Source organism: Osmia lignaria, unplaced genomic scaffold (assembly GCF_051020975.1).
Source record: "Osmia lignaria lignaria isolate PbOS001 unplaced genomic scaffold, iyOsmLign1 scaffold0011, whole genome shotgun sequence".
Lineage (NCBI taxonomy): Eukaryota > Metazoa > Arthropoda > Insecta > Hymenoptera > Megachilidae > Osmia > Osmia lignaria.
Window position 1 is genome coordinate 6,154,509 of NW_027478165.1, and position 144,179 is coordinate 6,298,687.

Genomic DNA, 144,179 nt, shown 5'->3' on the forward strand with positions numbered 1-144,179 from the left:
CTGCACTATTGCGAGCTGCAAATGCCACTTCCAGCTTAGCTGTGCAGAGGAAGAACAACAAGAAGAAGAAATATCTCGAAATATGTCCGTCAGGCCAGTTCCTTTGAGCTGAATCTGCAAATATCTCGGAAACGAAGCGAGCTATGGCAAAATGTTAAGAGACGTTTTTTGTAGAGAATTATGTTTCCTACAATTTATGTTCTATGATATTTTTTGATCAGATGCGTAGTTCTCGAGATATATCAAGATATTTAAAAGTTCCGAAGCCGCACCAACATAATAGAGATACAGAAACACCGTGGCCCCTTTCTTTGATATAACTCTGCACTATTGCGAGCTGTAAATGCTACTTCCAGCTTAGCTGTGCAGAAGAAGAACAACAAGAAGAAGAAATATCTCGAAATATGTCCGTCAGGCCCCTTCCCTTGAGATATATCTGCAAATATCTCGGAAACGAAGTGACCTATGGCAAAATGTTAAGAGACCTTTTTTGTAGAGAATTATGTTTCCTACTTTTTACCTTCTATGATATTTTTTGATCAGATGCGTAGTTCTCGAGATATATCGAGATATTTAAAAGTTCCGAAGCCGCACCAACATAATAGAGATACAGAAACACCGTGGCCCCTCTCTTTGAGATAACTCTGCACTATTGCGAGCTGTAAATGCTACTTCCAGCTTAGCTGTGCAGAAGAAGAACAACAAGAAGAAGAAATATCTCGAAATATGTCCGTCAGGCCCCTTCCCTTGAGATATATCTGCAAATATCTCGGAAACGAAGTGAGCTATGGCAAAATGTTGAGAGACCTTTTTTGTAGAGAATTATGTTTCCTACAATTTATGTTCTATGATATTTTTTGATCAGAAGCGTAGTTTTCGAGATATATCGAGATATTTAAAAGTTCCGAAGCCGCACCAACATAATAGAGATACAGAAACACCGTGGCCCCTTTCTTTGAGATAACTCTGCACTAGTGCGAGCCGCAAATGCCACTTCCAGCTTAGCTGTGCAGAAGAAGAACAACAAGAAGAAGAAATATCTCGAAATATGTCCGTCAGGCCCCTTCCCTTGAGATAAATCTGCAAATATCTCGGAAACGAAGCGAGCTATGGCAAAATGTTAAGAGACCTTTTTTGTAGAGAATTATGTTTCCTACAATTTATGTTGTATGATATTTTTTGATCAGAAGCGTAGTTTTCGAGATATATCAAGATATTTAAAAGTTCCGAAGCCGCACCAACATAATAGAGATACAGAAACACCGTGGCCCCTTTCTTTGAGATAACTCTACACTATTGCGAGCTGCAAATGCCACTTCCAGCTTAGCTGTGCAGAAGAAGAACAACAAGAAGAAGAAATATCTCGAAATATGTCCGTTAGGCCCCTTCCCTTGAGATAAATGTGCAAATATCTCGGAAACGAAGCGAGCTATGGCAAAATGTTAAGAGACCTTTTTTGTAGAGAATTAAGTTTCCTACTTTTTATGTTCTATGATATTTTTTGATCAGATGCGTAGTTCTCGAGATATATCAAGATATTTAAAAGTTCCGAAGCCGCACCAACACAATAGAGATACAGAAACACCGTGGCCCCTTTCTTTGATATAACTCTGCACTATTGCGAGCTGTAAATGCCACTTCCAGCTTAGCTGTGCAGAAGAAGAACAACAAGAAGAAGAAATATCTCGAAATATGTCCGTCAGGCCACTTCCCTTGAGATATATCTGCAAATATCTCGGAAACGAAGTGACCTATGGCAAAATGTTAAGAGACCTTTTTTGTAGAGAATTATGTTTCCTACAATTTATGTTGTATGATATTTTTTGATCAGATGCGTAGTTCTCGAGATATATCAAGATATTTAAAAGTTCCGAAGCCGCACCAACATAATAGAGATACAGAAACACCGTGGCCCCTTTCTTTGAGATAACTCTGCACTATTGCGAGCTGCAAATGCCACTTCCAGCTTAGCTGTGCAGAAGAAGAACAACAAGAAGAAGAAATATCTCGGAATATGTCCGTCAGGCCCCTTCCCTTGAGACAAATCTGCAAATATCTCGGAAACGAAGCGAGCTATGGCAAAATGTTAAGAGACCTTTTTTGTAGAGAATTAAGTTTCCTACTTTTTATCTTCTATGATATTTTTTGATCAGATGCGCAGTTCTCGAGATATATCAAGATATTTAAAAGTTCCGAAGCCGCACCAAAATAATAGAGATACAGAAACACCGTGGCCCCTCTCTTTGAGATAACTCTGCACTATTGCGAGCTGGAAATGCCACTTCCAGCTTAGCTGTGCAGAAGAAGAACAACAAGAAGAAGAAATATCTCGAAATATGTCCGTCAGGCCCCTTCCCTTGAGATATATCTGCAAATATCTCGGAAACGAAGTGAGCTATGGCAAAATGTTAAGAGACCTTTTTTGTAGAGAATTATGTTTCCTACAATTTATGTTCTATGATATTTTTTGATCAGAAGCGCAGTTTTCGAGATATATCGAGATATTTAAAAGTTCCGAAGCCGCACCAACATAATAGAGATACAGAAACACCGTGGCCCCTTTCTTTGAGATAACTCTGCACTAGTGCGAGCCGCAAATGCCACTTCCAGCTTAGCTGTGCAGAAGAAGAACAACAAGAAGAAGAAATATCTCGAAATATGTCCGTCAGGCCCCTTCCCTTGAGATAAATCTGCAAATATCTCGGAAACGAAGCGAGCTATGGCAAAATGTTAAGAGACCTTTTTTGTAGAGAATTAAGTTTCCTACTTTTTATGTTCTATGATATTTTTTGATCAGATGCGCAGTTCTCGAGATATATCAAGATATTTAAAAGTTCCGAAGCCGCACCAACATAATAGAGATACAGAAACACCGTGGCCCCTTTCTTTGAGATAACTCTACACTATTGCGAGCTGCAAATGCCACTTCCAGCTTAGCTGTGCAGAAGAAGAACAACAAGAAGAAGAAATATCTCGAAATATGTCCGTCAGGCCCCTTCCCTTGAGATATATCTGCAAATATCTCGGAAACGAAGTGACCTATGGCAAAATGTTTAGAGACCTTTTTTGTAGAGAATTATGTTTCCTACAATTTATGTTCTATGATATTTTTTGATCAGAAGCGTAGTTTTCGAGATATATCGAGATATTTAAAAGTTCCGAAGCCGCACCAACATAATAGAGATACAGAAACACCGTGGCCCCTTTCTTTGAGATAACTCTGCACTAGTGCGAGCCGCAAATGCCACTTCCAGCTTAGCTGTGCAGAAGAAGAACAACAAGAAGAAGAAATATCTCGAAATATGTCCGTCAGGCCACTTCCCTTGAGACAAATCTGCAAATATCTCGGAAACGAACTGAGCTATGGCAAAATGTTAAGAGACCTTTTTTGTAGAGAATTATGTTTCCTACAATTTATGTTCTATGATATTTTTTGATCAGATGCGTAGTTCTCGAGATATATCGAGATATTTAAAAGTTCCGAAGCCGCACCATCATAATAGAGATACAGAAACACCGTGGCCCCTTTCTTTGAGATAACTCTGCACTATTGCGAGCTGCAAATGCCACTTCCAGCTTAGCTGTGCAGAGGAAGAACAACAAGAAGAAGAAATATCTCGAAATATGTCCGTCAGGCCAGTTCCTTTGAGCTGAATCTGCAAATATCTCGGAAACGAAGCGAGCTATGGCAAAATGTTAAGAGACGTTTTTTGTAGAGAATTATGTTTCCTACAATTTATGTTCTATGATATTTTTTGATCAGATGCGTAGTTCTCGAGATATATCAAGATATTTAAAAGTTCCGAAGCCGCACCAACATAATAGAGATACAGAAACACCGTGGCCCCTTTCTTTGAGATAACTCTACACTATTGCGAGCTGCAAATGCCACTTCCAGCTTAGCTGTGCAGAAGAAGAACAACAAGAAGAAGAAATATCTCGAAATATGTCCGTTAGGCCCCTTCCCTTGAGATAAATGTGCAAATATCTCGGAAACGAAGCGAGCTATGGCAAAATGTTAAGAGACCTTTTTTGTAGAGAATTAAGTTTCCTACTTTTTATGTTCTATGATATTTTTTGATCAGATGCGTAGTTCTCGAGATATATCAAGATATTTAAAAGTTCCGAAGCCGCACCAACACAATAGAGATACAGAAACACCGTGGCCCCTTTCTTTGATATAACTCTGCACTATTGCGAGCTGTAAATGCCACTTCCAGCTTAGCTGTGCAGAAGAAGAACAACAAGAAGAAGAAATATCTCGAAATATGTCCGTCAGGCCACTTCCCTTGAGATATATCTGCAAATATCTCGGAAACGAAGCGAGCTATGGCAAAATGTTAAGAGACCTTTTTTGTAGAGAATTAAGTTTCCTACTTTTTATGTTCTATGATATTTTTTGATCAGATGCGTAGTTCTCGAGATATATCAAGATATTTAAAAGTTCCGAAGCCGCACCAACATAATAGAGATACAGAAACACCGCGGCCCCTTTCTTTGAGATAACTCTGCACTATTGCGAGCTGCAAATGCCACTTCCAGCTTAGCTGTGCAGAAGAAGAACAACAAGAAGAAGAAATATCTCGAAATATGTCCGTCAGGCCCCTTCCCTTGAGATAAATCTGCAAATATCTCGGAAACGAAGAGAGCTATGGCAAAATGTTAAGAGACCTTTTTTGTAGAGAATTAAGTTTCCTACTTTTCATGTTCTATGATATTCTTTGATCAGATGCGTAGTTCTCGAGATATATCCAGATATTTAAAAGTTCCGAAGCCGCACCAACATAATAGAGATACAGAAACACCGTGGCCCCTTTCTTTGAGATAACTCTGCACTATTGCGAGCTGTAAATGCCACTTCCAGCTTAGCTGTGCAGAAGAAGAACAACAAGAAGAAGAAATATCTCGAAATATGTCCGTCAGGCCCCTTCCCTTGAGATGTATCTGCAAATATCTCGGAAACGAAGTGAGCTATGGCAAAATGTTAAGAGACCTTTTTTGTAGAGAATTATGTTTCCTACAATTTATGTTCTATGATATTTTTTGATCAGAAGCGTAGTTTTCGAGATATATCGAGATATTTAAAAGTTCCGAAGCCGCACCAACATAATAGAGATACAGAAACACCGTGACCCCTTTCTTTGAGATAACTCTGCACTAGTGCGAGCCGCAAATGCCACTTCCAGCTTAGCTGTGCAGAAGAAGAACAACAAGAAGAAGAAATATCTCGAAATATGTCCGTCAGGCCCCTTCCCTTGAGATAAATCTGCAAATATCTCGGAAACGAAGCGAGCTATGGCAAAATGTTAAGAGACCTTTTTTGTAGAGAATTAAGTTTCCTACTTTTTACCTTCTATGATATTTTTTGATCAGATGCGTAGTTCTCGAGATATATCAAGATATTTAAAAGTTCCGAAGCCGCACCAACATAATAGAGATACAGAAACACCGTGGCCCCTCTCTTTGAGATAACTCTGCACTATTGCGAGCTGGAAATGCCACTTCCAGCTTAGCTGTGCAGAAGAAGAACAACAAGAAGAAGAAATATCTCGAAATATGTCCGTCAGGCCCCTTCCCTTGAGATATATCTGCAAATATCTCGGAAACGAAGTGAGCTATGGCAAAATGTTGAGAGACCTTTTTTGTAGAGAATTATGTTTCCTACAATTTATGTTCTATGATATTTTTTGATCAGAAGCGTAGTTTTCGAGATATATCGAGATATTTAAAAGTTCCGAAGCCGCACCAACATAATAGAGATACAGAAACACCGTGGCCCCTTTCTTTGAGATAACTCTGCACTAGTGCGAGCCGCAAATGCCACTTCCAGCTTAGCTGTGCAGAAGAAGAACAACAAGAAGAAGAAATATCTCGAAATATGTCCGTCAGGCCCCTTCCCTTGAGATAAATCTGCAAATATCTCGGAAACAAAGCGAGCTATGGCAAAATGTTAAGAGACCTTTTTTGTAGAGAATTAAGTTTCCTACTTTTTATGTTCTATGATATTTTTTGATCAGATGCGCAGTTCTCGAGATATATCAAGATATTTAAAAGTTCCGAAGCCGCACCAACATAATAGAGATACAGAAACACCGTGGCCCCTTTCTTTGAGATAACTCTACACTATTGCGAGCTGCAAATGCCACTTCCAGCTTAGCTGTGCAGAAGAAGAACAACAAGAAGAAGAAATATCTCGAAATATGTCCGTTAGGCCCCTTCCCTTGAGATAAATCTGCAAATATCTCGGAAACGAAGCGAGCTATGGCAAAATGTTAAGAGACCTTTTTTGTAGAGAATTAAGTATCCTACTTTTGATGTTCTATGATATTTTTTGATCAGATGCGTAGTTCTCGAGATATATCAAGATATTTAAAAGTTCAGAAGCCGCACCAACATAATAGAGATACAGAAACACCGTGGCCCCTTTCTTTGATATAACTCTGCACTATTGCGAGCTGTAAATGCCACTTCCAGCTTAGCTGTGCAGAAGAAGAACAACAAGAAGAAGAAATATCTCGAAATATGTCCGTCAGGCCCCTTCCCTTGAGATATATCTGCAAATATCTCGGAAACGAAGTGACCTAATGCAAAATGTTAAGAGACCTTTTTTGTAGAGAATTAAGTTTCCTACTTTTTATGTTCTATGATATTTTTTGATCAGATGCGTAGTTCTCGAGATATATCAAGATATTTAAAAGTTCCGAAGCCGCACCAACATAATAGAGATACAGAAACACCGCGGCCCCTTTCTTTGAGATAACTCTGCACTATTGCGAGCTGCAAATGCCACTTCCAGCTTAGCTGTGCAGAAGAAGAACAACAAGAAGAAGAAATATCTCGAAATATGTCCGTCAGGCCCCTTCCCTTGAGATGTATCTGCAAATATCTCGGAAACGAAGTGAGCTATGGCAAAATGTTAAGAGACCTTTTTTGTAGAGAATTATGTTTCCTACAATTTATGTTCTATGATATTTTTTGATCAGAAGCGTAGTTTTCGAGATATATCGACATATTTAAAAGTTCCGAAGCCGCACCAACATAATGGAGATACAGAAACACCGTGGCCCCTTTCTTTGAGATAACTCTGCACTAGTGCGAGCCGCAAATGCCACTTCCAGCTTAGCTGTGCAGAAGAAGAACAACAAGAAGAAGAAATATCTCGAAATATGTCCGTCAGGCCACTTCCCTTGAGACAAATCTGCAAATATCTCGGAAACGAAGCGAGCTATAGCAAAATGTTAAGAGACGTTTTTTGTAGAGAATTATGTTTCCTACAATTTATGTTCTATGATATTTTTTGATCAGAAGCGTAGTTTTCGAGATATATCGAGATATTTAAAAGTTCCGAAGCCGCACCAACATAATGGAGATACAGAAACACCGTGGCCCCTTTCTTTGAGATAACTCTGCACTAGTGCGAGCCGCAAATGCCACTTCCAGCTTAGCTGTGCAGAAGAAGAACAACAAGAAGAAGAAATATCTCGAAATATGTCCGTCAGGCCCCTTCCCTTGAGATAAATCTGCAAATATCTCGGAAACGAAGCGAGCTATGGCAAAGTGTTAAGAGACCTTTTTTGTAGAGAATTAAGTTTCCTACTTTTTATCTTCTATGATATTTTTTGATCAGATGCGTAGTTCTCGAGATATATCAAGATATTTAAAAGTTCCGAAGCCGCACCAACATAATAGAGATACAGAAACACCGCGGCCCCTTTCTTTGAGATAACTCTGCACTATTGCGAGCTGCAAATGCCACTTCCAGCTTAGCTGTGCAGAAGAAGAACAACAAGAAGAAGAAATATCTCGAAATATGTCCGTCAGGCCCCTTCCCTTGAGATGTATCTGCAAATATCTCGGAAACGAAGTGAGCTATGGCAAAATGTTAAGAGACCTTTTTTGTAGAGAATTATGTTTCCTACAATTTATGTTCTATGATATTTTTTGATCAGAAGCGTAGTTTTCGAGATATATCGAGATATTTAAAAGTTCCGAAGCCGCACCAACATAATAGAGATACAGAAACACCGTGGCCCCTTTCTTTGAGATAACTCTGCACTAGTGCGAGCCGCAAATGCCACTTCCAGCTTAGCTGTGCAGAAGAAGAACAACAAGAAGAAGAAATATCTCGAAATATGTCCGTCAGGCCCCTTCCCTTGAGATAAATCTGCAAATATCTCGGAAACGAAGCGAGCTATGGCAAAATGTTAAGAGACCTTTTTTGTAGAGAATTAAGTTTCCTACTTTTTATCTTGTATGATATTTTTTGATCAGATGCGTAGTTCTCGAGATATATCAAGATATTTAAAAGTTCCGAAGCCGCACCAACATAATAGAGATACAGAAACACCGTGGCCCCTTTCTTTGAGATAACTCTGCACTATTGCGAGCTGCAAATGCCACTTCCAGCTTAGCTGTGCAGAAGAAGAACAACAAGAAGAAGAAATATCTCGAAATATGTCCGTCAGGCCCCTTCCCTTGAGATAAATCTGGAAATATCTCGGAAACGAAGAGAGCTATGACAAAATGTTGAGAGACCTTTTTTGTAGAGAATTAAGTTTCCTACTTTTTATGTTCTATGATATTTTTTGATCAGATGCGTAGTTCTCGAGATATATCAAGATATTTAAAAGTTCCGAAGCCGCACCAACATAATAGAGATACAGAAACACCGTGGCCCCTTTCTTTGAGATAACTCTGCACTATTGCGAGCTGTAAATGCCACTTCCAGCTTAGCTGTGCAGAAGAAGAACAACAAGAAGAAGAAATATCTCGAAATATGTCCGTCAGGCCCCTTCCCTTGAGATATATCTGCAAATATCTCGGAAACGAAGCGAACTATGGCAAAATGTTAAGAGACCTTTTTTGTAGAGAATTATGTTTCCTACAATTTATGTTGTATGATATTTTTTGATCAGAAGCGTAGTTTTCGAGATATATCGAGATATTTAAAAGTTCCGATGCCGCACCAACATAATAGAGATACAGAAACACCGTGGCCCCTTTCTTTGAGATAACTCTGCACTAGTGCGAGCCGCAAATGCCACTTCCAGCTTAGCTGTGCAGAAGAAGAACAACAAGAAGAAGAAATATCTCGAAATATGTCCGTCAGGCCCCTTCCCTTGAGATAAATCTGCAAATATCTCGGAAACGAAGCGAGCTATGGCAAAATGTTAAGAGACCTTTTTTGTAGAGAATTAAGTTTCCTACTTTTTACCTTCTATGATATTTTTTGATCAGATGCGTAGTTCTCGAGATATATCAAGATATTTAAAAGTTCCGAAGCCGCACCAACATAATAGAGATACAGAAACACCGTGGCCCCTCTCTTTGAGATAACTCTGCACTATTGCGAGCTGGAAATGCCACTTCCAGCTTAGCTGTGCAGAAGAAGAACAACAAGAAGAAGAAATATCTCGAAATATGTCCGTCAGGCCCCTTCCCTTGAGATAAATCTGCAAATATCTCGGAAACGAAGCGAGCTATGGCAAAATGTTAAGAGACCTTTTTTGTAGAGAATTAAGTTTCCTACTTTTTACCTTCTATGATATTTTTTGATCAGATGCGTAGTTCTCGAGATATATCAAGATATTTAAAAGTTCCGAAGCCGCACCAACATAATAGAGATACAGAAACACCGTGGCCCCTCTCTTTGAGATAACTCTGCACTATTGCGAGCTGGAAATGCCACTTCCAGCTTAGCTGTGCAGAAGAAGAACAACAAGAAGAAGAAATATCTCGAAATATGTCCGTCAGGCCCCTTCCCTTGAGATATATCTGCAAATATCTCGGAAACGAAGTGAGCTATGGCAAAATGTTGAGAGACCTTTTTTGTAGAGAATTATGTTTCCTACAATTTATGTTCTATGATATTTTTTGATCAGAAGCGTAGTTTTCGAGATATATCGAGATATTTAAAAGTTCCGAAGCCGCACCAACATAATAGAGATACAGAAACACCGTGGCCCCTTTCTTTGAGATAACTCTGCACTAGTGCGAGCCGCAAATGCCACTTCCAGCTTAGCTGTGCAGAAGAAGAACAACAAGAAGAAGAAATATCTCGAAATATGTCCGTCAGGCCCCTTCCCTTGAGATAAATCTGCAAATATCTCGGAAACGAAGCGAGCTATGGCAAAATGTTAAGAGACCTTTTTTGTAGAGAATTAAGTTTCCTACTTTTTATGTTCTATGATATTTTTTGATCAGATGCGCAGTTCTCGAGATATATCAAGATATTTAAAAGTTCCGAAGCCGCACCAACATAATAGAGATACAGAAACACCGTGGCCCCTTTCTTTGAGATAACTCTACACTATTGCGAGCTGCAAATGCCACTTCCAGCTTAGCTGTGCAGAAGAAGAACAACAAGAAGAAGAAATATCTCGAAATATGTCCGTCAGGCCCCTTCCCTTGAGATAAATCTGCAAATATCTCGGAAACGAAGAGAGCTATGGCAAAATGTTAAGAGACCTTTTTTGTAGAGAATTAAGTTTCCTACTTTTCATGTTCTATGATATTTTTTGATCAGATGCGTAGTTCTCGAGATATATCCAGATATTTAAAAGTTCCGAAGCCGCACCAACATAATAGAGATACAGAAACACCGTGGCCCCTTTCTTTGAGATAACTCTGCACTATTGCGAGCTGTAAATGCCACTTCCAGCTTAGCTGTGCAGAAGAAGAACAACAAGAAGAAGAAATATCTCGAAATATGTCCGTCAGGCCCCTTCCCTTGAGATGTATCTGCAAATATCTCGGAAACGAAGTGAGCTATGGCAAAATGTTAAGAGACCTTTTTTGTAGAGAATTATGTTTCCTACAATTTATGTTCTATGATATTTTTTGATCAGAAGCGTAGTTTTCGAGATATATCGAGATATTTAAAAGTTCCGAAGCCGCACCAACATAATAGAGATACAGAAACACCGTGGCCCCTTTCTTTGAGATAACTCTGCACTAGTGCGAGCCGCAAATGCCACTTCCAGCTTAGCTGTGCAGAAGAAGAACAACAAGAAGAAGAAATATCTCGAAATATGTCCGTCAGGCCCCTTCCCTTGAGATAAATCTGGAAATATCTCGGAAACGAAGAGAGCTATGACAAAATGTTGAGAGACCTTTTTTGTAGAGAATTAAGTTTCCTACTTTTTATGTTCTATGATATTTTTTGATCAGATGCGTAGTTCTCGAGATATATCAAGATATTTAAAAGTTCCGAAGCCGCACCAACATAATAGAGATACAGAAACACCGTGGCCCCTTTCTTTGAGATAACTCTGCACTATTGCGAGCTGTAAATGCCACTTCCAGCTTAGCTGTGCAGAAGAAGAACAACAAGAAGAAGAAATATCTCGAAATATGTCCGTCAGGCCCCTTCCCTTGAGATATATCTGCAAATATCTCGGAAACGAAGCGAGCTATGGCAAAATGTTAAGAGACCTTTTTTGTAGAGAATTATGTTTCCTACAATTTATGTTCTATGATATTTTTTGATCAGAAGCGTAGTTTTCGAGATATATCGAGATATTTAAAAGTTCCGATGCCGCACCAACATAATAGAGATACAGAAACACCGTGGCCCCTTTCTTTGAGATAACTCTGCACTAGTGCGAGCCGCAAATGCCACTTCCAGCTTAGCTGTGCAGAAGAAGAACAACAAGAAGAAGAAATATCTCGAAATATGTCCGTCAGGCCCCTTCCCTTGAGATAAATCTGCAAATATCTCGGAAACGAAGCGAGCTATGGCAAAATGTTAAGAGACCTTTTTTGTAGAGAATTAAGTATCCTACTTTTGATGTTCTATGATATTTTTTGATCAGATGCGTAGTTCTCGAGATATATCAAGATATTTAAAAGTTCAGAAGCCGCACCAACATAATAGAGATACAGAAACACCGTGGCCCCTTTCTTTGATATAACTCTGCACTATTGCGAGCTGTAAATGCCACTTCCAGCTTAGCTGTGCAGAAGAAGAACAACAAGAAGAAGAAATATCTCGAAATATGTCCGTCAGGCCCCTTCCCTTGAGATATATCTGCAAATATCTCGGAAACGAAGTGACCTATGGCAAAATGTTAAGAGACCTTTTTTGTAGAGAATTATGTTTCCTACAATTTATGTTCTATGATATTTTTTGATCAGAAGCGTAGTTTTCGAGATATATCGAGATATTTAAAAGTTCCGAAGCCGCACCAACATAATAGAGATACAGAAACACCGTGGCCCCTTTCTTTGAGATAACTCTGCACTAGTGCGAGCCGCAAATGCCACTTCCAGCTTAGCTGTGCAGAAGAAGAACAACAAGAAGAAGAAATATCTCGAAATATGTCCGTCAGGCCACTTCCCTTGAGACAAATCTGCAAATATCTCGGAAACGAAGCGAGCTATGGCAAAATGTTAAGAGACCTTTTTTGTAGAGAATTAAGTTTCCTACTTTTTATGCTGTATGATATTTTTTGATCAGATGCGTAGTTCTCGAGATATATCAAGATATTTAAAAGTTCCGAAGCCGCACCAACACAATAGAGATACAGAAACACCGTGGCCCCTTTCTTTGATATAACTCTGCACTATTGCGAGCTGTAAATGCCACTTCCAGCTTAGCTGTGCAGAAGAAGAACAACAAGAAGAAGAAATATCTCGAAATATGTCCGTCAGGCCCCTTCCCTTGAGATATATCTGCAAATATCTCGGAAACGAAGTGACCTATGGCAAAATGTTAAGAGACCTTTTTTGTAGAGAATTATGTTTCCTACAATTTATGTTGTATGATATTTTTTGATCAGAAGCGTAGTTTTCGAGATATATCGAGATATTTAAAAGTTCCGAAGCCGCACCAACATAATAGAGATACAGAAACACCGTGGCCCCTTTCTTTGAGATAACTCTGCACTAGTGGGAGCCGCAAATGCCACTTCCAGCTTAGCTGGGCAGAAGAAGAACAACAAGAAGAAGAAATATCTCGAAATATGTCCGTCAGGCCCCTTCCCTTGAGATAAATCTGCAAATATCTCGGAAACGAAGCGAGCTATGGCAAAATGTTAAGAGACCTTTTTTGTAGAGAATTAAGTTTCCTACTTTTTATCTTCTATGATATTTTTTGATCAGATGCGTAGTTCTCGAAATATATCAAGATATTTAAAAGTTCCGAAGCCGCACCAACATAATAGAGATACAGAAACACCGTGGCCCCTTTCTTTGAGATAACTCTGCACTATTGCGAGCTGCAAGTGCCACTTCCAGCTTAGCTGTGCAGAAGAAGAACAACAAGAAGAAGAAATATCGCGAAATATGTCCGTCAGGCCCCTTCCCTTGAGATAAATCTGCAAATATCTCGGAAACAAAGCGAGCTATGGCAAAATGTTAAGAGACCTTTTTTGTAGAGAATTAAGTTTCCTACTTTTTATCTTCTATGATATTTTTTGATCAGATGCGTAGTTCTCGAGATATATCAAGATATTTAAAAGTTCCGAAGCCGCACCAACATAATAGAGATACAGAAACACCGTGGCCCCTCTCTGAGATAACTCTGCACTATTGCGAGCTGAAATGCCACTTCCAGTTTAGCTGTGCAGAAGAAGAACAACAAGAAGAAGAAATATCTCGAAATATGTCCGTTAGGCCCCTTCCCTTGAGATAAATCTGCAAATATCTCGGAAACGAAGCGAGCAATGGCAAAATGTTGAGAGACCTTTTTGGTAGAGAATTAAGTTTCCTACTTTTTATGTTCTATGATATTTTTTGATCAGATGCGTAGTTCTCGAGATATATCAAGATATTTAAAAGTTCCGAAGCCGCACCAACATAATAGAGATACAGAAACACCGTGGCCCCTTTCTTTGAGATAACTCTGCACTATTGCGAGCTGCAAATGCCACTTCCAGCTTAGCTGTGCAGAAGAAGAACAACAAGAAGAAGAAATATCTCGAAATATGTCCGTCAGGCCCCTTCCCTTGAGATAAATCAGCAAATATCTCGGAAACGAAGAGAGCTATGGCAAAATGTTAAGAGACCTTTTTTGTAGAGAATTAAGTTTCCTACTTTTCATGTTCTATGATATTTTTTGATCAGATGCGTAGTTCTCGAGATATATCAAGATATTTAAAAGTTCCGAAGCCGCACCAACATAATAGAGATACAGAAACACCGTGGCCCCTTTCTTTGAGATAACTCTACACTATTGCGAGCTGCAAATGCCACTTCCAGCTTAGCTGTGCAGAAGAAGAACAACAAGAAGAAGAAATATCTCGAAATATGTCCGTTAGGCCCCTTCCCTTGAGATAAATGTGCAAATATCTCGGAAACGAAGCGAGCTATGGCAAAATGTTAAGAGACCTTTTTTGTAGAGAATTAAGTTTCCTACTTTTTATGTTCTATGATATTTTTTGATCAGATGCGTAGTTCTCGAGATATATCAAGATATTTAAAAGTTCCGAAGCCGCACCAACATAATAGAGATACAGAAACACCGTGGCCCCTTTCTTTGAGATAACTCTGCACTATTGCGAGCTGCAAATGCCACTTCCAGCTTAGCTGTGCAGAGCAAGAACAACAAGAAGAAGAAATATCTCGAAATATGTCCGTCAGGCCAGTTCCTTAGAGCTGAATCTGCAAATATCTCGGAAACGAAGCGAGCTATAGCAAAATGTTAAGAGACGTTTTTTGTAGAGAATTATGTTTCCTACAATTTATGTTCTATGATATTTTTTGATCAGAAGCGTAGTTTTCGAGATATATCGAGATATTTAAAAGTTCCGAAGCCGCACCAACATAATGGAGATACAGAAACACCGTGGCCCCTTTCTTTGAGATAACTCTGCACTAGTGCGAGCCGCAAATGCCACTTCCAGCTTAGCTGTGCAGAAGAAGAACAACAAGAAGAAGAAATATCTCGAAATATGTCCGTCAGGCCCCTTCCCTTGAGATAAATCTGCAAATATCTCGGAAACGAAGCGAGCTATGGCAAAGTGTTAAGAGACCTTTTTTGTAGAGAATTAAGTTTCCTACTTTTTATCTTCTATGATATTTTTTGATCAGATGCGTAGTTCTCGAGATATATCAAGATATTTAAAAGTTCCGAAGCCGCACCAACATAATAGAGATACAGAAACACCGTGGCCCCTCTCTTTGAGATAACTCTGCACTATTGCGAGCTGCAAATGCCACTTCCAGCTTAGCTGTGCAGAAGAAGAACAACAAGAAGAAGAAATATCTCGAAATATGTCCGTCAGGCCCCTTCCCTTGAGATAAATCTGCAAATATCTCGGAAACGAAGAGAGCTATGGCAAAATGTTAAGAGACCTTTTTTGTAGAGAATTAAGTTTCCTACTTTTCATGTTCTATGATATTTTTTGATCAGATGCGTAGTTCTCGAGATATATCCAGATATTTAAAAGTTCCGAAGCCGCACCAACATAATAGAGATACAGAAACACCGTGGCCCCTGTCTTTGAGATAACTCTGCACTATTGCGAGCTGTAAATGCCACTTCCAGCTTAGCTGTACAGAAGAAGAACAACAAGAAGAAGAAATATCTCGAAATATGTCCGTCAGGCCCCTTCCCTTGAGATGTATCTGCAAATATCTCGGAAACGAAGTGAGCTATGGCAAAATGTTAAGAGACCTTTTTTGTAGAGAATTATGTTTCCTACAATTTATGTTCTATGATATTTTTTGATCAGAAGCGTAGTTTTCGAGATATATCGAGATATTTAAAAGTTCCGAAGCCGCACCAACATAATAGAGATACAGAAACACCGTGGCCCCTTTCTTTGAGATAACTCTGCACTAGTGCGAGCCGCAAATGCCACTTCCAGCTTAGCTGTGCAGAAGAAGAACAACAAGAAGAAGAAATATCTCGAAATATGTCCGTCAGGCCCCTTCCCTTGAGATAAATCTGCAAATATCTCGGAAACGAAGCGAGCTATGGCAAAATGTTAAGAGACCTTTTTTGTAGAGAATTAAGTTTCCTACTTTTTATCTTCTATGATATTTTTTGATCAGATGCGTAGTTCTCGAGATATATCAAGATATTTAAAAGTTCCGAAGCCGCACCAACATAATAGAGATACAGAAACACCGTGGCCCCTTTCTTTGAGATAACTCTGCACTATTGCGAGCTGCAAATGCCACTTCCAGCTTAGCTGTGCAGAAGAAGAACAACAAGAAGAAGAAATATCTCGAAATATGTCCGTCAGGCCCCTTCCCTTGAGATAAATCTGGAAATATCTCGGAAACGAAGAGAGCTATGACAAAATGTTGAGAGACCTTTTTTGTAGAGAATTAAGTTTCCTACTTTTTATGTTCTATGATATTTTTTGATCAGATGCGTAGTTCTCGAGATATATCAAGATATTTAAAAGTTCCGAAGCCGCACCAACATAATAGAGATACAGAAACACCGTGGCCCCTTTCTTTGAGATAACTCTGCACTATTGCGAGCTGTAAATGCCACTTCCAGCTTAGCTGTGCAGAAGAAGAACAACAAGAAGAAGAAATATCTCGAAATATGTCCGTCAGGCCCCTTCCCTTGAGATGTATCTGCAAATATCTCGGAAACGAAGTGAGCGATGGCAAAATGTTAAGAGACCTTTTTTGTAGAGAATTATGTTTCCTACAATTTATGTTCTATGATATTTTTTGATCAGAAGCGTAGTTTTCGAGATATATCGAGATATTTAAAAGTTCCGAAGCCGCACCAACATAATAGAGATACAGAAACACCGTGGCCCCTTTCTTTGAGATAACTCTGCACTAGTGCGAGCCGCAAATGCCACTTCCAGCTTAGCTGTGCAGAAGAAGAACAACAAGAAGAAGAAATATCTCGAAATATGTCCGTCAGGCCCCTTCCCTTGAGATAAATCTGCAAATATCTCGGAAACGAAGCGAGCTATGGCAAAATGTTAAGAGACCTTTTTTGTAGAGAATTAAGTTTCCTACTTTTTATCTTCTATGATATTTTTTGATCAGATGCGTAGTTCTCGAGATATATCAAGATATTTAAAAGTTCCGAAGCCGCACCAACATAATAGAGATACAGAAACACCGTGGCCCCTTTCTTTGAGATAACTCTGCACTATTGCGAGCTGCAAGTGCCACTTCCAGCTTAGCTGTGCAGAAGAAGAACAACAAGAAGAAGAAATATCGCGAAATATGTCCGTCAGGCCCCTTCCCTTGAGATAAATCTGCAAATATCTCGGAAACAAAGCGAGCTATGGCAAAATGTTAAGAGACCTTTTTTGTAGAGAATTAAGTTTCCTACTTTTTATCTTCTATGATATTTTTTGATCAGATGCGTAGTTCTCGAGATATATCAAGATATTTAAAAGTTCCGAAGCCGCACCAACATAATAGAGATACAGAAACACCGTGGCCCCTCTCTGAGATAACTCTGCACTATTGCGAGCTGAAATGCCACTTCCAGTTTAGCTGTGCAGAAGAAGAACAACAAGAAGAAGAAATATCTCGAAATATGTCCGTTAGGCCCCTTCCCTTGAGATAAATCTGCAAATATCTCGGAAACGAAGCGAGCAATGGCAAAATGTTGAGAGACCTTTTTGGTAGAGAATTAAGTTTCCTACTTTTTATGTTCTATGATATTTTTTGATCAGATGCGTAGTTCTCGAGATATATCAAGATATTTAAAAGTTCCGAAGCCGCACCAACATAATAGAGATACAGAAACACCGTGGCCCCTTTCTTTGAGATAACTCTGCACTATTGCGAGCTGCAAATGCCACTTCCAGCTTAGCTGTGCAGAAGAAGAACAACAAGAAGAAGAAATATCTCGAAATATGTCCGTCAGGCCCCTTCCCTTGAGATAAATCAGCAAATATCTCGGAAACGAAGAGAGCTATGGCAAAATGTTAAGAGACCTTTTTTGTAGAGAATTAAGTTTCCTACTTTTCATGTTCTATGATATTTTTTGATCAGATGCGTAGTTCTCGAGATATATCAAGATATTTAAAAGTTCCGAAGCCGCACCAACATAATAGAGATACAGAAACACCGTGGCCCCTTTCTTTGAGATAACTCTACACTATTGCGAGCTGCAAATGCCACTTCCAGCTTAGCTGTGCAGAAGAAGAACAACAAGAAGAAGAAATATCTCGAAATATGTCCGTTAGGCCCCTTCCCTTGAGATAAATGTGCAAATATCTCGGAAACGAAGCGAGCTATGGCAAAATGTTAAGAGACCTTTTTTGTAGAGAATTAAGTTTCCTACTTTTTATGTTCTATGATATTTTTTGATCAGATGCGTAGTTCTCGAGATATATCAAGATATTTAAAAGTTCCGAAGCCGCACCAACATAATAGAGATACAGAAACACCGTGGCCCCTTTCTTTGAGATAACTCTGCACTATTGCGAGCTGCAAATGCCACTTCCAGCTTAGCTGTGCAGAGCAAGAACAACAAGAAGAAGAAATATCTCGAAATATGTCCGTCAGGCCAGTTCCTTAGAGCTGAATCTGCAAATATCTCGGAAACGAAGCGAGCTATAGCAAAATGTTAAGAGACGTTTTTTGTAGAGAATTATGTTTCCTACAATTTATGTTCTATGATATTTTTTGATCAGAAGCGTAGTTTTCGAGATATATCGAGATATTTAAAAGTTCCGAAGCCGCACCAACATAATGGAGATACAGAAACACCGTGGCCCCTTTCTTTGAGATAACTCTGCACTAGTGCGAGCCGCAAATGCCACTTCCAGCTTAGCTGTGCAGAAGAAGAACAACAAGAAGAAGAAATATCTCGAAATATGTCCGTCAGGCCCCTTCCCTTGAGATAAATCTGCAAATATCTCGGAAACGAAGCGAGCTATGGCAAAGTGTTAAGAGACCTTTTTTGTAGAGAATTAAGTTTCCTACTTTTTATCTTCTATGATATTTTTTGATCAGATGCGTAGTTCTCGAGATATATCAAGATATTTAAAAGTTCCGAAGCCGCACCAACATAATAGAGATACAGAAACACCGTGGCCCCTCTCTTTGAGATAACTCTGCACTATTGCGAGCTGGAAATGCCACTTCCAGTTTAGCTGTGCAGAAGAAGAACAACAAGAAGAAGAAATATCTCGAAATATGTCCGTTAGGCCCCTTCCCTTGAGATAAATGTGCAAATATCTCGGAAACGAAGCGAGCTATGGCAAAATGTTAAGAGACCTTTTTTGTAGAGAATTAAGTTTCCTACTTTTTATGTTCTATGATATTTTTTGATCAGATGCGTAGTTCTCGAGATATATCAAGATATTTAAAAGTTCCGAAGCCGCACCAACATAATAGAGATACAGAAACACCGCGGCCCCTTTCTTTGAGATAACTCTGCACTATTGCGAGCTGCAAATGCCACTTCCAGCTTAGCTGTGCAGAAGAAGAACAACAAGAAGAAGAAATATCTCGAAATATGTCCGTCAGGCCCCTTCCCTTGAGATAAATCTGCAAATATCTCGGAAACGAAGAGAGCTATGGCAAAATGTTAAGAGACCTTTTTTGTAGAGAATTAAGTTTCCTACTTTTCATGTTCTATGATATTTTTTGATCAGATGCGTAGTTCTCGAGATATATCCAGATATTTAAAAGTTCCGAAGCCGCACCAACATAATAGAGATACAGAAACACCGTGGCCCCTGTCTTTGAGATAACTCTGCACTATTGCGAGCTGTAAATGCCACTTCCAGCTTAGCTGTACAGAAGAAGAACAACAAGAAGAAGAAATATCTCGAAATATGTCCGTCAGGCCCCTTCCCTTGAGATGTATCTGCAAATATCTCGGAAACGAAGTGAGCTATGGCAAAATGTGAAGAGACCTTTTTTGTAGAGAATTATGTTTCCTACAATTTATGTTCTATGATATTTTTTGATCAGAAGCGTAGTTTTCGAGATATATCGAGATATTTAAAAGTTCCGAAGCCGCACCAACATAATAGAGATACAGAAACACCGTGGCCCCTTTCTTTGAGATAACTCTGCACTAGTGCGAGCCGCAAATGCCACTTCCAGCTTAGCTGTGCAGAAGAAGAACAACAAGAAGAAGAAATATCTCGAAATATGTCCGTCAGGCCCCTTCCCTTGAGATAAATCTGCAAATATCTCGGAAACGAAGCGAGCTATGGCAAAATGTTAAGAGACCTTTTTTGTAGAGAATTAAGTTTCCTACTTTTTATCTTCTATGATATTTTTTGATCAGATGCGTAGTTCTCGAGATATATCAAGATATTTAAAAGTTCCGAAGCCGCACCAACATAATAGAGATACAGAAACACCGTGGCCCCTTTCTTTGAGATAACTCTGCACTATTGCGAGCTGCAAATGCCACTTCCAGCTTAGCTGTGCAGAAGAAGAACAACAAGAAGAAGAAATATCTCGAAATATGTCCGTCAGGCCCCTTCCCTTGAGATAAATCTGGAAATATCTCGGAAACGAAGAGAGCTATGACAAAATGTTGAGAGACCTTTTTTGTAGAGAATTAAGTTTCCTACTTTTTATGTTCTATGATATTTTTTGATCAGATGCGTAGTTCTCGAGATATATCAAGATATTTAAAAGTTCCGAAGCCGCACCAACATAATAGAGATACAGAAACACCGTGGCCCCTTTCTTTGAGATAACTCTGCACTATTGCGAGCTGTAAATGCCACTTCCAGCTTAGCTGTGCAGAAGAAGAACAACAAGAAGAAGAAATATCTCGAAATATGTCCGTCAGGCCCCTTCCCTTGAGATGTATCTGCAAATATCTCGGAAACGACGTGAGCGATGGCAAAATGTTAAGAGACCTTTTTTGTAGAGAATTATGTTTCCTACAATTTATGTTCTATGATATTTTTTGATCAGAAGCGTAGTTTTCGAGATATATCGAGATATTTAAAAGTTCCGAAGCCGCACCAACATAATAGAGATACAGAAACACCGTGGCCCCTTTCTTTGAGATAACTCTGCACTAGTGCGAGCCGCAAATGCCACTTCCAGCTTAGCTGTGCAGAAGAAGAACAACAAGAAGAAGAAATATCTCGAAATATGTCCGTCAGGCCCCTTCCCTTGAGATAAATCTGCAAATATCTCGGAAACGAAGCGAGCTATGGCAAAATGTTAAGAGACCTTTTTTGTAGAGAATTAAGTTTCCTACTTTTTATCTTCTATGATATTTTTTGATCAGATGCGTAGTTCTCGAGATATATCAAGATATTTAAAAGTTCCGAAGCCGCACCAACATAATAGAGATACAGAAACACTGTGGCCCCTTTCTTTGAGATAACTCTGCACTATTGCGAGCTGCAAATGCCACTTCCAGCTTAGCTGTGCAGAAGAAGAACAACAAGAAGAAGAAATATCTCGAAATATGTCCGTCAGGCCCCTTCCCTTGAGATAAATCTGGAAATATCTCGGAAACGAAGAGAGCTATGACAAAATGTTGAGAGACCTTTTTTGTAGAGAATTAAGTTTCCTACTTTTTATGTTCTATGATATTTTTTGATCAGATGCGCAGTTCTCGAGATATATCAAGATATTTAAAAGTTCCGAAGCCGCACCAACATAATAGAGATACAGAAACACCGTGGCCCCTTTCTTTGAGATAACTCTGCACTATTGCGAGCTGTAAATGCCACTTCCAGCTTAGCTGTGCAGAAGAAGAACAACAAGAAGAAGAAATATCTCGAAATATGTCCGTCAGGCCCCTTCCCTTGAGATGTATCTGCAAATATCTCGGAAACGAAGTGAGCGATGGCAAAATGTTAAGAGACCTTTTTTGTAGAGAATTATGTTTCCTACAATTTATGTTCTATGATATTTTTTGATCAGAAGCGTAGTTTTCGAGATATATCGAGATATTTAAAAGTTCCGAAGCCGCACCAACATAATAGAGATACAGAAACACCGTGGCCCCTTTCTTTGAGATAACTCTGCACTAGTGCGAGCCGCAAATGCCACTTCCAGCTTAGCTGTGCAGAAGAAGAACAACAAGAAGAAGAAATATCTCGAAATATGTCCGTCAGGCCCCTTCCCTTGAGATAAATCTGCAAATATCTCGGAAACGAAGCGAGCTATGGCAAAATGTTAAGAGACCTTTTTTGTAGAGAATTAAGTTTCCTACTTTTTATCTTCTATGATATTTTTTGATCAGATGCGTAGTTCTCGAGATATATCAAGATATTTAAAAGTTCCGAAGCCGCACCAACATAATAGAGATACAGAAACACTGTGGCCCCTTTCTTTGAGATAACTCTGCACTATTGCGAGCTGCAAATGCCACTTCCAGCTTAGCTGTGCAGAAGAAGAACAACAAGAAGAAGAAATATCTCGAAATATGTCCGTCAGGCCCCTTCCCTTGAGATAAATCTGGAAATATCTCGGAAACGAAGAGAGCTATGACAAAATGTTGAGAGACCTTTTTTGTAGAGAATTAAGTTTCCTACTTTTTATGTTCTATGATATTTTTTGATCAGATGCGCAGTTCTCGAGATATATCAAGATATTTAAAAGTTCCGAAGCCGCACCAACATAATAGAGATACAGAAACACCGTGGCCCCTTTCTTTGAGATAACTCTGCACTATTGCGAGCTGTAAATGCCACTTCCAGCTTAGCTGTGCAGAAGAAGAACAACAAGAAGAAGAAATATCTCGAAATATGTCCGTCAGGCCCCTTCCCTTGAGATGTATCTGCAAATATCTCGGAAACGAAGTGAGCGATGGCAAAATGTTAAGAGACCTTTTTTGTAGAGAATTATGTTTCCTACAATTTATGTTCTATGATATTTTTTGATCAGAAGCGTAGTTTTCGAGATATATCGAGATATTTAAAAGTTCCGAAGCCGCACCAACATAATAGAGATACAGAAACACCGTGGCCCCTTTCTTTGAGATAACTCTGCACTAGTGCGAGCCGCAAATGCCACTTCCAGCTTAGCTGTGCAGAAGAAGAACAACAAGAAGAAGAAATATCTCGAAATATGTCCGTCAGGCCCCTTCCCTTGAGATAAATCTGCAAATATCTCGGAAACGAAGCGAGCTATGGCAAAATGTTAAGAGACCTTTTTTGTAGAGAATTAAGTTTCCTACTTTTTATCTTCTATGATATTTTTTGATCAGATGCGTAGTTCTCGAGATATATCAAGATATTTAAAAGTTCCGAAGCCGCACCAACATAATAGAGATACAGAAACACCGTGGCCCCTTTCTTTGAGATAACTCTGCACTATTGCGAGCTGCAAATGCCACTTCCAGCTTAGCTGTGCAGAAGAAGAACAACAAGAAGAAGAAATATCTCGAAATATGTCCGTCAGGCCCCTTCCCTTGAGATAAATCTGGAAATATCTCGGAAACGAAGAGAGCTATGACAAAATGTTGAGAGACCTTTTTTGTAGAGAATTAAGTTTCCTACTTTTTATGTTCTATGATATTTTTTGATCAGATGCGCAGTTCTCGAGATATATCAAGATATTTAAAAGTTCCGAAGCCGCACCAACATAATAGAGATACAGAAACACCGTGGCCCCTTTCTTTGAGATAACTCTGCACTATTGCGAGCTGTAAATGCCACTTCCAGCTTAGCTGTGCAGAAGAAGAACAACAAGAAGAAGAAATATCTCGAAATATGTCCGTCAGGCCCCTTCCCTTGAGATATATCTGCAAATATCTCGGAAACGAAGCGAGCTATGGCAAAATGTTAAGAGACCTTTTTTGTAGAGAATTATGTTTCCTACAATTTATGTTCTATGATATTTTTTGATCAGAAGCGTAGTTTTCGAGATATATCGAGATATTTAAAAGTTCCGAAGCCGCACCATCATAATAGAGATACAGAAACACCGTGGCCCCTTTCTTTGAGATAACTCTGCACTATTGCGAGCTGCAAATGCCACTTCCAGCTTAGCTGTGCAGAGGAAGAACAACAAGAAGAAGAAATATCTCGAAATATGTCCGTCAGGCCAGTTCCTTTGAGCTGAATCTGCAAATATCTCGGAAACGAAGCGAGCTATGGCAAAATGTTAAGAGACGTTTTTTGTAGAGAATTATGTTTCCTACAATTTATGTTCTATGATATTTTTTGATCAGAAGCGTAGTTTTCGAGATATATCGAGATATTTAAAAGTTCCGATGCCGCACCAACATAATAGAGATACAGAAACACCGTGGCCCCTTTCTTTGAGATAACTCTGCACTAGTGCGAGCCGCAAATGCCACTTCCAGCTTAGCTGTGCAGAAGAAGAACAACAAGAAGAAGAAATATCTCGAAATATGTCCGTCAGGCCCCTTCCCTTGAGATAAATCTGCAAATATCTCGGAAACGAAGCGAGCTATGGCAAAATGTTAAGAGACCTTTTTTGTAGAGAATTAAGTTTCCTACTTTTTATGTTCTATGATATTTTTTGATCAGATGCGCAGTTCTCGAGATATATCAAGATATTTAAAAGTTCCGAAGCCGCACCAACATAATAGAGATACAGAAACACCGTGGCCCCTTTCTTTGAGATAACTCTACACTATTGCGAGCTGTAAATGCCACTTCCAGCTTAGCTGTGCAGAAGAAGAACAACAAGAAGAAGAAATATCTCGAAATATGTCCGTCAGGCCCCTTCCCTTGAGATATATCTGCAAATATCTCGGAAACGAAGTGACCTATGGCAAAATGTTAAGAGACCTTTTTTGTAGAGAATTATGTTTCCTACAATTTATGTTCTATGATATTTTTTGATCAGAAGCGTAGTTTTCGAGATATATCGAGATATTTAAAAGTTCCGAAGCCGCACCAACATAATAGAGATACAGAAACACCGTGGCCCCTTTCTTTGAGATAACTCTGCACTAGTGGGAGCCGCAAATGCCACTTCCAGCTTAGCTGGGCAGAAGAAGAACAACAAGAAGAAGAAATATCTCGAAATATGTCCGTCAGGCCCCTTCCCTTGAGATAAATCTGCAAATATCTCGGAAACGAAGCGAGCTATGGCAAAATGTTAAGAGACCTTTTTTGTAGAGAATTAAGTTTCCTACTTTTTATCTTCTATGATATTTTTTGATCAGATGCGTAGTTCTCGAGATATATCAAGATATTTAAAAGTTCCGAAGCCGCACCAACATAATAGAGATACAGAAACACCGTGGCCCCTCTCTTTGAGATAACTCTGCACTATTGCGAGCTGCAAATGCCACTTCCAGCTTAGCTGTGCAGAAGAAGAACAACAAGAAGAAGAAATATCGCGAAATATGTCCGTCAGGCCCCTTCCCTTGAGATAAATCTGCAAATATCTCGGAAACAAAGCGAGCAATGGCAAAATGTTGAGAGACCTTTTTTGTAGAGAATTAAGTTTCCTACTTTTTATGTTCTATGATATTTTTTGATCAGATGCGTAGGTCTCGAGATATATCGAGATATTTAAAAGTTCCGAAGCCGCACCAACATAATAGAGATACAGAAACACCGTGGCCCCTTTCTTTGAGATAACTTTGCACTATTGCGAGCTGTAAATGCCACTTGCAGCTTAGCTGTGCAGAAGAAGAACAACAAGAAGAAGAAATATCTCGAAATATGTCCGTCAGGCCCCTTCCCTTGAGATAAATCAGCAAATATCTCGGAAACGAAGAGAGCTATGGCAAAATGTTAAGAGACCTTTTTTGTAGAGAATTAAGTTTCCTACTTTTCATGTTCTATGATATTTTTTGATCAGATGCGTAGTTCTCGAGATATATCAAGATATTTAAAAGTTCCGAAGCCGCACCAACATAATAGAGATACAGAAACACCGTGGCCCCTCTCTTTGAGATAACTCTGCACTATTGCGAGCTGGAAATGCCACTTCCAGTTTAGCTGTGCAGAAGAAGAACAACAAGAAGAAGAAATATCTCGAAATATGTCCGTTAGGCCCCTTCCCTTGAGATAAATCTGCAAATATCTCGGAAACGAAGCGAGCTATGGCAAAAAGTTCAGAGACCTTTTTTGTAGAGAGTTAAGTTTCCTACTTTTTATGTTCTATGATATTTTTTGATCAGATGCGTAGTTCTCGAGATATATCAAGATATATAAAAGTTCCGAAGCCGCACCAACATAATAGAGATACAGAAACACCGTGGCCCCTTTCTTTGAGATAACTCTGCACGATTGCGAGCTGGAAATGCCACTTCCAGTTTAGCTGTGCAGAAGAAGAACAACAAGAAGAAGAAATATCTCGAAATATGTCCATCAGGACCCTTCCCTTGAGATAAATCTGCAAATATCTCGGAAACGAAGCGAGCTATGGCAAAATGTTAAGAGACCTTTTTTGTAGAGAATAATGTTTCCTACAATTTACGTTCTATGATATTTTTTGATCAGAAGCGTAGTTTTCGAGATATATCGAGATATTTAAAAGTTCCGAAGGCGCACCAACATAATAGAGATACAGAAACACCGTGGCCCCTTTCTTTGAGATAACTCTGCACTATTGCGAGCTGCAAATGCCACTTCCAGGTTAGCTGTGCAGAAGAAGAACAACAAGAAGAAGAAATATCTCGAAATATGTCCGTCAGGCCCCTTCCCTTGAGATATATCTGCAAATATCTCGGAAACGAAGCGAGCTATGGCAAAATGTTAAGAGAACTTTTTTGTAGAGAATTATGTTTCCTACAATTTATGTTCTATGATATTTTTTGATCAGAAGCGTAGTTTTCGAGATATATCGAGATATTTAAAAGTTCCGAAGCCGCACCAACATAATAGAGATACAGAAACACCGTGGCCCCTTTCTTTGAGATAACTCTGCACTAGTGCGAGCCGCAAATGCCACTTCCAGCTTAGCTGTGCAGAAGAAGGACAACAAGAAGAAGAAATATCTCGAAATATGTCCGTTAGGCCCCTTCCCTTGAGATATACCTGCAAATATCTCGGAAACAAAGCGAGCTATGGCAAAATGTTAAGAGACCTTTTTTGTAGAGAATTAAGTTTCCTACTTTTTATGTTCTATGATATTTTTTGATCAGATGCGTAGTTCTCGAGATATATCAAGATATTTAAAAGCTCCGAAGCCGCACCAACATAATAGAGATACAGAAACACCGTGGCCTCTTTCTTTGAGATAACTCTGCACTATTGCGAGCTGCAAATGCCACTTCCAGCTTAGCTGTGCAGAAGAAGAACAACAAGAAGAAGAAATATCTCGAAATATGTCCGGCAGGCCCCTTCCCTTGAGATAAATATGCAAATATCTCGGAAACGAAGAGAGCTATGGCAAAATCTTAAGAGACCTTTTTTGTAGAGAATTATGTTTCCTACAATTTATGTTCTATGATATTTTTTGATCAGAAGCGTAGTTTTCGAGATATATCGAGATATTTAAAAGTTCCGAAGGCGCACCAACATAATAGAGATACAGAAACACCGTGGCCCCTTTCTTTGAGATAACTGTGCACTATTGCGAGCTGCAAATGCCACTTCCAGCTTAGCTGTGCAGAAGAAGAACAACAAGAATAAGAAATATCTCGAAATATGTCCGCCAGGCCCCTTCCCTTGGGATAAATCTGTAAATATCTCGGAAACGAAGAGAGCTATGGCAAAATGTTAAGAGACCTTTTCTGTAGAGAATTAAGTTTCCTACTTTTTATGTTCTATGATATTTTTTGATCAGATGCGTAGTTCTCGAGATATATCAAGATATTTAAAAGTTCCGAAGCCGCACCAACATAATAGAGATACAGAAACACCGTGGCCCCCTTCTTTGAGATAACTCTGCACTATTGCGAGCTGCAAATGCCACATCCAGCTTAGCTGTGCAGAAGAAGAACAACAAGAAGAAGAAATATCTCGAAATATGTCCGTCAGGCCCCTTCCCTTGAGATAAATCTGCAAATATCTCGGAAACGAAGAGAGCTATGGCAAAATGTTAAGAGACCTTTTCTGTAGAGAATTAAGTTTCCTACTTTTTATGTTCTATGATATTTTTTGATCAGATGCGTAGTTCTCGAGATATATCAAGATATTTAAAAGTTCCGAAGCCGCACCAACATAATAGAGATACAGAAACACCGTGGCCCCCTTCTTTGAGATAACTCTGCACTATTGCGAGCTGCAAATGCCACTTCCAGCTTAGCTGTGCAGAAGAAGAACAACAAGAAGAAGAAATATCTCGAAATATGTCCGTCAGGCCCCTTCCCTTGAGATAAATCTGCAAATATCTCGGAAACGAAGCGAGCTATGGCAAAATGTTAAGAGACCTTTTTTGTAGAGAATTAAGTTTCCTACTTTTCATGTTCTATGATATTTTTTGATCAGATGCGTAGTTCTCGAGATATATCAAGATATTTAAAAGTTCCGAAGCCGCACCAACATAATAGAGATACAGAAACACCGTGGCCCCTTTCTTTGAGATAACTCTGCACTATTGCGAGCTGCAAATGCCACTTCCAGGTTAGCTGTGCAGAAGAAGAACAACAAGAAGAAGAAATATCTCGAAATATGTCCGTCAGGCCCCTTCCCTTGAGATATATCTGCAAATATCTCGGAAACGAAGCGAGCTATGGCAAAATGTTAAGAGAACTTTTTTGTAGAGAATTATGTTTCCTACAATTTATGTTCTATGATATTTTTTGATCAGAAGCGTAGTTTTCGAGATATATCGAGATATTTAAAAGTTCCGAAGCCGCACCAACATAATAGAGATACAGAAACACCGTGGCCCCTTTCTTTGAGATAACTCTGCACTAGTGCGAGCCGCAAATGCCACTTCCAGCTTAGCTGTGCAGAGGAAGAACAACAAGAAGAAGAAATATCTCGAAATATGTCCGTTAGGCCCCTTCCCTTGAGATAAACCTGCAAATATCTCGGAAACGAAGCGAGCTATGGCAAAATGTTAAGAGACCTTTTTTGTAGAGAATTAAGTTTCCTACTTTTTATGTTCTATGATATTTTTTGATCAGATGCGTAGTTCTCGAGATATATCAAGATATTTAAAAGTTCCGAAGCCGCACCAACATAATAGAGATACAGAAACACCGTGGCCCCTTTCTTTGAGATAACTCTGCACTATTGCGAGCTGCAAATGCCACTTCCAGGTTAGCTGTGCGGAAGAAGAACAACAAGAAGAAGAAATATCTCGAAATATGTCCGTCAGGCCCCTTCCCTTGAGATAAATCTGCAAATATCTCGGAAACGAAGCGAGCTATGGCAAAATGTTGAGAGACCTTTTTTGTAGAGAATTAAGTTTCCTACTTTTTATGTTCTATGATATTTTTTGATCAGATGCGTAGTTCTCGAGATATATCAAGATATTTAAAAGTTCCGAAGCCGCACCAACATAATAGAGATACAGAAACACCGTGGCCCCTTTCTTTGAGATAACTCTGCACTATTGCGAGCTGCAAATGCCACTTCCAGCTTAGCTGTGCAGAAGAAGAACAACAAGAAGAAGAAATATCTCGAAATATGTCCGTCAGGCCCCTTCCCTTGAGATAAATCTGCAAATATCTCGGAAACGAAGCGAGCTATGGCAAAATGTTAAGAGACCGTTTTTGTAGAGAATTAAGTTTCCTACTTTTTATGTTCTATGATATTTTTTGATCAGATGCGTAGTTCTCGAGATATATCAAGATATTTAAAAGTTCCGAAGCCGCACCAACATAATAGAGATACAGAAACACCATGGCCCCTTTCTTTGAGATAACTCTGCACTATTGCGAGCTGCAAATGCCACTTCCAGCTTAGCTGTGCAGAAGAAGAACAACAAGAATAAGAAATATCTCGAAATATGTCCGTCAGGCCCCTTCCCTTGAGATAAATCTGCAAATATCTCGGAAACGAAGAGAGCTATGGCAAAATGTTAAGAGACCTTTTCTGTAGAGAATTAAGTTTCCTACTTTTTATGTTCTATGATATTTTTTGATCAGATGCGTAGTTCTCGAGATATATCAAGATATTTAAAAGTTCCGAAGCCGCACCAACATAATAGAGATACAGAAACACCGTGGCCCCCTTCTTTGAGATAACTCTGCACTATTGCGAGCTGCAAATGCCACTTCCAGCTTAGCTGTGCAGAAGAAGAACAACAAGAAGAAGAAATATCTCGAAATATGTCCGTCAGGCCCCTTCCCTTGAGATAAATCTGCAAATATCTCGGAAACGAAGCGAGCTATGGCAAAATGTTAAGACACCTTTTTTGTAGAGAATTAAGTTTCCTACTTTTTATGTTCTATGATATTTTTTGATCAGATGCGTAGTTCTCGAGATATATCAAGATATTTAAAAGTTCCGAAGCCGCACCAACATAATAGAGATACAGAAACACCGTGGCCCCTTTCTTTGAGATAACTCTGCACTATTGCGAGCTGCAAATGCCACTTCCAGGTTAGCTGTGCAGAAGAAGTACAACAAGAAGAAGAAATATCTCGAAATATGTCCGTCAGGCCCCTTCCCTTGAGATATATCTGCAAATATCTCGGAAACGAAGCGAGCTATGGCAAAATGTTAAGAGAACTTTTTTGTAGAGAATTATGTTTCCTACAATTTATGTTCTATGATATTTTTTGATCAGAAGCGTAGTTTTCGAGATATATCGAGATATTTAAAAGTTCCGAAGCCGCACCAACATAATAGAGATACAGAAACACCGTGGCCCCTTTCTTTGAGATAACTCTGCACTATTGCGAGCTGCAAATGCCACTTCCAGCTTAGCTGTGCAGAAGAAGAACAACAAGAAGAAGAAATATCTCGAAATATGTCCGTCAGGCCCCTTCCCTTGAGATAAATCTGCAAATATCTCGGAAACGAAGAGAGCTATGGCAAAATGTTAAGAGACCTTTTCTGTAGAGAATTAAGTTTCCTACTTTTTATGTTCTATGATATTTTTTGATCAGATGCGTAGTTCTCGAGATATATCAAGATATTTAAAAGTTCCGAAGCCGCACCAACATAATAGAGATACAGAAACACCGTGGCCCCCTTCTTTGAGATAACTCTGCACTATTGCGAGCTGCAAATGCCACTTCCAGCTTAGCTGTGCAGAAGAAGAACAACAAGAAGAAGAAATATCTCGAAATATGTCCGTCAGGCCCCTTCCCTTGAGATATATCTGCAAATATCTCGGAAACGAAGCGAGCTATGGCAAAATGTTAAGAGAACTTTTTTGTAGAGAATTATGTTTCCTACAATTTATGTTCTATGATATTTTTTGATCAGATGCGTAGTTCTCGAGATATATCAAGATATTTAAAAGTTCCGAAGCCGCACCAACATAATAGAGATACAGAAACACCGTGGCCCCTTTCTTTGAGATAACTCTGCACTATTGCGAGCTGCAAATGCCACTTCCAGCTTAGCTGTGCAGAAGAAGAACAACAAGAAGAAGAAATATCTCGAAATATGTCCGTCAGGCCCCTTCTCTTGAGATAAATCTGCAAATATCTCGGAAACGAAGAGAGCTATGGCAAAATGTTAAGAGACCTTTTCTGTAGAGAATTAAGTTTCCTACTTTTTATGTTCTATGATATTTTTTGATCAGATGCGTAGTTCTCGAGATATATCAAGATATTTAAAAGTTCCGAAGCCGCACCAACATAATAGAGATACAGAAACACCGTGGCCCCCTTCTTTGAGATAACTCTGCACTATTGCGAGCTGCAAATGCCACTTCCAGCTTAGCTGTGCAGAAGAAGAACAACAAGAATAAGAAATATCTCGAAATATGTCCGTCAGGCCCCTTCCCTTGAGATAAATCTGCAAATATCTCGGAAACGAAGAGAGCTATGGCAAAATGTTAAGAGACCTTTTCTGTAGAGAATTAAGTTTCCTACTTTTTATGTTCTATGATATTTTTTGATCAGATGCGTAGTTCTCGAGATATATCAAGATATTTAAAAGTTCCGAAGCCGCACCAACATAATAGAGATACAGAAACACCGTGGCCCCTTTCTTTGAGATAACTCTGCACTAGTGCGAGCCGCAAATGCCACTTCCAGCTTAGCTGTGCGGAGGAAGAACAACAAGAAGAAGAAATATCTCGAAATATGTCCGTTAGGCCCCTTCCCTTGAGATAAACCTGCAAATATCTCGGAAACGAAGCGAGCTATGGCAAAATGTTAAGAGAGCTTTTTTGTAGAGAATTAAGTTTCCTACTTTTTATGTTCTATGATATTTTTTGATCAGATGCGTAGTTCTCGAGATATATCAAGATATTTAAAAGTTCCGAAGCCGCACCAACATAATAGAGATACAGAAACACCGTGGCCCCTTTCTTTGAGATAACTCTGCACTATTGCGAGCTGCAAATGCCACTTCCAGGTTAGCTGTGCAGAAGAAGAACAACAAGAAGAAGAAATATCTCGAAATATGTCCGTCAGGCCCCTTCCCTTGAGATAAATCTGCAAATATCTCGGAAACGAAGCGAGCTATGGCAAAATGTTGAGAGACCTTTTTTGTAGAGAATTAAGTTTCCTACTTTTTATGTTCTATGATATTTTTTGATCAGATGCGTAGTTCTCGAGATATATCAAGATATTTAAAAGTTCCGAAGCCGCACCAACATAATAGAGATACAGAAACACCGTGGCCCCTTTCTTTGAGATAACTCTGCACTAGTGCGAGCCGCAAATGCCACTTCCAGCTTAGCTGTGCGGAGGAAGAACAACAAGAAGAAGAAATATCTCGAAATATGTCCGTTAGGCCCCTTCCCTTGAGATAAACCTGCAAATATCTCGGAAACGAAGCGAGCTATGGCAAAATGTTAAGAGAGCTTTTTTGTAGAGAATTAAGTTTCCTACTTTTTATGTTCTATGATATTTTTTGATCAGATGCGTAGTTCTCGAGATATATCAAGATATTTAAAAGTTCCGAAGCCGCACCAACATAATAGAGATACAGAAACACCGTGGCCCCTTTCTTTGAGATAACTCTGCACTATTGCGAGCTGCAAATGCCACTTCCAGGTTAGCTGTGCAGAAGAAGAACAACAAGAAGAAGAAATATCTCGAAATATGTCCGTCAGGCCCCTTCCCTTGAGATATATCTGCAAATATCTCGGAAACGAAGCGAGCTATGGCAAAATGTTAAGAGAACTTTTTTGTAGAGAATTATGTTTCCTACAATTTATGTTCTATGATATTTTTTGATCAGAAGCGTAGTTTTCGAGATATATCGAGATATTTAAAAGTTCCGAAGCCGCACCAACATAATAGAGATACAGAAACACCGTGGCCCCTTTCTTTGACATAACTCTGCACTAGTGCGAGCCGCAAATGCCACTTCCAGCTTAGCTGTGCAGAGGAAGAACAACAAGAAGAAGAAATATCTCGAAATATGTCCGTTAGGCCCCTTCCCTTGAGATAAACCTGCAAATATCTCGGAAACGAAGCGAGCTATGGCAAAATGTTAAGAGACCTTTTTTGTAGAGAATTAAGTTTCCTACTTTTTATGTTCTATGATATTTTTTGATCAGATGCGTAGTTCTCGAGATATATCAAGATATTTAAAAGTTCCGAAGCCGCACCAACATAATAGAGATACAGAAACACCGTGGCCTCTTTCTTTGAGATAACTCTGCACTATTGGGAGCTGCAAATGCCACTTCCAGCTTAGCTGTGCAGAAGAAGAACAACAAGAAGAAGAAATATCTCGAAATATGTCCGTCAGGCCCCTTCCCTTGAGATAAATCTGCAAATATCTCGGAAACGAAGAGAGCTATGGCAAAATGTTAAGACACCTTTTTTGTAGAGAATTAAGTTTCCTACAATTTATGTTCTATGATATTTTTTGATCAGAAGCGTAGTTTTCGAGATATATCGAGATATTTAAAAGTTCCGAAGCCGCACCAATATAATAGAGATACAGAAACACCGTGGCCCCTTTCTTTGAGATAACTTTGCACTATTGCGAGCTGTAAATGCCACTTTCCGCTTAGCTGTGCAGAAGAAGAACAACAAGAAGAAGAAATATCTCGAAATATGTCCGTCAGGCCCCTTCCCTTGAGATATATCTGCAAATATCTCGGAAACGAAGCGAGCTATGGCAAAATCTTAAGAGACCTTTTTTGTAGAGAATTATGTTTCCTACAATTTATGTTCTATGATATTTTTTGATCAGAAGCGTAGTTTTCGAGATATATCGAGATATTTAAAAGTTCCGAAGCCGCACCAACATAATAGAGATACAGAAACACCGTGGCCCCTTTCGTTGAGATAACTCTGCACTAGTGCGAGCCGCAAATGCCACTTCCAGCTTAGCTGTGCAGAAGAAGAACAACAAGAAGAAGAAATATCTCGAAATAAGTCCGTCATGCTCCTTCCCTTGAGATAAATCTGCAAATATCTCAGAAACGAAGCGAGCTATGGCAAAATGTTAAGAGACCTTTTTTGTAGAGAATCAAGTTTCCTACTTTTTATGTTCTATGATATTTTTTGATCAGATGCGTAGTTCTCGAGATATATCAAGATATTTAAAAGTTCCGAAGCCGCATCAACATAATACAGATACAGAAACACCGTGGCCCCTTTCTTTGAGATAACTCTGCACTATTGCGAGCTGCAAATGCCACTTCCAGCTTAGCTGTGCAGAAGAAGAACAACAAGAAGAAGAAATATCTCGAAATATGTCCGTCAGGCCCCTTCACTTGAGATAAATCTGCAAATATCTCGGAAACGAAGAGAGCTATGGCAAAATGTTAAGAGACCTTTTTTGTAGAGAATTATGTTTCCTACAATTTATGTTCTATGATATTTTTTGATCAGAAGCGTAGTTTTCGAGATATATCGAGATATTTAAAAGTTCCGAAGCCGCACCAACATAATAGAGATACAGAAACACCGTGGCCCCTTTCTTTGAGATAACTCTGCACTAGTGCGAGCCGCAAATGCCACTTCCAGCTTAGCTGTGCAGAAGAAGAACAACAAGAAGAAGAAATATCTCGAAATAAGTCCGTCATGCCCCTTCCCTTGAGATAAATCTGCAAATATCTCGGAAACGAAGCGAGCTATGGCAAAATGTTAAGAGACCTTTTTTGTAGAGAATTAAGTTTCCTACTTTTTATGTTCTATGATATTTTTTGATCAGATGCGTAGTTCTCGAGATATATCAAGATATTTAAAAGTTCCGAAGCCGCATCAACATAATACAGATACAGAAACACCGTGGCCCCTTTCTTTGAGATAACTCTGCACTATTGCGAGCTGCAAATGCCACTTCCAGGTTAGGTGTGCAGAAGAAGAACAACAAGAAGAAGAAATATCTCGAAATATGTCCGTCAGGCCCCTTCCCTTGAGATATATCTGCAAATATCTCGGAAACGAAGCGAGCTATGGCAAAATGTTAAGAGACCTTTTTTGTAGAGAATTATGTTTGCTACAATTTACGTTCTATGATATTTTTTGATCAGAAGCGTAGTTTTCGAGATATATCGAGATATTTAAAAGTTCCGAAGCCGCACCAACATAATAGAGATACAGAAACACCGTGGCCCCTTTCTTTGAGATAACTCTGCACTAGTGCGAGCCGCAAATGCCACTTCCAGCTTAGCTGTGCAGAAGAAGAACAACAAGAATAAGAAATATCTCGAAATATGTCCGTCAGGGCCCTTCCCTTGAGATAAATCTGCAAATATCTCGGAAACGAAGAGAGCTATGGCAAAATGTTAAGAGACCTTTTCTGTAGAGAATTATGTTTCCTATAATTTATGTTCTATGATATTTTTTGATCAGAAGCGTAGTTTTCGAGATATATCGAGATATTTAAAAGTTCCGAAGCCGCACCAACATAATAGAGATACAGAAACACCGTGGCCCCTTTCTTTGAGATAACTCTGCACTAGTGCGAGCCGCAGATGCCACTTCCAGCTTAGCTGTGCAGAAGAAGAACAACAAGAAGAAGAAATATCTCGAAATATGTCCGTCATGCCCCTTCCCTTGAGATAAATCTGCAAATATCTCGGAAACGAAGCGAGCTATGGCAAAATGTTAAGTGACCTTCTTTGTAGAGAATTAAGTTTCCTACTTTTTATGTTCTATGATATTTTTTGATCAGATGCGTAGTTCTCGAGATATATCAAGATATTTAAAAGTTCCGAAGCCGCACCAACATAATAGAGATACAGAAACACCGTGGCCCCTTTCTTTGAGATAACTGTGCACTAGTGCGAGCCGCAAATGCCACTTCCAGCTTAGCTGTGCAGAAGAAGAACAACAAGAAGAAGAAATATCTCGAAATATGTCCGTCATGCCCCTTCCCTTGAGATAAATCTGCAAATATCTCGGAAACGAAGAGAGCTATGGCAAAATGTTAAGAGACCTTTTTTGTAGAGAATTAAGTTTCCTACTTTTTATGTTCTATGATATTTTTTGATCAGATGCGTAGTTCTCGAGATATATCAAGATATTTAAAAGTTCCGAAGCCGCACCAACAGAATAGAGATACAGAAACACCGTGGCCCCTTTCTTTGAGATAACTCTGCACTATTGCGAGCTGCAAATGCCACTTCCAGGTTAGGTGTGCAGAAGAAGAACAACAAGAAGAAGAAATATCTCGAAATATGTCCGTCAGGCCCCTTCCCTTGAGATATATCTGCAAATATCTCGGAAACGAAGCGAGCTATGGCAAAATGTTAAGAGACCTTTTTTGTAGAGAATTATGTTTCCTATAATTTATGTTCTATGATATTTTTTGATCAGAAGCGTAGTTTTCGAGATATATCGAGATATTTAAAAGTTCCGAAGCCGCACCAACATAATAGAGATACAGAAACACCGTGGCCCCTTTCTTTGAGATAACTCTGCACTAGTGCGAGCCGCAGATGCCACTTCCAGCTTAGCTGTGCAGAAGAAGAACAACAAGAAGAAGAAATATCTCGAAATATGTCCGTCATGCCCCTTCCCTTGAGATAAATCTGCAAATATCTCGGAAACGAAGCGAGCTATGGCAAAATGTTAAGAGACCTTCTTTGTAGAGAATTAAGTTTCGTACTTTTTATGTTCTATGATATTTTTTGATCAGATGCGTAGTTCTCGAGATATATCAAGATATTTAAAAGTTCCGAAGCCGCACCAACATAATAGAGATACAGAAACACCGTGGCCCCTTTCTTTGAGATAACTGTGCACTAGTGCGAGCCGCAAATGCCACTTCCAGCTTAGCTGTGCAGAAGAAGAACAACAAGAAGAAGAAATATCTCGAAATATGTGCGTCAGGCCCCTTCCCTTGAGATAAATCTGCAAATATCTCGGAAACGAAGCGAGCTATGGCAAAATGTTAAGAGACCGTTTTTGTAGAGAATTAAGTTTCCTACTTTTTATGTTCTATGATATTTTTTGATCAGAAGCGTAGTTTTCGAGATATATCGAGATATTTAAAAGTTCCGAAGCCGCACCAACATAATAGAGATACAGAAACACCGTGGCCCCTTTCTTTGAGATAACTCTGCACTAGTGCGAGCCGCAAATGCCACTTCCAGCTTAGCTGTGCAGAAGAAGAACAACAAGAAGAAGAAATATCTCGAAATATGTCCGTCATGCCCCTTCCCTTGAGATAAATCTGCAAATATCTCGGAAACGAAGAGAGCTATGGCAAAATGTTAAGAGACCTTTTTTGTAGAGAATTAAGTTTCCTACTTTTTATGTTCTATGATATTTTTTGATCAGATGCGTAGTTCTCGAGATATATCAAGATATTTAAAAGTTCCGAAGCCGCACCAACAGAATAGAGATACAGAAACACCGTGGCCCCTTTCTTTGAGATAACTCTGCACTATTGCGAGCTGCAAATGCCACTTCCAGGTTAGGTGTGCAGAAGAAGAACAACAAGAAGAAGAAATATCTCGAAATATGTCCGTCAGGCCCCTTCCCTTGAGATATATCTGCAAATATCTCGGAAACGAAGCGAGCTATGGCAAAATGTTAAGAGACCTTTTTTGTAGAGAATTATGTTTCCTATAATTTATGTTCTATGATATTTTTTGATCAGAAGCGTAGTTTTCGAGATATATCGAGATATTTAAAAGTTCCGAAGCCGCACCAACATAATAGAGATACAGAAACACCGTGGCCCCTTTCTTTGAGATAACTCTGCACTAGTGCGAGCCGCAGATGCCACTTCCAGCTTAGCTGTGCAGAAGAAGAACAACAAGAAGAAGAAATATCTCGAAATATGTCCGTCATGCCCCTTCCCTTGAGATAAATCTGCAAATATCTCGGAAACGAAGCGAGCTATGGCAAAATGTTAAGTGACCTTCTTTGTAGAGAATTAAGTTGCCTACTTTTTATGTTCTATGATATTTTTTGATCAGATGCGTAGTTCTCGAGATATATCAAGATATTTAAAAGTTCCGAAGCCGCACCAACATAATAGAGATACAGAAACACCGTGGCCCCTTTCTTTGAGATAACTGTGCACTAGTGCGAGCCGCAAATGCCACTTCCAGCTTAGCTGTGCAGAAGAAGAACAACAAGAATAAGAAATATCTCGAAATATGTCCGTCAGGGCCCTTCCCTTGAGATAAATCTGCAAATATCTCGGAAACGAAGAGAGCTATGGCAAAATGTTAAGAGACCTTTTCTGTAGAGAATTATGTTTCCTACTTTTTATGTTCTATGATATTTTTTGATCAGATGCGTAGTTCTCGAGATATATCAAGATATTTAAAAGTTCCGAAGCCGCACCAACATAATAGAGATACAGAAACACCGTGGCCCCTTTCTTTGAGATAACTCTGCACTAGTGCGAGCCGCAAATGCCACTTCCAGCTTAGCTGTGCGGAGGAAGAACAACAAGAAGAAGAAATATCTCGAAATATGTCCGTTAGGCCCCTTCCCTTGAGATAAACCTGCAAATATCTCGGAAACGAAGCGAGCTATGGCAAAATGTTAAGAGAGCTTTTTTGTAGAGAATTAAGTTTCCTACTTTTTATGTTCTATGATATTTTTTGATCAGATGCGTAGTTCTCGAGATATATCAAGATATTTAAAAGTTCCGAAGCCGCACCAACATAATAGAGATACAGAAACACCGTGGCCCCTTTCTTTGAGATAACTCTGCACTATTGCGAGCTGCAAATGCCACTTCCAGGTTAGCTGTGCAGAAGAAGAACAACAAGAAGAAGAAATATCTCGAAATATGTCCGTCAGGCCCCTTCCCTTGAGATAAATCTGCAAATATCTCGGAAACGAAGCGAGCTATGGCAAAATGTTGAGAGACCTTTTTTGTAGAGAATTAAGTTTCCTACTTTTTATGTTCTATGATATTTTTTGATCAGATGCGTAGTTCTCGAGATATATCAAGATATTTAAAAGTTCCGAAGCCGCACCAACATAATAGAGATACAGAAACACCGTGGCCCCTTTCTTTGAGATAACTCTGCACTATTGCGAGCTGCAAATGCCACTTCCAGCTTAGCTGTGCAGAAGAAGAACAACAAGAAGAAGAAATATCTCGAAATATGTCCGTCAGGCCCCTTCCCTTGAGATAAATCTGCAAATATCTCGGAAACGAAGCGAGCTATGGCAAAATGTTAAGAGACCGTTTTTGTAGAGAATTAAGTTTCCTACTTTTTATGTTCTATGATATTTTTTGATCAGATGCGTAGTTCTCGAGATATATCAAGATATTTAAAAGTTCCGAAGCCGCACCAACATAATAGAGATACAGAAACACCGTGGCCCCCTTCTTTGAGATAACTCTGCACTATTGCGAGCTGCAAATGCCACTTCCAGCTTAGCTGTGCAGAAGAAGAACAACAAGAAGAAGAAATATCTCGAAATATGTCCGTCAGGCCCCTTCCCTTGAGATAAATCTGCAAATATCTCGGAAACGAAGCGAGCTATGGCAAAATGTTAAGACACCTTTTTTGTAGAGAATTAAGTTTCCTACTTTTTATGTTCTATGATATTTTTTGATCAGATGCGTAGTTCTCGAGATATATCAAGATATTTAAAAGTTCCGAAGCCGCACCAACATAATAGAGATACAGAAACACCGTGGCCCCTTTCTTTGAGATAACTCTGCACTATTGCGAGCTGCAAATGCCACTTCCAGGTTAGCTGTGCAGAAGAAGAACAACAAGAAGAAGAAATATCTCGAAATATGTCCGTCAGGCCCCTTCCCTTGAGATATATCTGCAAATATCTCGGAAACGAAGCGAGCTATGGCAAAATGTTAAGAGAACTTTTTTGTAGAGAATTATGTTTCCTACAATTTATGTTCTATGATATTTTTTGATCAGAAGCGTAGTTTTCGAGATATATCGAGATATTTAAAAGTTCCGAAGCCGCACCAACATAATAGAGATACAGAAACACCGTGGCCCCTTTCTTTGACATAACTCTGCACTAGTGCGAGCCGCAAATGCCACTTCCAGCTTAGCTGTGCAGAGGAAGAACAACAAGAAGAAGAAATATCTCGAAATATGTCCGTTAGGCCCCTTCCCTTGAGATAAACCTGCAAATATCTCGGAAACGAAGCGAGCTATGGCAAAATGTTAAGAGACCTTTTTTGTAGAGAATTAAGTTTCCTACTTTTTATGTTCTATGATATTTTTTGATCAGATGCGTAGTTCTCGAGATATATCAAGATATTTAAAAGTTCCGAAGCCGCACCAACATAATAGAGATACAGAAACACCGTGGCCTCTTTCTTTGAGATAACTCTGCACTATTGGGAGCTGCAAATGCCACTTCCAGCTTAGCTGTGCAGAAGAAGAACAACAAGAAGAAGAAATATCTCGAAATATGTCCGTCAGGCCCCTTCCCTTGAGATAAATCTGCAAATATCTCGGAAACGAAGAGAGCTATGGCAAAATGTTAAGACACCTTTTTTGTAGAGAATTAAGTTTCCTACAATTTATGTTCTATGATATTTTTTGATCAGAAGCGTAGTTTTCGAGATATATCGAGATATTTAAAAGTTCCGAAGCCGCACCAATATAATAGAGATACAGAAACACCGTGGCCCCTTTCTTTGAGATAACTTTGCACTATTGCGAGCTGTAAATGCCACTTTCCGCTTAGCTGTGCAGAAGAAGAACAACAAGAAGAAGAAATATCTCGAAATATGTCCGTCAGGCCCCTTCCCTTGAGATATATCTGCAAATATCTCGGAAACGAAGCGAGCTATGGCAAAATCTTAAGAGACCTTTTTTGTAGAGAATTATGTTTCCTACAATTTATGTTCTATGATATTTTTTGATCAGAAGCGTAGTTTTCGAGATATATCGAGATATTTAAAAGTTCCGAAGCCGCACCAACATAATAGAGATACAGAAACACCGTGGCCCCTTTCGTTGAGATAACTCTGCACTAGTGCGAGCCGCAAATGCCACTTCCAGCTTAGCTGTGCAGAAGAAGAACAACAAGAAGAAGAAATATCTCGAAATAAGTCCGTCATGCTCCTTCCCTTGAGATAAATCTGCAAATATCTCGGAAACGAAGCGAGCTATGGCAAAATGTTAAGAGACCTTTTTTGTAGAGAATCAAGTTTCCTACTTTTTATGTTCTATGATATTTTTTGATCAGATGCGTAGTTCTCGAGATATATCAAGATATTTAAAAGTTCCGAAGCCGCATCAACATAATACAGATACAGAAACACCGTGGCCCCTTTCTTTGAGATAACTCTGCACTATTGCGAGCTGCAAATGCCACTTCCAGCTTAGCTGTGCAGAAGAAGAACAACAAGAAGAAGAAATATCTCGAAATATGTCCGTCAGGCCCCTTCACTTGAGATAAATCTGCAAATATCTCGGAAACGAAGAGAGCTATGGCAAAATGTTAAGAGACCTTTTTTGTAGAGAATTATGTTTCCTACAATTTATGTTCTATGATATTTTTTGATCAGAAGCGTAGTTTTCGAGATATATCGAGATATTTAAAAGTTCCGAAGCCGCACCAACATAATAGAGATACAGAAACACCGTGGCCCCTTTCTTTGAGATAACTCTGCACTAGTGCGAGCCGCAAATGCCACTTCCAGCTTAGCTGTGCAGAAGAAGAACAACAAGAAGAAGAAATATCTCGAAATAAGTCCGTCATGCCCCTTCCCTTGAGATAAATCTGCAAATATCTCGGAAACGAAGCGAGCTATGGCAAAATGTTAAGAGACCTTTTTTGTAGAGAATTAAGTTTCCTACTTTTTATGTTCTATGATATTTTTTGATCAGATGCGTAGTTCTCGAGATATATCAAGATATTTAAAAGTTCCGAAGCCGCATCAACATAATACAGATACAGAAACACCGTGGCCCCTTTCTTTGAGATAACTCTGCACTATTGCGAGCTGCAAATGCCACTTCCAGGTTAGGTGTGCAGAAGAAGAACAACAAGAAGAAGAAATATCTCGAAATATGTCCGTCAGGCCCCTTCCCTTGAGATATATCTGCAAATATCTCGGAAACGAAGCGAGCTATGGCAAAATGTTAAGAGACCTTTTTTGTAGAGAATTATGTTTGCTACAATTTACGTTCTATGATATTTTTTGATCAGAAGCGTAGTTTTCGAGATATATCGAGATATTTAAAAGTTCCGAAGCCGCACCAACATAATAGAGATACAGAAACACCGTGGCCCCTTTCTTTGAGATAACTCTGCACTAGTGCGAGCCGCAAATGCCACTTCCAGCTTAGCTGTGCAGAAGAAGAACAACAAGAATAAGAAATATCTCGAAATATGTCCGTCAGGGCCCTTCCCTTGAGATAAATCTGCAAATATCTCGGAAACGAAGAGAGCTATGGCAAAATGTTAAGAGACCTTTTCTGTAGAGAATTATGTTTCCTATAATTTATGTTCTATGATATTTTTTGATCAGAAGCGTAGTTTTCGAGATATATCGAGATATTTAAAAGTTCCGAAGCCGCACCAACATAATAGAGATACAGAAACACCGTGGCCCCTTTCTTTGAGATAACTCTGCACTAGTGCGAGCCGCAGATGCCACTTCCAGCTTAGCTGTGCAGAAGAAGAACAACAAGAAGAAGAAATATCTCGAAATATGTCCGTCATGCCCCTTCCCTTGAGATAAATCTGCAAATATCTCGGAAACGAAGCGAGCTATGGCAAAATGTTAAGTGACCTTCTTTGTAGAGAATTAAGTTTCCTACTTTTTATGTTCTATGATATTTTTTGATCAGATGCGTAGTTCTCGAGATATATCAAGATATTTAAAAGTTCCGAAGCCGCACCAACATAATAGAGATACAGAAACACCGTGGCCCCTTTCTTTGAGATAACTGTGCACTAGTGCGAGCCGCAAATGCCACTTCCAGCTTAGCTGTGCAGAAGAAGAACAACAAGAAGAAGAAATATCTCGAAATATGTCCGTCATGCCCCTTCCCTTGAGATAAATCTGCAAATATCTCGGAAACGAAGAGAGCTATGGCAAAATGTTAAGAGACCTTTTTTGTAGAGAATTAAGTTTCCTACTTTTTATGTTCTATGATATTTTTTGATCAGATGCGTAGTTCTCGAGATATATCAAGATATTTAAAAGTTCCGAAGCCGCACCAACAGAATAGAGATACAGAAACACCGTGGCCCCTTTCTTTGAGATAACTCTGCACTATTGCGAGCTGCAAATGCCACTTCCAGGTTAGGTGTGCAGAAGAAGAACAACAAGAAGAAGAAATATCTCGAAATATGTCCGTCAGGCCCCTTCCCTTGAGATATATCTGCAAATATCTCGGAAACGAAGCGAGCTATGGCAAAATGTTAAGAGACCTTTTTTGTAGAGAATTATGTTTCCTATAATTTATGTTCTATGATATTTTTTGATCAGAAGCGTAGTTTTCGAGATATATCGAGATATTTAAAAGTTCCGAAGCCGCACCAACATAATAGAGATACAGAAACACCGTGGCCCCTTTCTTTGAGATAACTCTGCACTAGTGCGAGCCGCAGATGCCACTTCCAGCTTAGCTGTGCAGAAGAAGAACAACAAGAAGAAGAAATATCTCGAAATATGTCCGTCATGCCCCTTCCCTTGAGATAAATCTGCAAATATCTCGGAAACGAAGCGAGCTATGGCAAAATGTTAAGAGACCTTCTTTGTAGAGAATTAAGTTTCGTGCTTTTTATGTTCTATGATATTTTTTGATCAGATGCGTAGTTCTCGAGATATATCAAGATATTTAAAAGTTCCGAAGCCGCACCAACATAATAGAGATACAGAAACACCGTGGCCCCTTTCTTTGAGATAACTGTGCACTAGTGCGAGCCGCAAATGCCACTTCCAGCTTAGCTGTGCAGAAGAAGAACAACAAGAAGAAGAAATATCTCGAAATATGTGCGTCAGGCCCCTTCCCTTGAGATAAATCTGCAAATATCTCGGAAACGAAGCGAGCTATGGCAAAATGTTAAGACACCGTTTTTGTAGAGAATTAAGTTTCCTACTTTTTATGTTCTATGATATTTTTTGATCAGAAGCGTAGTTTTCGAGATATATCGAGATATTTAAAAGTTCCGAAGCCGCACCAACATAATAGAGATACAGAAACACCGTGGCCCCTTTCTTTGAGATAACTCTGCACTAGTGCGAGCCGCAAATGCCACTTCCAGCTTAGCTGTGCAGAAGAAGAACAACAAGAAGAAGAAATATCTCGAAATATGTCCGTCATGCCCCTTCCCTTGAGATAAATCTGCAAATATCTCGGAAACGAAGAGAGCTATGGCAAAATGTTAAGAGACCTTTTTTGTAGAGAATTAAGTTTCCTACTTTTTATGTTCTATGATATTTTTTGATCAGATGCGTAGTTCTCGAGATATATCAAGATATTTAAAAGTTCCGAAGCCGCACCAACAGAATAGAGATACAGAAACACCGTGGCCCCTTTCTTTGAGATAACTCTGCACTATTGCGAGCTGCAAATGCCACTTCCAGGTTAGGTGTGCAGAAGAAGAACAACAAGAAGAAGAAATATCTCGAAATATGTCCGTCAGGCCCCTTCCCTTGAGATATATCTGCAAATATCTCGGAAACGAAGCGAGCTATGGCAAAATGTTAAGAGACCTTTTTTGTAGAGAATTATGTTTCCTATAATTTATGTTCTATGATATTTTTTGATCAGAAGCGTAGTTTTCGAGATATATCGAGATATTTAAAAGTTCCGAAGCCGCACCAACATAATAGAGATACAGAAACACCGTGGCCCCTTTCTTTGAGATAACTCTGCACTAGTGCGAGCCGCAGATGCCACTTCCAGCTTAGCTGTGCAGAAGAAGAACAACAAGAAGAAGAAATATCTCGAAATATGTCCGTCATGCCCCTTCCCTTGAGATAAATCTGCAAATATCTCGGAAACGAAGCGAGATATGGCAAAATGTTAAGTGACCTTCTTTGTAGAGAATTAAGTTGCCTACTTTTTATGTTCTATGATATTTTTTGATCAGATGCGTAGTTCTCGAGATATATCAAGATATTTAAAAGTTCCGAAGCCGCACCAACATAATAGAGATACAGAAACACCGTGGCCCCTTTCTTTGAGATAACTGTGCACTAGTGCGAGCCGCAAATGCCACTTCCAGCTTAGCTGTGCAGAAGAAGAACAACAAGAATAAGAAATATCTCGAAATATGTCCGTCAGGGCCCTTCCCTTGAGATAAATCTGCAAATATCTCGGAAACGAAGAGAGCTATGGCAAAATGTTAAGAGACCTTTTCTGTAGAGAATTATGTTTCCTACTTTTTATGTTCTATGATATTTTTTGATCAGAAGCGTAGTTTTCGAGATATATCGAGAAATTTAAAAGTTCCGAAGCCGCACCAACATAATAGAGATACAGAAACACCGTGGCCCCTTTCTTTGAGATAACTCTGCACTAGTGCGAGCCGCAAATGCCACTTCCAGCTTAGCTGTGCAGAAGAAGAACAACAAGAAGAAGAAATATCTCGAAATATGTCCGTCATGCCCCTTCCCTTGAGATAAATCTGCAAATATCTCGGAAACGAAGAGAGCTATGGCAAAATGTTAAGAGACCTTTTTTGTAGAGAATTAAGTTTCCTACTTTTTATGTTCTATGATATTTTTTGATCAGATGCGTAGTTCTCGAGATATATCAAGATATTTAAAAGTTCCGAAGCCGCACCAACAGAATAGAGATACAGAAACACCGTGGCCCCTTTCTTTGAGATAACTCTGCACTATTGCGAGCTGCAAATGCCACTTCCAGGTTAGGTGTGCAGAAGAAGAACAACAAGAAGAAGAAATATCTCGAAATATGTCCGTCAGGCCCCTTCCCTTGAGATATATCTGCAAATATCTCGGAAACGAAGCGAGCTATGGCAAAATGTTAAGAGACCTTTTTTGTAGAGAATTATGTTTCCTATAATTTATGTTCTATGATATGTTTTGATCAGAAGCGTAGTTTTCGAGATATATCGAGATATTTAAAAGTTCCGAAGCCGCACCAACATAATAGAGATACAGAAACACCGTGGCCCCTTTCTTTGAGATAACTCTGCACTAGTGCGAGCCGCAGATGCCACTTCCAGCTTAGCTGTGCAGAAGAAGAACAACAAGAAGAAGAAATATCTCGAAATATGTCCGTCATGCCCCTTCCCTTGAGATATATCTGCAAATATCTCGGAAACGAAGCGAGCTATGGCAAAATGTTAAGAGACCTTTTTTGTAGAGAATTATGTTTCCTATAATCTATGTTCTATGATATTTTTTGATCAGAAGCGTAGTTTTCGAGATATATCGAGATATTTAAAAGTTCCGAAGCCGCACCAACATAATAGAGATACAGAAACACCGTGGCCCCTTTCTTTGAGATAACTCTGCACTAGTGCGAGCCGCAGATGCCACTTCCAGCTTAGCTGTGCAGAAGAAGAACAACAAGAAGAAGAAATATCTCGAAATATGTCCGTCATGCCCCTTCCCTTGAGATAAATCTGCAAATATCTCGGAAACGAAGCGAGCTATGGCAAAATGTTAAGAGACCTTCTTTGTAGAGAATTAAGTTTCCTACTTTTTATGTTCTATGATATTTTTTGATCAGATGCGTAGTTCTCGAGATATATCGAGATATTTAAAAGTTCCGAAGCCGCACCAACATAATAGAGATACAGAAACACCGTGGCCCCTTTCTTTGAGATAACTGTGCACTAGTGCGAGCCGCAAATGCCACTTCCAGCTTAGCTGTGCAGAAGAAGAACAACAAGAAGAAGAAATATCTCGAAATATGTGCGTCAGGCCCCTTCCCTTGAGATAAATCTGCAAATATCTCGGAAACGAAGCGAGCTATGGCAAAATGTTAAGAGACCGTTTTTGTAGAGAATTAAGTTTCCTACTTTTTATGTTCTATGATATTTTTTGATCAGATGCGTAGTTCTCGAGATATATCAAGATATTTAAAAGTTCCGAAGCCGCACCAACATAATAGAGATACAGAAACACCGTGGCCCCTTTCTTTGAGATAACTCTGCACTAGTGCGAGCCGCAAATGCCAGTTCCAGCTTAGCTGTGCAGAAGAAGAACAACAAGAAGAAGAAATATCTCGAAATATGTCCGTCATGCCCCTTCCCTTGAGATAAATCTGCAAATATCTCGGAAACGAAGAGAGCTATGGCAAAATGTTAAGAGACCTTTTTTGTAGAGAATTAAGTTTCCTACTTTTTATGTTCTATGATATTTTTTGATCAGATGCGTAGTTCTCGAGATATATCAAGATATTTAAAAGTTCCGAAGCCGCACCAACAGAATAGAGATACAGAAACACTGTGGCCCCTTTCTTTGAGATAACTCTGCACTATTGCGAGCTGCAAATGCCACTTCCAGGTTAGGTGTGCAGAAGAAGAACAACAAGAAGAAGAAATATCTCGAAATATGTCCGTCAGGCCCCTTCCCTTGAGATATATCTGCAAATATCTCGGAAACGAAGCGAGCTATGGCAAAATGTTAAGAGACCTTTTTTGTAGAGAATTATGTTTCCTACTTTTTATGTTCTATGATATTTTTTGATCAGAAGCGTAGTTTTCGAGATATATCGAGAAATTTAAAAGTTCCGAAGCCGCACCAACATAATAGAGATACAGAAACACCGTGGCCCCTTTCTTTGAGATAACTCTGCACTAGTGCGAGCCGCAAATGCCACTTCCAGCTTAGCTGTGCAGAAGAAGAACAACAAGAAGAAGAAATATCTCGAAATATGTCCGTCATGCCCCTTCCCTTGAGATAAATCTGCAAATATCTCGGAAACGAAGAGAGCTATGGCAAAATGTTAAGAGACCTTTTTTGTAGAGAATTAAGTTTCCTACTTTTTATGTTCTATGATATTTTTTGATCAGATGCGTAGTTCTCGAGATATATCAAGATATTTAAAAGTTCCGAAGCCGCACCAACAGAATAGAGATACAGAAACACCGTGGCCCCTTTCTTTGAGATAACTCTGCACTATTGCGAGCTGCAAATGCCACTTCCAGGTTAGGTGTGCAGAAGAAGAACAACAAGAAGAAGAAATATCTCGAAATATGTCCGTCAGGCCCCTTCCCTTGAGATATATCTGCAAATATCTCGGAAACGAAGCGAGCTATGGCAAAATGTTAAGAGACCTTTTTTGTAGAGAATTATGTTTCCTATAATTTATGTTCTATGATATTTTTTGATCAGAAGCGTAGTTTTCGAGATATATCGAGATATTTAAAAGTTCCGAAGCCGCACCAACATAATAGAGATACAGAAACACCGTGGCCCCTTTCTTTGAGATAACTCTGCACTAGTGCGAGCCGCAGATGCCACTTCCAGCTTAGCTGTGCAGAAGAAGAACAACAAGAAGAAGAAATATCTCGAAATATGTCCGTCATGCCCCTTCCCTTGAGATATATCTGCAAATATCTCGGAAACGAAGCGAGCTATGGCAAAATGTTAAGAGACCTTTTTTGTAGAGAATTATGTTTCCTATAATCTATGTTCTATGATATTTTTTGATCAGAAGCGTAGTTTTCGAGATATATCGAGATATTTAAAAGTTCCGAAGCCGCACCAACATAATAGAGATACAGAAACACCGTGGCCCCTTTCTTTGAGATAACTCTGCACTAGTGCGAGCCGCAGATGCCACTTCCAGCTTAGCTGTGCAGAAGAAGAACAACAAGAAGAAGAAATATCTCGAAATATGTCCGTCATGCCCCTTCCCTTGAGATAAATCTGCAAATATCTCGGAAACGAAGCGAGCTATGGCAAAATGTTAAGAGACCTTCTTTGTAGAGAATTAAGTTTCCTACTTTTTATGTTCTATGATATTTTTTGATCAGATGCGTAGTTCTCGAGATATATCAAGATATTTAAAAGTTCCGAAGCCGCACCAACATAATAGAGATACAGAAACACCGTGGTCCCTTTCTTTGAGATAACTGTGCACTAGTGCGAGCCGCAAATGCCACTTCCAGCTTAGCTGTGCAGAAGAAGAACAACAAGAAGAAGAAATATCTCGAAATATGTGCGTCAGGCCCCTTCCCTTGAGATAAATCTGCAAATATCTCGGAAACGAAGCGAGCTATGGCAAAATGTTAAGAGACCGTTTTTGTAGAGAATTAAGTTTCCTACTTTTTATGTTCTATGATATTTTTTGATCAGATGCGTAGTTCTCGAGATATATCAAGATATTTAAAAGTTCCGAAGCCGCACCAACATAATAGAGATACAGAAACACCGTGGCCCCTTTCTTTGAGATAACTCTGCACTAGTGCGAGCCGCAAATGCCACTTCCAGGTTAGGTGTGCAGAAGAAGAACAACAAGAAGAAGAAATATCTCGAAATATGTCCGTCAGGCCCCTTCCCTTGAGATATATCTGCAAATATCTCGGAAACGAAGCGAGCTATGGCAAAATGTTAAGAGACCTTTTTTGTAGAGAATTATGTTTCCTATAATTTAGGTTCTATGATATTTTTTGATCAGAAGCGTAGTTTTCGAGATATATCGAGATATTTAAAAGTTCCGAAGCCGCACCAACATAATAGAGATACAGAAACACCGTGGCCCCTTTCTTTGAGATAACTCTGCACTAGTGCGAGCCGCAGATGCCACTTCCAGCTTAGCTGTGCAGAAGAAGAACAACAAGAAGAAGAAATATCTCGAAATATGTCCGTCATGCCCCTTCCCTTGAGATATATCTGCAAATATCTCGGAAACGAAGCGAGCTATGGCAAAATGTTAAGAGACCTTTTTTGTAGAGAATTATGTTTCCTATAATTTATGTTCTATGATATTTTTTGATCAGAAGCGTAGTTTTCGAGATATATCGAGATATTTAAAAGTTCCGAAGCCGCACCAACATAATAGAGATACAGAAACACCGTGGCCCCTTTCTTTGAGATAACTCTGCACTAGTGCGAGCCGCAGATGCCACTTCCAGCTTAGCTGTGCAGAAGAAGAACAACAAGAAGAAGAAATATCTCGAAATATGTCCGTCATGCCCCTTCCCTTGAGATAAATCTGCAAATATCTCGGAAACGAAGCGAGCTATGGCAAAATGTTAAGAGACGTTCTTTGTAGAGAATTAAGTTTCCTACTTTTTATGTTCTATGATATTTTTTAATCAGATGCGTAGTTCTCGAGATATATCAAGATATTTAAAAGTTCCGAAGCCGCACCAACATAATAGAGATACAGAAACACCGTGGCCCCTTTCTTTGAGATAACTCTGCACTATTGCGAGCTGCAAATGCCACTTCCAGCTTAGCTGTGCAGAAGAAGAACAACAAGAATAAGAAATATCTCGAAATATGTCCGTCAGGACCCTTCCCTTGAGATAAATCTGCAAATATCTCGGAAACGAAGAGAGCTATGGCAAAATGTTAAGAGACCTTTTCTGTAGAGAATTAAGTTTCCTACTTTTTATGTTCTATGATATTTTTTGATCAGATGCGTAGTTCTCGAGATATATCAAGATATTTAAAAGTTCCGAAGCCGCACCAACACAATAGAGATACAGAAACACCGTGGCCCCTTTCTTTGATATAACTCTGCACTATTGCGAGCTGTAAATGCCACTTCCAGCTTAGCTGTGCAGAAGAAGAACAACAAGAAGAAGAAATATCTCGAAATATGTCCTTTAGGCCACTTCCCTTGAGATATATCTGCAAATATCTCGGAAACGAAGTGACCTATGGCAAAATGTTAAGAGACCTTTTTTGTAGAGAATTATGTTTCCTACAATTTATGTTCTATGATATTTTTTGATCAGAAGCGTAGTTTTCGAGATATATCGAGATATTTAAAAGTTCCGAAGCCGCACCAACATAATAGAGATACAGAAACACCGTGGCCCCTTTCTTTGAGATAACTCTGCACTAGTGCGAGCCGCAAATGCCACTTCCAGCTTAGCTGTGCAGAAGAAGAACAACAAGAAGAAGAAATATCTCGAAATATGTCCGTCAGGCCACTTCCCTTGAGACAAATCTGCAAATATCTCGGAAACGAAGCGAGCTATGGCAAAATGTTAAGAGACCTTTTTTGTAGAGAATTAAGTTTCCTACTTTTTATCTTCTATGATATTTTTTGATCAGATGCGTAGTTCTCGAGATATATCAAGATATTTAAAAGTTCCGAAGCCGCACCAACATAATAGAGATACAGAAACACCGTGGCCCCTCTCTTTGAGATAACTCTGCACTATTGCGAGCTGGAAATGCCACTTCCAGTTTAGCTGTGCAGAAGAAGAACAACAAGAAGCAGAAATATTTCGAAATATGTCCGTTAGGCCCCTTCCCTTGAGATAAATCTGCAAATATCTCGGAAACGAAGCGAGCTATGGCAAAATGTTAGGAAGACCTTTTTTGTAGAGAATTAAGTTTCCTACTTTTTATGTTCTATGATATTTTTTGGTCAGATGCGCAGTTCTCGAGATATATCAAGATATTTAAAAGTTCCGAAGCCGCACCAACATAATAGAGATACAGAAACACCGTGGCCCCTTTCTTTGAGATAACTCTGCACTATTGCGAGCTGCAAATGCTACTTCCAGCTTAGCTGTGCAGAAGAAGAACAACAAGAAGAAGAAATATCTCGAAATATGTCCGTTAGGCCCCTTCCCTTGAGATAAATGTGCAAATATCTCGGAAACGAAGCGAGCTATGGCAAAATGTTAAGAGACCTTTTTTGTAGAGAATTAAGTTTCCTACTTTTTATGTTCTATGATATTTTTTGATCAGATGCGTAGTTCTCGAGATATATCAAGATATTTAAAAGTTCCGAAGCCGCACCAACATAATAGAGATACAGAAACACCGCGGCCCCTTTCTTTGAGATAACTCTGCACTATTGCGAGCTGCAAATGCCACTTCCAGCTTAGCTGTGCAGAAGAAGAACAACAAGAAGAAGAAATATCTCGAAATATGTCCGTCAGACCCCTTCCCTTGAGATAAATCTGCAAATATCTCGGAAACGAAGAGAGCTATGGCAAAATGTTAAGAGACCTTTTTTGTAGAGAATTAAGTTTCCTACTTTTCATGTTCTATGATATTTTTTGATCAGATGCGTAGTTCTCGAGATATATCCAGATATTTAAAAGTTCCGAAGCCGCACCAACATAATAGAGATACAGAAACACCGTGGCCCCTTTCTTTGAGATAACTCTGCACTATTGCGAGCTGTAAATGCCACTTCCAGCTTAGCTGTGCAGAAGAAGAACAACAAGAAGAAGAAATATCTCGAAATATGTCCGTCAGGCCCCTTCCCTTGAGATGTATCTGCAAATATCTCGGAAACGAAGTGAGCTATGGCAAAATGTTAAGAGACCTTTTTTGTAGAGAATTATGTTTCCTACAATTTATGTTCTATGATATTTTTTGATCAGAAGCGTAGTTTTCGAGATATATCGAGATATTTAAAAGTTCCGAAGCCGCACCAACATAATAGAGATACAGAAACACCGTGGCCCCTTTCTTTGAGATAACTCTGCACTAGTGCGAGCCGCAAATGCCACTTCCAGCTTAGCTGTGCAGAAGAAGAACAACAAGAAGAAGAAATATCTCGAAATATGTCCGTCAGGCCCCTTCCCTTGAGATAAATCTGCAAATATCTCGGAAACGAAGCGAGCTATGGCAAAATGTTAAGAGACCTTTTTTGTAGAGAATTAAGTTTCCTACTTTTTATCTTCTATGATATTTTTTGATCAGATGCGTAGTTCTCGAGATATATCAAGATATTTAAAAGTTCCGAAGCCGCACCAACATAATAGAGATACAGAAACACCGTGGCCCCTTTCTTTGAGATAACTCTGCACTATTGCGAGCTGTAAATGCCACTTCCAGCTTAGCTGTGCAGAAGAAGAACAACAAGAAGAAGAAATATCTCGAAATATGTCCGTCAGGCCCCTTCCCTTGAGATATATCTGCAAATATCTCGGAAACGAAGCGAGCTATGGCAAAATGTTAAGAGACCTTTTTTGTAGAGAATTATGTTTCCTACAATTTATGTTCTATGATATTTTTTGATGAGACGCGCAGTTTTCGAGATATATCGAGATATTTAAAAGTTCCGAAGCCGCACCATCATAATAGAGATACAGAAACACCGTGGCCCCTTTCTTTGAGATAACTCTGCACTATTGCGAGCGGCAAATGCCACTTCCAGCTTAGCTGTGCAGAGGAAGGACAACAAGAAGAAGAAATATCTCGAAATATGTCCGTCAGGCCAGTTCCTTTGAGCTGAATCTGCAAATATCTCGGAAACGAAGCGAGCTATGGCAAAATGTTAAGAGACCTTTTTTGTAGAGAATTAAGTTTCCTACTTTTTACCTTCTATGATATTTTTTGATCAGATGCGTAGTTCTCGAGATATATCAAGATATTTAAAAGTTCCGAAGCCGCACCAACATAATAGAGATACAGAAACACCGTGGCCCCTCTCTTTGAGATAACTCTGCACTATTGCGAGCTGCAAATGCCACTTCCAGCTCAGCTGTGCAGAAGAAGAACAACACGAAGAAGAAATATCTCAAAATATGTCCGTTAGGCCCCTTCCCTTGAGATAAATCTGCAAATATCTCGGAAACGAAGCGAGCTATGGCAAAATGTTAAGAGACCTTTTTTGTAGAGAATTAAGTATCCTACTTTTGATGTTCTATGATATTTTTTGATCAGATGCGTAGTTCTCGAGATATATCAAGATATTTAAAAGTTCAGAAGCCGCACCAACATAATAGAGATACAGAAACACCGTGGCCCCTTTCTTTGATATAACTCTGCACTATTGCGAGCTGTAAATGCCACTTCCAGCTTAGCTGTGCAGAAGAAGAACAACAAGAAGAAGAAATATCTCGAAATATGTCCGTCAGGCCCCTTCCCTTGAGATAAATCTGCAAATATCTCGGAAACGAAGCGAGGTATGGCAAAGTGTTAAGAGACCTTTTTTGTAGAGAATTATGTTTCCTACAATTTATGTTCTATGATATTTTTTGATCAGAAGCGTAGTTTTCGAGATATATCGAGATATTTAAAAGTTCCGAAGCCGCACCAACATAATAGAGATACAGAAACACCGTGGCCCCTTTCTTTGAGATAACTCTGCACTAGTGCGAGCCGCAAATGCCACTTCCAGCTTAGCTGTGCAGAAGAAGAACAACAAGAAGAAGAAATATCTCGAAATATGTCCGTCAGGCCACTTCCCTTGAGACAAATCTGCAAATATCTCGGAAACGAACTGAGCTATGGCAAAATGTTAAGAGACCTTTTTTGTAGAGAATTAAGTTTCCTACTTTTTATCTTGTATGATATTTTTTGATCAGATGCGTAGTTCTCGAGATATATCAAGATATTTAAAAGTTCCGAAGCCGCACCAACATAATAAAGATACAGAAACACCGTGGCCCCTTTCTTTGAGATAACTCTACACTATTGCGAGCTGTAAATGCCACTTCCAGCTTAGCTGTGCAGAAGAAGAACAACAAGAAGAAGAAATATCTCGAAATATGTCCGTTAGGCCCCTTCCCTTGAGATAAATGTGCAAATATCTCGGAAACGAAGCGAGCTATGGCAAAATGTTAAGAGACCTTTTTTGTAGAGAATTAAGTTTCCTACTTTTTATGTTCTATGATATTTTTTGATCAGATGCGTAGTTCTCGAGATATATCAAGATATTTAAAAGTTCCGAAGCCGCACCAACACAATAGAGATACAGAAACACCGTGGCCCCTTTCTTTGATATAACTCTGCACTATTGCGAGCTGTAAATGCCACTTCCAGCTTAGCTGTGCAGAAGAAGAACAACAAGAAGAAGAAATATCTCGAAATATGTCCGTCAGGCCCCTTCCCTTGAGATATATCTGCAAATATCTCGGAAACGAAGTGACCTATGGCAAAATGTTAAGAGACCTTTTTTGTAGAGAATTAAGTTTCCTACTTTTTATCTTCTATGATATTTTTTGATCAGATGCGTAGTTCTCGAGATATATCAAGATATTTAAAAGTTCCGAAGCCGCACCAACATAATAGAGATACAGAAACACCGTGGCCCCTCTCTGAGATAACTCTGCACTATTGCGAGCTGAAATGCCACTTCCAGTTTAGCTGTGCAGAAGAAGAACAACAAGAAGAAGAAATATCTCGAAATATGTCCGTTAGGCCCCTTCCCTTGAGATAAATCTGCAAATATCTCGGAAACGAAGCGAGCAATGGCAAAATGTTGAGAGACCTTTTTGGTAGAGAATTAAGTTTCCTACTTTTTATGCTCTATGATATTTTTTGATCAGATGCGTAGTTCTCGAGATATATCAAGATATTTAAAAGTTCCGAAGCCGCACCAACATAATAGAGATACAGAAACACCGTGGCCCCTCTCTTTGAGATAACTCTGCACTATTGCGAGCTGGAAATGCCACTTCCAGTTTAGCTGTGCAGAAGAAGAACAACAGGAAGCAGAAATATTTCGAAATATGTCCGTTAGGCCCCTTCCCTTGAGATAAATCTGCAAATATCTCGGAAACGAAGCGAGCTATGGCAAAATGTTAGGAAGACCTTTTTTGTAGAGAATTAAGTTTCCTACTTTTTATGTTCTATGATATTTTTTGATCAGATGCGCAGTTCTCGAGATATATCAAGATATTTAAAAGTTCCGAAGCCGCACCAACATAATAGAGATACAGAAACACCGTGGCCCCTTTCTTTGAGATAACTCTGCACTATTGCGAGCTGCAAATGCTACTTCCAGCTTAGCTGTGCAGAAGAAGAACAACAAGAAGAAGAAATATCTCGAAATATGTCCGTTAGGCCCCTTCCCTTGAGATAAATCTGCAAATATCTCGGAAACGAAGCGAGCTATGGCAAAATGTTAAGAGACCTTTTTTCTAGAGAATTATGTTTCCTACAATTTATGTTCTATGATATTTTTTGATCAGAAGCGTAGATTTCGAGATATATCGAGATATTTAAAAGTTCCGAAGCCGCACCAACATAATAGAGATACAGAAACACCGTGGCCCCTTTCTTTGAGATAACTCTGCACTATTGCGAGCTGCAAATGCCACTTCCAGCTTAGCTGTGCAGAAGAAGAACAACAAGAAGAAGAAATATCTCGAAATATGTCCGTCAGGCCACTTCCCTTGAGACAAATCTGCAAATATCTCGGAAACGAAGCGAGCTATGGCAAAATGTTAAGAGACCTTTTTTGTAGAGAATTAAGTTTCCTACTTTTTATCTTCTATGATATTTTTTGATCAGATGCGTAGTTCTCGAGATATATCAAGATATTTAAAAGTTCCGAAGCCGCACCAACATAATAGAGATACAGAAACACCGTGGCCCCTTTCTTTGAGATAACTCTGCACTATTGCGAGCTGTAAATGCCACTTCCAGCTTAGCTGTGCAGAAGAAGAACAACAAGAAGAAGAAATATCTCGAAATATGTCCGTCAGGCCCCTTCCCTTGAAATATATCTGCAAATATCTCGGAAACGAAGCGAGCTATGGCAAAATGTTAAGAGACCTTTTTTGTAGAGAATTAAGTTTCCTACTTTTTATGTTCTATGATATTTTTTGATCAGATGCGCAGTTCTCGAGATATATCAAGATATTTAAAAGTTCCGAAGCCGCACCAACATAATAGAGATACAGAAACACCGTGGCCCCTTTCTTTGAGATAACTCTGCACTATTGCGAGCTGCAAATGCCACTTCCAGCTTAGCTGTGCAGAAGAAGAACAACAAGAAGAAGAAATATCGCGAAATATGTCCGTCAGGCCCCTTCCCTTGAGATAAATCTGCAAATATCTCGGAAACAAAGCGAGCTATGGCAAAATGTTAAGAGACCTTTTTTGTAGAGAATTAAGTTTCCTACTTTTTATCTTCTATGATATTTTTTGATCAGATGCGTAATTCTCGAGATATATCAAGATATTTAAAAGTTCCGAAGCAGCACCAACATAATAGAGATACAGAAACACCGTGGCCCCTTTCTTTGAGATAACTCTGCACTAGTGCGAGCCGCAAATGCCACTTCCAGCTTAGCTGTGCAGAAGAAGAACAACAAGAAGAAGAAATATCTCGAAATATGTCCGTCAGGCCCCTTCCCTTGAGATAAATCAGCAAATATCTCGGAAACGAAGAGAGCTATGGCAAAATGTTAAGAGACCTTTTTTGTAGAGAATTAAGTTTCCTACTTTTTATGTTGTATGATATTTTTTGATCAGATGCGCAGTTCTCGAGATATATCAAGATATTTAAAAGTTCCGAAGCCGCACCAACATAATAGAGATACAGAAACACCGTGGCCCCTTTCTTTGAGATAACTCTGCACTATTGCGAGCTGCAAATGCCACTTCCAGCTTAGCTGTGCAGATGAAGAACAACAAGAAGAAGAAATATCTCGAAATATGTCCGTCAGGCCAGTTCCTTTGAGCTGAATCTGCAAATATCTCGGAAACGAAGCGAGCTATGGCAAAATGTTAAGAGACCTTTTTTGTAGAGAATTAAGTTTCCTACTTTTTATCTTCTATGATATTTTTTGATCAGATGCGTAGTTCTCGAGATATATCAAGATATCTAAAAGTTCCGAAGCCGCACCAACATAATAGAGATACAGAAACACCGTGGCTCCTTTCTTTGAGATAACTCTGCACTATTGCGAGCTGGAAATGCCACTTCCAGTTTAGCTGTGCAGAAGAAGAACAACAAGAAGAAGAAATATCTCGAAATATGTCCGTTAGGCCCCTTCCCTTGAGATAAATCTGCAAATATCTCGGAAACGAAGCGAGCTATGGCAAAATGTTAAGAGACCATTTTTGTAGAGAATTAAGTTTCCTACTTTATATGTTCTATGATATTTTTTGATCAGATGCGTAGTTCTCGAGATATATCAAGATATTTAAAAGTTCCGAAGCCGCACCAACATAATAGAGATACAGAAACACCGTGGCCCCTTTCTTTGAGATAACTCTGCACTATTGGGAGCTGCAAATGCCACTTCCAGCTTAGCTGTGCAGAAGAAGAACAACAAGAAGAAGAAATATCTCGAAATATGTCCGTCAGGCCCCTTCCCTTGAGATAAATATGCAAATATCTCGGAAAAGAAGAGAGCTATGGCAAAATGTTAGAGACCTTTTTTGTAGAGAATTAAGTTTCCTACAATTTATCTTCTATGATATTTTTTGATCAGAAGCGTAGTTTTCGAGATATATCGAGATATTTAAAAGTTCCGAAGCCGCACCAACATAATAGAGATACAGAAACACCGTGGCCCCTTTCTTTGAGATAACTCTGCACTATTGCGAGCTGTAAATGCCACTTCCAGCTTAGCTGTGCAGAAGAAGAACAACAAGAAGAAGAAATATCTCGAAATATGTCCGTCAGGCCCCTTCCCTTGAAATATATCTGCAAATATCTCGGAAACGAAGCGAGCTATGGCAAAATGTTAAGAGACCTTTTTTGTAGAGAATTAAGTTTCCTACTTTTTATGTTCTATGATATTTTTTGATCAGATGCGCAGTTCTCGAGATATATCAAGATATTTAAAAGTTCCGAAGCCGCACCAACATAATAGAGATACAGAAACACCGTGGCCCCTTTCTTTGAGATAACTCTGCACTATTGCGAGCTGCAAATGCCACTTCCAGCTTAGCTGTGCAGAAGAAGAACAACAAGAAGAAGAAATATCGCGAAATATGTCCGTCAGGCCCCTTCCCTTGAGATAAATCTGCAAATATCTCGGAAACAAAGCGAGCTATGGCAAAATGTTAAGAGACCTTTTTTGTAGAGAATTAAGTTTCCTACTTTTTATCTTCTATGATATTTTTTGATCAGATGCGTAATTCTCGAGATATATCAAGATATTTAAAAGTTCCGAAGCCGCACCAACATAATAGAGATACAGAAACACCGTGGCCCCTTTCTTTGAGATAACTCTGCACTAGTGCGAGCCGCAAATGCCACTTCCAGCTTAGCTGTGCAGAAGAAGAACAACAAGAAGAAGAAATATCTCGAAATATGTCCGTCAGGCCCCTTCCCTTGAGATAAATCAGCAAATATCTCGGAAACGAAGAGAGCTATGGCAAAATGTTAAGAGACCTTTTTTGTAGAGAATTAAGTTTCCTACTTTTTATGTTGTATGATATTTTTTGATCAGATGCGCAGTTCTCGAGATATATCAAGATATTTAAAAGTTCCGAAGCCGCACCAACATAATAGAGATACAGAAACACCGTGGCCCCTTTCTTTGAGATAACTCTGCACTATTGCGAGCTGCAAATGCCACTTCCAGCTTAGCTGTGCAGATGAAGAACAACAAGAAGAAGAAATATCTCGAAATATGTCCGTCAGGCCAGTTCCTTTGAGCTGAATCTGCAAATATCTCGGAAACGAAGCGAGCTATGGCAAAATGTTAAGAGACCTTTTTTGTAGAGAATTAAGTTTCCTACTTTTTATCTTCTATGATATTTTTTGATCAGATGCGTAGTTCTCGAGATATATCAAGATATCTAAAAGTTCCGAAGCCGCACCAACATAATAGAGATACAGAAACACCGTGGCTCCTTTCTTTGAGATAACTCTGCACTATTGCGAGCTGGAAATGCCACTTCCAGTTTAGCTGTGCAGAAGAAGAACAACAAGAAGAAGAAATATCTCGAAATATGTCCGTTAGGCCCCTTCCCTTGAGATAAATCTGCAAATATCTCGGAAACGAAGCGAGCTATGGCAAAATGTTAAGAGACCATTTTTGTAGAGAATTAAGTTTCCTACTTTATATGTTCTATGATATTTTTTGATCAGATGCGTAGTTCTCGAGATATATCAAGATATTTAAAAGTTCCGAAGCCGCACCAACATAATAGAGATACAGAAACACCGTGGCCCCTTTCTTTGAGATAACTCTGCACTATTGGGAGCTGCAAATGCCACTTCCAGCTTAGCTGTGCAGAAGAAGAACAACAAGAAGAAGAAATATCTCGAAATATGTCCGTCAGGCCCCTTCCCTTGAGATAAATATGCAAATATCTCGGAAAAGAAGAGAGCTATGGCAAAATGTTAGAGACCTTTTTTGTAGAGAATTAAGTTTCCTACAATTTATCTTCTATGATATTTTTTGATCAGAAGCGTAGTTTTCGAGATATATCGAGATATTTAAAAGTTCCGAAGCCGCACCAACATAATAGAGATACAGAAACACCGTGGCCCCTTTCTTTGAGATAACTTTGCACTATTGCGAGCTGTAAATGCCACTTTCAGCTTAGCTGTGCAGAAGAAGAACAACAAGAAGAAGAAATATCTCGAAATATGTCCGTCAGGCCCCTTCCCTTGAGATATATCTGCAAATATCTCGGAAACGAAGCGAGCTATGGCAAAATGTTAAGAGACCTTTTTTGTAGAGAATTATGTTTCCTACAATTTATGTTCTATGATATTTTTTGATCAGAAGCGTAGTTTTCGAGATATATGGAGATATTTAAAAGTTCCGAAGGCGCACCAACATAATAGAGATACAGAAACACCGTGGCCCCTTTCTTTGAGATAACTGTGCACTATTGCGAGCTGCAAATGCCACTTCCAGCTTAGCTGTGCAGAAGAAGAACAACAAGAATAAGAAATATCTCGAAATATGTCCGCCAGGCCCCTTCCCTTGGGATAAATCTGTAAATATCTCGGAAACGAAGAGAGCTATGGCAAAATGTTAAGAGACCTTTTCTGTAGAGAATTAAGTTTCCTACTTTTTATGTTCTATGATATTTTTTGATCAGATGCGTAGTTCTCGAGATATATCAAGATATTTAAAAGTTCCGAAGCCGCACCAACATAATAGAGATACAGAAACACCGTGGCCCCCTTCTTTGAGATAACTCTGCACTATTGCGAGCTGCAAATGCCACTTTCAGCTTAGCTGTGCAGAAGAAGAACAACAAGAAGAAGAAATATCTCGAAATATGTCCGTCAGGCCCCTTCCCTTGAGATAAATCTGCAAATATCTCGGAAACGAAGCGAGCTATGGCAAAATGTTAAGAGACCTTTTTTGTAGAGAATTAAGTTTCCTACAATTTATGTTGTATGATATTTTTTGATCAGAAGCGTTGTTTTCGAGATATATCGAGATATTTAAAAGTTCCGAAGCCGCACCAACATAATAGAGATACAGAAACACCGTGGCCCCTTTCTTTGAGATAACTCTGCACTAGTGCGAGCTGTAAATGCCACTTGCAGCTTAGCTGTGCAGAAGAAGAACAACAAGAAGAAGAAATATCTCGAAATATGTCCGTCAGGCCCCTTCCCTTGAGATAAATCAGCAAATATCTCGGAAACGAAGAGAGCTATGGCAAAATGTTAAGAGACCTTTTTTGTAGAGAATTAAGTTTCCTACTTTTCATGTTCTATGATATTTTTTGATCAGATGCGTAGTTCTCGAGATATATCAAGATATTTAAAAGTTCCGAAGCCGCACCAACATAATAGAGATACAGAAACACCGTGGCCCCTCTCTTTGAGATAACTCTGCACTATTGCGAGCTGGAAATGCCACTTCCAGTTTAGCTGTGCAGAAGAAGAACAACAAGAAGAAGAAATATCTCGAAATATGTCCGTTAGGCCCCTTCCCTTGAGATAAATCTGCAAATATCTCGGAAACGAAGCGAGCTATGGCAAAATGTTCAGAGACCTTTTTTGTAGAGAGTTAAGTTTCCTACTTTTTATGTTCTATGATATTTTTTGATCAGATGCGTAGTTCTCGAGATATATCAAGATATTTAAAAGTTCCGAAGCCGCACCAACATAATAGAGATACAGAAACACCGTGGCCCCTTTCTTTGAGATAACTCTGCACGATTGCGAGCTGGAAATGCCACTTCCAGTTTAGCTGTGCAGAAGAAGAACAACAAGAAGAAGAAATATCTCGAAATATGTCCATCAGGACCCTTCCCTTGAGATAAATCTGCAAATATCTCGGAAACGAAGCGAGCTATGGCAAAATGTTAAGAGACCTTTTTTGTAGAGAATAATGTTTCCTACAATTTACGTTCTATGATATTTTTTGATCAGAAGCGTAGTTTTCGAGATATATCGAGATATTTAAAAGTTCCGAAGGCGCACCAACATAATAGAGATACAGAAACACCGTGGCCCCTTTCTTTGAGATAACTCTGCACTATTGCGAGCTGCAAATGCCACTTCCAGGTTAGCTGTGCAGAAGAAGAACAACAAGAAGAAGAAATATCTCGAAATATGTCCGTCAGGCCCCTTCCCTTGAGATATATCTGCAAATATCTCGGAAACGAAGCGAGCTATGGCAAAATGTTAAGAGAACTTTTTTGTAGAGAATTATGTTTCCTACAATTTATGTTCTATGATATTTTTTGATCAGAAGCGTAGTTTTCGAGATATATCGAGATATTTAAAAGTTCCGAAGCCGCACCAACATAATAGAGATACAGAAACACCGTGGCCCCTTTCTTTGAGATAACTCTGCACTAGTGCGAGCCGCAAATGCCACTTCCAGCTTAGCTGTGCAGAAGAAGGACAACAAGAAGAAGAAATATCTCGAAATATGTCCGTTAGGCCCCTTCCCTTGAGATAAACCTGCAAATATCTCGGAAACAAAGCGAGCTATGGCAAAATGTTAAGAGACCTTTTTTGTAGAGAATTAAGTTTCCTACTTTTTATGTTCTATGATATTTTTTGATCAGATGCGTAGTTCTCGAGATATATCAAGATATTTAAAAGCTCCGAAGCCGCACCAACATAATAGAGATACAGAAACACCGTGGCCCCTTTCTTTGAGATAACTCTGCACTATTGCGAGCTGCAAATGCCACTTCCAGCTTAGCTGTGCAGAAGAAGAACAACAAGAAGAAGAAATATCTCGAAATATGTACGGCAGGCCCCTTCCCTTGAGATAAATATGCAAATATCTCGGAAACGAAGAGAGCTATGGCAAAATGTTAAGAGACCTTTTTTGTAGAGAATTATGTTTCCTACAATTTATGTTCTATGATATTTTTTGATCAGAAGCGCAGTTTTCGAGATATATCGAGATACTTAAAAGTTCCGAAGGCGCACCAACATAATAGAGATACAGAAACACCGTGGCCCCCTTCTTTGAGATAACTCTGCACTATTGCGAGCTGCAAATGCCACTTCCAGCTTAGCTGTGCAGAAGAAGAACAACAAGAAGAAGAAATATCTCGAAATATGTCCGTCAGGCCCCTTCCCTTGAGATAAATCTGCAAATATCTCGGAAACGAAGCGAGCTATGGCAAAATGTTAAGAGACCTTTTTTGTAGGGAATTAAGTTTCCTACTTTTTATGTTCTATGATATTTTTTGATCAGATGCGTAGTTCTCGAGATATATCAAGATATTTAAAAGTTCCGAAGCCGCACCAACATAATAGAGATACAGAAACACCGTGGCCCCTTTCTTTGAGATAACTCTGCACTATTGCGAGCTGCAAATGCCACTTCCAGGTTAGCTGTGCAGAAGAAGAACAACAAGAAGAAGAAATATCTCGAAATATGTCCGTCAGGCCCCTTCCCTTGAGATATATCTGCAAATATCTCGGAAACGAAGCGAGCTATGGCAAAATGTTAAGAGAACTTTTTTGTAGAGAATTATGTTTCCTACAATTTATCTTCTATGATATTTTTTGATCAGAAGCGTAGTTTTCGAGATATATCGAGATATTTAAAAGTTCCGAAGCCGCACCAACATAATAGAGATACAGAAACACCGTGGCCCCTTTCTTTGAGATAACTCTGCACTATTGCGAGCTGCAAATGCCACTTCCAGCTTAGCTGTGCAGAAGAAGAACAACAAGAAGAAGAAATATCTCGAAATATGTCCGTCAGGCCCCTTCCCTTGAGATAAATCTGCAAATATCTCGGAAACGAAGAGAGCTATGGCAAAATGTTAAGAGACCTTTTCTGTAGAGAATTAAGTTTCCTACTTTTTATGTTCTATGATATTTTTTGATCAGATGCGTAGTTCTCGAGATATATCAAGATATTTAAAAGTTCCGAAGCCGCACCAACATAATAGAGATACAGAAACACCGTGGCCCCCTTCTTTGAGATAACTCTGCACTATTGCGAGCTGCAAATGCCACTTCCAGGTTAGCTGTGCAGAAGAAGAACAACAAGAAGAAGAAATATCTCGAAATATGTCCGTCAGGCCCCTTCCCTTGAGATATATCTGCAAATATCTCGGAAACGAAGCGAGCTATGGCAAAATGTTAAGAGAACTTTTTTGTAGAGAATTATGTTTCCTACAATTTATGTTCTATGATATTTTTTGATCAGAAGCGTAGTTTTCGAGATATATCGAGATATTTAAAAGTTCCGAAGCCGCACCAACATAATAGAGATACAGAAACACCGTGGCCCCTTTCTTTGAGATAACTCTGCACTATTGCGAGCTGCAAATGCCACTTCCAGCTTAGCTGTGCAGAAGAAGAACAACAAGAAGAAGAAATATCTCGAAATATGTCCGTCAGGCCCCTTCCCTTGAGATAAATCTGCAAATATCTCGGAAACGAAGCGAGCTATGGCAAAATGTTAAGAGACCGTTTTTGTAGAGAATTAAGTTTCCTACTTTTTATGTTCTATGACATTTTTTGATCAGATGCGTAGTTCTCGAGATATATCAAGATATTTAAAAGTTCCGAAGCCGCACCAACATAATAGAGATACAGAAACACCGTGGCCCCTTTCTTTGAGATAACTCTGCACTATTGCGAGCTGCAAATGCCACTTCCAGCTTAGCTGTGCAGAAGAAGAACAACAAGAATAAGAAATATCTCGAAATATGTCCGTCAGGCCCCTTCCCTTGAGATAAATCTGCAAATATCTCGGAAACGAAGAGAGCTATGGCAAAATGTTAAGAGACCTTTTCTGTAGAGAATTAAGTTTCCTACTTTTTATGTTCTATGATATTTTTTGATCAGATGCGTAGTTCTCGAGATATATCAAGATATTTAAAAGTTCCGAAGCCGCACCAACATAATAGAGATACAGAAACACCGTGGCCCCCTTCTTTGAGATAACTCTGCACTATTGCGAGCTGCAAATGCCACTTCCAGGTTAGCTGTGCAGAAGAAGAACAACAAGAAGAAGAAATATCTCGAAATATGTCCGTCAGGCCCCTTCCCTTGAGATAAATCTGCAAATATCTCGGAAACGAAGCGAGCTATGGCAAAATGTTAAGAGACCGTTTTTGTAGAGAATTAAGTTTCCTACTTTTTATGTTCTATGATATTTTTTGATCAGATGCGTAGTTCTCGAGATATATCAAGATATTTAAAAGTTCCGAAGCCGCACCAACATAATAGAGATACAGAAACACCGTGGCCCCCTTCTTTGAGATAACTCTGCACTATTGCGAGCTGGAAATGCCACTTCCAGTTTAGCTGTGCAGAAGAAGAACAACAGGAAGAAGAAATATCTCGAAATATGTCCGTTAGGCCCCTTCCCTTGAGATAAATCTGCAAATATCTCGGAAACGAAGCGAGCTATGGCAAAATGTTCAGAGACCTTTTTTGTAGAGAGTTAAGTTTCCTACTTTTTATGTTCTATGATATTTTTTGATCAGATGCGTAGTTCTCGAGATATATCAAGATATTTAAAAGTTCCGAAGCCGCACCAACATAATAGAGATACAGAAACACCGTGGCCCCTTTCTTTGAGATAACTCTGCACGATTGCGAGCTGGAAATGCCACTTCCAGTTTAGCTGTGCAGAAGAAGAACAACAAGAAGAAGAAATATCTCGAAATATGTCCATCAGGACCCTTCCCTTGAGATAAATCTGCAAATATCTCGGAAACGAAGCGAGCTATGGCAAAATGTTAAGAGACCTTTTTTGTAGAGAATAATGTTTCCTACAATTTACGTTCTATGATATTTTTTGATCAGAAGCGTAGTTTTCGAGATATATCGAGATATTTAAAAGTTCCGAAGGCGCACCAACATAATAGAGATACAGAAACACCGTGGCCCCTTTCTTTGAGATAACTCTGCACTATTGCGAGCTGCAAATGCCACTTCCAGGTTAGCTGTGCAGAAGAAGAACAACAAGAAGAAGAAATATCTCGAAATATGTCCGTCAGGCCCCTTCCCTTGAGATATATCTGCAAACATCTCGGAAACGAAGCGAGCTATGGCAAAATGTTAAGAGAACTTTTTTGTAGAGAATTATGTTTCCTACAATTTATGTTCTATGATATTTTTTGATCAGAAGCGTAGTTTTCGAGATATATCGAGATATTTAAAAGTTCCGAAGCCGCACCAACATAATAGAGATACAGAAACACCGTGGCCCCTTTCTTTGAGATAACTCTGCACTAGTGCGAGCCGCAAATGCCACTTCCAGCTTAGCTGTGCAGAAGAAGGACAACAAGAAGAAGAAATATCTCGAAATATGTCCGTTAGGCCCCTTCCCTTGAGATAAACCTGCAAATATCTCGGAAACAAAGCGAGCTATGGCAAAATGTTAAGAGACCTTTTTTGTAGAGAATTAAGTTTCCTACTTTTTATGTTCTACGATATTTTTTGATCAGATGCGTAGTTCTCGAGATATATCAAGATATTTAAAAGCTCCGAAGCCGCACCAACATAATAGAGATACAGAAACACCGTGGCCCCTTTCTTTGAGATAACTCTGCACTATTGCGAGCTGCAAATGCCACTTCCAGCTTAGCTGTGCAGAAGAAGAACAACAAGAAGAAGAAATATCTCGAAATATGTCCGGCAGGCCCCTTCCCTTGAGATAAATATGCAAATATCTCGGAAACGAAGAGAGCTATGGCAAAATGTTAAGAGACCTTTTTTGTAGAGAATTAAGTTTCCTACTTTTTATGTTCTATGATATTTTTTGATCAGATGCGTAGTTCTCGAGATATATCAAGATATTTAAAAGTTCCGAAGCCGCACCAACATAATAGAGATACAGAAACACCGTGGCCCCTTTTTTTGAGATAACTCTGCACTATTGCGAGCTGCAAATGCCACTTCCAGGTTAGCTGTGCAGAAGAAGAACAACAAGAAGAAGAAATATCTCGAAATATGTCCGTCAGGCCCCTTCCCTTGAGATATATCTGCAAATATCTCGGAAACGAAGCGAGCTATGGCAAAATGTTAAGAGAACTTTTTTGTAGAGAATTATGTTTCCTACAATTTATGTTCTATGATATTTTTTGATCAGAAGCGTAGTTTTCGAGATATATCGAGATATTTAAAAGTTCCGCAGCCGCACCAACATAATAGAGATACAGAAACACCGTGGCCCCTTTCTTTGAGATAACTCTGCACTATTGCGAGCTGCAAATGCCACTTCCAGCTTAGCTGTGCAGAAGAAGAACAACAAGAAGAAGAAATATCTCGAAATATGTCCGTTAGGCCCCTTCCCTTGAGATAAATCTGCAAATATCTCGGAAACGAAGCGAGCTATGGCAAAATGTTCAGAGACCTTTTTTGTAGAGAGTTAAGTTTCCTACTTTTTATGTTCTATGATATTTTTTGATCAGATGCGTAGTTCTCGAGATATATCAAGATATTTAAAAGTTCCGAAGCCGCACCAACATAATAGAGATACAGAAACACCGTGGCCCCTTTCTTTGAGATAACTCTGCACGATTGCGAGCTGGAAATGCCACTTCCAGTTTAGCTGTGCAGAAGAAGAACAACAAGAAGAAGAAATATCTCGAAATATGTCCATCAGGACCCTTCCCTTGAGATAAATCTGCAAATATCTCGGAAACGAAGCGAGCTATGGCAAAATGTTAAGAGACCTTTTTTGTAGAGAATAATGTTTCCTACAATTTACGTTCTATGATATTTTTTGATCAGAAGCGTAGTTTTCGAGATATATCGAGATATTTAAAAGTTCCGAAGGCGCACCAACATAATAGAGATACAGAAACACCGTGGCCCCTTTCTTTGAGATAACTCTGCACTATTGCGAGCTGCAAATGCCACTTCCAGGTTAGCTGTGCAGAAGAAGAACAACAAGAAGAAGAAATATCTCGAAATATGTCCGTCAGGCCCCTTCCCTTGAGATATATCTGCAAATATCTCGGAAACGAAGCGAGCTATGGCAAAATGTTAAGAGAACTTTTTTGTAGAGAATTATGTTTCCTACAATTTATGTTCTATGATATTTTTTGATCAGAAGCGTAGTTTTCGAGATATATCGAGATATTTAAAAGTTCCGAAGCCGCACCAACATAATAGAGATACAGAAACACCGTGGCCCCTTTCTTTGAGATAACTCTGCACTAGTGCGAGCCGCAAATGCCACTTCCAGCTTAGCTGTGCAGAAGAAGGACAACAAGAAGAAGAAATATCTCGAAATATGTCCGTTAGGCCCCTTCCCTTGAGATAAACCTGCAAATATCTCGGAAACAAAGCGAGCTATGGCAAAATGTTAAGAGACCTTTTTTGTAGAGAATTAAGTTTCCTACTTTTTATGTTCTATGATATTTTTTGATCAGATGCGTAGTTCTCGAGATATATCAAGATATTTAAAAGCTCCGAAGCCGCACCAACATAATAGAGATACAGAAACACCGTGGCCCCTTTCTTTGAGATAACTCTGCACTATTGCGAGCTGCAAATGCCACTTCCAGCTTAGCTGTGCAGAAGAAGAACAACAAGAAGAAGAAATATCTCGAAATATGTCCGGCAGGCCCCTTCCCTTGAGATAAATATGCAAATATCTCGGAAACGAAGAGAGCTATGGCAAAATGTTAAGAGACCTTTTTTGTAGAGAATTATGTTTCCTACAATTTATGTTCTATGATATTTTTTGATCAGAAGCGTAGTTTTCGAGATATATCGAGATATTTAAAAGTTCCGAAGGCGCACCAACATAATAGAGATACAGAAACACCGTGGCCCCTTTCTTTGAGATAACTGTGCACTATTGCGAGCTGCAAATGCCACTTCCAGCTTAGCTGTGCAGAAGAAGAACAACAAGAATAAGAAATATCTCGAAATATGTCCGCCAGGCCCCTTCCCTTGGGATAAATCTGTAAATATCTCGGAAACGAAGAGAGCTATGGCAAAATGTTAAGAGACCTTTTCTGTAGAGAATTAAGTTTCCTACTTTTTATGTTCTATGATATTTTTTGATCAGATGCGTAGTTCTCGAGATATATCAAGATATTTAAAAGTTCCGAAGCCGCACCAACATAATAGAGATACAGAAACACCGTGGCCCCCTTCTTTGAGATAACTCTGCACTATTGCGAGCTGCAAATGCCACTTCCAGCTTAGCTGTGCAGAAGAAGAACAACAAGAAGAAGAAATATCTCGAAATATGTCCGTCAGGCCCCTTCCCTTGAGATAAATCTGCAAATATCTCGGAAACGAAGCGAGCTATGGCAAAATGTTAAGAGACCTTTTTTGTAGAGAATTAAGTTTCCTACTTTTTATGTTCTATGATATTTTTTGATCAGATGCGTAGTTCTCGAGATATATCAAGATATTTAAAAGTTCCGAAGCCGCACCAACATAATAGAGATACAGAAACACCGTGGCCCCTTTTTTTGAGATAACTCTGCACTATTGCGAGCTGCAAATGCCACTTCCAGGTTAGCTGTGCAGAAGAAGAACAACAAGAAGAAGAAATATCTCGAAATATGTCCGTCAGGCCCCTTCCCTTGAGATATATCTGCAAATATCTCGGAAACGAAGCGAGCTATGGCAAAATGTTAAGAGAACTTTTTTGTAGAGAATTATGTTTCCTACAATTTATGTTCTATGATATTTTTTGATCAGAAGCGTAGTTTTCGAGATATATCGAGATATTTAAAAGTTCCGAAGCCGCACCAACATAATAGAGATACAGAAACACCGTGGCCCCTTTCTTTGAGATAACTCTGCACTATTGCGAGCTGCAAATGCCACTTCCAGCTTAGCTGTGCAGAAGAAGAACAACAAGAAGAAGAAATATCTCGAAATATGTCCGTCAGGCCCCTTCCCTTGAGATAAATCTGCAAATATCTCGGAAACGAAGCGAGCTATGGCAAAATGTTAAGAGACCGTTTTTTTAGAGAATTAAGTTTCCTACTTTTTATGTTCTATGATATTTTTTGATCAGATGCGTAGTTCTCGAGATATATCAAGATATTTAAAAGTTCCGAAGCCGCACCAACATAATAGAGATACAGAAACACCGTGGCCCCTTTCTTTGAGATAACTCTGCACTATTGCGAGCTGCAAATGCCACTTCCAGCTTAGCTGTGCAGAAGAAGAACAACAAGAATAAGAAATATCTCGAAATATGTCCGTCAGGCCCCTTCCCTTGAGATAAATCTGCAAATATCTCGGAAACGAAGAGAGCTATGGCAAAATGTTAAGAGACCTTTTCTGTAGAGAATTAAGTTTCCTACTTTTTATGTTCTATGATATTTTTTGATCAGATGCGTAGTTCTCGAGATATATCAAGATATTTAAAAGTTCCGAAGCCGCACCAACATAATAGAGATACAGAAACACCGTGGCCCCCTTCTTTGAGATAACTCTGCACTATTGCGAGCTGCAAATGCCACTTCCAGGTTAGCTGTGCAGAAGAAGAACAACAAGAAGAAGAAATATCTCGAAATATGTCCGTCAGGCCCCTTCCCTTGAGATATATCTGCAAATATCTCGGAAACGAAGCGAGCTATGGCAAAATGTTAAGAGAACTTTTTTGTAGAGAATTATGTTTCCTACAATTTATGTTCTATGATATTTTTTGATCAGAAGCGTAGTTTTCGAGATATATCGAGATATTTAAAAGTTCCGAAGCCGCACCAACATAATAGAGATACAGAAACACCGTGGCCCCTTTCTTTGAGATAACTCTGCACTATTGCGAGCTGCAAATGCCACTTCCAGCTTAGCTGTGCAGAAGAAGAACAACAAGAAGAAGAAATATCTCGAAATATGTCCGTCAGGCCCCTTCCCTTGAGATAAATCTGCAAATATCTCGGAAACGAAGCGAGCTATGGCAAAATGTTAAGAGACCGTTTTTGTAGAGAATTAAGTTTCCTACTTTTTATGTTCTATGATATTTTTTGATCAGATGCGTCGTTCTCGAGATATATCAAGATATTTAAAAGTTCCGAAGCCGCACCAACATAATAGAGATACAGAAACACCGTGGCCCCTTTCTTTGAGATAACTCTGCACTATTGCGAGCTGCAAATGCCACTTCCAGCTTAGCTGTGCAGAAGAAGAACAACAAGAATAAGAAATATCTCGAAATATGTCCGTCAGGCCCCTTCCCTTGAGATAAATCTGCAAATATCTCGGAAACGAAGAGAGCTATGGCAAAATGTTAAGACACCTTTTCTGTAGAGAATTAAGTTTCCTACTTTTTATGTTCTATGATATTTTTTGATGAGATGCGTAGTTCTCGAGATATATCAAGATATTTAAAAGTTCCGAAGCCGCACCAACATAATAGAGATACAGAAACACCGTGGCCCCCTTCTTTGAGATAACTCTGCACTATTGCGAGCTGCAAATGCCACTTCCAGCTTAGCTGTGCAGAAGAAGAACAACAAGAAGAAGAAATATCTCGAAATATGTCCGTCAGGCCCCTTCCCTTGATATAAATCTGCAAATATCTCGGAAACGAAGCGAGGTATGGCAAAATGTTCAGACACCTTTTTTGTAGAGAATTAAGTTTCCTACTTTTTATGTTCTATGATATTTTTTGATCAGATGCGTAGTTCTCGAGATATATCAAGATATTTAAAAGTTCCGAAGCCGCACCAACATAATAGAGATACAGAAACACCGTGGCCCCTTTCTTTGAGATAACTCTGCACTATTGCTAGCTGCAAATGCCACTTCCAGGTTAGCTGTGCAGAAGAAGAACAACAAGAAGAAGAAATATCTCGAAATATGTCCGTCAGGCCCCTTCCCTTGAGATATATCTGCAAATATCTCGGAAACGAAGCGAGCTATGGCAAAATGTTAAGAGAACTTTTTTGTAGAGAATCATGTTTCCTACAATTTATGTTCTATGATATTTTTTGATCAGAAGCGTAGTTTTCGAGATATATCGAGATATTTAAAAGTTCCGAAGCCGCACCAACATAATAGAGATACAGAAACACCGTGGCCCCTTTCTTTGAGATAACTCTGCACTAGTGCGAGCCGCAAATGCCACTTCCAGCTTAGCTGTGCAGAGGAAGAACAACAAGAAGAAGAAATATCTCGAAATATGTCCGTTAGGCCCCTTCCCTTGAGATAAACCTGCAAATATCTCGGAAACGAAGCGAGCTATGGCAAAATGTTAAGAGACCCTTTTTGTAGAGAATTAAGTTTCCTACTTTTTATGTTCTATGATATTTTTTGATCAGATGCGTAGTTCTCGAGATATATCAAGATATTTAAAAGTTCCGAAGCCGCACCAACATAATAGAGATACAGAAACACCGTGGCCTCTTTCTTTGAGATAACTCTGCACTATTGGGAGCTGCAAATGCCACTTCCAGCTTAGCTGTGCAGAAGAAGAACAACAAGAAGAAGAAATATCTCGAAATATGTCCGTCAGGCCCCTTCCCTTGAGATATATCTGCAAATATCTCGGAAACGAAGAGAGCTATGGCAAAATGTTAAGACACCTTTTTTGTAGAGAATTAAGTTTCCTACAATTTATGTTCTATGATATTTTTTGATCAGAAGCGTAGTTCTCGAGATATATCAAGATATTTAAAAGTTCCGAAGCCGCACCAACATAATAGAGATACAGAAACACCGTGGCCCCTCTCTTTGAGATAACTCTGCACTATTGCGAGCTGGAAATGCCACTTCCAGTTTAGCTGTGCAGAAGAAGAACAACAAGAAGCAAAAATATCTCGAAATATGTCCGTTAGGCCCCTTCCCTTGAGATAAATCTGCAAATATCTCGGAAACGAAGCGAGCTATGGCAAAATGTTAAGAGACGTTTTTTGTAGAGAATTATGTTTCCTACAATTTATGTTCTATGATATTTTTTGATCAGAAGCGTAGTTTTCGAGATATATCGAGATATTTAAAAGTTCCGAAGCCGCACCAACATAATAGAGATACAGAAACACCGTGGCCCCTTTCTTTGAGATAACTCTGCACTAGTGCGAGCCGCCAATGCCACTTCCAGCTTAGCTGTGCAGAAGAAGAACAACAAGAAGAAGAAACATCTCGAAATATGTCCGTCAGGCCCCTTCCATTGAGATAAATCTGCAAATATCTCGGAAACGAAGCGAGCTATGGCAAAATGTGAAGAGACCTTTTTTGTAGAGAATTAAGTTTCCTACTTTTTATCTTCTATGATATTTTTTGATCAGATGCGTAGTTCTCGAGACATATCAAGGTATTTAAAAGTTCCGAAGCCGCACCAACATAATAGAGATACAGAAACACCGTGGCCCCTCTCTTTAAGATAACTCTGCACTATTGCGAGCTGTAAATGCCACTTCCAGCTTAGCTGTGCAGAAGAAGAACAACAAGAAGAAGAAATATCTCGAAATATGTCCGTTAGGCCCCTTCCCTTGAGATAAATGTGCAAATATCTCGGAAACGAAGCGAGCTATGGCAAAATGTTAAGAGACCTTTTTTGTAGAGAATTAAGTTTCCTACTTTTCATGTTCTATGATATTTTTTGATCAGAAGCGTAGTTTTCGAGATACATCGAGATATTTAAAAGTTCCGAAGCCGCACCAACATAATAGAGATACAGAAACACCGTGGCCCCTTTCTTTGAGATAACTCTGCACTATTGCGAGCTGCAAATGCCACTTCCAGCTTAGCTGTGAAGAAGAAGAACAACAAGAAGAAGAAATATCTCGAAATATGTCCGTCAGGCCCCTTCCCTTGAGTTAAATCTGCAAATATCTCGGAAACGATGCCAGCTATGGGAAAATGTTAAGAGACCTTTTTTGTAGAGAATTAAGTTTCCTACTTTTTATGTTCTATGATATTTTTTGATCAGAAGCGTAGTTTTCGAGATATATCAAGATATTTAAAAGTTCCGAAGCTGCACCAACATAATAGAGGTACAGAAACACCGTGGCCTCTTCCTTTGAGATAACTCTGCACTATTGCGAGCTGCAAATGCCACTTCCAGCTTAGCTGTGCAGAAGAAGAACAACAAGAAGATGAAATATCTCGAAATATGTCCGTCAGGCCACTTCCCTTGAGATAAATCTGCAAATATCTCGGAAACGAAGCGAGCTATTGCAAAATGTTAAGAGCCCTTATTTGTAGAGAATTAAGTTTCCTACTTTTTATGTTCTATGATATTTTTTGATCAGATGCGTAGTTCTCGAGATATATCGAGATATTTAAAAGTTCCGAAGCCGCACCAACATAATGGAGATACAGAAACACCGTGGCCCCTTTCTTTGAGATAACTCTGCACTAGTGCGAGCCGCAAAAGCCACTTCCAGTTTAGCTGTGCAGAAGAAGAACAACAAGAAGAAGAAATATCTCGAAATATGTCCGTCAGGCCCCTTCCCTTGAGATGTATCTGCAAATATCTCGGAAACGAAACGAGCTATGGCAAAATGTTAAGAGACCTTTTTTGTAGAGAATTAAGTTTCCTACTGTTTATGTTCTATGATATTTTTTGATCAGATGCGTAGTTCTCGAGATATATCAAGATATTTAAAAGTTCCGAAGCCGCACCATCATAATAGAGATACAGAAACACCGTGGCCCCTTTCTTTCAGATAACTCTGCGCTATTGCGAGCTGGAAATGCCACTTCCAGCTTAGCTGTGCAGAAGAAGAACAACAAGAAGATGAAATATCTCGAAATATGTCCGTCAGGCCACTTCCCTTGAGATAAATCTGCAAATATCTCGGAAACGAAGCGAGCTATTGCAAAATGTTAAGAGCCCTTATTTGTAGAGAATTAAGTTTCCTACTTTTTATGTTCTATGATATTTTTTGATCAGATGCGTAGTTCTCGAGATATATCGAGATATTTAAAAGTTCCGAAGTCGCACCAACATAATAGAGATACAGAAACACCGTGGCCCCTTTCTTTGAGATAACTCTGCACTATTGCGAGCTGCAAATGCCACTTCCAGCTTAGCTGTGAAGAAGAAGAACAACAAGAAGAAGAAATATCTTGGAATATGTCCGTCAGGCCCCTTCCCTTGAGCTAATCTGCAAATATCTCGGAAACGATGCCAGCTATGGGAAAATGTTAAGAGACCTTTTTTGTAGAGAATTAAGTTTCCTACTTTTTATGTTCTATGATATTTCTTGATCAGAAGCGTAGGTTTCGAGATATATCGAGATATTTAAAAGTTCCGAAGCCGCACCAACATAATAGAGATACAGAAACACCGTGGCCCCTTTCTTTGAGATAACTCTGCACTATTGCGAGCTGCAAATGCCACTTCCAGCTTAGCTGTGCAGAAGAAGAACAACAAGAAGAAGAAATATCTCGAAATATGTCCGTCAGGCCCCTTCCCTTGAGATAAATCTGCAAATATCTCGGAAACGAAGCGAGCTATGGCAAAATGTTAAGAGACCGTTTTTGTAGAGAATTAAGTTTCCTACTTTTTATGTTCTATGATATTTTTTGATCAGATGCGTAGTTCTCGAGATATATCAAGATATTTAAAAGTTCCGAAGCCGCACCAACATAATAGAGATACAGAAACACCGTGGCCCCTTTCTTTGAGATAACTCTGCACTATTGCGAGCTGCAAATGACACTTCCAGCTTAGCTGTGCAGAAGAAGAACAACAAGAATAAGAAATATCTCGAAATATGTCCGTCAGGCCCCTTCCCTTGAGATAAATCTGCAAATATCTCGGAAACGAAGAGAGCTATGGCAAAATGTTAAGAGACCTTTTCTGTAGAGAATTAAGTTTCCTACTTTTTATGTTCTATGATATTTTTTGATGAGATGCGTAGTTCTCGAGATATATCAAGATATTTAAAAGTTCCGAAGCCGCACCAACATAATAGAGATACAGAAACACCGTGGCCCCCTTCTTTGAGATAACTCTGCACTATTGCGAGCTGCAAATGCCACTTCCAGCTTAGCTGTGCAGAAGAAGAACAACAAGAAGAAGAAATATCTCGAAATATGTCCGTCAGGCCCCTTCCCTTGATATAAATCTGCAAATATCTCGGAAACGAAGCGAGGTATGGCAAAATGTTCAGACACCTTTTTTGTAGAGAATTAAGTTTCCTACTTTTTATGTTCTATGATATTTTTTGATCAGATGCGTAGTTCTCGAGATATATCAAGATATTTAAAAGTTCCGAAGCCGCACCAACATAATAGAGATACAGAAACACCGTGGCCCCTTTCTTTGAGATAACTCTGCACTATTGCTAGCTGCAAATGCCACTTCCAGGTTAGCTGTGCAGAAGAAGAACAACAAGAAGAAGAAATATCTCGAAATATGTCCGTCAGGCCCCTTCCCTTGAGATATATCTGCAAATATCTCGGAAACGAAGCGAGCTATGGCAAAATGTTAAGAGAACTTTTTTGTAGAGAATCATGTTTCCTACAATTTATGTTCTATGATATTTTTTGATCAGAAGCGTAGTTTTCGAGATATATCGAGATATTTAAAAGTTCCGAAGCCGCACCAACATAATAGAGATACAGAAACACCGTGGCCCCTTTCTTTGAGATAACTCTGCACTAGTGCGAGCCGCAAATGCCACTTCCAGCTTAGCTGTGCAGAGGAAGAACAACAAGAAGAAGAAATATCTCGAAATATGTCCGTTAGGCCCCTTCCCTTGAGATAAACCTGCAAATATCTCGGAAACGAAGCGAGCTATGGCAAAATGTTAAGAGACCCTTTTTGTAGAGAATTAAGTTTCCTACTTTTTATGTTCTATGATATTTTTTGATCAGATGCGTAGTTCTCGAGATATATCAAGATATTTAAAAGTTCCGAAGCCGCACCAACATAATAGAGATACAGAAACACCGTGGCCTCTTTCTTTGAGATAACTCTGCACTATTGGGAGCTGCAAATGCCACTTCCAGCTTAGCTGTGCAGAAGAAGAACAACAAGAAGAAGAAATATCTCGAAATATGTCCGTCAGGCCCCTTCCCTTGAGATAAATCTGCAAATATCTCGGAAACGAAGAGAGCTATGGCAAAATGTTAAGACACCTTTTTTGTAGAGAATTAAGTTTCCTACAATTTATGTTCTATGATATTTTTTGATCAGAAGCGTAGTTCTCGAGATATATCAAGATATTTAAAAGTTCCGAAGCCGCACCAATATAATAGAGATACAGAAACACCGTGGCCCCTTTCTTTGAGATAACTCTGCACTATTGCGAGCTGCAAATGCCACTTCCAGCTTAGCTGTGCAGAAGAAGAACAACAAGAAGAAGAAATATCTCGAAATATGTCCGTCAGGCCCCTTCCCTTGAGATAAATCTGCAAATATCTCGGAAACGAAGAGAGCTATGGCAAAATGTTAAGAGACCTTTTTTGTAGAGAATTATGTTTCCTACAATTTATGTTCTATGATATTTTTTGATCAGAAGCGTAGTTTTCGAGATATATCGAGATATTTAAAAGTTCCGAAGCCGCACCAACATAATAGAGATACAGAAACACCGTGGCCCCTTTCTTTGAGATAACTCTGCACTAGTGCGAGCCGCAAATGCCACTTCCAGCTTAGCTGTGCAGAAGAAGAACAACAAGAAGAAGAAATATCTCGAAATAAGTCCGTCATGCCCCTTCCCTTGAGATAAATCTGCAAATATCTCGGAAACGAAGCGAGCTATGGCAAAATGTTAAGAGACCTTTTTTGTAGAGAATTAAGTTTCCTACTTTTTATCTTCTATGATATTTTTTGATCAGATGCGTAGTTCTCGAGATATATCAAGATATTTAAAAGTTCCGAAGCCGCACCAACATAATAGAGATACAGAAACACCGTGGCCCCTCTCTTTGAGATAACTCTGCACTATTGCGAGCTGGAAATGCCACTTCCAGTTTAGCTGTGCAGAAGAAGAACAACAAGAAGCAAAAATATCTCGAAATATGTCCGTTAGGCCCCTTCCCTTGAGATAAATCTGCAAATATCTCGGAAACGAAGCGAGCTATGGCAAAATGTTAAGAGACGTTTTTTGTAGAGAATTATGTTTCCTACAATTTATGTTCTATGATATTTTTTGATCAGAAGCGTAGTTTTCGAGATATATCGAGATATTTAAAAGTTCCGAAGCCGCACCAACATAATAGAGATACAGAAACACCGTGGCCCCTTTCTTTGAGATAACTCTGCACTAGTGCGAGCCGCCAATGCCACTTCCAGCTTAGCTGTGCAGAAGAAGAACAACAAGAAGAAGAAACATCTCGAAATATGTCCGTCAGGCCCCTTCCATTGAGATAAATCTGCAAATATCTCGGAAACGAAGCGAGCTATGGCAAAATGTGAAGAGACCTTTTTTGTAGAGAATTAAGTTTCCTACTTTTTATCTTCTATGATATTTTTTGATCAGATGCGTAGTTCTCGAGACATATCAAGGTATTTAAAAGTTCCGAAGCCGCACCAACATAATAGAGATACAGAAACACCGTGGCCCCTCTCTTTAAGATAACTCTGCACTATTGCGAGCTGTAAATGCCACTTCCAGCTTAGCTGTGCAGAAGAAGAACAACAAGAAGAAGAAATATCTCGAAATATGTCCGTTAGGCCCCTTCCCTTGAGATAAATGTGCAAATATCTCGGAAACGAAGCGAGCTATGGCAAAATGTTAAGAGACCTTTTTTGTAGAGAATTAAGTTTCCTACTTTTCATGTTCTATGATATTTTTTGATCAGAAGCGTAGTTTTCGAGATACATCGAGATATTTAAAAGTTCCGAAGCCGCACCAACATAATAGAGATACAGAAACACCGTGGCCCCTTTCTTTGAGATAACTCTGCACTATTGCGAGCTGCAAATGCCACTTCCAGCTTAGCTGTGAAGAAGAAGAACAACAAGAAGAAGAAATATCTCGAAATATGTCCGTCAGGCCCCTTCCCTTGAGTTAAATCTGCAAATATCTCGGAAACGATGCCAGCTATGGGAAAATGTTAAGAGACCTTTTTTGTAGAGAATTAAGTTTCCTACTTTTTATGTTCTATGATATTTTTTGATCAGAAGCGTAGTTTTCGAGATATATCAAGATATTTAAAAGTTCCGAAGCTGCACCAACATAATAGAGGTACAGAAACACCGTGGCCTCTTCCTTTGAGATAACTCTGCACTATTGCGAGCTGCAAATGCCACTTCCAGCTTAGCTGTGCAGAAGAAGAACAACAAGAAGATGAAATATCTCGAAATATGTCCGTCAGGCCACTTCCCTTGAGATAAATCTGCAAATATCTCGGAAACGAAGCGAGCTATTGCAAAATGTTAAGAGCCCTTATTTGTAGAGAATTAAGTTTCCTACTTTTTATGTTCTATGATATTTTTTGATCAGATGCGTAGTTCTCGAGATATATCGAGATATTTAAAAGTTCCGAAGCCGCACCAACATAATGGAGATACAGAAACACCGTGGCCCCTTTCTTTGAGATAACTCTGCACTAGTGCGAGCCGCAAAAGCCACTTCCAGTTTAGCTGTGCAGAAGAAGAACAACAAGAAGAAGAAATATCTCGAAATATGTCCGTCAGGCCCCTTCCCTTGAGATGTATCTGCAAATATCTCGGAAACGAAACGAGCTATGGCAAAATGTTAAGAGACCTTTTTTGTAGAGAATTAAGTTTCCTACTGTTTATGTTCTATGATATTTTTTGATCAGATGCGTAGTTCTCGAGATATATCAAGATATTTAAAAGTTCCGAAGCCGCACCATCATAATAGAGATACAGAAACACCGTGGCCCCTTTCTTTCAGATAACTCTGCGCTATTGCGAGCTGGAAATGCCACTTCCAGCTTAGCTGTGCAGAAGAAGAACAACAAGAAGATGAAATATCTCGAAATATGTCCGTCAGGCCACTTCCCTTGAGATAAATCTGCAAATATCTCGGAAACGAAGCGAGCTATTGCAAAATGTTAAGAGCCCTTATTTGTAGAGAATTAAGTTTCCTACTTTTTATGTTCTATGATATTTTTTGATCAGATGCGTAGTTCTCGAGATATATCGAGATATTTAAAAGTTCCGAAGTCGCACCAACATAATAGAGATACAGAAACACCGTGGCCCCTTTCTTTGAGATAACTCTGCACTATTGCGAGCTGCAAATGCCACTTCCAGCTTAGCTGTGAAGAAGAAGAACAACAAGAAGAAGAAATATCTTGGAATATGTCCGTCAGGCCCCTTCCCTTGAGCTAATCTGCAAATATCTCGGAAACGATGCCAGCTATGGGAAAATGTTAAGAGACCTTTTTTGTAGAGAATTAAGTTTCCTACTTTTTATGTTCTATGATATTTCTTGATCAGAAGCGTAGGTTTCGAGATATATCGAGATATTTAAAAGTTCCGAAGCCGCACCAACATAATAGAGATACAGAAACACCGTGGCCCCTTTCTTTGAGATAACTCTGCACTATTGCGAGCTGCAAATGCCACTTCCAGTTTAGCTGTGCAGAAGAAGAACAACAAGAAGAAGAAATATCCCGAAATATGTCCGTCAGGACCCTTCCCTTGAGATAAATCTGCAAATATCTCGGAAACGAAACGAGCTATGGCAAAATGTTAAGAGACCTTTTTTGTAGAGAATTAAGTTTCCTACTGTTTATGTTCTATGATATTTTTTGATCAGATGCGTAGTTCTCGAGATATATCAAGATATTTAAAAGTTCCGAAGCCGCACCAACATAATAGAGATACAGAAACACCGTGGCCCCTTTCTTTCAGATAACTCTGCGCTATTGCGAGCTGGAAATGCCACTTCCAGTTTAGCTGTGCAGAAGAAGAACAACAAGAAGAAGAAATATCTCGAAATATGTCCGTCAGGCCCCTTCCCTTGAGATATATCTGCAAATATCTCGGAAACGAAGCGAGCTATGGCAAAATGTTAAGAGACCTTTTTTGTAGAGAATTAAGTTTTCTACTGTTTATGTTCTATGATATTTTTTGATCAGATGCGAAGTTCTCGAGATATATCAAGATATTTAAAAGTTCCGAAGCTGCACCAACATAATAGAGGTACAGAAACACCGTGGCCTCTTTCTTTGAGATAACTCTGCACTATTGCGAGCTGTAAATGCCACTTCCAGCTTAGCTGTGCAGAAGAAGAACAACAAGAAGAAGAAATATCTCGAAATATGTCCGTCAGGCCCCTTCCCTTGAGATATATCTGCAAATATCTCGGAAACGAAGCGAGCTATGGCAAAATGTTAAGAGACCTTTTTTGTAGAGAATTATGTTTCCTACTTTGTATTTTCTATGATATTTTTTGATCAGATGCGTAGTTTTCGAGATATATCGAGATATTTAAAAGTTCCGAAGCCGCACCAACATAATGGAGATACAGAAACACCGTGGCCCCTTTCTTTGAGATAACTCTGCACTAGTGCGAGCCGCAAAAGCCACTTCCAGTTTAGCTGTGCAGAAGAAGAACAACAAGAAGAAGAAATATCTCGAAATATGTCCGTCAGGCCCCTTCCCTTGAGATATATCTGCAAATATCTCGGAAACGAAACGAGCTATGGCAAAATGTTAAGAGACCTTTTTTGTAGAGAATTAAGTTTCCTACTGTTTATGTTCTATGATATTTTTTGATCAGATGCGTAGTTCTCGAGATATATCAAGATATTTAAAAGTTCCGAAGCCGCACCATCATAATAGAGATACAGAAACACCGTGGCCCCTTTCTTTCAGATAACTCTGCGCTATTGCGAGCTGGAAATGCCACTTCCAGTTTAGCTGTGCAGAAGAAGAACAACAAGAAGAAGAAATATCTCGAAATATGTCCGTCAGGCCCCTTCCCTTGAGATATATCTGCAAATATCTCGGAAACGAAGCGAGCTATGGCAAAATGTTAAGAGACCTTTTTTGTAGAGAATTATGTTTCCTACAAGTTATGTTCTATGATATTTTTTGATCAGAAGCGTAGTTTTCGAGATATATCGAGATATTTAAAAGTTCCGAAGCCGCACCAACATAATAGAGATACAGAAACACCGTGGCCCCTTTCTTTGAGTTAACTCTGCACTATTGCGAGCTGCAAATGCCACTTCCAGCTTAGCTGTGCAGAAGAAGAACAACAAGAAGAAGAAATATCTCGAAATATGTCCGCCAGGCCCCTTCCCTTGAGATAAATCTGCATATATCTCGGAAACGAAGCGAGCTATGGCAAAATGTTAAGAGACCTTTTTTGTAGAGAATTAAGTTTTCTACTTTTTATGTTCTATGATATTTTTTGATCAGATGCGTAGTTCTCGAGATATATCGACATATTTAAAAGTTCCGAAGCCGCACCAACATAATAGAGATACAGAAACACCGTGGCCCCTTTCTTTGAGATAACTCTGCACTATTGCGAGCTGCAAATGCCACTTCCAGCTTAGCTGTGAAGAAGAAGAACAACAAGAAGAAGACATATCTTGGAATATGTCCGTCAGGCCCCTTCCCTTGAGCTAATCTGCAAATATCTCGGAAACGATGCCAGCTATGGGAAAATGTTAAGAGACCTTTTTTGTAGAGAATTAAGTTTCCTACTTTTTATGTTGTATGATATTTTTTGATCAGAAGCGTAGGTTTCGAGATATATCGAGATATTTAAAAGTTCCGAAGCCGCACCAACATAATAGAGATACAGAAACACCGTGGCCCCTTTCTTTGGGATAACTCTGCACTATTGCGAGCTGGATATGCCACTTCCAGTTTAGCTGTGCAGAAGAAGAACAACAAGAAGAAGAAATATCCCGAAATATGTCCGTCAGGACCCTTCCCTTGAGATAAATCTGCAAATATCTCGGAAACGAAGCAAGCTATGGCAAAACGTTAAGAAACCTTTTTTGTAGAGAATTATGTTTCCTACAATTTATGTTCTATGATATTTTTTGATCAGAACCGTAGTTTTCGAGATATATCGAGATATTTAAATGTTCCGAAGCCGCACCAACATAATAGAGATACAGAAACACCGTGGCCCCTTTCTTTGAGATAACTCTGCACTATTGCGAGCTGCAAATGCCACTTCCAGCTTAGCTGTGAAGAAGAAGAACAACAAGAAGGAGAAATATCTCGAAATATGTCCGTTAGGCCACTTCCCTTGAGATAAATCTGCAAATATCTCGGAAACGAAGCGAGCTATGGCAAAATGTTAAGAGACCTTTTTTGTAGAGAATTAAGTTTCCTACTTTTTATGTTCTATGATATTTTTTGATCAGATGCGTAGTTCTCGAGATATATCAAGAAATTTAAAAGTTCCGAAGCCGCACCAACATAATAGAGATACAGAAACACCGTGGCCTCTTTCTTTGAGATAAGTCTGCACTATTGCGCGCTGCAAATGCCACTTCCAGCTTAGCTGTGCAGAAGAAGAACAACAAGAAGAAGAAATATCTCGAAATATGTCCGTCAGGCCCCTTCCCTTCAGATAAATCTGCAAATATCTCGGAAACGAAGCGAGCTATGGCAAAATGTTAAGAGACCTTATTTGTAGAGAATTAAGTTTCCTACTTTTTATGTTCTATGATATTTTTTGATCAGATGCGTAGTTCTCGAGATATATCGAGATATTTAAAAGTTCCGAAGCCGCACCAACATAATAGAGATACAGAAACATCGTGGCCCCTTTCTTTGAGATAACTCTGCACTATTGCGAGCTGCAAATGCCACTTCCAGTTTAGCTGTGCAGAAGAAGAACAACAAGAAGAAGAAATATCTCGAAATATGTCCGTCAGGCCCCTTCCCTTGAGATATATCTGCAAATATCTCGGAAACGAAACAAGCTATGGCAAAATGTTAAGAGACGTTTTTTGTAGAGAATTATGTTTCCTACAATTTATGTTCTATGATATTTTTTGATCAGAAGCGTAGTTTTCGAGATATATCGTGATATTTAAAAGTTCCGAAGCCGCACCAACATAATAGAGATGCAGAAACACCGTGGCCCCATTCTTTGAGATAACTCTGCACTATTGCGAGCTGCAAATGCCACTTCCAGCTTAGCTGTGCAGAAGAAGAACAACAAGAAGAAGAAATATCTCGAAATATGTCCGTCAGGCCCCTTCCCTTGAGATAAATCTGCATATATCTCGGGAACGAAGCGAGCTATGGCAAAATGTTAAGAGACCTTTTTTGTAGAGAATTAAGTTTCCTACTTTTTATGTTCTATGATATTTTTTGATCAGATGCGTAGTTCTCGAGATATATCAAGATATTTAAAAGTTCCGAAGCCGCACCAACATAATAGAGATACAGAAACACCGTGGCCCCTTTCTTTGAGATAATTCTGCACTATTGCGAGCTGCAAATGCCACTTCCAGCTTAGCTGTGCAGAAGAAGAACAACAAGAAGAAGAAATATCTCGAAATATGTCCGTCAGGCCCCTTCCCTTGAGATAAATCTGCAAATATCTCGGAAACGAAGCGAGCTATGGCAAAATGTTAAGAGACCTTTTTCGTAGAGAATTAAGTTTCCTACTTTCTATGTTCTATGATATTTTTTGATCAGATGCGTAGTTCTCGAGATATATCAAGATATTTAAAAGTTCCGAAGCCGCACCAACATAATAGAGATACAGAAACACCGTGGCCCTTTCTTTGAGATAACTCTGCACAATTGCGAGCTGCAAATGCCACTTCCAGCTTAGCTGTGCAGAAGAAGAACAACAAGAAGAAGAAATATCTCGAAATATGTCCGTCAGGCCCCTTCCCTTGAGATAAATCTGCAAATATCTCGGAAACGAAGCGAGCTATGGCAAAATGTTAAGAAACGTTTTTTGTAGAGAATTGTGTTTCCTACAATTTATGTTCTATGATATTTTTTGATCAGAAGCGTAGTTTTCGAGATATATCGAGATATTTAAAAGTTCCGAAGCCGCACCAACATAATAGAGATACAGAAACACCGTGGCCCCTTTCTTTGAGATATCTCTGCACTAGTGCGAGCCGCAAATGCCACTTCCAGCTTAGCTGTGCAGAAGAAGAACAACAAGAAGAAGAAATATCTCGAAATATGTCCGTCAGGCCCCTTCCCTTGAGATAAATCTGCAAATATCTCGGAAACGAAGCGAGCTATGGCAAAATGTTAAGAGACCTTTTTTGTAGAGAATTAAGTTTCCTACTTTCTATGTTCTATGATATTTTTTTATCAGATGCGTAGTTCTCGAGATATATCAAGATATTTAAAAGTTCCGAAGCCGCACCAACATAATAGAGATACAGAAACACCGTGGCCCCTTTCTTTGAGATAACTCTGCACTATTGCGAGCTGCAAATGCCACTTCCAGCTTAGCTGTGCAGAAGAAGAACAACAAGAAGAAGAAATGTCTCGAAATATGTCCGTCAGGCCCCTTCCCTTGAGATAAATCTGCAAATATCTCGGAAACGAAGCGAGCTATGGCAAAATGTTAAGAGACTTTATTTGTAGAGAATTAAGTTTCCTACTTTTTATGTTCTATGATATTTTTTTATCAGATGCGTAGTTCCCGAGATATATCAAGATATTTAAAAGTTCCGAAGCCGCACCAACATAATAGAGATACAGAAACACCGTGGCCCCTTTCTTTGAGATAACTCTGCGCTATTGCGAGCTGGAAACGCCACTTCCAGTTTAGCTGTGCAGAAGAAGAACAACAAGAAGAAGAAATATCTCGAAATATGTCCGTCAGGCCCCTTCCCCTGAGATAAATCTGCATATATCTCGGAAACGAAGCGAGCTATGGCAAAATGTTCAGAGACCTTTTTTGTAGAGAATTAAGTTTCCTACAATTTATGTTCTATGATATTTTTTGATCAGAAGCGTAGTTCTCGAGATATATCGAGATATTTAAAAGTTCCGAAGCCGCACCAACATAATAGAGATTCAGAAACACCGTGGCCCCTTTCTTTGAGATAACTCTGCACTAGTGCGGGCCGCAAATGCCACTTCCAGCTTAGCTGTGCAGAAGAAGAACAACAAGAAGAAGAAATATCTCGAAATATGTCCGTCAGGCCCCTTCCCTTGAGATATATCTGCAAATATCTCGGAAACGAAGCGAGCTATGGCAAAATGTTAAGAGACTTTATTTGTAGAGAATTAAGTTTCCTACTTTTTATGTTCTATGATATTTTTTGATCAGATGCGTAGTTCTCGAGATATATCAAGATATTTAAAAGTTCCGAAGCCGCACCAACATAATAGAGAAACAGAAACACCGTGGCCCCTTTCTTTGAGATAACTCTGCACTATTGCGAGCTGGAAATGCCACTTCCAGTTTAGCTGTGCAGAAGAAGAACAACAAGAAGAAGAAATATCTCGAAATATGTCGGTCAGGCCCCTTCCCTTGAGATAAATCTGCAAATATCTCGGAAACGAAGCGAGCTATGGCAAAATGTTAAGAGACCTTTTTTGTAGGGAATTATGTTTCCTACAATTTATGTTCTATGATATTTTTTGATCAGATGCGTAGTTCTCGAGATATATCGAGATATTTAAAAGTTCCGAAGCCGCACCAACATAATAGAGATTCAGAAACACCGTGGCCCCTTTCTTTGAGATAACTCTGCACTAGTGCGGGCCGCAAATGCCACTTCCAGCTTAGCTGTGCAGAAGAAGAACAACAAGAAGAAGAAATATCCCGAAATATGTCCGTCAGGCCCCTTCCCTTGAGATAAATCTGCAAATATCTCGGAAACGAAGCGAGCTATGGCAAAATGTTAAGAGACTTTATTTGTAGAGAATTAAGTTTCCTACTTTTTATGTTGTATGATATTTTTGATCAGATGCGTAGTTCTCGAGATATATCAAGATATTTAAAAGTTCCGAAGCCGCACCAACATAATAGAGATACAGAAACACCGTGGCCCCTTCCCTTGAGATAAATCTGCAAATATCTCGGAAACGAAGCGAGCTATGGCAAAATGTTAAGAGACCTTTTTTGTAGAGAATTAAGTTTCCTACTTTATATGTTCTATGATATTTTTTGATCAGATGCGTAGTTCTAGAGATATATCAAGATATTTAAAAGTTCCGAAGCCGCACCAACATAATAGAGATACAGAAACACCGTGGCCCCTTTCTTTGAGATAACTCTGCTTTATTGCGAGCTGTAAATGCCACTTCCAGCTTAGCTGTGCAGAAGAAGAACAACAAGAAGAAGAAATATCTCGAAATATGTCCGTCAGGCCCCTTCCCTTGAGATATATCTGCAAATATCTCGGAAACGAAGTGAGCTATGGCAAAATGTTAAGAGACCTTATTTGTAGAGAATTATGTTTCCTACAATTTATGTTCTATGATATTTTTTGATCAGAAGCGTAGTTTTCGAGATATATCGAGATATTTAAAAGTTCCGAAGCCGCACCAACATAATAGAGATACAGAAACACCGTGGCCCCTTTCTTTGAGATAACTCTGCACTAGTGCGAGCCGCAAATGCCACTTCCAGCTTAGCTGTGCAGAAGAAGAACAACAAGAAGAAGAAATATCTCGAAATATGTCCGTCAGGCCCCTTCCCTTGAGATAAATCTGCATATATCTCGGAAACGAAGCGAGCTATGGCAAAATGTTAAGAGACCTTTTTTGTAGAGAATTAAGTTTCCTACTTTTTATGTTCTATGATATTTTTTGATCAGATGCGTAGTTCTCGAGATATATCAAGATATTTAAAAGTTCCGAAGCCGCACCAACATAATAGAGATACAGAAACACCGTGGCCCCTTTCTTTGAGATAACTCTGCACTAGTGCGAGCCGCAAATGCCACTTCCAGCTTAGCTGTGCAGAAGAAGAACAACAAGAAGAAGAAATATCTCGAAATATGTCCGTCAGGCCCCTTCCCTTGAGATAAATCTGCATATATCTCGGAAACGAAGCGAGCTATGGCAAAATGTTAAGAGACCTTTTTTGTAGAGAATTAAGTTTCCTACTTTTTATGTTCTATGATATTTTTTGATCAGATGCGTAGTTCTCGAGATATATCAAGATATTTAAAAGTTCCGAAGCCGCACCAACATAATAGAGATACAGAAACACCGTGGCCCCTTTCTTTGAGATAACTCTGCACTATTGCGAGCTGCAAATGCCACTTCCAGCTTAGCTGTGCAGAAGAAGAACAACAAGAAGAAGAAATGTCTCGAAATATGTCCGTCAGGCCCCTTCCCTTGAGATAAATCTGCAAATATCTCGGAAACGAAGCCAGCTATGGCAAAATGTTAAGAGACTTTATTTGTAGAGAATTAAGTTTCCAACTTTTTATGTTCTATGATATTTTTTTATCAGATGCGTAGTTCCCGAGATATATCAAGATATTTAAAAGTTCCGAAGCCGCACCAACATAATAGAGATACAGAAACACCGTGGCCCCTTTCTTTGAGATAACTCTGCGCTATTGCGAGCTGGAAACGCCACTTCCAGTTTAGCTGTGCAGAAGAAGAACAACAAGAAGAAGAAATATCTCGAAATATGTCCGTCAGGCCCCTTCCCTTGAGATAAATCTGCATATATCTCGGAAACGAAGCGAGCTATGGCAAAATGTTAAGAGACCTTTTTTGTAGAGAATTATGTTTCCTACAATTGATGTTCTATGATATTTTTTGATCAGAAGCGTAGTTCTCGAGATATATCGAGATATTTAAAAGTTCCGAAGCCGCACCAACATAATAGAGATTCAGAAACACCGTGGCCCCTTTCTTTGAGATAACTCTGCACTAGTGCGGGCCGCAAATGCCACTTACAGCTTAGCTGTGCAGAAGAAGAACAACAAGAAGAAGAAATATCTCGAAATATGTCCGTCAGGCCCCTTCCCTTGAGATAAATCTGCAAATATCTCGGAAACGAAGCGAGCTATGGCAAAATGTTAAGAGACTTTATTTGTAGAGAATTAAGTTTCCTACTTTTTATGTTGTATGATATTTTTGATCAGATGCGTAGTTCTCGAGATATATCAAGATATTTAAAAGTTCCGAAGCCGCACCAACATAATAGAGATACAGAAACACCGTGGCCCCTTTCTTTGAGATAACTCTGCACTATTGCGAGCTGGAAATGCCACTTCCAGTTTAGCTGTGCAGAAGAAGAACAACAAGAAGAAGAAGTATCTCGAAATATGTCCGTCAGGCCCCTTCCCTTGAGATAAATCTGCAAATATCTCGGAAACGAAGCGAGCTATGGCAAAATGTTAAGAGACCTTTCTTGTAGAGAATTAAGTTTCCTACAATTTATGTTCTATGATATTTTTTGATCAGAAGCATAGTTTTCGAGATATATCGAGATATTTAAAAGTTCCGAAGCCGCACCAACATAATAGAGATACAGAAACACCGTGGCCCCTTTCTTTGAGATAACTCTGCACTATTGCGAGCTGCAAATGCCACTTCCAGCTTAGCTGTGCAGAAGAAGAACAACAAGAAGAAGAAATGTCTCGAAATATGTCCGTCAGGCCCCTTCCCTTGAGATAAATCTGCAAATATCTCGGAAACGAAGCGAGCTATGGCAAAATGTTAAGAGACTTTATTTGTAGAGAATTAAGTTTCCTACTTTTTATGTTCTATGATATTTTTTTATCAGATGCGTAGTTCCCGAGATATATCAAGATATTTAAAAGTTCCGAAGCCGCACCAACATAATAGAGATACAGAAACACCGTGGCCCCTTTCTTTGAGATAACTCTGCGCTATTGCGAGCTGGAAACGCCACTTCCAGTTTAGCTGTGCAGAAGAAGAACAACAAGAAGAAGAAATATCTCGAAATATGTCCGTCAGGCCCCTTCCCTTGAGATAAATCTGCATATATCTCGGAAACGAAGCGAGCTATGGCAAAATGTTAAGAGACCTTTTTTGTAGAGAATTATGTTTCCTACAATTTATGTTCTATGATATTTTTTGATCAGAAGCGTAGTTCTCGAGATATATCGAGATATTTAAAAGTTCCGAAGCCGCACCAACATAATAGAGATTCAGAAACACCGTGGCCCCTTTCTTTGAGATAACTCTGCACTAGTGCGGGCCGCAAACGCCACTTCCAGCTTAGCTGTGCAGAAGAAGAACAACAAGAAGAAGAAATATCTCGAAATATGTCCGTCAGGCCCCTTCCCTTGAGATAAATCTGCAAATATCTCGGAAACGAAGCGAGCTATGGCAAAATGTTAAGAGACTTTATTTGTAGAGAATTAAGTTTCCTACTTTTTATGTTATATGATATTTTTGATCAGATGCGTAGTTCTCGAGATATATCAAGATATTTAAAAGTTCCGAAGCCGCACCAACATAATAGAGAAACAGAAACACCGTGGCCCCTTTCTTTGAGATAACTCTGCACTATTGCGAGCTGGAAATGCCACTTCCAGTTTAGCTGTGCAGAAGAAGAACAACAAGAAGAAGAAATATCTCGAAATATGTCCGTCGGGCCCCTTCCCTTGAGATAAATCTGCAAATATCTCGGAAACGAAGCGAGCTATGGCAAAAGGTTAAGAGACCTTTTTTGTAGAGAATTAAGTTTCCTACAATTTATGTTCTATGATATTTTTTGATCAGAAGCATAGTTTTCGAGATATATCGAGATATTTAAAAGTTCCGAAGCCGCACCAACATAATAGAGATACAGAAACACCGTGGCCCCTTTCTTTGAGATAACTCTGCACTAGTGCGAGCCGCAAATGCCACTTCCAGCTTAGCTGTGCAGAAGAAGAACAACAAGAAGAAGAAATATCTCGAAATATGTCCGTCAGGCCCCTTCCCTTGAGATAAATCTGCAAATATCTCGGAAACGAAGCGAGCTATGGCAAAATGTTAAGAGACTTTATTTGTAGAGAATTAAGTTTCCTACTTTTTATGTTGTATGATATTTTTGATCAGATGCGTAGTTCTCGAGATATATCAAGATATTTAAAAGTTCCGAAGCCGCACCAACATAATAGAGATACAGAAACACCGTGGCCCCTTCCCTTGAGATAAATCTGCAAATATCTCGGAAACGAAGCGAGCTATGGCAAAATGTTAAGAGACCTTGTTTGTAGAGAATTAAGTTTCCTACTTTATATATTCTATGATATTTTTTGATCAGATGCGTAGTTCTAGAGATATATCAAGATATTTAAAAGTTCCGAAGCCGCACCAACATAATAGAGATACAGAAACACCGTGGCCCCTTTCTTTGAGATAACTCTGCTTTATTGCGAGCTGTAAATGCCACTTCCAGCTTAGCTGTGCAGAAGAAGAACAACAAGAAGAAGAAATATCTCGAAATATGTCCGTCAGGCCCCTTCCCTTGAGATATATCTGCAAATATCTCGGAAACGAAGTGAGCTATGGCAAAATGTTAAGAGACCTTATTTGTAGAGAATTATGTTTCCTACAATTTATGTTCTATGATATTTTTTGATCAGAAGCGTAGTTTTCGAGATATATCGAGATATTTAAAAGTTCCGAAGCCGCACCAACATAATAGAGATACAGAAACACCGTGGCCCCTTTCTTTGAGATAACTCTGCACTAGTGCGAGCCGCAAATGCCACTTCCAGCTTAGCTGTGCAGAAGAAGAACAACAAGAAGAAGAAATATCTCGAAATATGTCCGTCAGGCCCCTTCCCTTGAGATAAATCTGCATATATCTCGGAAACGAAGCGAGCTATGGCAAAATGTTAACAGACCTTTTTTGTAGAGAATTAAGTTTCCTACTTTTTATGTTCTATGATATTTTTTGATCAGATGCGTAGTTCTCGAGATATATCAAGATATTTAAAAGTTCCGAAGCCGCACCAACATAATAGAGATACAGAAACACCGTGGCCCCTTTCTTTGAGATAACTCTGCACTATTGCGAGCTGCAAATGCCACTTCCAGCTTAGCTGTGCAGAAGAAGAACAACAAGAAGAAGAAATGTCTCGAAACATGTCCGTCAGGCCCCTTCCCTTGAGATAAATCTGCAAATATCTCGGAAACGAAGCGAGCTATGGCAAAATGTTAAGAGACTTTATTTGTAGAGAATTAAGTTTCCTACTTTTTATGTTCTATGATATTTTTTTATCAGATGCGTAGTTCCCGAGATATATCAAGATATTTAAAAGTTCCGAAGCCGCACCAACATAATAGAGATACAGAAACACCGTGGCCCCTTTCTTTGAGATAACTCTGCGCTATTGCGAGCTGGAAACGCCACTTCCAGTTTAGCTGTGCAGAAGAAGAACAACAAGAAGAAGAAATATCTCGAAATATGTCCGTCAGTCTCCTTCCCTTGAGATAAATCTGCATATATCTCGGAAACGAAGCGAGCTATGGCAAAATGTTAAGAGACCTTTTTTGTAGAGAATTATGTTTCCTACAATTTATGTTCTATGATATTTTTTGATCAGAAGCGTAGTTCTCGAGATATATCGAGATATTTAAAAGTTCCGAAGCCGCACCAACATAATAGAGATTCAGAAACACCGTGGCCCCTTTCTTTGAGATAACTCTGCACTAGTGCGGGCCGCAAATGCCACTTCCAGCTTAGCTGTGCAGAAGAAGAACAACAAGAAGAAGAAATATCTCGAAATATGTCCGTCAGGCCCCTTCCCTTGAGATAAATCTGCAAATATCTCGGAAACGAAGCGAGCTATGGCAAAATGTTAAGAGACTTTATTTGTAGAGAATTAAGTTTCCTACTTTTTATGTTATATGATATTTTTGATCAGATGCGTAGTTCTCGAGATATATCAAGATATTTAAAAGTTCCGAAGCCGCACCAACATAATAGAGAAACAGAAACACCGTGGCCCCTTTCTTTGAGATAACTCTGCACTATTGCGAGCTGGAAATGCCACTTCCAGTTTAGCTGTGCAGAAGAAGAACAACAAGAAGAAGAAATATCTCGAAATATGTCCGTCGGGCCCCTTCCCTTGAGATAAATCTGCAAATATCTCGGAAACGAAGCGAGCTATGGCAAAAGGTTAAGAGACCTTTTTTGTAGAGAATTAAGTTTCCTACTTTTTATGTTCTATGATATTTTTTGATCAGATGCGTAGTTCTCGAGATATATCAAGATATTTAAAAGTTCCGAAGCCGCACCAACATAATAGAGATACAGAAAAACCGTGGCCCCTTTCTTTGAGATAACTCTGCACTATTGCGAGCTGCAAATGCCACTTCCAGCTTAGCTGTGCAGAAGAAGAACAACAAGAAGAAGAAATGTCTCGAAATATGTCCGTCAGGCCCCTTCCCTTGAGATAAATCTGCAAATATCTCGGAAACGAAGCGAGCTATGGCAAAATGTTAAGAGACTTTATTTGTAGAGAATTAAGTTTCCTACTTTTTATGTTCTATGATATTTTTTTATCAGATGCGTAGTTCCCGAGATATATCAAGATATTTAAAAGTTCCGAAGCCGCACCAACATAATAGAGATACAGAAACACCGTGGCCCCTTTCTTTGAGATAACTCTGCGCTATTGCGAGCTGGAAACGCCACTTCCAGTTTAGCTGTGCAGAAGAAGAACAACAAGAAGAAGAAATATCTCGAAATATGTCCGTCAGGCCCCTTCCCTTGAGATAAATCTGCATATATCTCGGAAACGAAGCGAGCTATGGCAAAATGTTAAGAGACCTTTTTTGTAGAGAATTATGTTTCCTACAATTTATGTTCTATGATATTTTTTGATCAGAAGCGTAGTTCTCGAGATATATCGAGATATTTAAAAGTTCCGAAGCCGCACCAACATAATAGAGATTCAGAAACACCGTGGCCCCTTTCTTTGAGATAACTCTGCACTAGTGCGGGCCGCAAATGCCACTTACAGCTTAGCTGTGCAGAAGAAGAACAACAAGAAGAAGAAATATCTCGAAATATGTCCGTCAGGCCCCTTCCCTTGAGATAAATCTGCAAATATCTCGGAAACGAAGCGAGCTATGGCAAAATGTTAAGAGACTTTATTTGTAGAGAATTAAGTTTCCTACTTTTTATGTTGTATGATATTTTTGATCAGATGCGTAGTTCTCGAGATATATCAAGATATTTAAAAGTTCCGAAGCCGCACCAACATAATAGAGATACAGAAACACCGTGGCCCCTTTCTTTGAGATAACTCTGCACTATTCCGAGCTGGAAATGCCACTTCCAGTTTAGCTGTGCAGAAGAAGAACAACAAGAAGAAGAAATATCTCGAAATATGTCCGTCAGGCCCCTTCCCTTGAGATAAATCTGCAAATATCTCGGAAACGAAGCGAGCTTTGGCAAAATGTTAAGAGACCTTTTTTGTAGAGAATTAAGTTTTCTACTTTTTATGTTCTATGATATTTTTTGATCAGATGCGTAGTTCTCGAGATATATCAAGATATTTAAAAGTTCCGAAGCCGCACCAACATAATAGAGATACAGAAACACCGTGGCCCCTTTCTTTGAGATAACTCTGCACTATTGCGAGCTGCAAATGCTACTTCCAGCTTAGCTGTGCAGAAGAAGAACAACAAGAAGAAGAAATATCTCGAAATATGTCCGTCAGGCCCCTTCCCTTGAGACAAATCTGCAAATATCTCGGAAACGAAGCGAGCTATGGCAAAATGTTAAGAGACTTTATTTGTAGAGAATTAAGTTTCCTACTTTTTATGTTGTATGATATTTTTGATCAGATGCGTAGTTCTCGAGATATATCAAGATATTTAAAAGTTCCGAAGCCGCACCAACATAATAGAGATACAGAAACACCGTGGCCCCTTTCTTTGAGATAACTCTGCACTATTGCGAGCTGGAAATGCCACTTCCAGTTTAGCTGTGCAGAAGAAGAACAACAAGAAGAAGAAATATCTCGAAATATGTCCGTCAGGCCCCTTCCCTTGAGATAAATCTGCAAATATCTCGGAAACGAAGCGAGCTTTGGCAAAATGTTAAGAGACCTTTTTTGTAGAGAATTAAGTTTCCTACTTTTTATGTTCTATGATATTTTTTGATCAGATGCGTAGTTCTCGAGATATATCAAGATATTTAAAAGTTCCGAAGCCGCACCAACATAATAGAGATACAGAAACACCGTGGCCCCTTTCTTTGAGATAACTCTGCACTATTGCGAGCTGCAAATGTTACTTCCAGCTTAGCTGTGCAGAAGAAGAACAACAAGAAGAAGAAATATCTCGAAATATGTCCGTCAGGCCCCTTCCCTTGAGACAAATCTGCAAATATCTCGGAAACGAAGCGAGCTATGGCAAAATGTTAAGAGACCTTTTTTGTAGAGAATTATGTTTCCTACAAGTTATGTTCTATGATATTTTTTGATCAGAAGCGTAGTTTTCGAGATATATCGAGATATTTAAAAGTTCCGAAGCCGCACCAACATAATAGAGATACAGAAACACCGTGGCCGCTTTCTTTGAGATAACTCTGCACTAGTGCGAGCCGCAAATGCCACTTCCAGTTTAGCTGTGCAGAAGAAGAACAACAAGAAGAAGAAATATCTCGAAATATGTCCGTCAGGCCCCTTCCCTTGAGATATATCTGCAAATATCTCGGAAACGAAACGAGCTATGGCAAAATCTTAAGAGACCTTTTTTGTAGAGAATTATGTTTTCTACAATTTATGTTCTATGATATTTTTTGATCAGAAGCGTAGTTTTCGAGATATATCGAGATATTTAAAAGTTCCGAAGCCGCACCAACATAATAGAGATACAGAAACACCGTGGCCCCTTTCTTTGAGATAACTCTGCACTAGTGCGAGCCGCAAAAGCCACTTCCAGCTTAGCTGTGCAGAAGAAGAACAACAAGAAGAAGAAATATCTCGAAATATGTCCGTCAGGCCCCTTCCCTTGAGATAAATCTGCATATATCTCGGAAACGAAGCGAGCTATGGCAAAATGTTAAGAGACCTTTTTTGTAGAGAATTAAGTTTTCTACTTTTTATGTTCTATGATATTTTTTGATCAGATGCGTAGTTCTCGAGATATATCAAGATATTTAAAAGTTCCGAAGCTGCACCAACATAATAGAGGTACAGAAACACCGTGGCCTCTTTCTTTGAGATAACTCTGCACTATTGCGAGCTGCAAATGCCACTTCCAGCTTAGCTGTGCAGAAGAAGAACAACAAGAAGAAGAAATATCTCGAAATATGTCCGTCAGGCCCCTTCCCTTGAGATAAATCTGCAAATATCTCGGAAACGAAGCGAGCTATGGCAAAATGTTAAGAGACTTTATTTGTAGAGAATTAAGTTTCCTACTTTTTATGTTCTATGATATTTTTTGATCAGATGCGTAGTTCTCGAGATATATCAAGATATTTAAAAGTTCCGAAGCTGCACCAACATAATAGAGGTACAGAAACACCGTGGCCTCTTTCTTTGAGATAACTCTGCACTATTGCGAGCTGCAAATGCCACTTCCAGCTTAGCTGTGCAGAGGAAGAACAACAAGAAGAAGAAATATCCCGAAATATGTCCGTCAGGCCCGTTCCTTTGAGCTGAATCTGCAAATATCTCGGAAACGAAGCGAGCTATGGCAAAATGTTAAGAGACGTTTTTTGTAGAGAATTATGTTTCCTACAATTTATATTCTATGATATTTTTTGATCAGACGCGTAGTTCTCGAGATATATCAAGATATTTAAAAGTTCCGAAGCCGCACCAACATAATAGAGATACAGAAACACCGTGGCCCCTTTCTTTGAGATAACTCTACACTATTGCGAGCTGGAAATGCCACTTCCAGTTTAGCTGTGCAGAAGAAGAACAACAAGAAGAAGAAATATCTCGAAATATGTCCGTCAGGCCCCTTCCCTTGAGATAAATCTGCATATATCTCGGAAACGAAGCGAGCTATGGCAAAATGTTCAGAGACCTTTCTTGTAGAGAATTAAGTTTCCTACTTTTTATATTCTATGACATTTTTTGATCAGACGCGTAGTTCTCGAGATATATCAAGATATTTAAAAGTTCCGAAGCCGCACCAACATAATAGAGATACAGAAACACCGTGGCCCCTTTCTTTGAGATAACTCTGCACTATTGCGAGCTGCAAATGCCACTTCCAATTTAGCTGTGCAGAAGAAGAACAACAAGAAGAAGAAATATCTCGAAATATGTCCGTCAGGCCCCTTCCCTTGAGATATATCTGCAAATATCTCGGAAACGAAACGAGCTATGGCAAAATGTTAAGAGACTTTTTTTGTAGAGAATTAAGTTTCCTACTTTATATGTTCTATGATATTTTTTGATCAGATGCGTAGTTCTAGAGATATATCAAGATATTTAAAAGTTCCGAAGCCGCACCAACATAATTGAGATACAGAAACACCGTGGCCCCTTTCTTTGAGATAACTCTGCACTATTGCGAGCTGTAAATGCCACTTCCAGCTTAGCTGTGCAGAAGAAGAACATCAAGAAGAAGAAATATCTCGAAATATGTCCGTCAGGCCCCTTCCCTTGAGATAAATCTGCAAATATCTCGGAAACGAAGCGAGCTATGGCAAAATGTTAAGAGACCTTTTTTGTAGAGAATTAAGTTTCCTACTTTTTATGTTCTATGATATTTTTTGATCAGATGCGTAGTTCTCGAGATATATCAAGATATTTAAAAGTTCCGACGCCGCACCAACATAATAGAGATACAGAAACACCGTGGCCCCTTTCTTTGAGATAACTCTGCACTATTGCGAGCTGGAAATGCCACTTCCAGTTTAGCTGTGCAGAAGGAGAACAACAAGAAGAAGAAATATCTCGAAATATGTCCGTCAGGCCCCTTCCCTTGAGATAAATCTGCACATATCTCGGAAACGAAGCGAGCTATGGCAAAATGTTAAGAGACCTTTTTGGTAGAGAATTAAATTTCCTACTTTTTATATTCTATGATATTTTTTGATCAGACGCGTAGTTCTCGAGATATATCAAGATATTTAAAAGTTCCGAAGCTGCACCAACATAATAGAGGTACAGAAACACCGTGGCCTCTTTCTTTGAGATAACTCTGCACTATTGCGAGCTGCAAATGCCACTTCCAGCTTAGCTGTGCAGAAGAAGAACAACAAGAAGAAGAAATATCTCGAAATATGTCCGTCAGGCCCCTTCCCTTGAGATAAATCTGCAAATATCTCGGAAACGAAGCGAGCTATGGCAAAATGTTAAGAGACCTTTTTTGTAGAGAATTAAGTTTCCCACTTTTTATGTTCTATGATATTTTTTGATCAGATGCGTAGTTCTCGAGATATATCAAGATATTTAAAAGTTCCGACGCCGCACCAACATAGAGATACAGAAACACCGTGGCCCCTTTCTTTGAGATAACTCTGCACTATTGCGAGCTGGAAATGCCACTTCCAGTTTAGCTGTGCAGAAGGAGAACAACAAGAAGAAGAAATATCTCGAAATATGTCCGTCAGGCCCCTTCCCTTGAGATAAATCTGCACATATCTCGGAAACGAAGCGAGCTATGGCAAAATGTTAAGAGACCTTTTTTGTAGAGAATTAAGTTTCCTACTTTTTATGTTCTATGATATTTTTTGATCAGATGCGTAGTTCTCGAGATATATCAAGATATTTAAAAGTTCCGACGCCGCACCAACATAATAGAGATACAGAAACACCGTGGCCCCTTTCTTTGAGATAACTCTGCACTATTGCGAGCTGGAAATGCCACTTCCAGTTTAGCTGTGCAGAAGGAGAACAACAAGAAGAAGAAATATCTCGAAATATGTCCGTCAGGCCCCTTCCCTTGAGATAAATCTGCACATATCTCGGAAACGAAGCGAGCTATGGCAAAATGTTAAGAGACCTTTTTTGTAGAGAATTAAGTTTCCTACTTTTTATATTCTATGATATTTTTTGATCAGACGCGTAGTTCTCGAGATATATCAAGATATTTAAAAGTTCCGAAGCTGCACCAACATAATAGAGGTACAGAAACACCGTGGCCTCTCTCTTTGAGATAACTCTGCACTATTGCGAGCTGGAAATGCCACTTCCAGTTTAGCTGTGCAGAAGAAGAACAACAAGAAGAAGAAATATCTCGAAATATGTCCGTCAGGCCCCTTCCCTTGAGATAAATCTGCAAATATCTCGGAAACGAAGCGAGCTATGGCAAAATGTTAAGAGACCTTTTTTGTAGAGAATTAAGTTTCCCACTTTTTATGTTCTATGATATTTTTTGATCAGATGCGTAGTTCTCAAGATATATCAAGATATTTAAAAGTTCCGACGCCGCACCAACATAATAGAGATACAGAAACACCGTGGCCCCTTTCTTTGAGATAACTCTGCACTATTGCGAGCTGGAAATGCCACTTCCAGTTTAGCTGTGCAGAAGGAGAACAACAAGAAGAAGAAATATCTCGAAATATGTCCGTCAGGCCCCTTCCCTTGAGATAAATCTGCACATATCTCGGAAACGAAGCGAGCTATGGCAAAATGTTAAGAGACCTTTTTTGTAGAGAATTAAGTTTCCTACTTTTTATATTCTATGATATTTTTTGATCAGACGCGTAGTTCTCGAGATATATCAAGATATTTAAAAGTTCCGAAGCCGCACCAACATAATAGAGATACAGAAACACCGTGGCCCCTTTCTTCGAGATAACTCTGCACTAGTGCGAGCCGCAAATGCCACTTCCAGCTTAGCTGTGCAGAAGAAGAACAACAAGAAGAAGAAATATCTCGAAATATGTCCGTCAGGCCCCTTCCCTTGAGATAAATCTGCAAATATCTCGGAAACGAAGCGAGCTATGGCAAAATGTTAAGAGACCTTTTTTGTAGAGAATTAAGTTTCCTACTTTTTATGTTCTATGATATTTTTTGATCAGATGCGTAGTTCTCGAGATATATCAAGATATTTAAAAGTTCCGAAGCCGCACCAACATAATAGAGATACAGAAACACCGTGGCCCCTTTCTTTGAGATAACTCTGCACTAGTGCGAGCCGCAAATGCCACTTCCAGCTTAGCTGTGCAGAAGAAGAACAACAAGAAGAAGAAATATCTCGAAATATGTCCGTCAGGCCCCATCCCTTGAGATAAATCTGCAAATATCTCGGAAACGAAGCGAGCTATGGCAAAATGTTAAGAGACCTTCTTTGTAGAGCATTATGTTTCCTACAATTTATGTTCTATGATATTTTTTGATCAGAAGTGTAGTTTTCGAGATATATCGAGATATTTAAAAGTTCCGAAGCCGCACCAACATAATAGAGATACAGAAACACCGTGGCCCCTTTCTTTGAGATAACTCTGCACTAGTGCGAGCCGCAAATGCCACTTCCAGCTTAGCTGTGCAGAAGAAGAAATATCTCGAAATATGTCCGTCAGGCCCCTTCCCTTGAGATAAATCTGCAAATATCTCGGAAACGAAGCGAGCTATGGCAAAATGTTAAGAGAGCTTTTTTGTAGAGAATTAAGTTTCCTACTTTTTATGTTCTATGATATTTTTTGATCAGATGCGTAGTTCTCGAGATATATCAAGATATTTAAAAGTTCCGAAGCCGCACCAACATAATAGAGACAGAAACACCGTGGCCCCTTTCTTTGAGATTACTCTGCACTATTGCGAGCTGCAAATGCCACTTCCAGCTTAGCTGTGCAGAAGAAGAACAACAAGAAGAAGAAATATCTCGAAATATGTCCGTCAGGCCCCTTCCCTGGAGATAAATCTGCAAATATCTCGGAAACGAAGCTAGCTATGGCAAAATGTTAAGAGACCTTTTTTGTAGAGAATTAAGTTTCCTACTTTTTATGTTGTATGATATTTTTTGATCAGATGCGTAGTTCTCGAGATATATCAAGATATTTAAAAGTTCCGAAGCCGCACCAACATAATAGAGATACAGAAACACCGTGGCCCCTTTCTTTGAGATAACTCTGCACTATTGCGAGCTGCAAATGCCACTTCCAGCTTAGCTGTGCAGAAGAAGAACAACACGAAGAAGAAATATCTCGAAATATGTCCGTCAGGCCCCTTCCCTGGAGATAAATCTGCAAATATCTCGGAAACGAAGCAAGCTATGGCAAAATGTTAAGAGACCTTTTTTGTAGAGAATTAAGTTTCCTACTTTTTATGTTCTATGATATTTTTTGATCAGATGCGTAGTTCTCGAGATATATCAAGATATTTAAAAGTTCCGAAGCCGCACCAACATAATAGAGATACAGAAACACCGTGGCCCCCTTCATTGAGATAACTCTGCACTATTGCGAGCTGCAAATGCCACTTCCAGCTTAGCTGTGCAGAAGAAGAACAACAAGAAGAAGAAATATCTCGAAATATGTCGGTCAGGCCCCTTCCCTTGAGATATATCTGCAAATATCTCGGAAACGAAGCGAGCTATGGCAAAATGTTAAGAGACCCTTTTGTAGAGAATTAAGTTTCCTACTTTTTATCTTCTATGATATTTTTTGATCAGATGCGTAGTTCTCGAGATATATCAAGATATTTAAAAGTTCCGAAGCCGCACCAACATAATAGAGATACAGAAACACCGTGGCCCCTCTCTTTGAGATAACTCTGCACTATTGCGAGCTGCAAATGCCACTTCCAGCTTAGCTGTGCAGAAGAAGAACAACAAGAAGAAGAAATATCTCGAAATATGTCCGTCAGGCCCCTTCCCTTGAGATAAATCTGCAAATATCTCGGAAACGAAGCGAGCTATGGCAAAATGTTAAGAGACGTTTTTTGTAGAGAATTATGTTTCCCACAATTTATGTGCTATGATATTTTTTGATTAGAAGCGTAGTTTTCGAGATATATCGAGATATTTAAAAGTTCCGAAGCCGCACCAACATAATAGAGATACAGAAACACCGTGGCCCCTTTCTTTGAGATAACTCTGCACTAGTGCGAGCAGCAAATGCCACTTCCAGCTTAGCTGTGCAGAAGAAGAACAACAAGAAGAAGAAATATCTCGAAATATGTCCGTTAGGCCCCTTCCCTTGAGATAAATGTGCAAATATCTCGGAAACGAAGCGAGCTATGGCAAAATGTTAAGAGACCTTTTTTGTAGAGAATTAAGTTTCCTACTTTTTATCTTCTATGATATTTTTTGATCAGATGCGTAGTTCTCGAGATATATCAAGATATTTAAAAGTTCCGAAGCCGCACCAACATAATAGAGATACAGAAACACCGTGGCCCCTCTCTTTGAGATAACTCTGCACTATTGCGAGCTGCAAATGCCACTTCCAGCTTAGCTGTGCAGAAGAAGAACAATAAGAAGAAGAAATATCTCGAAATATGTCCGTCAGGCCCCTTCCCTTGAGATAAATCTGCAAATATCTCGGAAACGAAGCGAGCTATGGCAAAATGTTAAGAGACGTTTTTTGTAGAGAATTATGTTTCCCACAATTTATGTGCTATGATATTTTTTGATCAGAAGCGTGGTTTTCGAGATATATCGAGATATTTAAAAGTTCCGAAGCCGCACCAACATAATAGAGATACAGAAACACCGTGGCCCCTTTCTTTGAGATAACTCTGCACTAGTGCGAGCCGCAAATGCCACTTCCAGCTTAGCTGTGCAGAAGAAGAACAACAAGAAGAAGAAATATCTCGAAATATGTCCGTCAGGCCCCTTCCCTTGAGATAAATCTGCAAATATCTCGGAAACGAAGCGAGCTATGGCAAAATGTTAAGAGACCTTTTTTGTAGAGAATTAAGTTTCCTACTTTTTATCTTCTATGATATTTTTTGATCAGATGCGTAGTTCTCGAGATATATCAAGATATTTAAAAGTTCCGAAGCCGCACCAACATAATAGAGATACAGAAACACCGTGGCCCCTTTCTTTGAGATAACTCTGCACTAGTGCGAGCCGCAAATGCCACTTCCAGCTTAGCTGTGCAGAAGAAGAACAACAAGAAGAAGAAATATCTCGAAATATGTCCGTCAGGCCCCATCCCTTGAGATAAATCTGCAAATATCTCGGAAACGAAGCGAGCTATGGCAAAATGTTAAGAGACCTTCTTTGTAGAGCATTATGTTTCCTACAATTTATGTTCTATGATATTTTTTGATCAGAAGTGTAGTTTTCGAGATATATCGAGATATTTAAAAGTTCCGAAGCCGCACCAACATAATAGAGATACAGAAACACCGTGGCCCCTTTCTTTGAGATAACTCTGCACTAGTGCGAGCCGCAAATGCCACTTCCAGCTTAGCTGTGCAGAAGAAGAAATATCTCGAAATATGTCCGTCAGGCCCCTTCCCTTGAGATAAATCTGCAAATATCTCGGAAACGAAGCGAGCTATGGCAAAATGTTAAGAGAGCTTTTTTGTAGAGAATTAAGTTTCCTACTTTTTATGTTCTATGATATTTTTTGATCAGAAGCGTAGTTTTCGAGATATATCGAGATATTTAAAAGTTCCGAAGCCGCACCAACATAATAGAGATACAGAAACACCGTGGCCCCTTTCTTTGAGATAACTCTGCACTAGTGCGAGCCGCAAATGCCACTTCCAGCTTAGCTGTGCAGAAGAAGGACAAGAAGAAGAAATATCTCGAAATATGTCCGTCAGGCCCCTTCCCTTGAGATAAATCTGCAAATATCTCGGAAACGAAGCGAGCTATGGCAAAATGTTAAGAGACCTTTTTTGTAGAGAATTAAGTTTCCTACTTTTTATCTTCTATGATATTTTTTGATCAGATGCGTAGTTCTCGAGATATATCAATATATTTAAAAGTTCCGAAGCCGCACCAACATAATAGAGATACAGAAACACCGTGGCCCCTTTCTTCGAGATAACTCTGCACTAGTGCGAGCCGCAAATGCCACTTCCAGCTTAGCTGTGCAGAAGAAGAACAACAAGAAGAAGAAATATCTCGAAATATGTCCGTCAGGCCCCTTCCCTTGAGATAAATCTGCAAATATCTCGGAAACGAAGCGAGCTATGGCAAAATGTTAAGAGACCTTTTTTGTAGAGAATTAAGTTTCCTACTTTTTATGTTCTATGATATTTTTTGATCAGATGCGTAGTTCTCGAGATATATCAAGATATTTAAAAGTTCCGAAGCCGCACCAACATAATAGAGATACAGAAACACCGTGGCCCCTTTCTTTGAGATAACTCTGCACTAGTGCGAGCCGCAAATGCCACTTCCAGCTTAGCTGTGCAGAAGAAGAACAACAAGAAGAAGAAATATCTCGAAATATGTCCGTCAGGCCCCATCCCTTGAGATAAATCTGCAAATATCTCGGAAACGAAGCGAGCTATGGCAAAATGTTAAGAGACCTTCTTTGTAGAGCATTATGTTTCCTACAATTTATGTTCTATGATATTTTTTGATCAGAAGTGTAGTTTTCGAGATATATCGAGATATTTAAAAGTTCCGAAGCCGCACCAACATAATAGAGATACAGAAACACCGTGGCCCCTTTCTTTGAGATAACTCTGCACTAGTGCGAGCCGCAAATGCCACTTCCAGCTTAGCTGTGCAGAAGAAGAAATATCTCGAAATATGTCCGTCAGGCCCCTTCCCTTGAGATAAATCTGCAAATATCTCGGAAACGAAGCGAGCTATGGCAAAATGTTAAGAGAGCTTTTTTGTAGAGAATTAAGTTTCCTACTTTTTATGTTCTATGATATTTTTTGATCAGATGCGTAGTTCTCGAGATATATCAAGATATTTAAAAGTTCCGAAGCCGCACCAACATAATAGAGACAGAAACACCGTGGCCCCTTTCTTTGAGATTACTCTGCACTATTGCGAGCTGCAAATGCCACTTCCAGCTTAGCTGTGCAGAAGAAGAACAACAAGAAGAAGAAATATCTCGAAATATGTCCGTCAGGCCCCTTCCCTTGAGATAAATCTGCAAATATCTCGGAAACGGAGCGAGCTATGGCAAAATGTTAAGAGACCTTTTTTGTAGAGAATTAAGTTTCCTACTTTTTATCTTCTATGATATTTTTTGATCAGATGCGTAGTTCTCGAGATATATCAATATATTTAAAAGTTCCGAAGCCGCACCAACATAATAGAGATACAGAAACACCGTGGCCCCTTTCTTCGAGATAACTCTGCACTAGTGCGAGCCGCAAATGCCACTTCCAGCGTAGCTGTGCAGAAGAAGAACAACAAGAAGAAGAAATATCTCGAAATATGTCCGTCAGGCCCCTTCCCTTGAGATAAATCTGCAAATATCTCGGAAACGAAGCGAGCTATGGCAAAATGTTAAGAGACCTTTTTTGTAGAGAATTAAGTTTCCTACTATTTATGTTCTATGATATTTTTTGATCAGATGCGTAGTTCTCGAGATATATCAAGATATTTAAAAGTTCCGAAGCCGCACCAACATAATAGAGATACAGAAACACCGTGGCCCCCTTCTTTGAGATAACTCTGCACTATTGCGAGCTGCAAATGCCACTTCCAGCTTAGCTGTGCAGAAGAAGAACAACAAGAAGAAGAAATATCTCGAAATATGTCCGTCAGGCCCCTTCCCTTGAGATATATCTGCAAATATCTCGGAAACGAAGCGAGCTATGGCAAAATGTTAAGAGACCTTTTTTGTAGAGAATTAAGTTTCCTACTTTTTATCTTCTATGATATTTTTCGATCAGATGCGTAGTTCTCGAGATATATCAAGATATTTAAAAGTTCCGAAGCCGCACCAACATAATAGAGATACAGAAACACCGTGGCCCCTTTCTTTGAGATTACTCTGCACTATTGCGAGCTGCAAATGCCACTTCCAGCTTAGCTGTGCAGAAGAAGAACAACAAGAAGAAGAAATATCTCGAAATATGTCCGTCAGGCCCGTTCCTTTGAGCTCAATCTGCAAATATCTCGGAAACGAAGCGAGCTATGGCAAAATGTTAAGAGACGTTTTTTGTAGAGAATTAAGTTTTCTACTTTTTATGTTCTATGATATTTTTTGATCAGATGCGTAGTTCTCGAGATATATCAAGATATTTAAAAGTTCCGAAGCCGCACCAACATAATAGAGATACAGAAACACCGTGGCCCCTTTCTTTGAGACAACTCTGCACTATTGCGAGCTGCAAATGCCACTTCCAGCTTAGCTGTGCAGAAGAAGAACAACAAGAAGAAGAAATATCTCGAAATATGTCCGTCAGGCCCTTTCCCTGGAGATAAATCTGCAAATATCTCGGAAACGAAGCAAGCTATGGCAAAATGTGAAGAGACCTTTTTTGTAGAGAATTAAGTTTCCTACTTTTTATGTTCTATGATATTTTTTGATCAGATGCGTAGTTCTCGAGATATATCAAGATATTTAAAAGTTCCGAAGCCGCACCAACATAATAGAGATACAGAAACACCGTGGCCCCCTTCTTTGAGATAACTCTGCACTATTGCGAGCTGCAAATGCCACTTCCAGCTTAGCTGTGCAGAAGAAGAACAACAAGAAGAAGAAATATCTCGAAATATGTCCGTCAGGCCCCTTCCCTTGAGATATATCTGCAAATATCTCGGAAACGAAGCGAGCTATGGCAAAATGTTAAGAGACCCTTTTGTAGAGAATTAAGTTTCCTACTTTTTATCTTCTATGATATTTTTTGATCAGATGCGTAGTTATCGAGATATATCAAGATATTTAAAAGTTCCGAAGCCGCACCAACATAATAGAGATACAGAAACACCGTGGCCCCTCTCTTTGAGATAACTCTGCACTATTGCGAGCTGCAAATGCCACTTCCAGCTTAGCTGTGCAGAAGAAGAACAACAAGAAGAAGAAATATCTCGAAATATGTCCGTCAGGCCCCTTCCCTTGAGATAAATCTGCAAATATCTCGGAAACGAAGCGAGCTATGGCAAAATGTTAAGAGACGTTTTTTGTAGAGAATTATGTTTCCCACAATTTATGTGCTATGATATTTTTTGATCAGAAGCGTAGTTTTCGAGATATATCGAGATATTTAAAAGTTCCGAAGCCGCACCAACATAATAGAGATACAGAAACACCGTGGCCCCTTTCTTTGAGATAACTCTGCACTAGTGCGAGCAGCAAATGCCACTTCCAGCTTAGCTGTGCAGAAGAAGAACAACAAGAAGAAGAAATATCTCGAAATATGTCCGTTAGGCCCCTTCCCTTGAGATAAATGTGCAAATATCTCGGAAACGAAGCGAGCTATGGCAAAATGTTAAGAGACCTTTTTTGTAGAGAATTAAGTTTCCTACTTTTTATCTTCTATGATATTTTTTGATCAGATGCGTAGTTCTCGAGATATATCAAGATATTTAAAAGTTCCGAAGCCGCACCAACATAATAGAGATACAGAAACACCGTGGCCCCTCTCTTTGAGATAACTCTGCACTATTGCGAGCTGCAAATGCCACTTCCAGCTTAGCTGTGCAGAAGAAGAACAACAAGAAGAAGAAATATCTCGAAATATGTCCGTCAGGCCCCTTCCCTTGAGATATATCTGCAAATATCTCGGAAACGAAGCGAGCTATGGCAAAATGTTAAGAGACCCTTTTGTAGAGAATTAAGTTTCCTACTTTTTATCTTCTATGATATTTTTTGATCAGATGCGTAGTTATCGAGATATATCAAGATATTTAAAAGTTCCGAAGCCGCACCAACATAATAGAGATACAGAAACACCGTGGCCCCTCTCTTTGAGATAACTCTGCACTATTGCGAGCTGCAAATGCCACTTCCAGCTTAGCTGTGCAGAAGAAGAACAACAAGAAGAAGAAATATCTCGAAATATGTCCGTCAGGCCCCTTCCCTTGAGATAAATCTGCAAATATCTCGGAAACGAAGCGAGCTATGGCAAAATGTTAAGAGACGTTTTTTGTAGAGAATTATGTTTCCCACAATTTATGTGCTATGATATTTTTTGATCAGAAGCGTAGTTTTCGAGATATATCGAGATATTTAAAAGTTCCGAAGCCGCACCAACATAATAGAGATACAGAAACACCGTGGCCCCTTTCTTTGAGATAACTCTGCACTAGTGCGAGCAGCAAATGCCACTTCCAGCTTAGCTGTGCAGAAGAAGAACAACAAGAAGAAGAAATATCTCGAAATATGTCCGTTAGGCCCCTTCCCTTGAGATAAATGTGCAAATATCTCGGAAACGAAGCGAGCTATGGCAAAATGTTAAGAGACCTTTTTTGTAGAGAATTAAGTTTCCTACTTTTTATCTTCTATGATATTTTTTGATCAGATGCGTAGTTCTCGAGATATATCAAGATATTTAAAAGTTCCGAAGCCGCACCAACATAATAGAGATACAGAAACACCGTGGCCCCTCTCTTTGAGATAACTCTGCACTATTGCGAGCTGCAAATGCCACTTCCAGCGTAGCTGTGCAGAAGAAGAACAATAAGAAGAAGAAATATCTCGAAATATGTCCGTCAGGCCCCTTCCCTTGAGATAAATCTGCAAATATCTCGGAAACGAAGCGAGCTATGGCAAAATGTTAAGAGACGTTTTTTGTAGAGAATTATGTTTCCCACAATTTATGTGCTATGATATTTTTTGATCAGAAGCGTAGTTTTCGAGATATATCGAGATATTTAAAAGTTCCGAAGCCGCACCAACATAATAGAGATACAGAAACACCGTGGCCCCTTTCTTTGAGATAACTCTGCACTAGTGCGAGCCGCAAATGCCACTTCCAGCTTAGCTGTGCAGAAGAAGAACAACAAGAAGAAGAAATATCTCGAAATATGTCCGTCAGGCCCCTTCCCTTGAGATAAATCTGCAAATATCTCGGAAACGAAGCGAGCTATGGCAAAATGTTAAGAGACCTTTTTTGTAGAGAATTAAGTTTCCTACTTTTTATCTTGTATGATATTTTTTGATCAGATGCGTAGTTCTCGAGATATATCAAGATATTTAAAAGTTCCGAAGCCGCACCAACATAATAGAGATACAGAAATACCGTGGCCCCTTTCTTTGAGATAACTCTGCACTAGTGCGAGCAGCAAATGCCACTTCCAGCTTAGCTGTGCAGAAGAAGAACAACAAGAAGAAGAAATATCTCGAAATATGTCCGTTAGGCCCCTTCCCTTGAGATAAATGTGCAAATATCTCGGAAACGAAGCGAGCTATGGCAAAATGTTGAGGGACCTTTTTGTAGAGAATTAAGTTTCCTACTATTTATGTTCTATGATATTTTTTGATCAGATGCGTAGTTCTCGAGATATATCAAGATATTTAAAAGATCCGAAGCCGCACCAACATAATAGAGATACAGAAACACCGTGGCCCCCTTCTTTGAGATAACTCTGCACTATTGCGAGCTGCAAATGCCACTTCCAGCTTAGCTGCGTAGAAGAAGAACAAGAAGAAGAAGAAATATCTCGAAATATGTCTGTCAGGCCCCTTCCCTTGAGATAAATCTGCAAATATCTCGGAAACGAAGCGAGCTATGGCAAAATGTTAAGAGAACTTTTTTGTAGAGAATTACGTTTCCTACTTTTTAAGTTCTATGATATTTTTTGATCAGAAGCGTAGTTTTCGAGATACATCGAGATATTTAAAGGTTCCGAAGCCGCACCAACATAATAGAGATACAGAAACACCGTGGCCCCTTTCTTTGAAATAACTCTGCACTATTGCGACCTGCAAATGCCACTTCCAGCTTAGCTGTGCAGAAGAAGAACAAGAAGAAGAAGAAATATCTCGAAATATGTCCGTCAGGCCCCTTCTCTTGAGATAAATCTGCAAATATCTCGGAAACGAAGCGAGCTATGGCAAAATGTTAAGAGACCTTTTTTGTAGAGAATTATGTTTCCTACAATTTATGTTGTATGATATTTTTTGATCAGAAGCGTAGTTTTCGAGATATATCGAGATATTTAAAAATTCCGAAGCCGCTCCAACATAATAGAGGTACAGAAACACCGTGGCCTCTTTCTTTGAGATAACTCTGCACTATTGCGAGCTGCAAATGCCACTTCCAGCTTAGCTGTGCAGAAGAAGAACAACAAGAAGAAGAAATATCTCGAAATATGTCCGTCAGGCCCCTTCCCTTGAGATAAATCTGCAAATATCTCGGAAACGAAGCGAGCTATGATAAAACGTTAAGAGACCTTTTTTGTAGAGAATTAAGTTTCCTACTTTTTATGTTCTATGATATTTCTTGATCAGATGCGTAGTTCTCGAGATATATCAAGATATTTAAAAGTTCCGAAGCCGCACCAACATAATAGAGATACAGAAACACCGTGGCCCCTTTCTTTGAGATAACTCTGCACTAGTGCGAGCCGCAAATGCCACTTCCAGCTTAGCTGTGCAGAAGAAGGACAAGAAGAAGAAATATCTCGAAATATGTCCGTCAGGCCCCTTCCCTTGAGATAAATCTGCAAATATCTCGGAAACGGAGCGAGCTATGGCAAAATGTTAAGAGACCTTTTTTGTAGAGAATTAAGTTTCCTACTTTTTATCTTCTATGATATTTTTTGATCAGATGCGTAGTTCTCGAGATATATCAATATATTTAAAAGTTCCGAAGCCGCACCAACATAATAGAGATACAGAAACACCGTGGCCTCTTTCTTCGAGATAACTCTGCACTAGTGCGAGCCGCAAATGCCACTTCCAGCGTAGCTGTGCAGAAGAAGAACAACAAGAAGAAGAAATATCTCGAAATATGTCCGTCAGGCCCCTTCCCTTGAGATAAATCTGCAAATATCTCGGAAACGAAGCGAGCTATGGCAAAATGTTAAGAGACCTTTTTTGTAGAGAATTAAGTTTCCTACTATTTATGTTCTATGATATTTTTTGATCAGATGCGTAGTTCTCGAGATATATCAAGATATTTAAAAGTTCCGAAGCCGCACCAACATAATAGAGATACAGAAACACCGTGGCCCCCTTCTTTGAGATAACTCTGCACTATTGCGAGCTGCAAATGCCACTTCCAGCTTAGCTGTGCAGAAGAAGAACAACAAGAAGAAGAAATATCTCGAAATATGTCCGTCAGGCCCCTTCCCTTGAGATATATCTGCAAATATCTCGGAAACGAAGCGAGCTATGGCAAAATGTTAAGAGACCTTTTTTGTAGAGAATTAAGTTTCCTACTTTTTATCTTCTATGATATTTTTCGATCAGATGCGTAGTTCTCGAGATATATCAAGATATTTAAAAGTTCCGAAGCCGCACCAACATAATAGAGATACAGAAACACCGTGGCCCCTTTCTTTGAGATTACTCTGCACTATTGCGAGCTGCAAATGCCACTTCCAGCTTAGCTGTGCAGAAGAAGAACAACAAGAAGAAGAAATATCTCGAAATATGTCCGTCAGGCCCGTTCCTTTGAGCTCAATCTGCAAATATCTCGGAAACGAAGCGAGCTATGGCAAAATGTTAAGAGACGTTTTTTGTAGAGAATTAAGTTTTCTACTTTTTATGTTCTATGATATTTTTTGATCAGATGCGTAGTTCTCGAGATATATCAAGATATTTAAAAGTTCCGAAGCCGCACCAACATAATAGAGATACAGAAACACCGTGGCCCCTTTCTTTGAGATAACTCTGCACTATTGCGAGCTGCAAATGCCACTTCCAGCTTAGCTGTGCAGAAGAAGAACAACAAGAAGAAGAAATATCTCGAAATATGTCCGTCAGGCCCCTTCCCTGGAGATAAATCTGCAAATATCTCGGAAACGAAGCAAGCTATGGCAAAATGTGAAGAGACCTTTTTTGTAGAGAATTAAGTTTCCTACTTTTTATGTTCTATGATATTTTTTGATCAGATGCGTAGTTCTCGAGATATATCAAGATATTTAAAAGTTCCGAAGCCGCACCAACATAATAGAGATACAGAAACACCGTGGCCCCCTTCTTTGAGATAACTCTGCACTATTGCGAGCTGCAAATGCCACTTCCAGCTTAGCTGTGCAGAAGAAGAACAACAAGAAGAAGAAATATCTCGAAATATGTCCGTCAGGCCCCTTCCCTTGAGATATATCTGCAAATATCTCGGAAACGAAGCGAGCTATGGCAAAATGTTAAGAGACCCTTTTGTAGAGAATTAAGTTTCCTACTTTTTATCTTCTATGATATTTTTTGATCAGATGCGTAGTTATCGAGATATATCAAGATATTTAAAAGTTCCGAAGCCGCACCAACATAATAGAGATACAGAAACACCGTGGCCCCTCTCTTTGAGATAACTCTGCACTATTGCGAGCTGCAAATGCCACTTCCAGCTTAGCTGTGCAGAAGAAGAACAACAAGAAGAAGAAATATCTCGAAATATGTCCGTCAGGCCCCTTCCCTTGAGATAAATCTGCAAATATCTCGGAAACGAAGCGAGCTATGGCAAAATGTTAAGAGACGTTTTTTGTAGAGAATTATGTTTCCCACAATTTATGTGCTATGATATTTTTTGATCAGAAGCGTAGTTTTCGAGATATATCGAGATATTTAAAAGTTCCGAAGCCGCACCAACATAATAGAGATACAGAAACACCGTGGCCCCTTTCTTTGAGATAACTCTGCACTAGTGCGAGCAGCAAATGCCACTTCCAGCTTAGCTGTGCAGAAGAAGAACAACAAGAAGAAGAAATATCTCGAAATATGTCCGTTAGGCCCCTTCCCTTGAGATAAATGTGCAAATATCTCGGAAACGAAGCGAGCTATGGCAAAATGTTAAGAGACCTTTTTTGTAGAGAATTAAGTTTCCTACTTTTTACCTTCTATGATATTTTTTGATCAGATGCGTAGTTCTCGAGATATATCAAGATATTTAAAAGTTCCGAAGCCGCACCAACATAATAGAGATACAGAAACACCGTGGCCCCTCTCTTTGAGATAACTCTGCACTATTGCGAGCTGCAAATGCCACTTCCAGCTTAGCTGTGCAGAAGAAGAACAATAAGAAGAAGAAATATCTCGAAATATGTCCGTCAGGCCCCTTCCCTTGAGATAAATCTGCAAATATCTCGGAAACGAAGCGAGCTATGGCAAAATGTTAAGAGACGTTTTTTGTAGAGAATTATGTTTCCCACAATTTATGTGCTATGATATTTTTTGATCAGAAGCGTAGTTTTCGAGATATATCGAGATATTTAAAAGTTCCGAAGCCGCACCAACATAATAGAGATACAGAAACACCGTGGCCCCTTTCTTTGAGATAACTCTGCACTAGTGCGAGCCGCAAATGCCACTTCCAGCTTAGCTGTGCAGAAGAAGAACAACAAGAAGAAGAAATATCTCGAAATATGTCCGTCAGGCCCCTTCCCTTGAGATAAATCTGCAAATATCTCGGAAACGAAGCGAGCTATGGCAAAATGTTAAGAGACCTTTTTTGTAGAGAATTAAGTTTCCTACTTTTTATCTTGTATGATATTTTTTGATCAGATGCGTAGTTCTCGAGATATATCAAGATATTTAAAAGTTCCGAAGCCGCACCAACATAATAGAGATACAGAAATACCGTGGCCCCTTTCTTTGAGATAACTCTGCACTAGTGCGAGCAGCAAATGCCACTTCCAGCTTAGCTGTGCAGAAGAAGAACAACAAGAAGAAGAAATATCTCGAAATATGTCCGTTAGGCCCCTTCCCTTGAGATAAATGTGCAAATATCTCGGAAACGAAGCGAGCTATGGCAAAATGTTGAGGGACCTTTTTGTAGAGAATTAAGTTTCCTACTATTTATGTTCTATGATATTTTTTGATCAGATGCGTAGTTCTCGAGATATATCAAGATATTTAAAAGATCCGAAGCCGCACCAACATAATAGAGATACAGAAACACCGTGGCCCCCTTCTTTGAGATAACTCTGCACTATTGCGAGCTGCAAATGCCACTTCCAGCTTAGCTGCGTAGAAGAAGAACAAGAAGAAGAAGAAATATCTCGAAATATGTCTGTCAGGCCCCTTCCCTTGAGATAAATCTGCAAATATCTCGGAAACGAAGCGAGCTATGGCAAAATGTTAAGAGAACTTTTTTGTAGAGAATTACGTTTCCTACTTTTTAAGTTCTATGATATTTTTTGATCAGAAGCGTAGTTTTCGAGATACATCGAGATATTTAAAGGTTCCGAAGCCGCACCAACATAATAGAGATACAGAAACACCGTGGCCCCTTTCTTTGAAATAACTCTGCACTATTGCGACCTGCAAATGCCACTTCCAGCTTAGCTGTGCAGAAGAAGAACAAGAAGAAGAAGAAATATCTCGAAATATGTCCGTCAGGCCCCTTCTCTTGAGATAAATCTGCAAATATCTCGGAAACGAAGCGAGCTATGGCAAAATGTTAAGAGACCTTTTTTGTAGAGAATTATGTTTCCTACAATTTATGTTCTATGATATTTTTTGATCAGAAGCGTAGTTTTCGAGATATATCGAGATATTTAAAAATTCCGAAGCCGCTCCAACATAATAGAGGTACAGAAACACCGTGGCCTCTTTCTTTGAGATAACTCTGCACTATTGCGAGCTGCAAATGCCACTTCCAGCTTAGCTGTGCAGAAGAAGAACAACAAGAAGAAGAAATATCTCGAAATATGTCCGTCAGGCCCCTTCCCTTGAGATAAATCTGCAAATATCTCGGAAACGAAGCGAGCTATGATAAAACGTTAAGAGACCTTTTTTGTAGAGAATTAAGTTTCCTACTTTTTATGTTCTATGATATTTCTTGATCAGATGCGTAGTTCTCGAGATATATCAAGATATTTAAAAGTTCCGAAGCCGCACCAACATAATAGAGATACAGAAACACCGTGGCCCCTTTCTTTGAGATAACTCTGCACTATTGCGAGCTGCAAATGCCACTTCGAGCTTAGCTGTGCAGAAGAAGAACAACAAGAAGAAGAAATATCTCGAAATATGTCCGTCAGACCCCTTCCCTTGAGATAAATCTGCAAATATCTCGGAAACCAAGCGAGCTATGGCAAAATGTTAAGAGACCTTTTTTGTAGAGAATTATGTTTCCTACAATTTACTTTCTATGATATTTTTTGATCAGAAGCGTAGTTTTCGAGATATATCGAGATATTTAAAGGTTCCGAAGCCGCACCAACATAATAGAGATACAGAAACACCGTGGCCCCTTTCTTTGAGATAACTCTGCACTTTTGCGAGCAGCAAATGCCAGTTCCAGCTTAGCTGTGCAGAAGAAGCACAACAAGATCAAGAAATATCTCGGAATATGTACGTCAGGCCCCTTCCCTTGAGCTAAATCTCCAAATATCTCGCAAACAATCCGAGCTATGGCAAAATGTTAAAAGACCTTTTTTGTGGAGAATTACGTTTCCTACCTTTTATGTTCTATGATATTTTTTGATCAGATGCGTAGTTCTCGAGATATATCAAGATATTTAAAAGTTCCGAAGCCGCACCAACATAATAGAGATACAGAAACACCGTGGCCCCTTTCATTGAGATAACTCTGCACTATTGCGAGCTGCAAATGCCACTTCCAGCTTAGCTGTGCAGAAGAAGAACAACAAGAAGAAGAAATATCTCGAAATATGTCCGTCAGGCCCCTTCCCTTGAGATAAATCTGCAAATATCTCGGAAACGAAGCGAGCTATGGCAAAATATTAAGAGACCTTTTTTGTAGAGAATTACGTTTCCTACTTTTTAAGTTCTATGATATTTTTTGATCAGAAGCGTAGTTTTCGAGATATATCGAGATATTTAAAGGTTCCGAAGCCGCACCAACATAATAGAGATACAGAAACACCGTGGCCCCTTTCTTTGAGATAACTCTGCACTATTGCGACCTGCAAATGCCACTTCCAGCTTAGCTGTGCAGAAGAAGAACAACAAGAAGAAGAAATATCTCGAAATATGTCCGTCAGGCCCCTTCCCTTGAGATAAATCTGCAAATATCTCGGAAACGAAGCGAGCTATGGCAAAATGTTAAGAGACCTTTTTTGTAGAGAATTATGTTTCCTACAATTTATGTTCTATGATATTTTTTGATCAGATGCGTAGTTCTCGAGATATATCATAATATTTAAAAGTTCCGAAGCCGCACCAACATAATAGAGATACAGAAACACCGTGGCCCCTTTCTTTGAGATAACTCTGCACTATTGCGAGCTGGAAATGCCACTTCCAGTTTAGCTGTGCAGAAGAAGAACAACAAGAAGAAGAAATATCTCGAAATATGTCCGCCAGGCCCCTTCCCTTGAGATAAATTTGCAAATATCTCGGAAACGAAGCGAGCTATGGCAAAATGTTAAGAGACCTTTTTTGTAGAGAATTAAGTTTCCTACTTTTTGTGTTGTATGATATTTTTTGATCAGATGCGTAGTTCTCGAGATATATCAAGATATTTAAAAGTTCCGAAGCCGCACCAACATAATAGAGATACAGAAACACCGTGGCCCCTTTCTTTGAGATAACTCTGCACTATTGCGAGCTGCAAATGCCACTTCCAGCTTAGCTGTGCAGAAGAAGAACAACAAGAAGAAGAAATATCTCGAAATATGTCCGTCAGGCCCCTTCCCTTGAGATAAATCTGCATATATCTCGGAAACGAAGCGAGCTATGGCAAAATGTTAAGAGACATTTTTTGTAGACAATTAAGTTTCCTACTTTTTATGTTCTATGATATTTTTTGATCAGATGCGTAGTTCTCGAGATATATCAAGATATTTGAAAGTTCCGAAGCCGCACCAACATAATAGAGATACAGAAACACCGTGGCCCCTTTCTTTGAGATAACTCTGCACTATTGCGAGCTGCAAATGCCACTTCCAGCTTAGCTGTGCAGAAGAAGAACAACAAGAAGACGAAATATCTCGAAATATGTCCGTCAGGCCCGTTCCTTTGAGCTGAATCTGCAAATATCTCGGAAACGAAGCGAGCTATGGCAAAATGTTAAGAGACGTTTTTTGTAGAGAATTATGTTTCGTACAATTTATGTTCTATGATATTTTTTGATCAGAAGCGTAGTTTTCGAGATATATCGTGATATTTAAAAGTTCCGAAGCCGCACCAACATAATAGAGATACAGAAACACCGTGGCCCCTTTCTTTGAGATAACTCTGCACTAGTGCGAGCCGCAAATGCCACTTCCAGCTTAGCTGTGCAGAAGAAGAACAACAAGAAGAAGAAATATCTCGAAATATGTCCGTCAGGCCCCTTCCCTTGAGATAAATCTGCAAATATCTCGGAAACGAAGCGAGCTATGGCAAAATGTTAAGAGACCTTTTTTGTAGAGAATTAAGTTTCCTACTTTTTATGTTCTATGATATTTTTTGATTAGATGCGTACTTCTCGAGATATATCAAGATATTTAAAAGTTCCGAAGCCGCACCAACATAATAGAGATACAGAAACACCGTGGCCCCTTTCTTTGAGATAACTCTGCACTATTGCGAGCTGTAAATGCCACTTCCAGCTTAGCTGTGCAGAAGAAGAACAACAAGAAGAAGAAATATCTCGAAATATGTCCGTCAGGCCCCTTCCCTTGAGATAAATCTGCAAATATCTCGGAAACGAAGCGAGCTATGGCAAAATGTCAAGCGACCTTTTTTGTGGAGAATTACGTTTCCTACTTTTTATCTTCTATGATATTTTTTGATCAGATGCGTAGTTCTCGAGATATATCAAGATATTTAAAAGTTCCGAAGCCGCACCAACATAATAGAGATACAGAAACACCGTGGCCCCTTTCTTTGAGATAACTCTGCACTATTGCGAGCTGCAAATGCCACTTCCAGCTTAGCTGTGCAGAAGAAGAACAACAAGAAGAAGAAATATCTCGAAATATGTCCGTCAGGCCCCTTCCCTTGAGATAAATCTGCAAATATCTCGGAAACGAAGCGAGCTATGGCAAAATGTTAAGAGACGTTTTTTGTAGAGAATTAAGTTTCCTACTTTTTATGTTCTATGATATTTTTTGATCAGATGCGTAGTTCTCGAGATATATCAAGATATTTGAAAGTTCCGAAGCCGCACCAACATAATAGAGATACAGAAACACCGTGGCCCCTTTCTTTGAGATAACTCTGCACTATTGCGAGGTGCAAATGCCACTTCCAGCTTAGCTGTGCAGAAGAAGAACAACAAGAAGAAGAAATATCTCGAAATATGTCCGTCAGGCCCGTTCCTTTGAGCTGAATCTGCAAATATCTCGGAAACGAAGCGAGCTATGGCAAAATGTTAAGAGACGTTTTTTGTAGAGAATTATGTTTCGTACAATTTATGTTCTATGATATTTTTTGATCAGAAGCGTAGTTTTCGAGATATATCGTGATATTTAAAAGTTCCGAAGCCGCACCAACATAATAGAGATACAGAAACACCGTGGCCCCTTTCTTTGAGATAACTCTGCACTAGTGCGAGCCGCAAGTGCCACTTCCAGCTTAGCTGTGCAGAAGAAGAACAACAAGAAGAAGAAATATCTCGAAATATGTCCGTCAGGCCCCTTCCCTTGAGATAAATCTGCAAATATCTCGGAAACGAAGCGAGCTATGGCAAAATGTTAAGAGACCTTTTTTGTAGAGAATTAAGTTTCCTACTTTTTATGTTCTATGATATTTTCTGATTAGATGCGTACTTCTCGAGATATATCAAGATATTTAAAAGTTCCGAAGCCGCACCAACATAATAGAGATACAGAAACACCGTGGCCCCTTTCTTTGAGATAACTCTGCACTATTGCGAGCTGTAAATGCCACTTCCAGCTTAGCTGTGCAGAAGAAGAACAACAAGAAGAAGAAATATCTCGAAATATGTCCGTCAGGCCCCTTCCCTTGAGATAAATCTGCAAATATCTCGGAAACGAAGCGAGCTATGGCAAAATGTTAAGCGACCTTTTTTGTAGAGAATTAAGTTTCCTACTTTTTATCTTCTATGATATTTTTTGATCAGATGCGTAGTTCTCGAGATATATCAAGATATTTAAAAGTTCCGAAGCCGCACCAACATAATAGAGATACAGAAACACCGTGGCCCCTTTCTTTGAGATAACTCTGCACTATTGCGAGCTGCAAATGCCACTTCCAGCTTAGCTGTGCACAAGAAGAACAACAAGAAGAAGAAATATCTCGAAATATGTCCGTCAGGCCCCTTCCCTTGAGATAAATCTGCAAATATCTCGGAAACGAAGCGAGCTATGGCAAAATGTTAAGAGACGTTTTTTGTAGAGAATTATGTTTCCTACAATTTATGTTCTATGATATTTTTTGATCAGAAGCGTAGTTTTCGAGATATATCGAGATATTTAAAAGTTCCGAAGCCGCACCAACATAATAGAGATACAGAAACACCGTGGCCCCTTTCTTTGAGATAACTCTGCACTAGTGCGAGCCGCAAATGCCACTTCCAGCTTAGCTGTGCAGAAGAAGAACAACAGGAAGAAGAAATATCTCGAAATATGTCCGTCAGGCCCCTTCCCTTGAGATAAATCTGCAAATATCTCGGAAACGAAGCGAGCTATGGCCAAATGTTAAGCGACCTTTTTTGTAGAGAATTAAGTTTCCTACTTTTTATGTTCTATGATATTTTTTGATCAGATGCGTAGTTCTCGAGATATATTAAGATATTTAAAAGTTCCGAAGCCGCACCAACATAATAGAGATACAGAAACACCGTGGCCCCTTTCTTTGAGATAACTCTGCACTATTGCGAGCTGCAAATGCCACTTCCAGCTTAGCTGTGCAGAAGAAGAACAACAAGAAGAAGAAATATCTCGAAATATGTCCGTCAGGCCCCTTCCCTTGAGATAAATCTGCAAATATCTCGGAAACGAAGCGAGCTATGGCAAAATGTTAAGAGACGTTTTTTGTAGAGAATTAAGTTTCCTACTTTTTGTGTTCTATGATATTTTTTGATCAGTTGCGTAGTTCTCGAGATATATCAAGATGTTTAAAAGTTTCGAAGCCGCACCAACAGAATAGAGATACAGAAACACCGTGGCCCCTTTCTTTGAGATAACTCTGCACTATTGCGAGCTGCAAATGCCACTTCCAACTTAGCTGTGCAGAAGAAGAACAACAAGAAGAAGAAATATCTCGAAATATGTCCGTCAGGCCCCTTCCCTTGAGATAAATCTGCATATATCTCGGAAACGAAGCGAGCTATGGCAAAATGTTAAGATACCTTTTTTGTAGAGAATTAAGTTTCCTACTTTTTATGTTCTATGATATTTTTTGATCAGATGCGTAGTTCTCGAGATATATCAAGATATTTGAAAGTTCCGAAGCCGCACCAACATAATAGAGATACAGAAACACCGTGGCCCCTTTCTTTGAGATAACTCTGCACTATTGCGAGCTGCAAATGCCACTTCCAGCTTAGCTGTGCAGAAGAAGAACAACAAGAAGAAGAAATATCTCGAAATATGTCCGTCAGGCCCCTTCCCTTGAGATAAATCTGCAAATATCTCGGAAACGAAGCGAGGTATGGCAAAATGTTAAGCGACCTTTTTTGTAGAGAATTAAGTTTCCTACTTTTTATCTTCTATGATATTTTTTGATCAGATGCGTAGTTCTCGAGATATATCAAGATATTTAAAAGTTCCGAAGCCGCACCAACATAATAGAGATACAGAAACACCGTGGCCCCTTTCTTTGAGATAACTCTGCACTATTGCGAGCTGCAAATGCCACTTCCAGCTTAGCTGTGCAGAAGAAGAACAACAAGAAGAAGAAATATCTCGAAATATGTCCGTCAGGCCCGTTCCTTTGAGCTGAATCTGCAAATATCTCGGAAACGAAGCGAGCTATGGCAAAATGTTAAGAGACGTTTTTTGTAGAGAATTATGTTTCGTACAATTTATATTCTATGATATTTTTTGATCAGAAGCGTAGTTTTCGAGATATATCGTGATATTTAAAAGTTCCGAAGCCGCACCAACATAATAGAGATACAGAAACACCGTGGCCCCTTTCATTGAGATAACTCTGCACTATTGCGAGCTGCAAATGCCACTTCCAGCTTAGCTGTGCAGAAGAAGAACAACAAGAAGAAGAAATATCTCGAAATATGTCCGTCAGGCCCCTTCCCTTGAGATAAATCTGCAAATATCTCGGAAACGAAGCGAGCTATGGCAAAATGTTAAGAGACCTTTTTCGTAGAGAATTAAGTTTCCTACTTTTTATGTTCTATGATATTTTTTGATTAGATGCGTACTTCTCGAGATATATCAAGATATTTAAAAGTTCCGAAGCCGCACCAACATAATAGAGATACAGAAACACCGTGGCCCCTTTCTTTGAGATAACTCTGCACTATTGCGAGCTGTAAATGCCACTTCCAGCTTAGCTGTGCAGAACAAGAACAACAAGAAGAAGAAATATCTCGAAATATGTCCGTCAGGCCCCTTCCCTTGAGATAAATCTGCAAATATCTCGGAAACGAAGCGAGCTATGGCCAAATGTTAAGCGACCTTTTTTGTAGAGAATTAAGTTTCCTACTTTTTATCTTCTATGATATTTTTTGATCAGATGCGTAGTTCTCGAGATATATCAAGATATTTAAAAGTTCCGAAGCCGCACCAACATAATAGAGATACAGAAACACCGTGGCCCCTTTCTTTGAGATAACTCTGCACTATTGCGAGCTGCAAATGCCACTTCCAGCTTAGCTGTGCAGAAGAAGAACAACAAGAAGAAGAAATATCTCGAAATATGTCCGTCAGGCCCCTTCCCTTGTGATAAATCTGCAAATATCTCGGAAACGAAGCGAGCTATGGCAAAATGTTAAGAGACGTTTTTTGTAGAGAATTATGTTTCCTACAATTTATGTTCTATGATATTTTTTGATCAGAAGCGTAGTTTTCGAGATATATCGGGATATTTAAAAGTTCCGAAGCCGCACCAACATAATAGAGATACAGAAACACCGTGGCCCCTTTCTTTGAGATAACTCTGCACTATTGCGAGCTGCAAATGCCACTTCCAGCTTAGCTGTGCAGAAGAAGAACAACAAGAAGAAGAAATATCTCGAAATATGTCCGTCAGGCAACTTCCCTTGAGATAAATCTGCATATATCTCGGAAACGAAGCGAGCTATGGCAAAATGTTAAGATACCTTTTTTGTAGAGAATTAAGTTTCCTACTTTTTATGTCCTATGATATTTTTTGATCAGATGCGTAGTTCTCGAGATATATCAAGATATTTGAAAGTTCCGAAGCCGCACCAACATAATAGAGATACAGAAACACCGTGGCCCCTTTCTTTGAGATAACTCTGCACTATTGCGAGCTGCAAATGCCACTTCCAGCTTAGCTGTGCAGAAGAAGAACAACAAGAAGAAGAAATATCTCGAAATATGTCCGTCAGGCCCCATCCCTTGAGATAAATCTGCAAATATCTCGGAAACGAAGCGAGGTATGGCAAAATGTTAAGCGACCTTTTTTGTAGAGAATTAAGTTTCCTACTTTTTATCTTCTATGATATTTTTTGATCAGATGCGTAGTTCTCGAGATATATCAAGATATTTAAAAGTTCCGAAGCCGCACCAACATAATAGAGATACAGAAACACCGTGGCCCCTTTCTTTGAGATAACTCTGCACTATTGCGAGCTGCAAATGCCACTTCCAGCTTAGCTGTGCAGAAGAAGAACAACAAGAAGAAGAAATATCTCGAAATATGTCCGCCAGGCCCCTTCCCTTGAGATAAATCTGCAAATATCTCGGAAACGAAGCGAGCTATGGCAAAATGTTAAGAGACGTTTTTTGTAGAGAATTAAGTTTCCTACTTTTTGTGTTCTATGATATTTTTTGATCAGTTGCGTAGTTCTCGAGATATATCAAGATATTTAAAAGTTTCGAAGCCGCACCAACAGAATAGAGATACAGAAACACCGTGGCCCCTTTCTTTGAGATAACTCTGCACTATTGCGAGCTGCAAATGCCACTTCCAGCTTAGCTGTGCAGAAGAAGAACAACAAGAAGAAGAAATATCTCGAAATATGTCCGTCAGGCCCCTTCCCTTGAGATAAATCTGCAAATATCTCGGAAACGAAGCGAGCTATGGCAAAATGTTAAGAGACGTTTTTTGTAGAGAATTATGTTTCCTACAATTTATGTTCTATGATATTTTTTGATCAGAAGCGTAGTTTTCGAGATATATCGGGATATTTAAAAGTTCCGAAGCCGCACCAACATAATAGAGATACAGAAACACCGTGGCCCCTTTCTTTGAGATAACTCTGCACTATTGCGAGCTGCAAATGCCACTTCCAGCTTAGCTGTGCAGAAGAAGAACAACAAGAAGAAGAAATATCTCGAAATATGTCCGTCAGGCCCCTTCCCTTGAGATAAATCTGCATATATCTCGGAAACGAAGCGAGCTATGGCAAAATGTTAAGATACCTTTTTTGTAGAGAATTAAGTTTCCTACTTTTTATGTCCTATGATATTTTTTGATCAGATGCGTAGTTCTCGAGATATATCAAGATATTTGAAAGTTCCGAAGCCGCACCAACATAATAGAGATACAGAAACACCGTGGCCCCTTTCTTTGAGATAACTCTGCACTATTGCGAGCTGCAAATGCCACTTCCAGCTTAGCTGTGCAGAAGAAGAACAACAAGAAGAAGAAATATCTCGAAATATGTCCGTCAGGCCCCATCCCTTGAGATAAATCTGCAAATATCTCGGAAACGAAGCGAGGTATGGCAAAATGTTAAGCGACCTTTTTTGTAGAGAATTAAGTTTCCTACTTTTTATCTTCTATGATATTTTTTGATCAGATGCGTAGTTCTCGAGATATATCAAGATATTTAAAAGTTCCGAAGCCGCACCAACATAATAGAGATACAGAAACACCGTGGCCCCTTTCTTTGAGATAACTCTGCACTATTGCGAGCTGCAAATGCCACTTCCAGCTTAGCTGTGCAGAAGAAGAACAACAAGAAGAAGAAATATCTCGAAATATGTCCGCCAGGCCCCTTCCCTTGAGATAAATCTGCAAATATCTCGGAAACGAAGCGAGCTATGGCAAAATGTTAAGAGACGTTTTTTGTAGAGAATTAAGTTTCCTACTTTTTGTGTTCTATGATATTTTTTGATCAGTTGCGTAGTTCTCGAGATATATCAAGATATTTAAAAGTTTCGAAGCCGCACCAACAGAATAGAGATACAGAAACACCGTGGCCCCTTTCTTTGAGATAACTCTGCACTATTGCGAGCTGCAAATGCCACTTCCAGCTTAGCTGTGCAGAAGAAGAACAACAAGAAGAAGAAATATCTCGAAATATGTCCGTCAGGCCCCTTCCCTTGAGATAAATCTGCATATATCTCGGAAACGAAGCGAGCTATGGCAAAATGTTAAGATACCTTTTTTGTAGAGAATTAAGTTTCCTACTTTTTATGTTGTATGATATTTTTTGATCAGATGCGTAGTTCTCGAGATATATCAAGATATTTAAAAGTTCCGAAGCCGCACCAACATAATAGAGATACAGAAACACCGTGGCCCCTTTCTTTGAGATAACTCTGCACTATTGCGAGCTGCAAATGCCACTTCCAGCTTAGCTGTGCAGAAGAAGAACAACAAGAAGAAGAAATATCTCGAAATATGTCCGTCAGGCCCCTTCCCTTGAGATAAATCTGCAAATATCTCGGAAACGAAGCGAGCTATGGCAAAATGTTAAGAGACCTTTTTTGTAGAGAATTAAGTTTCCTACTTTTTATGTTGTATGATATTTTTTGATCAGATGCGTAGTTCTCGAGATATATCAAGATATTTAAAAGTTCCGAAGCCGCACCAACATAATAGAGATACAGAAACACCGTGGCCCCTTTCTTTGAGATAACTCTGCACTATTGCGAGCTGGAAATGCCACTTCCAGTTTAGCTGTGCAGAAGAAGAACAACAAGAAGAAGAAATATCTCGAAATATGTCCGTCAGGCCCCTTCACTTGAGATATATCTGCAAATATCTCGGAAACGAAGCGAGCTATGGCAAAATGTGAAGAGACGTTTTTTGTAGAGAATTATGTTTCCAACAAGCTTTGTTCTATGATATTTTTTGATCAGAAGCGTAGTTTTCGAGATATATCGAGATATTTAAAAGTTCCGAAGCCGCACCAACATAATAGAGATACAGAAACACCGTGGCCCCATTCTTTGAGATAACTCTGCACTATTGCGAGCTGCAAATGCCACTTCCAGCTTAGCTGTGCAGAAGAAGAACAACAAGAAGAAGAAATATCTCGAAATATGTCCGTCAGGCCCCTTCCCTTGAGATAAATCTGCATATATCTCGGAAACGAAGCGAACTATGGCAAAATGTTAAGAGACCTTTTTTGTAGAGAATTAAGTTTCCTACTTTTTATCTTCTATGATATTTTTTGATCAGATGCGTAGTTCTCGAGATATATCAAGATATTTAAAAGTTCCGAAGCCGCACCAACATAATAGAGATACAGAAACACCGTGGCCCCTTTCTTTGAGATAACTCTGCACTATTGCGAGCTGCAAATGCCACTTCCAGCTTAGCTGTGCAGAAGAAGAACAACAAGAAGAAGAAATATCTCGATATATGTCCGTCAGGCCCCTTCCCTTGAGATAAATCTGCAAATATCTCGGAAACGAAGCGAGCTATGGCAAAATGTTAAGAGACGTTTTTTGTAGAGAATTAAGTTTCCTACTTTTTGTGTTCTATGATATTTTTTGAGCAGTTGCGTAGTTCTCGAGATATATCAAGATATTTAAAAGTTTCGAAGCCGCACCAACAGAATAGAGATACAGAAACACCGTGGCCCCTTTCTTTGAGATAACTCTGCACTATTGCGAGCTGCAAATGCCACTTCCAGCTTAGCTGTGCAGAAGAAGAACAACAAGAAGAAGAAATATCTCGAAATATGTCCGTCAGGCCCCTTCCCTTGAGATAAATCTGCAAATATCTCGGAAACGAAGCGAGCTGTGGCAAAATGTTAAGCGACCTTTTTTGTAGAGAATTAAGTTTCCTACTTTTTATCTTCTATGATATTTTTTGATCAGATGCGTAGTTCTCGAGATATATCAAGATATTTAAAAGTTCCGAAGCCGCACCAACATAATAGAGATACAGAAACACCGTGGCCCCTTTCTTTGAGATAACTCTGCACTATTGCGAGCTGCAAATGCCACTTCCAGCTTAGCTGTGCAGAGGAAGAACAACAAGATGAAGAAATATCTCGAAATATGTCCGTCAGGCCCCTTCCCTTGAGATAAATCTGCAAATATCTCGGAAACGAAGCGAGCTGTGGCAAAATGTTAAGCGACCTTTTTTGTAGAGAATTAAGTTTCCTACTTTTTATCTTCTATGATATTTTTTGATCAGATGCGTAGTTCTCGAGATATATCAAGATATTTAAAAGTTCCGAAGCCGCACCAACATAATAGAGATACAGAAACACCGTGGCCCCTTTCTTTGAGATAACTCTGCACTATTGCGAGCTGCAAATGCCACTTCCAGCTTAGCTGTGCAGAAGAAGAACAACAAGAAGAAGAAATATCTCGAAATATGTCCGTCAGGCCCCTTCCCTTGAGATAAATCTGCATATATCTCGGAAACGAAGCGAGCTATGGCAAAATGTTAAGATACCTTTTTTGTAGAGAATTAAGTTTCCTACTTTTTATGCTCTATGATATTTTTTGATCAGATGCGTAGTTCTCGAGATATATCAAGATATTTGAAAGTTCCGAAGCCGCACCAACATAATAGAGATACAGAAACACCGTGGCCCCTTTCTTTGAGATAACTCTGCACTATTGCGAGCTGCAAATGCCACTTCCAGCTTAGCTGTGCAGAAGAAGAACAACAAGAAGAAGAAATATCTCGAAATATGTCCGTCAGGCCCCTTCCCTTGAGATAAATCTGCAAATATCTCGGAAACGAAGCGAGGTATGGCAAAATGTTAAGCGACCTTTTTTGTACAGAATTAAGTTTCCTACTTTTTATCTTCTATGATATTTTTTGATCAGATGCGTAGTTCTCGAGATATATCAAGATATTTAAAAGTTCCGAAGCCGCACCAACATAATAGAGATACAGAAACACCGTGGCCCCTTTCTTTGAGATAACTCTGCACTATTGCGAGCTGCAAATGCCACTTCCAGCTTAGCTGTGCAGAAGAAGAACAACAAGAAGAAGAAATATCTCGAAATATGTCCGTCAGGCCCCTTCCCTTGAGATAAATCTGCAAATATCTCGGAAACGAAGCGAGCTATGGCAAAATGCTAAGAGACCTTTTTTGTAGAGAATTATGTCTCCTACAAGTTATGTTCTATGATATTTTTTGATCAGAAGCGTAGTTTTCGAGATATATCGAGATATTTAAAAGTTCCGAAGCCGCACCAACATAATAGAGATACAGAAACACCGTGGCCCCATTCTTTGAGATAACTCTGCACTATTGCGAGCTGCAAATGCCACTTCCAGCTTAGCTGTGCAGAAGAAGAACAACAAGAAGAAGAAATATCTCGAAATATGTCCGTCAGGCCCCTTCCCTTGAGATAAATCTGCATATATCTCGGAAACGAAGCGAACTATGGCAAAATGTTAAGAGACCTTTTTTGTAGAGAATTAAGTTTCCTACTTTTTATGTTCTATGATATTTTTTGATCAGATGCGCAGTTCTCGAGATATATCAAGATATTTAAAAGTTCCGAAGCCGCACCAACATAATAGAGATACAGAAACACCGTGGCCCCTTTCTTTGAGATAACTCTGCACTATTGCGTGCTGCAAATGCCACTTCCAGCTTAGCTGTGCAGAAGAAGAACAACAAGAAGAAGAAATATCTCGAAATATGTCCGTCAGGCCCCTTTCCTTGAGATAAATCTGCAAATATCTCGGAAACGAAGCGAGCTATGGCAAAATGTTAAGAGACTTTATTTGTAGAGAATTAAGTCTCCTACTTTTTATGTTCTATGATATTTTTTTATCAGATGCGTAGTTCCCGAGATATATCAAGATATTTAAAAGTTCCGAAGCCGCACCAACATAATAGAGATACAGAAACACCGTGGCCCCTTTCTTTGAGATAACTCTGCGCTATTGCGAGCTGGAAACGCCACTTCCAGTTTAGCTGTGCAGAAGAAGAACAACAAGAAGAAGAAATATCTCGAAATATGTCCGTCAGGCCCCTTTCCTTGAGATAAATCTGCAAATATCTCGGAAACGAAGCGAGCTATGGCAAAATGTTAAGAGACCTTTATTGTAGAGAATTAAGTTTCCTACTTTTTATGTTGTATGATATTTTTTGATCAGATGCGTAGTTCTCGAGATATATCAAGATATTTAAAAGTTCCGCAGCCGCACCAACATAATAGAGATACAGAAACACCGTGGCCCCTTTCTTTGGGATAACTCTGCACTATTGCGAGCTGCAAATGCCACTTCCAGCTTAGCTGTGCAGAAGAAGAACAACAAGAAGAAGAAATATCTCGAAATATGTCCGTCAGGTCCCTTTCCTTGAGATAAATCTGCAAATATCTCGGAAACGAAGCGAGCTATGGCAAAATGTTAAGAGACTTTATTTGTAGAGAATTAAGTTTCCTACTTTTTATGTTCTATGATATTTTTTTATCAGATGCGTAGTTCCCGAGATATATAAAGATATTTAAAAGTTCCGAAGCCGCACCAACATAATAGAGATACAGAAACACCGTGGCCCCTTTCTTTGAGATAACTCTGCGCTATTGCGAGCTGGAAACGCCACTTCCAGTTTAGCTGTGCAGAAGAAGAACAACAAGAAGAAGAAATATCTCGAAATATGTCCGTCAGGCCCCTTCCCTTGAGATATATCTGCAAATATCTCGGAAACGAAACAAGCTATGGCAAAATGTTAAGAGACGTTTTTTGTAGAGAATTATGTTTCCTACAATTTATGTTCTATGATATTTTTTGATCAGAAGCGTAGTTTTCGAGATATATCGTGATATTTAAAAGTTCCGAAGCCGCACCAACATAATAGAGATACAGAAACACCGTGGCCCCTTTCTTTGAGATAACTCTGCACTAGTGCGAGCCGCAAATGCCACTTCCAGCTTAGCTGTGCAGAAGAAGAACAACAAGAAGAAGAAATATCTCGAAATATGTCCGTCAGGCCCCTTCCCTTGAGATAAATCTGCAAATATCTCGGAAACGAAGCGAGCTATGGCAAAATGTTAAGAGACCTTTATTGTAGAGAATTAAGTTTCCTACTTTTTATGTTGTATGATATTTTTTGATCAGATGCGTAGTTCTCGAGATATATCAAGATATTTAAAAGTTCCGAAGCCGCACCAACATAATAGAGATACAGAAACACCGTGGCCCCTTTCTTTGGGATAACTCTGCACTATTGCGAGCTGCAAATGCCACTTCCAGCTTAGCTGTGCAGAAGAAGAACAACAAGAAGAAGAAATATCTCGAAATATGTCCGTCAGGCCCCTTTCCTTGAGATAAATCTGCAAATATCTCGGAAACGAAGCGAGCTATGGCAAAATGTTAAGAGACTTTATTTGTAGAGAATTAAGTTTCCTACTTTTTATGTTCTATGATATTTTTTTATCAGATGCGTAGTTCCCGAGATATATAAAGATATTTAAAAGTTCCGAAGCCGCACCAACATAATAGAGATACAGAAACACCGTGGCCCCTTTCTTTGAGATAACTCTGCGCTATTGCGAGCTGGAAACGCCACTTCCAGTTTAGCTGTGCAGAAGAAGAACAACAAGAAGAAGAAATATCTCGAAATATGTCCGTCAGGCCCCTTCCCTTGAGATATATCTGCAAATATCTCGGAAACGAAACAAGCTATGGCAAAATGTTAAGAGACGTTTTTTGTAGAGAATTATGTTTCCTACAATTTATGTTCTATGATATTTTTTGATCAGAAGCGTAGTTTTCGAGATATATCGTGATATTTAAAAGTTCCGAAGCCGCACCAACATAATAGAGATACAGAAACACCGTGGCCCCTTTCTTTGAGATAATTCTGCACTAGTGCGAGCCGCAAATGCCACTTCCAGCTTAGCTGTGCAGAAGAAGAACAACAAGAAGAAGAAATATCTCGAAATATGTCCGTCAGGCCCCTTCCCTTGAGATAAATCTGCAAATATCTCGGAAACGAAGCGAGCTATGGCAAAATGTTAAGAGACCTTTTTTGTAGAGAATTAAGTTTCCTACTTTCCATGTTCTATGATATTTTTTGATCAGATGCGTAGTTCTCGAGATATATCAAGATATTTAAAAGTTCCGAAGCCGCACCAACATAATAGAGATACAGAAACACCGTGGCCCCTTTCTTTGAGATAACTCTGCACTATTGCGAGCTGCAAATGCCACTTCCAGCTTAGCTGTGCAGAAGAAGAACAACAAGAAGAAGAAATATCTCGAAATATGTCCGTCAGGCCCCTTCCCTTGAGATATATCTGCAAATATCTCGGAAACAAAGCGAGCTATGGCAAAATGTTAAGAGACCTTTTTTGTAGAGAATTATGTTTCCTACAAGTTATGTTCTATGATATTTTTTGATCAGAAGCGTAGTTTTCGAGATATATCGAGATATTTAAAAGTTCCGAAGCCGCACCAACATAATAGAGATACAGAAACACCGTGGCCCCATTCTTTGAGATAACTCTGCACTATTGCGAACTGCAAATGCCACTTCCAGCTTAGCTGTGCAGAAGAAGAACAACAAGAAGAAGAAATATCTCGAAATATGTCCGTCAGGCCCCTTCCCTTGAGATAAATCTGCATATATCTCGGAAACGAAGCGAGCTATGGCAAAATGTTAAGAGACCTTTTTTGTAGAGAATTAAGTTTCCTACTTTTTATGTTCTATGATATTTTTTGATCCGATGCGTAGTTCTCGAGATATATCAAGATATTTAAAAGTTCCGAAGCCGCACCAACATAATAGAGATACAGAAACAGCGTGGCCCCTTTCTTTGAGATAACTCTGCACTATTGCGAGCTGCAAATGCCACTTCCAGCTTAGCTGTGCAGAAGAAGAACAACAAGAAGAAGAAATATCTCGAAATATGTCCGTCAGGCCCCTTCCCTTGAGATAAATCTGCAAATATCTCGGAAACGAAGCGAGCTATGGCAAAATGTTAAGAGACCTTTTTTGTAGAGAATTAAGTTTCCTACTTTCTATGTTCTATGATATTTTTTGATCAGATGCGTAGTTCTCGAGATATATCAAGATATTTAAAAGTTCCGAAGCCGCACCAACATAATAGAGATACAGAAACACCGTGGCCCCTTTCTTTGAGATAATTCTGCACTATTGCGAGCTGCAAATGCCACTTCCAGCTTAGCTGTGCAGAAGAAGAACAACAAGAAGAAGAAATATCTCGAAATATGTCCGTCAGGCCCCTTCCCTTGAGATAAATCTGCAAATATCTCGGAAACGAAGCGAGCTATGGCAAAATGTTAAGAGACCTTTTTTGTAGAGAATTAAGTTTCCTACTTTCCATGTTCTATGATATTTTTTGATCAGATGCGTAGTTCTCGAGATATATCAAGATATTTAAAAGTTCCGAAGCCGCACCAACATAATAGAGATACAGAAACACCGTGGCCCCTTTCTTTGAGATAACTCTGCACTATTGCGAGCTGCAAATGCCACTTCCAGCTTAGCTGTGCAGAAGAAGAACAACAAGAAGAAGAAATATCTCGAAATATGTCCGTCAGGCCCCTTCCCTTGAGATAAATCTGCAAATATCTCGGAAACGAAGCGAGCTATGGCAAAATGTTAAGAGACGTTTTTTGTAGAGAATTGTGTTTCCTACAATTTATGTTCTATCATATTTTTTGATCAGAAGCGTAGTTTTCGAGATATATCGTGATATTTAAAAGTTCCGAAGCCGCACCAACATAATAGAGATACAGAAACACCGTGGCCCCTTTCTTTCAGATAACTCTGCACTATTGCGAGCTGCAAATGCCACTTCCAGCTTAGCTGTGCAGAAGAAGAACAACAAGAAGAAGAAATATCTCGAAATATGTCCGTCAGGCCCCTTCCCTTGAGATAAATCTGCATATATCTCGGAAACGAAGCGAGCTATGGCAAAATGTTAAGAGACCTTTTTTGTAGAGAATTAAGTTTTCTACTTTTTATGTTCTATGATATTTTTTGATCAGATGCGTTGTTCTCGAGATATATCAAGATATTTAAAAGTTCCGAAGCTGCACCAACATAATAGAGATACAGAAACACCGTGGCCCCTTTCTTTGAGATAACTCTGCACTATTGCGAGCTGCAAATGCCACTTCCAGCTTAGCTGTGCAGAAGAAGAACAACAAGAAGAAGAAATATCTCGAAATATGTCCGTCAGGCCCCTTCCCTTGAGATAAATCTGCAAATATCTCGGAAACGAAGCGAGCTATGGCAACATGTTAAGAGACGTTTTTTGTAGAGAATTGTGTTTCCTACAATTTATGTTCTATGATATTTTTTGATCAGAAGCGTAGTTTTCGAGATATATCGTGATATTTAAAAGTTCCGAAGCCGCACCAACATAATAGAGATACAGAAACACAGTGTCCCCTTTCTTTGAGTTCACTCTGCACTAGTACGAGCCGCAAATGCCACTTCCAGCTTAGCTGTGCAGAAGAAGAACAACAAGAAGAAGAAATATCTCGAAATATGTCCGTCAGGCCCCTTCCCTTGAGATAAATCTGCAAATATCTCGGAAACGAAGCGAGCTATGGCAAAATGTTAAGAGACCTTTTTTGTAGAGAATTAAGTTTCCTACTTTCTATGTTCTATGATATTTTTTGATCAGATGCGTAGTTCTCGAGATATATCAAGATATTTAAAAGTTCCGAAGCCGCACCAACATAATAGAGATACAGAAACACCGTGGCCCCTTTCTTTCAGATAACTCTGCACTATTGCGAGCTGCAAATGCCACTTCCAGCTTAGCTGTGCAGAAGAAGAACAACAAGAAGAAGAAATATCTCGAAATATGTCCGTCAGGCCCCTTCCCTTGAGATAAATCTGCATATATCTCGGAAACGAAGCGAGCTATGGCAAAATGTTAAGAGACCTTTTTTGTAGAGAATTAAGTTTTCTACTTTTTATGTTCTATGATATTTTTTGATCAGATGCGTTGTTCTCGAGATATATCAAGATATTTAAAAGTTCCGAAGCTGCACCAACATAATAGAGATACAGAAACACCGTGGCCCCTTTCTTTGAGATAACTCTGCACTATTGCGAGCTGCAAATGCCACTTCCAGCTTAGCTGTGCAGAAGAAGAACAACAAGAAGAAGAAATATCTCGAAATATGTCCGTCAGGCCCCTTCCCTTGAGATAAATCTGCAAATATCTCGGAAACGAAGCGAGCTATGGCAACATGTTAAGAGACGTTTTTTGTAGAGAATTGTGTTTCCTACAATTTATGTTCTATGATATTTTTTGATCAGAAGCGTAGTTTTCGAGATATATCGTGATATTTAAAAGTTCCGAAGCCGCACCAACATAATAGAGATACAGAAACACAGTGTCCCCTTTCTTTGAGTTCACTCTGCACTAGTACGAGCCGCAAATGCCACTTCCAGCTTAGCTGTGCAGAAGAAGAACAACAAGAAGAAGAAATATCTCGAAATATGTCCGTCAGGCCCCTTCCCTTGAGATAAATCTGCAAATATCTCGGAAACGAAGCGAGCTATGGCAAAATGTTAAGAGACCTTTTTTGTAGAGAATTAAGTTTCCTACTTTTTATGTTCTATGATATTTTTTGATCAGATGCGTAGTTCTCGAGATATATCAAGATATTTAAAAGTTCCGAAGCCGCACCAACATAATAGAGATACAGAAACACCGTGGCCCCTTTCTTTGAGATAACTCTGCACTAGTGCGAGCCGCAAATGCCACTTCCAGCTTAGCTGTGCAGAAGAAGAACAACAAGAAGAAGAAATATCTCGAAATATGTCCGTCAGGCCCCTTCCCTTGAGATAAATCTGCAAATATCTCGGAAACGAAGCGAGCTATGGCAAAATGTTAAGAGACCATCTTTGTAGAGAATTAAGTTTCCTACTTTTTATGTTCTATGATATTTTTTGATCAGCTGCGTAGTTCTCGAGATATATCAAGATATTTAAAAGTTCCGAAGCCGCACCAACATAATAGAGATACAGAAACACCGTGGCCCCTTTCTTTCAGATAACTCTGCACTATTGCGAGCTGCAAATGCCACTTCCAGTTTAGCTGTGCAGAAGAAGAACAACAAGAAGAAGAAATATCTCGAAATATGTCCGTCAGGCCCCTTCCCTTGAGATAAATCTGCAAATATCTCGGAAACGAAGCGAGCTATGGCAAAATGTTAAGAGACCTTTTTTGTAGAGAATTAAGTTTCCTACTTTCTATGTTCTATGATATTTTTTGATCAGATGCGTAGTTCTCGAGATATATCAAGATATTTAAAAGTTCCGAAGCCGCACCAACATACTAGAGATACAGAAACACCGTGGCCCCTTTCTTTGAGATAACTCTGCACTATTGCGAGCTGCAAATGCCACTTCCAGCTTAGCTGTGCAGAAGAAGAACAACAAGAAGAAGAAATATCTCGAAATATGTCCGTCAGGCCCCTTCCCTTGAGATAAATCTGCAAATATCTCGGAAACGAAGCGAGCTATGGCAAAATGTTAAGAGACCATCTTTGTAGAGAATTAAGTTTCCTACTTTTTATGTTCTATGATATTTTTTGATCAGATGCGTAGTTCTCGAGATATATCAAGATATTTAAAAGTTCCGAAGCCGCACCAACATAATAGAGATACAGAAACAATGTGGCCCCTTTCTTTCAGATAACTCTGCACTATTGCCAGCTGGAAATGCCACTTCCAGTTTAGCTGTGCAGAAGAAGAACAACAAGAAGAAGAAATATCTCGAAATATGTCCGTCAGGCCCCTTCCCTTGAGATAAATCTGCAAATATCTCGGAAACGAAGCGAGCTATGGCAAAATGTTAAGAGACCATCTTTGTAGAGAATTAAGTTTCCTACTTTTTATGTTCTATGATATTTTTTGATCAGATGCGTAGTTCTCGAGATATATCAAGATATTTAAAAGTTCCGAAGCCGCACCAACATAATAGAGATACAGAAACACCGTGGCCCCTTTCTTTCAGATAACTCTGCACTATTGCGAGCTGGAAATGCCACTTCCAGTTTAGCTGTGCAGAAGAAGAACAACAAGAAGAAGAAATATCTCGAAATATGTCCGTCAGGCCCCTTCCCTTGAGATATATCTGCAAATATCTCGGAAACGAAGCGAGCTATGGCAAAATGTTTAGAGACCTTTTTTGTAGAGAATTATGTCTCCTACAAGTTATGTTCTATGATATTTTTTGATCAGAAGCGCAGTTTTCGAGATATATCGAGATATTTAAAAGTTCCGAAGCCGCACCAACATAATAGAGATACAGAAACACCGTGGCCCCTTTCTTTCAGATAACTCTGCACTATTGCGAGCTGCAAATGCCACTTCCAGCTTAGCTGTGCAGAAGAAGAACAACAAGAAGAAGAAATATCTCGAAATATGTCCGTCAGGCCCCTTCCCTTGAGATACATCTGCATATATCTCGGAAACGAAGCGAGCTATGGCAAAATGTTAACAGACCTTTTTTGTAGAGAATTAAGTTTTCTACTTTTTATGTTATATGATATTTTTTGATCAGATGCGTTGTTCTCGAGATATATCAAGATATTTAAAAGTTCCGAAGCTGCACCAACATAATAGAGATACAGAAACACCGTGGCCCCTTTCTTTGAGATAACTCTGCACTATTGCGAGCTGCAAATGCCACTTCCAGCTTAGCTGTGCAGAAGAAGAACAACAAGAAGAAGAAATATCTCGAAATATGTCCGTCAGGCCCCTTCCCTTGAGATATATCTGCAAATATCTCGGAAACGAAGCGAGCTATGGCAAAATGTTAAGAGACCTTTTTTGTAGAGAATTATGTCTCCTACAAGTTATGTTCTATGATATTTTTTGATCAGAAGCGTAGTTTTCGAGATATATCGAGATATTTAAAAGTTCCGAAGCCGCACCAACATAATAGAGATACAGAAACACCGTGGCCCCTTTCTTTGAGATAACTCTGCACTAGTGTGGGCCGCAAATGCCACTTCCAGCTTAGCTGTGCAGAAGAAGAACAACAAGAAGAAGAAATATCTCCATATACGTCCCTCAGGCCCCTTCCCTTGAGATAAATCTGCAAATATCTCGGAAACGAAGCGAGCTAAGGCAAAATGTTAAGAGACTTTATTTGTAGAGAATTAAGTTTCCTACTTTTTATGTTCTATGATATTTTTTGATCAGATGCGTAGTTCTCGAGATATATCAAGATATTTAAAAGTTCCGAAGCCGCACCCACATAATAGAGATACAGAAACACCGTGGCCCCTTTCTTTGAGATAACTCTGCACTATTGCGAGCTGGAAATGCCACTTCCAGTTTAGCTGTGCAGAAGAAGAACAACAAGAAGAAGAAATATCTCGAAATATATCCGTCAGGCCCCTTCCCTTGAGATAAATCTGCAAATATCTCGGAAACGAAGCGAGCTATGGCAAAATGTTAAGAGACGTTTTTTGTAGAGAATTGTGTTTCCTACAATTTATGTTCTATGATATTTTTTGATCAGAAGCGTAGTTTTCGAGATATATCGTGATATTTAAAAGTGCCGAAGCCGCACCAACATAATAGAGATACAGAAACACCGTGGCCCCTTTCTTTGAGTTCACTCTGCACTAGTACGAGCCGCAAATGCCACTTCCAGCTTAGCTGTGCAGAAGAAGAACAACAAGAAGAAGAAATATCTCGAAATATGTCCGTCTGGCCCCTTCCCTTGAGATAAATCTGCAAATATCTCGGAAACGAAGCGAGCTATGGCAAAATGTTAAGAGACCTTTTTTGTAGAGAAGTAAGTTTCCTACTTTTTATGTTCTATGATATTTTTTGATCAGATGCGTAGTTCTCGAGATATATCAAGATATTTAAAAGTTCCGAAGCCGCACCAACATAATAGAGATACAGAAACACCGTGGCCCCTTTCTTTGAGATAACTCTGCACTAGTGCGAGCCGCAAATGCCACTTCCAGCTTAGCTGTGCAGAAGAAGAACAACAAGAAGAAGAAATATCTCGAAATATGTCCGTCAGGCCCCTTCCCTTGAGATAAATCTGCAAATATCTCGGAAACGAAGCGAGCTATGGCAAAATGTTAAGAGACCATCTTTGTAGAGAATTAAGTTTCCTACTTTTTATGTTCTATGATATTTTTTGATCAGATGCGTAGTTCTCGAGATATATCAAGATATTTAAAAGTTCCGAAGCCGCACCAACATAATAGAGATACAGAAACACCGTGGCCCCTTTCTTTCAGATAACTCTGCACTATAGCGAGCTGGAAATGCCACTTCCAGTTTAGCTGTGCAGAAGAAGAACAACAAGAAGAAGAAATATCTCCATATACGTCCCTCAGGCCCCTTCCCTTGAGATAAATCTGCAAATATCTCGGAAACGAAGCGAGCTAAGGCAAAATGTTAAGAGACTTTATTTGTAGAGAATTAAGTTTCCTACTTTTTATGTTCTATGATATTTTTTGATCAGATGCGTAGTTCTCGAGATATATCAAGATATTTAAAAGTTCCGAAGCCGCACCCACATAATAGAGATACAGAAACACCGTGGCCCCTTTCTTTGAGATAACTCTGCACTATTGCGAGCTGGAAATGCCACTTCCAGTTTAGCTGTGCAGAAGAAGAACAACAAGAAGAAGAAATATCTCGAAATATATCCGTCAGGCCCCTTCCCTTGAGATAAATCTGCAAATATCTCGGAAACGAAGCGAGCTATGGCAAAATGTTAAGAGACGTTTTTTGTAGAGAATTGTGTTTCCTACAATTTATGTTCTATGATATTTTTTGATCAGAAGCGTAGTTTTCGAGATATATCGTGATATTTAAAAGTGCCGAAGCCGCACCAACATAATAGAGATACAGAAACACCGTGGCCCCTTTCTTTGAGTTCACTCTGCACTAGTACGAGCCGCAAATGCCACTTCCAGCTTAGCTGTGCAGAAGAAGAACAACAAGAAGAAGAAATATCTCGAAATATGTCCGTCAGGCCCCTTCCCTTGAGATAAATCTGCAAATATCTCGGAAACGAAGCGAGCTATGGCAAAATGTTAAGAGACCTTTTTTGTAGAGAAGTAAGTTTCCTACTTTTTATGTTCTATGATATTTTTTGATCAGATGCGTAGTTCTCGAGATATATCAAGATATTTAAAAGTTCCGAAGCCGCACCAACATAATAGAGATACAGAAACACCGTGGCCCCTTTCTTTGAGATAACTCTGCACTAGTGCGAGCCGCAAATGCCACTTCCAGCTTAGCTGTGCAGAAGAAGAACAACAAGAAGAAGAAATATCTCGAAATATGTCCGTCAGGCCCCTTCCCTTGAGATAAATCTGCAAATATCTCGGAAACGAAGCGAGCTATGGCAAAATGTTAAGAGACCATCTTTGTAGAGAATTAAGTTTCCTACTTTTTATGTTCTATGATATTTTTTGATCAGATGCGTAGTTCTCGAGATATATCAAGATATTTAAAAGTTCCGAAGCCGCACCAACATAATAGAGATACAGAAACACCGTGGCCCCTTTCTTTCAGATAACTCTGCACTATAGCGAGCTGGAAATGCCACTTCCAGTTTAGCTGTGCAGAAGAAGAACAACAAGAAGAAGAAATATCTCGAAATATGTCCGTCAGGCCCCTTCCCTTGAGTTATATCTGCAAATATCTCGGAAACGAAGCGAGCTATGGCAAAATGTTAAGAGACCTTTTTTGTAGAGAATTATGTCTCCTACAAGTTATGTTCTATGATATTTTTTGATCAGAAGCGTAGTTTTCGAGATATATCGAGATATTTAAAAGTTCCGAAGCCGCACCAACATAATAGAGATACAGAAACACCGTGGCCCCTTTCTTTCAGATAACTCTGCACTATTGCGAGCTGCAAATGCCACTTCCAGCTTAGCTGTGCAGAAGAAGAACAACAAGAAGAAGAAATATCTCGAAATATGTCCGTCAGGCCCCTTCCCTTGAGATAAATCTGCATATATCTCGGAAACAAAGCGAGCTACGGCAAAATGTTAAGAGACCTTTTTTGTAGAGAATTAAGTTTCCTACTTTCTATGTTCTATGATATTTTTTGATCAGATGCGTAGTTCTCGAGATATATCAAGATATTTAAAAGTTCCGAAGCCGCACCAACATAATAGAGATACAGAAACACCGTGGCCCCTTTCTTTGAGATAATTCTGCACTATTGCGAGCTGCAAATGCCACTTCCAGCTTAGCTGTGCAGAAGAAGAACAACAAGAAGAAGAAATATCTCGAAATATGTCCGTCAGGCCCCTTCCCTTGAGATAAATCTGCAAATATCTCGGAAACGAAGCGAGCTATGGCAAAATGTTAAGAGACCTTTTTTGTAGAGAATTAAGTTTCCTACTTTCTATGTTCTATGATATTTTTTGATCAGATGCGTAGTTCTCGAGATATATCAAGATATTTAAAAGTTCCGAAGCCGCACCAACATAAAAGAGATACAGAAACACCGTGGCCCCTTTCTTTGAGATAACTCTGCACTATTGCGAGCTGCAAATGCCACTTCCAGCTTAGCTGTGCAGAAGAAGAACAACAAGAAGAAGAAATATCTCGAAATATGTCCGTCAGGCCCCTTCCCTTGAGATAAATCTGCAAATATCTCGGAAACGAAGCGAGCTATGGCAAAATGTTAAGAGACGTTTTTCGTAGAGAATTGTGTTTCCTACAATTTATGTTCTATGATATTTTTTGATCAGAAGCGTAGTTTTCGAGATATATCGTGATATTTAAAAGTTCCGAAGCCGCACCAACATAATAGAGATACAGAAACACCGTGGCCCCTTTCTTTGAGTTCACTCTGCACTAGTGCGAGCCGCAAATGCCACTTCCAGCTTAGCTGTGCAGAAGAAGAACAACAAGAAGAAGAAATATCTCGAAATATGTCCGTCAGGCCCCTTCCCTTGAGATAAATCTGCAAATATCTCGGAAACGAAGCGAGCTATGGCAAAATGTTAAGAGACCTTTTTTGTAGAGAATTAAGTTTCCTACTTTTTATGTTCTATGATATTTTTTGATCAGATGCGTAGTTCTCGAGATATATCAAGATATTTAAAAGTTCCGAAGCCGCACCAACATAATAGAGATACAGAAACACCGTGGCCCCTTTCTTTCAGATAACTCTGCACTATTGCGAGCTGGAAATGCCACTTCCAGTTTAGCTGTGCAGAAGAAGAACAACAAGAAGAAGAAATATCTCGAAATATGTCCGTCAGGCCCCTTCCCTTGAGATATATCTGCAAATATCTCGGAAACGAAGCGAGCTATGGCAAAATGTTAAGAGACCTTTTTTGTAGAGAATTAAGTTTTCTACAATTTATGGTCTATGATATTTTTTGATCAGAAGCGTAGTTTTCGAGATATATCGAGATATTTAAAAGTTCCGAAGCCGCACCAACATAATAGAGATACAGAAACACCATGGCCCCTTTCTTTGAGATAACTCTGCACTAGTGCGAGCCGCAAAAGCCACTTCCAGCTTAGCTGTGCAGAAGAAGAACAACAAGAAGAAGAAATATCTCGAAATATGTCCGTCAGGCCCCTTCCCTCGAGATAAATCTGCAAATATCTCGGAAACGAAGCGAGCTATGGCAAAATGTTAAGAGACCTTTTTTGTAGAGAATTAAGTTTCCTACTTTCTATGTTCTATGATATTTTTTGATCAGATGCGTAGTTCTCGAGATATATCAAGATATTTAAAAGTTCCGAAGCCGCACCAACATAATAGAGATACAGAAACACCGTGGCCCCTTTCTTTGAGATAACTCTGCACTATTGCGAGCTGCAAATGCCACTTCCAGCTTAGCTGTGCAGAAGAAGAACAACAAGAAGAAGAAATATCTCGAAATATGTCCGTCAGGCCCCTTCCCTTGAGATAAATCTGCAATTATCTCGGAAACGAAGCGAGCTATGGCAAAATGTTAAGAGACGTTTTTCGTAGAGAATTGTGTTTCCTACAATTTATGTTCTATGATATTTTTTGATCAGAAGCGTAGTTTTCGAGATATATCGTGATATTTAAAAGTTCCGAAGCCGCACCAACATAATAGAGATACAGAAACACCGTGGCCCCTTTCTTTGAGTTCACTCTGCACTAGTGCGAGCCGCAAATGCCACTTCCAGCTTAGCTGTGCAGAAGAAGAACAACAAGAAGAAGAAATATCTCGAAATATGTCCGTCAGGCCCCTTCCCTTGAGATAAATCTGCAAATATCTCGGAAACGAAGCGAGCTATGGCAAAATGTTAAGAGACCTTTTTTGTAGAGAATTAAGTTTCCTACTTTTTATGTTCTATGATATTTTTTGATCAGATGCGTAGTTCTCGAGATATATCAAGATATTTAAAAGTTCCGAAGCCGCACCAACATAATAGAGATACAGAAACACCGTGGCCCCTTTCTTTCAGATAACTCTGCACTATTGCGAGCTGGAAATGCCACTTCCAGTTTAGCTGTGCAGAAGAAGAACAACAAGAAGAAGAAATATCTCGAAATATGTCCGTCAGGCCCCTTCCCTTGAGATAAATCTGCATATATCTCGGAAACAAAGCGAGCTACGGCAAAATGTTAAGAGACCTTTTTTGTAGAGAATTAAGTTTCCTACTTTCTATGTTCTATGATATTTTTTGATCAGATGCGTAGTTCTCGAGATATATCAAGATATTTAAAAGTTCCGAAGCCGCACCAACATAATAGAGATACAGAAACACCGTGGCCCCTTTCTTTGAGATAATTCTGCACTATTGCGAGCTGCAAATGCCACTTCCAGCTTAGCTGTGCAGAAGAAGAACAACAAGAAGAAGAAATATCTCGAAATATGTCCGTCAGGCCCCTTCCCTTGACATAAATCTGCAAATATCTCGGAAACGAAGCGAGCTATGGCAAAATGTTAAGAGACCTTTTTTGTAGAGAATTAAGTTTCCTACTTTCTATGTTCTATGATATTTTTTGATCAGATGCGTAGTTCTCGAGATATATCAAGATATTTAAAAGTTCCGAAGCCGCACCAACATAATAGAGATACAGAAACACCGTGGCCCCTTTCTTTGAGATAACTCTGCACTATTGCGAGCTGCAAATGCCACTTCCAGTTTAGCTGTGCAGAAGAAGAACAACAAGAAGAAGAAATATCTCGAAATATATCCGTCAGGCCCCTTCCCTTGAGATAAATCTGCAAATATCTCGGAAACGAAGCGAGCTATGGCAAAATGTTAAGAGACGTTTTTTGTAGAGAATTGTGTTTCCTACAATTTATGTTCTATGATATTTTTTGATCAGAAGCGTAGTTTTCGAGATATATCGTGATATTTAAAAGTGCCGAAGCCGCACCAACATAATAGAGATACAGAAACACCGTGGCCCCTTTCTTTGAGTTCACTCTGCACTAGTACGAGCCGCAAATGCCACTTCCAGCTTAGCTGTGCAGAAGAAGAACAACAAGAAGAAGAAATATCTCGAAATATGTCCGTCAGGCCCCTTCCCTTGAGATAAATCTGCAAATATCTCGGAAACGAAGCGAGCTATGGCAAAATGTTAAGAGACCTTTTTTGTAGAGAAGTAAGTTTCCTACTTTTTATGTTCTATGATATTTTTTGATCAGATGCGTAGTTCTCGAGATATATCAAGATATTTAAAAGTTCCGAAGCCGCACCAACATAATAGAGATACAGAAACACCGTGGCCCCTTTCTTTGAGATAACTCTGCACTAGTGCGAGCCGCAAATGCCACTTCCAGCTTAGCTGTGCAGAAGAAGAACAACAAGAAGAAGAAATATCTCGAAATATGTCCGTCAGGCCCCTTCCCTTGAGATAAATCTGCAAATATCTCGGAAACGAAGCGAGCTATGGCAAAATGTTAAGAGACCATCTTTGTAGAGAATTAAGTTTCCTACTTTTTATGTTCTATGATATTTTTTGATCAGATGCGTAGTTCTCGAGATATATCAAGATATTTAAAAGTTCCGAAGCCGCACCAACATAATAGAGATACAGAAACACCGTGGCCCCTTTCTTTGAGTTCACTCTGCACTAGTGCGAGCCGCAAATGCCACTTCCAGCTTAGCTGTGCAGAAGAAGAACAACAAGAAGAAGAAATATCTCGAAATATGTCCGTCAGGCCCCTTCCCTTGAGATAAATCTGCAAATATCTCGGAAACGAAGCGAGCTATGGCAAAATGTTAAGAGACCTTTTTTGTAGAGAATTAAGTTTCCTACTTTTTATGTTCTATGATATTTTTTGATCAGATGCGTAGTTCTCGAGATATATCAAGATATTTAAAAGTTCCGAAGCCGCACCAACATAATAGAGATACAGAAACACCGTGGCCCCTTTCTTTCAGATAACTCTGCACTATTGCGAGCTGGAAATGCCACTTCCAGTTTAGCTGTGCAGAAGAAGAACAACAAGAAGAAGAAATATCTCGAAATATGTCCGTCAGGCCCCTTCCCTTGAGATAAATCTGCATATATCTCGGAAACAAAGCGAGCTACGGCAAAATGTTAAGAGACCTTTTTTGTAGAGAATTAAGTTTCCTACTTTCTATGTTCTATGATATTTTTTGATCAGATGCGTAGTTCTCGAGATATATCAAGATATTTAAAAGTTCCGAAGCCGCACCAACATAATAGAGATACAGAAACACCGTGGCCCCTTTCTTTGAGATAATTCTGCACTATTGCGAGCTGCAAATGCCACTTCCAGCTTAGCTGTGCAGAAGAAGAACAACAAGAAGAAGAAATATCTCGAAATATGTCCGTCAGGCCCCTTCCCTTGACATAAATCTGCAAATATCTCGGAAACGAAGCGAGCTATGGCAAAATGTTAAGAGACCTTTTTTGTAGAGAATTAAGTTTCCTACTTTCTATGTTCTATGATATTTTTTGATCAGATGCGTAGTTCTCG